Source organism: Staurois parvus, unplaced genomic scaffold (assembly GCF_062004578.1).
Source record: "Staurois parvus isolate SC_StPar_1 unplaced genomic scaffold, SC_StPar_1.0 ptg000390l, whole genome shotgun sequence".
In the NCBI taxonomy this organism is placed as follows: Eukaryota; Metazoa; Chordata; class Amphibia; order Anura; family Ranidae; genus Staurois; species Staurois parvus.
Window position 1 is genome coordinate 6,430,965 of NW_028318186.1, and position 104,135 is coordinate 6,535,099.

The following is a 104,135-nucleotide window of genomic DNA, read 5'->3' on the forward strand; positions in this document are numbered from 1 at the left end:
CCTTGTGTAAGGGGGAAACCTGATGGGGACACCTGATGTCAGGGGGCACTGTGATGGGGATAATCAGTCATGTGTAAATGGACACTCTGAGGAATTGGTCATATGTAAGGGGACATTCTGATGGGGCCAATTTATGTAAGGGGGGTCTCTATTAGGGACACTGATGTAAGGGTGCACTCAGATGGGGACACCTGATGTAAGGGGGCATTCTCATGGGCACCTGATGTAAAAGGGGACTCTACTGAGTAGTCATGATGTAAAGAGGAACTCTGATGAGGACTCCTAAAGTAAAGGGGGACTATGCCAGGGACATATGACATAAGAGGGCACAGTTTCTGTTTAATCAACCTATAATAATAATGTTTCCCAGGTTGGGACACTGTGTTACAGATTATCAGTGACTCACACACAGTGTTGACATTATGCTCCCTGACTTTTTTTTTACTGCACCCCCAGGCTAGATCCAGCCCTGACCACAAGTCTTTAAATTGGGAAAATGTAATCAATCACATGAGACAATAATAATGTTATGGGCACAAGGCAGTTCCTTCTTCTTCAGATAACAGTGACAGCTATTAAACAAATACTGGGGCGTAAATAGCACAAAGCACCAGTTAGGATTGACTCCCCTCCCACATTCCAAATAACATCCCCAGTGTGAGACCAAGTAGTCAAACAGTCATCATGACTGCTTGCTGCCATAGCAACAAGCTTTTGCATCTTTTATTGTTTGGGTGCCCTATTGCACATCCATCAGTAGGATTGCCCACCATTGCATCCACCAATTAGCTACATCAGTTTGCACTTGGGTGCTAAACATCTCCCCTTTAGTATGCTTAGACATTAACCCAACATCTAGTATTATATAAAGACATTTTTTGTGCCCACAAGACTGTATTTAAAAAAACTGAACAGTCTCCACAGAGATCCTTCTCTCCACTCTCAGGTTAAACAGCTCAATCACTAAGTATATAAAACTAAGAAAATCATCAGTTCATTATTCTTCCAAGCGGACCCATGTAGAGGTATGCGGGACTACTATTTACACTTGTGCTCTTAGCCATGATCTCTTCTGTCTAATAACAATGGCATTGTGGGCAATTTTCATGCCTGGCCAAGCACCTAAGGAAGGGGCTTCCTCACGTCCCAAAATGTAATTGTTGTCTCATGTCAATGATGAATTTTTTATATTCAGTTGATATCATATGAAAAAACTTTTATTAAACAAAGGTCCCTCCAGTTTAGATCACTTCAGCACTTAAACCCTTACAGAATGCTCCATATGCTTCAACTGTGAGTGGGATAAAAAAAAAGCCCCACTTGCTGCCTAATCATTGCTGTCAGTGGGATAAAATAAGCTCCACATTGTTGCTGTCTGTGTGAGCAGAATGAATGTGAAATCATTGGTGTCAGTGAAGGCAAAATTAACCCCATACCATTATTGTTACAGGAAGCAAAATTAACCCCAAATAATTGGTTTCAGAGGGATAAAATGGGCCCCTGAAATCATTGGTGTCAATGAACGCAAAATTAACCCCATTTCATTTGTGTCTGTAAGAGCAAAATTTACCCTAAATTGTTGGTGAGTAGCATACATTAAGCCCCATTTATGGTGTCATAGGAAGGAAAGCAAATCCTTATGTTGGTGTCAATGGGATACAATAAGTCCCAAACTATTGGTGTTAGTGGGGGTCAAAATTAATTCCAAATTATTGGTGTCAATAGGAGAAAAATGAATCCAAAATTGTTTGTGTGAATGGGAGCACAATATAACCCCAAATTGTTGTTGTAAATAGGATAAAGTTGCTTCCTTTAATTGTGTTGGTGGAAGCAAAGCAAGTCCCATTGTTGGTGTCAGTAGGATAAAATAAGCCACATTGTTGGTGTCAATGGGATAAAAAAGCCACAAATCATTGGTGTTCAGTGGCTACTTACATGAACACACCCCACACCAACTGCACAGTATTCTGTATTCATGATATAGATACTGTGGAACATTTGGAAACCATGCAGGTTAGCATGTGCTTTTAATGAGCTTGCACTGAAATCTCAGTCAGCTCTAAGCCACATGGGAGCTAGAGTGTAAAACTTTTTAACTCATTTATTTCAGTTGTACAATGCATTTCCATCCCTATTCCGATGGATTCCAGGAAGTCACAAAAAAATCTATATGAACGTGGATGAACTGCAAGCATTTATTAGGAAAACCTTCACCCATCAGAAGAATGAACTGGATGTCAATGATCAGAGGAGTTTAATTGATGTCTTCCTTGTCAAGCAAAAAGAGGTATAACCTATTTTCTATGGCCTATCTGAGTTTTGGGAAGAGTGGGGAAAATCCAACAGGCTGGTTGTACAGACGTCAATTGGTAGATCGGCTTCTGTACAGTCAGCCTGCTCATACAGGGTGTAATAAAGGGTTAGCCTTATTACTTAAACATTTCTATGTTTAACCTTTCAGATATGCTGATATGTTACAATAATTCAGTCAACTCCAGAGTAAAATAATAAAAGAAATATACTTAGCTTGGTTTAAAGATGTATTACAGATGAGGAAAAAAAATAGATAAATACAGAATATTTCCAACTTCTTCCTTTGAAGTTCCTGTAGGCGACAGTCCTTGATTCATACTTCTCTTATGAATCTAACTCCAATGGCTTTTTGTCTTACAAGCATATATGTAGCAGTCCAAAAAACTAGAAAACTAGTAAAACTGGTTTGAGCCTCACCATAGAATAAAAAGGGAACAAATGTTATGAGACCATATGTCTCAGTATACATTAGACATATCATATATATATATATATATATATATATATATATATATATATATATACACACACACACACACACACACACACACTGTATACTGGACTCTAGAGCAGTGAAAATGTGTTCTCTGGAGTGACAATACACACTTCCCTGTCAAGCTCATGAACATGTCTGGGTTTGGCAATTGTGACAAGTGTAACGTTTGGTGGACGGAGGATTAGGGTGTGGGTTTGTTTTTCAGGGGTCTGGCTTGTCCTCTTAGTTCCAGTGAAGGGAAATCTTAAGGTGTCAGCATACCAAGACATTTTGGACAATTTCATGCTCCTAACTTTGTGGGAACAGTTTGGGGATGGCCCCTTCCTGCTCCAACATGACTTCACATTGCATAAAGCAAGACCCACGAAGACATGAATGAGTGAGCTTGGGGTAGAGGAAATTGAGTGGCCTGCACCTCCAGTCCTGACCTTAACCTAATACAACACATTTGGGATGAATTAGAGCAGAAACTGTGAGCCAGGCCTTTTTGTCTGACATCAGTGCCTGACCTCACAAATGTGCTTCTAGAAGAATGGTCAAACATTCCCATAGACACACTCCTAAACCTTGTGGACAGCTTTCCCAGAAAAGTTGATGCGGCTATAGCTGCAAAGGGTGGGCCAACTCAATACTGAATGCTATGGACTAAGACTGGGATGTCATTAAAGTTCATGTGCATGTAAAGGCAGGCGTACCAATACCTGTGGCAATATAGTGTATCTGTATGATTACATACAGTATACACTAACATAACTGATAACACAAAACTATTACTAATTTTCTGCAAATCAATAACTATTAAAAACCTACGCTACACATGGACTGAAATTCAGCCAGTATTTGCTTAACTGGTCAAATTTCCATCAATGTATGGCAGTCTTTAGATGTCTTCTTCTGCATACATGGGAGCCTTGAAGCTCTAGAAAATGTAACACTTCTTTATAATGCTGTTCCTCACCTCCAGTATGTTCCTATAGCCCTGTCACTATAATATTTAGCCATACTGGCCAACAGTAAGGTGGGAGTAGGTGGGGGTCATTGACAAACACTTCTTGGAAATGTCCACATTTGCCAGTTACAGCAACCTAGTATTTGGAGCTCTATATTATCTAAATTCCAAGGCAAATATATAATGTACTGTAAACTGTGTGAATTTTCAGGAAAAGCCAAATCCCAAGTTGTTTTTCACTGATGTTAATTTGGTACTTCTTGTGTCGGACATATTTGCGGCTGGAATGGAATCATCCGCAACAGTCCTTCGATGGGGCCTCCTGCTAATGGCCAAATACCCTGAAATTCAGAGTAAGTGATTTATTTTGAGCGCTGTTGACCTTGATTCAGGTGAGATTTTATACACCGAGCTCAGTCCCCCTAGCTACCTGAGTACTATTTAATGATGACCAAAACTATATGGCTGAATTAATATTTGCATAGATGTAGTCATGTAACATTACATTCAGGCAAAACTGTGGATGAGAATAACTATGAAGTGCACATGATCACCAGAAGGCTAGGTCTTCACTCACCAGATATCAGAGTCATAAAGGCTCTAAATAGTATGTTGTCACCAGTGGCCACTATAATCTTTTCTCATGGCTGTAAGAACTTTTCACAACCTCCAGAATAGACTCAAGTATAAATGGAAAGAAACCACAATGGTATATTTCAGGCTTATCTTCTTCTGAAAGTACTAGTTGCCTGGATGTCTCTGGCTCCATTAATTTGAGTCGCTGACCTGGAATAGGCATTAAGCAATGAAAGTCAGAATGATGCCAGTACTCCTCATCTGCATACTTGTTGAGAGTTAATAGTTTATAGGTAAAAAAACAACGAAGAAAAAATCCCAGTTCACTGCAAAGCAGGAATAAGAAACAAAGATTTGTTAATAAAAGGCAGTGTGTGTGTGTATATACAGTTGCAAGAAAAAGTATGTGAACCCCTTGGGATTACGTGGAGTTTTGCATGAATTGGGCATAAAATGAGCTCTGAACGTCATCTAAGTCACAACAATAGAAGAACACAGTCTACTGAACATAATACTACACAAACATTAGATGTTGCCATGGTTTAATTGCACATAACATGTAAACATTCACAGTGCAGGGAGGAAAAAGTATGTGAACCTTTGGACTTAATAATTGGTTGACCCTCCTTTGGCAGCAATAACCTCAGCCAAACGTTTCCTGTAGTTGCAGATCAGACCTGCACAACCATCTGGAGTAATTTTGGACCACTCCTCTTCACAAAACTCTTTCAGTGTAGCAATATTCTTGGGATGTCTGGTGTGAATCGCTCTCTTAAGGTCATGCCACGGCATTTCAATCGGGTTGAGGTCAGGACTCTGACTGGGCCACTCCAGAAGGTGTATTCTGTGCTGTTGCAGCCATTGTTTTGTTGAATTACTTGTATGCTTTGGGTCATTGTCCTGTTGCATCACCCATCCTCTGCGGAGCTTCAGTTGGCGGACAGATGGTCGTACGTTTTCCTGCAAAATGTCTTGACAAACTCTGGAATTCATTTTCCCATCAATGACAACAATCCGTCCAGGCCCTGAGGCAGCAAAGTAGTCCCAAATCATGATGCTCCGTCCGCCATGTTTTACAGTGGGGATGAGGTTTTGATGTTGGTGTGCTGTGCCTTTTTTTCTCCACACATAGTGTTGTGTGTTCTTCCCAAACAGCTCAATCTTGGTTTCATCTGTCCACAGTATATTTTGCCAGTAGTGCTGTGGAACATCCAGGTGCTCTTTTGCAAACTTCAAACGTGCTGCAATATTCTTTTTGGACAGCAATGGCTTCCTCCGTGGTGTCCTCCCATGTACTCCATTCTTGTTTAATGTTTTCCTTATTGTAGATGTGTCAACAAAATGTTAGCATGTGCCAGAGATTTCTGTAGGTCTTTAGCTGACACTCTGGGATTCTTCTTTACCTCATGCAGCATTCTGCGCTGTGCTCTTGCAGTCATTTTTACAGGACAACCACGCCTAGGGAGAGTAGCAACAGTGCTAAACTTTCTCCATTTGTAGACAGTCTGTCTTACCGTGGACACATGAACATCAAGGCTTTTGAAGATACTTTTGAAACCCTTTCCAGCTTCATGCAAGTCAACAATTCTTGATCGTAGGTCTTCTGAGAGCTCTTTTCTGCTAGGCATGGTTCACATCAGACAGTGCTTCTTGAAACCAGTAAATCCAAAACAGGTGTGTGTTTTTTAAGGGAAGGACAGCTGTCAGCAACACATCCAATATCATCACACTGATTGGAGTCAAGGTTGGCTCACTCCTGGCTCCAATTAGCTCTGGGAGAAGTCATTAAGCTAGGGCCTCACATACTTTTTCCTCCCTGCACTGTGAATGTTTACATGTTATGTGCAATTAAACCATGGCAACATCTAATGTTTGTGTAGTATTATGTTCAGCAGACTGTGTTCTTCTATTGTTGTGACTTAGATGACGTTCAGAGCACATTTTATGCCCAATTCATGCAAAACTCCACGTAATCCCAAGGGGTTCACATACTTTTTCTTGCAACTGTATATATATATATATATATATATATATATACTGGATTTTTTTTTTTACACTAGTAATGGCAGCAATCAGCGACTTATAGCAGGACTGTGGTGGGCATTTTGACACGGGGGGGGGGGGGGGGGGGGACTGACTAACTGTCACTGACATCCCCAGTGACACCAATACAGTGATCAGTGCTAATAAAAATCCTCTGAAGCTGAAGTGGCTAAATATGTCTGTATGTTTTTCTTTTATTGACAGAAAAAGTTCAAAATGAAATAGAAAAAGTAGTTGGTTCTGGAGAACTTTGTCTGATGCATAAAAAGCAGATGCCATATACTGATGCCGTCATCCATGAAATCCTAAGATTCGGTAATATTGCACCAACAGGTGTTCCCCATTCTACTGCTCAAGATGTGACTATAAAAGAATTTTTTATACCCAAAGTAAGTAGCAGATATTATCCTGTATTCATTAAAAGGACTGAGCAATATATCAAATGCATACTGGGCAAAGTAACAGGTTGCCTTTACTCTAAAGAGAATAAGAAACAATATGTGCTTGCCTTCTACCTACTGTATTTCCCAGTGTTGTTCCAATCCATCACTAGTCCATAGAAGAATTACCTAGTATTTCCCAGCTTGGGGGGAACATGCTACAATCCCTTTGATTCCTTGATGGGATGGTAACATATTGGAGATGAGGACAGGAGCTTAGTGATCATGCTGTTTTTATCATTTATGATTATCACCACAATTTTTACCACTGGTACAATTGTATTACCCATATAGAGGACCAAAAATATACCTCCAAAAAAAACTTGTAGGGTGTGGCCTATGATCCATATGTAGCAGATTTTTAAGGCCAGGCTCCTTCCTAGTGACTGGGGTATGTAAAATTTGCAACCACCCTTTCCAGCAGGTTCATCTAAGACTCAGAATCCTGCAAAAGCTTTCTAGAATGTTCAGTGACAGGAGGGTTGGTAACTCAGACCATATTTACAGCTAACCATTACACAGTTCCACATCATGAGAGGAACTCCTTAATTTGAGAGGCCTCAATATTTCTGGTAGCTCCAGACACTGTACAAGGGATCGATGCTCCACAGTCAAGTGGGATGCTGCAGCCCTGCGCAGTTGGTAGCTTCAACTAGTGGGAGTCCCAAGAGCTTTACTCCAAGGTGCACTCTCCACTCTCTTGTACAGGGCAACTATTCCTTCTCCATAGAGTTTATTAGGAGTCTCACTCACTCTTCATCCCAACACATTGCAAACACACAATTTTCAATCCAATTTGGATTGAGTTTTAATGGATGTATGGTAACATAACAATTATATTATCATAAGGAGGAATTTCCAACATAGTAAGTCTCAATAGAATATACAGGTGAAACTCGAAAAATTTGAATATCGTGCAAAAGTTCATTTATTTCAGTAATGCAACTTAAAAGGTGAAACTAATATATGAGATAGACTCATTACATGCAAAGCAAGATAGTTCAAGCCGTGATTTGTCATAATTGTGATGATTATGGCTTACAGCTCATGAAAACCCCAAATCCACAATTTCAAAAAATGAGAATATTACATGCAATCAATAAAACAAGGATTGTGCATAGAACAATATCGGACCTCTGAAAAGTATAAGTATGCATATGTACTCAGTACTTGGTTTGGGCCCCTTTTGCAGCAATTTCTGCCTCAATGTGGCGTGGCATGGAAGCCATCAGCCTGTGGCACTGCTGAGGTGTTATGGAAGACCCGGATGCTTCAATAGCAGCCTTCAGCTCTTCTGCATTGTTCGGTCTCATGTCTCTCATCTTTCTCTTGGCAATGCCCCATAGATTCTCTATGGGGTTCAGGTCAGGCGAGTTTGCTGGCCAATCAAGCACAGAAATCCCACGGTCATTGAACCAGGTTTTGGTGCTTTTGGCAGCGTGGGCAGGTGCCTAGTCCTGCTGGAAAATGAAGTCAGCATCCCCATAAAGCTCGTCTGTGGAAGGAAGCATGAAGTGCTCCAAAATCTCCTGGTAGATGGCTGCGTTGACCCTGGACTTAATGAATCACAGTGGACCAACACCAGCAAATGACATGGCTCCCCAAATCAACACAGACTGTGGAAACCTCACACTGGACTTCAAGCATCCTGCAGTGTGTGCCTCTCCATTTTTCCTCCATACTCTGGGTCCTTGGTTTCCGAATGAGATGCAAAAGTTGCTCTCATCAGAAAAGAGGACTTTGGACCACTGAGCAACAGACCAGGTCTGTTTTTATTTAGCACAGGAGTGGCTTGACAAGAGGAATATGACATTTGAAGCCCATGTCCAGGATCTGTCTGTGTGTGGTGGCTCTTGATGCATTGACTCCAGCCTCAGTCCACTCCTTGTGAAAGTCCCCAACAATTTTAAAATGGCCTTTTCCTGACAATCCTCTCCAGGCTGCAGTCATCCCTGCTGCTTGTGCACCTTTTTCTTCCACACTTTTCCCTTCCACATAACTTTCTATTCATGTGCTTTGATACAGCACTTTGGGAACATCCAACTTCTTTTGCAATTACCTTTTGAGGCTTTCCCTATTTATGGAGGGTGTCAATGATGGTTTTCTGCACAACTGTCAGGTCAGCAGTCTTTCCCATGATTGTGATTCCTACTGAACCAGACTGAGAGACCATTTAAAGGCTCAGGAACTCTTTGCAGGTGTTATGGCTTAATTAGCTGATTCGAGTGGGACACTTTGAGCCTAGAATATTGCACCTTTTCATAATATTCTAATTTTCTGAGATTGTGGATTTGGGGTTTTCATGAGTTGTAAGCCATAATCATCACAATTATGACAAATCACGGCTTGAACTATCTTGCTTTGCATGTAATGAGTCTATCTCATATATTAGTTTCTTTTTAAGTTGCATTACTGAAATAAATGAACTTTTGCACGATATTCAAATTTTTCGAGTTTCACCTGTACTGTACATCTTTCATAACTTTTAGTGCTTGGGAGTTCACAGTGACTACCTAAAATCTTAAAAAAAAAAAACTTTTGTCCTGTCTGTTCCCAAAAGGTTCTACAACAAGGGGAGACAGAACTGGCCAAGTGGCCCCCTAACCACAGCTTCTAAAAGGGTGTACTAAGATGAATGCTAAGCTGACTAAACACTTTGTCCCTTGTTAATTTGAACCTTATATTATTATTACTAATCAGGATTTATATAGTCTCAACAGTTTTGCAGTGCTTTACAATGTAAAGGGAGACAGTACAGTTACAATACAATAGAATACAAGAGTGTTTAGAGAGCCCTGATTATAAGAGCTAACAATGTAATGGGGTGGGGCAAGTGGCACAAAAGGTTATAACTGTGGGGGCTGAGCTAATGGAAGTGATAAAAGTTCAGTTAGTTGGAGATTTTCAGGGAGTGCCCAAAGCAGGCAGAGTAGGAGATAGCCAGACTGACTTAGGTAGAACGTTCCAGAGGATGGGAGAGGCTCTGAAAAAGTCTTGGAGATGAGCATGGAAGGAGACAAGGGAGCTTAAAAGCAAGAGGTCTTGAGAGGAGTGGAGAGGATGGTTGGGATGTCCAATAAACTCATATAGGTAGGATGGTGAGGTGTTCACAAACATTTGACCAGATTGCGTTATTTATTTTAGTCACATGGTAGGAAAAACATATTTAAAGCTTCTCAGGTTGCCCAGAAGTTAATTGTTTCAGCAACTATAAACAACTACAAAAGCAAGCATTAAGAAATTTTTCTTCTGAAGGCTTTTTGTAATGCATTCGGTCATTATTGCCATTGCTGCTATTGCTATACATCACTTCTATCGCTCTACACAAGTCAGTGTTAATACAATGTGTTTTTGTAAATGTATCTGATATGCATCTTAAATGCAACTCATATTTACCTGAACACATGCTGCATTTGACTTCTGAGTGTGATACCCATATACACAAACCCTTATTTACTGTATGTCCTGTCTGAACAGTTCTCTTCTATATCCTTTTTAGGGTACTTATATCATTACATTACTATATTCTGTGTTAAAAGACAAAGATTATTTTGAGAAACCAGAAGAGTTCTACCCTGAGCATTTTTTGGACTCAGATGGAAACTTTGTTACACGTGAAGCATTTATGCCATTTTCTGCTGGTAAGTAGTTTAACCACATCAATACTGGACACTTTCACCCCTTACCTGTTCAGACCAATTTCAGCTTTCATTGCAGTCACTTTGAATGACAATTGCGTGGTCATGTAACACTGTACTCAAAATGAAATTTCTATAATTTTTATTTTTAGACAGATAGAGCTTTCTTTTGGTGGACTTTAATCACCACTGTTTTTTTAGTTTTTGCTAAACAAAAAGAAAAAGACAATTTTGAAAAAAAAAGCATTTTCTTAGTTTTGGTTATAATATTTAGCAAAAAAGGAATTTTTATTCCTCACTGATGTGCGCTGATGAGGCTGCACTGATGGGCACTGATAGTCTGCACCGATTAGGCGGCAGTGATGAGGCAGCACTGATGAGGAGACACTGATAGGTGGCACTGATGGGCACTAATAGGCAGCACTGATGGGCACTGATAGGTGACACTGATGGGCACTGATAAGCTGCACTGGTAGACACCAATAAGCTTCACTTATGGGTGATGTACTGCTAATCAGGGCAATGATGATCAGTACCATGATTATCTATGTAAATGTGTCCTCTCACAGGAATGCCATTTATCGGCTTTCCTTTCCTCACACAGTGACAGTATGTGAGAAAAGGAAACAAAATTACAAGTATCCTCCTGCGCTCAATACAGGCAAGGTCCCTATCTCAACAGCTGCTGTCACTTTACCTTAAACCATTAAGTAGCCAAATATATACTATAAAATAGTGAAGTGCTAAATAAATAAATATATATATATATTAAGGTGCCAACAGTGAGTGTAAGTGCTATAGTGTTAACAGTTCCTTGTTAAACACTGGAACATTATAACCAATAGTGTATATTAAATAGAAAAAATCAACCTGAATCCATAATATATCAGTGATGATAAATAAACAAACCAGTGACAAATAATCTTATATCTCCAAAAAATTCCTTCTTCTCATTCACTATTTAAAGTGAAGAGTGCTCATCAATAATAAAAGGTGAACACGTGTATACAAAAAAACTTTTTTAAGTGCATATATAGAAAATATATATATGTATAAATAATATATCATATATATATATAAATAAATAGAGTCCATGCAAGTGTAACTTGTGATAGAACGGTGGTCTTCACTTCTAGTGCTCAAACACAAATCCTCAAATGGCAGCAGTGCCTGCTCACCTCCCCGCACTGACCCTCAAGGGGCCAAAAGGCTACTGATCTCCTCTATGGCCAATCTTTTTTTCCTCCTCCTCTCGGTAACTCAGCAGGTGATCACAGGGTCTCCACTTCTCCTCCACTCATATGTCATATAGGACACAAAACAGAGCTTCCCATAGTGTAATATTGTTTAATATAAGCCACTTCTATTACATATCGGTTGTACTCACATTTGATTTCCTGCTTACAAAAGCCTTCCACCTCATCCTATAGGTGTATCTCATGAACACAGGGGGAAACCAATATGGCCGCTCCGTTTGGACATGCGTCCCACGTGACCGGAAGTGACGTAGTTCCAAACCGGATATGGCGTACCGACGCGTTGCGTCACGTGCGTCGTGACTTCATCAGGGTTAACGCCCACCAGTGACTGAATGCATTTAAATAGGATCCAGCCTAAAAAACTCTTCCCAATTGAAGGGCGGGCTCTCGGCGGCCATTTTCCCGAAGCCCGCTATCTTCACTATACAACACGGAGGAACATTAACATAATGTCCCCCTATGGGGAAAACCTCGATCTATGCCACTATTTTAATACTGCAGTATATTAAAAATCTCTTTAATTTATTAAAAACCACTTTAATACACATATGTAATTTTATTAAATAGCCAACAATTAAAAACATTATATATAAAAACACTAAAAACCGTATATAAAAAATATATATGTATATATAAATACATATATTTCCACATCTTATTAAATTGCCCTTCTACATATAGAGACATCCTAGGTTTTAATATACCATATATTTCAATTATATAACCCTCAAGGAAATTAACCTTAATATTAAAATGAAACCATTTATACTTTAACCCCTAATAGAAACATCTCTACTGTATATAAGAACATCTCATATACATAAAAGGAATCATGTTGATACACCTATAGCTTGAGTTTACAGTATTCCTCATATTATATATATAAACCTTGTATTCATCCTTTTTGTTATATCTCATATATTAAAACAATTAAACTAAACAACATATCAATACACTAATAATTCAAATAAACTCGTAATGAATATATATTTAACTAAACTACTTTGTACTCCCGTCTATTCTAGCAATAGACCCAAAGTTTATATTAACACATGTTCCGATGTAAGATATATACATATATATCCATTCATATCAGACTACCACCACTAGGAGCTTCCTAAAAAATTATAAATAATCTTAAAAATTTAAAAGTCACTAATAAAACAATTTAAATCAAATTCCACATTGAGTCCAAAAGGTGCCTGTGTATGCATAGTAAAAATCCATCGAGATTCCGCCTGGCTCAAAGATTTAATCTTATTACTTCCTCTCCAGTGTTTGGTATATTTTTGTATCCCCCAGAACCTCAAACCTGAAGGATCCTTATTATGTTTTTTTAAAAAATGTTTGGATACACTGTGTTTCGGGAAACCATTTTTTATGTTCTGAACATGTTCCCTAATACGTTTCCAGAGCGGTCTTTTTGTTCTGCCTATATATTGATAACCACAGTCACACTCCAAACCGTAGACCACACCTTCTGTACGGCAAGTAATAAAATCTTTGATTTTAAACTCCATTCCATCAACATTACATTTAAAGGTTTTACGTTTCACATTTTTTCCTCTCGTTTCCCTGCACCCATAACAATGTCTGCACGGGAAAAAACCTATTTGGTCCAAAAATGTTGATTTTTTCTTCCTATCAGGTGGATCTAACACACTCTTGACTAACCTCATCCTTAATGTGGGTGCTCTTCTATAAATAAATTTTGGACAATCATCTAATATTGGGTTCAACACAGGAACAGATTTCAAAATTGACCAATGCCTCTTAAATATTTGTTCTATTTTTTTGTAGTGGACATTAAAGTCCAGCACAATGGCCATCTGACTATCAAAATTCTCGTCCTTCTTCTTGTCCAATATTAACGAATTCCTCTCCAGATTCCCGACTTCATTAATCTTTCTTTCAATTTCCTGTTTTGGGTACCCTTTATTTATAAATTTGTTCCCCATCACTTCCGCTTGATTGTTATACTCTTCTTGGCTTGAGCAGTTCCTTTTTAGCCTAACCAGTTGCCCCTTTAGGATATTATACAGCCATGGAGGAAAGTGGCAACTGTCTACTGGTATAAAGCCGTTCCTATCTACTTCCTTAAAAAACGTTTTAGTAATAATTTTTTCTCTTTCTATTCTAATATTAAGATCTAGAAAGTTGACTTGACAGTTATCATATGTCCATGAAAAATTTATATTTCTATTATTGATATTCATTCCATTCAGAAATCCTAGTAGTGACTCACTATTTCCTTTCCATATAATGATCACGTCATCTATATATCTGGAATATAACATAAGTTCCTCGGGGGTTTGATGATAAATCGCCTCTTCCTCCCAGTGGGCCATATACAAATTGGCCACACTGGGGGCATACTTAGCCCCCATAGCGACTCCTTTTATTTGCTGAAAGAAGGTCTCATCATGCCAGAAATAATTCTGTTGGAGGCCAAATTCTAAACATTTTAATAAATATCTTCTTTGTGGCCATCCAATATTAGTATATTGTCTCAGGCCCCAAGCAGCTGCCTCCACTGCTCCATCGTGATCTATAATAGTATATAAAGAAGTTACATCCGCACTTGCTAGAATAACTTCCAAATTTATCTCTATTTTATCAAGTAGTTGAATTAGGTGCTTGGTGTCGCGTAAATAGGCTCTGGTCTTTCGAACTGCGGGTTGTAAATAGAAATCCACATATTGACCTAATCTCGCCAGAATGGATTGTATTCCATTTACAATGGGTCTACCTGGAGGTTCCCTCATATTTTTGTGTATCTTGGGAATTGTATATATTATGGGTATCCTACACGTTTCTGGTACTAGGTATTTTGCCTCCTTTTTATTCAAAAATTTCTTATTTTCTCCTTCTTGTACAAGTTTAACCAATTTCTTCTTATATATTAATGTCGGGTCCTTTGGAATAACTTTATATGTAGTAATATCAGATAATTGTTTATTCAATTCCTGTAAGTAATACTCTTTCGACAGAATCACAATCCCCCCTCCCTTGTCTGCCGGTCTGATTACTATATTATCTCTTTTAGAGAGTCTATTAATTCCTGTCTGGATACCAATGTTGGTTGATAATTTTGGAATTTTGAGATTATCCAAATCTCTATTAATCATACGTTTAAAAACCTCAATGTGGTAATAGAAATATAAATTTTTCATGGACATATGATAACTGTCAAGTCAACTTTCTAGATCTAATATTAGAATAGAAAGAGAAAAAATTATTACTAAAACGTTTTTTAAGGAAGTAGATAGGAACGGCTTTATACCAGTAGACAGTTGCCACTTTCCTCCATGGCTGTATAATATCCCAAGCCAAGAAGAGTATAACAAACAAGCGGAAGTGATGGGGAACAAATTTATAAATAAAGGGTACCCAAAACAGGAAATTGAAAGAAAGATTAATGAAGTCGGGAATCTGGAGAGGAATTCGTTAATATTGGAAAAGAAGAAGGACGAGAATTTTGATAGTCAGATGGCCATTGTGCTGGACTTTAATGTCCACTACAAAAAAATAGAACAAATATTTAAGAGGCATTGGTCAATTTTGAAATCTGTTCCTGTGTTGAACCCAATATTAGATGATTGTCCAAAATTTATTTATAGAAGAGCACCCACATTAAGGATGAGGTTAGTCAAGAGTGTGTTAGATCCACCTGATAGGAAGAAAAAATCAACATTTTTGGACCAAATAGGTTTTTTCCCGTGCAGACATTGTTATGGGTGCAGGGAAACGAGAGGAAAAAATGTGAAACGTAAAACCTTTAAATGTAATGTTGATGGAATGGAGTTTAAAATCAAAGATTTTATTACTTGCCGTACAGAAGGTGTGGTCTACGGTTTGGAGTGTGACTGTGGTTATCAATATATAGGCAGAACAAAAAGACCGCTCTGGAAACGTATTAGGGAACATGTTCAGAACATAAAAAATGGTTTCCCGAAACACAGTGTATCCAAACATTTTTTAAAAAAACATAATAAGGATCCTTCAGGTTTGAGGTTCTGGGGGATACAAAAATATACCAAACACTGGAGAGGAAGTAATAAGATTAAATCTTTGAGCCAGGCGGAATCTTGATGGATTTTTACTATGCATACACAGGCACCTTTTGGACTCAATGTGGAATTTGATTTAAATTGTTTTATTAGTGACTTTTAAATTTTTAGGATTATTTATAATTTTTTAGGAAGCTCCTAGTGGTGGTAGTCTGATATGAATGGATATATATGTATATATCTTACATCGGAACATGTGTTAATATAAACTTTGGGTCTATTGCTAGAATAGACGGGAGTACAAAGTAGTTTAGTTAAATATATATTCATTACGAGTTTATTTGAATTATTAGTGTATTGATATGTTGTTTAGTTTAATTGTTTTAATATATGAGATATAACAAAAAGGATGAATACAAGGTTTATATATATAATATGAGGAATACTGTAAACTCAAGCTATAGGTGTATCAACATGATTCCTTTTATGTATATGAGATGTTCTTATATACAGTAGAGATGTTTCTATTAGGGGTTAAAGTATAAATGGTTTCATTTTAATATTAAGGTTAATTTCCTTGAGGGTTATATAATTGAAATATATGGTATATTAAAACCTAGGATGTCTCTATATGTAGAAGGGCAATTTAATAAGATGTGGAAATATATGTATTTATATATACATATATATTTTTTATATACGGTTTTTAGTGTTTTTATATATAATGTTTTTAATTGTTGGCTATTTAATAAAATTACATATGTGTATTAAAGTGGTTTTTAATAAATTAAAGAGATTTTTAATATACTGCAGTATTAAAATAGTGGCATAGATCGAGGTTTTCCCCATAGGGGGACATTATGTTAATGTTCCTCCGTGTTGTATAGTGAAGATAGCGGGCTTCGGGAAAATGGCCGCTGAGAGCCCGCCCTTCAATTGGGAAGAGTTTTTTAGGCTGGATCCTATTTAAATGCATTCAGTCACTGGTGGGCGTTAACCCTGATGAAGTCACGACGCACGTGACGCAACGCGTCGGTACGCCATATCCGGTTTGGAACTACGTCACTTCCGGTCACGTGGGACGCATGTCCGAACGGAGCGGCCATATTGGTTTCCCCCTGTGTTCATGAGATACACCTATAGGATGAGGTGGAAGGCTTTTGTAAGCAGGAAATCAAATGTGAGTACAACCGATATGTAATAGAAGTGGCTTATATTAAACAATATTACACTATGGGAAGCTCTGTTTTGTGTCCTATATGACATATGAGTGGAGGAGAAGTGGAGACCCTGTGATCACCTGCTGAGCTACCGAGAGGAGGAGGAAAAAAAGATTGGCCATAGAGGAGATCAGTAGCCTTTTGGCCCCTTGAGGGTCAGTGCGGGGAGGTGAGCAGGCACTGCTGCCATTTGAGGATTTGTGTTTGAGCACTAGAAGTGAAGACCACCGTTCTATCACAAGTTACACTTGCATGGACTCTATTTATTTATATATATATATGATATATTATTTATACATATATATATTTTCTATATATGCACTTAAAAAAGTTTTTTTGTATACACGTGTTCACCTTTTATTATTGATGAGCACTCTTCACTTTAAATAGTGAATGAGAAGAAGGAATTTTTTGGAGATATAAGATTATTTGTCACTGGTTTGTTTATTTATCATCACTGATATATTATGGATTCAGGTTGATTTTTTCTATTTAATATACACTATTGGTTATAATGTTCCAGTGTTTAACAAGGAACTGTTAACACTATAGCACTTACACTCACTGTTGGCACCTTAATATATATATATATTTATTTATTTAGCGCTTCACTATTTTATAGTATATATGTGAGAAAAGGAAATGCCAATAGCCGGCATTTGTTTACATGGGATCAGTTGTGATTGGACACATCTCATCACATGGTAAAGGGCAGCTGTGATTGACCCTTTACCTTGATCTGTGCTATAGCTCAGTCAGCAAGTGGTCAAAGTGGTGCAATTGTAAAGTGTCTTAAATAGGGGTCACAGGCAATCATTGCATATGACTTTGTTTTCTCAAATGGCAACATGGACACTTTATAGTGCCAATGTTGTGGCAAATAAATGATCTTCAGCACAATTCAACCATATTTTGTTTTAATTTTTTTTATATATGTGCAAAAGACATGTTTTCACACATCCATAAAGACTAACAATGGTCACCAGGGCTATTACTAGATTTTCTGCAGATACTCCACGGCAGCCCTGGGGGAAGTAGATTATTGGTAAAAGTAGCTATTGACTAAGAGAGTGCAGAAAAAAAGGACCTTTCTGTTAGTTTTGTGAACCCGAGCCTAATGTCTAAATAAGAGTATACATACAGTAAGCATCATGACTGGGAGTTAAGAGACACTAAGCTGGAAGTATGTCATTCCTACAGATGGGGAAAGGTAACAATAGTCCATAAAAACCTATTTTCTTTACTTTTTGTTCTAAGGTAAGAGAAGTTGTGTCGGGGAGAACTTGGCTAAAATGGAACTGTTCCTGTTCTTTACCACGCTGCTGCAAAACTTCACCTTCCGGGCTCCCCCAGGAGTTAAATTAGACCTCACGGGTGATTCTGGTTTCACAACTGCTCCATTACAGCACGAGATCTGTGCAATTCCTCGAAACTAAGGTGAACTGGCAACTCAAACATCTACATCATATATATTATACTCCTACAAAGTGTATGAGATGGGTAAACTAGGATCACCTACATCTTTCAAATGTCTTCAGGAGCAAGGAAGTTTTCTTCACATGGTTTGGGACTGTCTCATATCAGCCCATTCTGGTCTAAGGTGTTTGGATTTTTTGCCACTCACTATGAACTGCCAAAACAGATTGGTATTTGTTCGGATACTTTGATATGTCTAATTCGAAAACTCCTTCATCCTTTCTTTTTTTTTTTGATAAAAGCTGGGATTTTTTTTCAGCGAGAGGGAACACAGTTCCGTCACCTCAACCTCTGAGTGTATGTAATGGCAAGGGGTGCTGAGATGTGCTGGAGGGTTTATTGATGCTGTCTGCTGAATGATCTATTGTCATTGGAGGGGATCTGTTTTTGGATGGGAGTCTACTGTTGCTAGGGGGGAGAGGTTTTATAAGAAAAAAGTTAGCAGCTGACAAGAGCAGACCTGCAAAAGAGACGGTATATTATGAATCCTATGTGGAGTAAATTATCACCATAGGTAATGGGTGCAAATATTTTTATTGAGATCAATTAGATCATGAAAAGTTTGGCATTTGAATCATGGTGAACACACTGTCAATCATAAAAATAAAATCAGTGAATAAAAAAACAAAAAAAAGCATTCTAGCCAACTTGGATTCAACCACTATGGACTTCCTTAATACTTTTACAGAAGATTTTCTGTCAAATACTTATCTCGGTTTTTTCAGCCGTCTATACCGATGCCGCTAAGTGAAAACGCAGAACGCTTTTTTTGTTTTTAGTCACTAATTTTATTTTTATGATTGACACTGTGTACACCATGATTCAAATCCCAACCTTTTCATGATCTCATTGATCTCAATAAAAATATTTGCATCCATTACTTATGGTGATAAGTTACTCCCGCATAGGATTCATAATATACCGTCTTTTTGGCAGGTCTGCTCTTGTCGGCTGCTAACTTTTTTCTTATAAGCTTTATTTGGTTTAGAATCCACACCTAACTTATGATAAGTCGGGGAAATGCTTTTGATGGGTGGTTATACCCCAAATTAATGGCACTTTTTTTCTTTTTGGGGGAGGTCTTATGTTGCTGGGGGTCAGTTGTTGCTGAGAGGGATCTACTGTTGAAGCTTTGTGGCTATGAATATATAACCATTCTACTTTTATATTCAGGTCTAACTCCAGATTTACTTTCACTTTAGCCCTCATGTACACTGCTTCTCCTAAATGTGAGTTTAGGAGCTTTTGGCATTTTTTTTCCAAAGCCCCTAAACTCAACTCAATAAAAGCCTATCTATCCATGCACACATAGGCTTTTACCAGAGTTTAGGAGCAGCAGAGTTTAGGGGCAATTAAATGTCCCTCTTCTAAATGCAGAAGAATCACGTTTAGTAGAGGAACATTTTGGCAAAATAAGGCAGAAACATGACTAAGCGCTAGCTGCATTTAGCACTTGGCTGTTTATTCATTTCAATGGCAAACACTCTGGGGCTAAACACAAGTAAACGCAGCTAAATGCCGTGCTACGTTCACACATGTTTTTGCCGTGTTAAGCGTTTTTCAGTGGCCAGGAGAGCTTGGCGTCCAAGGGAGCTTCAGTGTTCATTTAGCCTTAGATGGCCAGTTTGGTCCAAACAAACTAAATGAACTATTTTGTTTACTAATAATTGCAGATGAGGTGGAGAGGTGGGTAGATGGTGCCACAATCACCACCTCAGCCAATCAGAGGAATCCTTGTGGTCATAGATAAAATACAAGGCTTTCTGTGAATGACAGAGCAGCACTCAGTCCAACTTGATTTTGTTCTGGATTCAGACAAGTCTCAGAACCGGTGCTGGAACACAATGCTGTATACTTTATTTTCTACTTTAAAAGGACTGGGAAGAAGTGAGGTTTATATAAACCAGCTCAATGAAAGAGAAGACACCAAAATAAATGCTTTGATTATTTTCTTTTTTTTTATGTTCTCACAATCAAGGTAAGCAAGCGCAGTGTTTCTGAGAAGTGAAAAAAAAATTATTTACAAACATACTATGCCTGATGAAATGTTTTTGTTTCATACTATATCTTTTTAGAGGTGATATCCTGTATTACTTTCAGATTACAATGCCTGTACATCTATTGCTTCTTGTTCTTGCATATCAAAATCTATTAAAATTACTTTTAAAAAGGCAGAAAATATGTGATTTATAATTTTTTCTTCTTTTAGAAAAGGTGGTGAAAGGTTACAAACTACCTGTTCTTGTGTCTCAATTTGGGAGATTTGAATCTATTGCCTGTGCATCCCCGGAGTATAAGAAAAACAGGATGTGAGGAAATATCTCCCTAGTAGGAACCTCCTTGGGGTCTTTACTGCTGTGTTCCTTTCCCCCACTTCCTGGCCTGATGACTGGGGATCAGAGGGATGGGACACAATAGAAATCTCTCCAATGGTGGCACATACTGCAGCAAGAGTGGGGAAGGGTAAGTTATATTGAGGAAGGCTGTAAATCTAGGGAAGGTTTTAATTGTTGTCTCTACTTTTGAGTTGCAGTGACAAAAAGTGAACAGAGATCTCCCCAGTGATGTCCCAGACAGCAGTAAAAACCTTGTAATACAGCAAATTACACCACATTGAGCTCATATAACCCTTTTTAAAGGGTATGTGCTTGGCGGTGACATCAAACAAATCCAACAATGTTCCAGAATAGAAGTCCCATGCAAGCAAAAAAAAAAAGCCAACATTTCAAGATTACTCAGACTGCCTTCCTCAAGGTGACAGAGTCACAATGGAGAGAGGTGGAAGAAAGTGGAAAAATAGCACTGGGCTCATATGTAGAATATCTGGGATGCACAGTATATAGTTTATCTAACTGGTACTGCTATCCTGAAGTATTGATGTAAATGATCTGGTTCTTGGGCAGGCAGCTTCTACACTTCAGAGGATCATCTCCTTGGCTTGTAATGTAATGTAACAAAAATGGAAACTGAGGCGCCAAACCACTGCTAAGAGGTCCAGATACAACTTAATTCTAATAAAAGCCAGGGAGACGATCCAAAATGTATCCAATGCATTTCGGGGATCTAAGAATGCCCTCTTCATCAGATCTCACTATTTGAAATTGATGGGATTCTGCCCGCAATTCCAAATTGTAGCAAAACATGCAATGTGCATTTGGGTGCCATAATTCTTAAAGACATCCCAAACACTGTGTGATTCTACTGCAATTGATGTGATTCCATAGGAGACTGTGGCTCTTTTTAAATCCTTAGTGAAATCTACTTGGATATCCTGTGAGTCACCAGTTAGAGAGGAGGGTCCTGGGGAGAGAGGCTGATTTTTCACTGGCTATTTTGACCCCATCAATGACCAAGGGTTGCCCCGTAATAAGAGGCTGCTGGTAGTTTGTAGTTATAAATGCCCTCAGAAGGGATGGGTGAGTGCTCCACCAGAGATAAAGGCCCCAAAGCCAGCAAGACTGCGATAACATCCCACTGGTCAGTGGAGTAGGGGTAGACAGGGCCTCTTGCTTGTAGTTCAGTCTCAGAGACATTGCATGGGAATGTGCTGTTGCTCTATAAACTGTTTGATTTTGCATTTGTTTATCTAACAGTTCCTTTTGTAGGGCTTTCATCTGTTAATAAAGTCCATTCAAACTGTCCAAGTGTGCCGGTGCCATTCTGGTACAGTTAAGTACGGGTCATTCCTGGCGCAGGGCAGAAGGGACCTAAACAATCCAGCTGTTCCCCTGGGGGTAGCACTACACAATTAAATAAAATGCAATACTTACTGTAGCCATACTGGTGTTACACTTGTACTCTACAATCCCTCATAAAGGTTACCAAACTTGCACTCAGGTATTTGCCCTAGTTTGCAATGTTTTCTGATGACTCTATAACTTCTGTAATTGGTGTTTTATTATATTGCAGTAAAGTGTTTTAACTGAGGGAGAAGCCATAGATATGAGACTTTTTATGATTGTGGTGTAGCTATTTATAATATCTGACATTGTATTCAAGTATATTTGGGGCAGCGCAAATGTAAACACTCACCACAGTAAGAACTACTACAGAAAGGACTTGCACAATTATATTGTTCTTATACTACTTTTTGTAAAAAAAAAAATGTTTACATCACATAAACAGCATACTGCACATGCTAACACTAATACACAAAGTATAGATAAGGGTCAATGATACACCTACTGGTCTTACTGTACATAGTACTGCATGTCTATGTTGAAGAGATTCTCTGTTGGATAGTTTCTGTTTAGTACAAGCTTTCAGGGTTAAAATAACCAGGGCTGTTTTTCAGTGGAATACAGTTCTGGCACCTCCTGCACTAAAAATATATAATAGCATGGGGTGCTGGGGTGTGCTGGAGGGTTTATTGATGCTGACTGCTGGGGGATGCATTGTTTCTTAAAGGGGTCTGTTTTATGTGGGGGGTCTTTTGTTGCTGGTGGAGGATCTGTTGTTACTAGGGGTGGGTCTTAAGGTCCTGGGAGGGATCTACTGTTGAAAGAGGGGTCTATTGTTGCTGACTGCTTGAGGGTCTATCGGTACTGGCTGCGGGGAGATCTGTTGTTGTTGCCAGTAGTCTATTGTTGCTGGAGGGGTGTTTTGTTGCGGGTGGTCCATTGTTACTGTGGAGATCTTTTGTTTCTGGCTTCAGGGAATCTATTTTACTGCTTTTTTGGGCAACACCCCACCATAAAGCTTTGGTGGGACCTCATCACTTTTTGCACTGTATTTGTGGGCCCCACAGGCCATATTTTTGTTGTAGTTTCTTATCTGACATGCAACCAGACCTCTAACTAACAGAAGTGGCATCAGATGCCTAACCTGGCTTTAGTCTATGCTGCGAACATACATTCAAGAAGCTGGGGTGCAGCTCCAGGTTCATGAATGTCCCAAGCAGGGGCGGACTGACAACTCATGGGGCCCCCGGGCAATAGGGAATCATGGGGCCCCCGTGTCCTCGCCTACACCCAAAAAAGCCTATGAAAAAAACAATGAAAGCTACCAGGGGCATCTCATGGGGCCCCCTACTGACCCCAGGCCCTCGGGCAGTGCCCGAGTGCTCAAATGGTCAGTCTGCCCCTGGTCCCAAGTCCAGTTATCTGCGCAGAGGGTGTTTCTTTTCTCTAGCCTGTGCTCGTTAAGCCCCAAGCTAAAACTAGCTATAGAATCCCAGACTAGAAGGGACTAAAATAACAGGTGCTGCATATAAACTTTATTGCGGTCGAAAAGGTGGTGGGGTTGGTATGCTCCTGTCACCGCTGAGCACCTTCCAAGTCCTCCCAAATCCCCCCTGTCTATCCTTCTCCTCCTTTGAGGCCCACTGCATCCGACTATTCTCTCCAATCCCTCTGAGGATTGCAGTAATCTATCGGCCTCCTGGACCCATGTCCCGCTTCCTCGACGACTTCTCCGCCTTGCTACCCTTCTTTCTCTCCTCCGAGCTACCCACCATCATCCTTGGAGACTTCAACATCCCTATCAACATCAATAACCCGGCTACATCCCAACTCCTCCACTTAATCTCTTCTTTTGCACTTGCACAGTGTATACAGTTTACCACCCACTCCGACGGAAACACCCTGGACCTTGTTTTCTCTCATCTCTGCACCCCCCACAACCTCACAAACACCCCCTTTCCTCTCTCTGACCACAACCTCATCACCTTCTCCGTCTCCTCTTCCTCAAACACCTACGCCCCTAAACGTCAAACTATCACCAGCCGAAACCTCTGCAACTTGAACCCTGCCCCCTTCCACTCTGCAGCTGACCAACTTTACGACAGTATCCTTCCACTGTCCTGCCCTGACCTGGCCACTACTACTTATAACAACTCACTGTGAGCCGCTCTTGACTCCTTAGCACCCCTAACCACACGAAGCATTATACCCCGACGGCTTCAACTCTGGCAGAATGACCATACCAAAAATCTCAAACGACGCAGTCGTGCGATGGAGCAACTATGGCACAAAACCAGATCTCAACAAGCGTTCACCTGATATAAATCTGCCTTCCTCACCTACACTTCCTCCCTTCACGCTGCCAAGCAAGCCTACTTCGTAACCCTCATCAATGTCCTTGCCGGCTCTTCTCTACTTTTAACTTACTACTCTCTCTGCCCCTACCTCCACCCAGTACCTCACTCACCGCCCACGAGATTGCTAACCACTTCCAAAGCAAGATCGACGCAATTAGTAGGGACATTGCCACTGCTCAGACCTCAACCCCACCTAGCATCCCTCACACGAAAACCCCCTCAACACTCCTCTCCTTCGACCTTGCCACTATCTAGACCTCCACCCCACCTAACACTCCTCACACTAAAACCCCCTCAACACTCCACTCCATCGACCTTGCTACCACTGAAGAGGTCACTAAGGTCTTCCCTGAAGCTCGCCTTACCACCTGCCCCCTTGACCCTGTCCCCACACAACTCCTACGATCACCCTCCTCCTCCATCCTACGCTCCCTCACTCACATCTTTAATCTCTCCCTCTCTACTGGTGCATTCCCCTCCCCTCTGAAGCACGCGCACGTCACTCCCATACTTAACAAAAACCCTCCCTGGATCCCATCGACCTAAACAACCTTAGACCCATCTCCCTGCTGCCATTTACATCCAAACTCCTTGAGCACTTAGTCTATAATCGCCTGAGTTCCCACCTCACCGACAACAGCCTCCTTGATCAGTCTGGCTTCCGTCCCCTACACTCCACCGAAACCGCCCTCTTCAAACTCACCAACGACCTGCTAACCGCCAAAGCTAATGGCCACTACTCAGTGTTCCTACTCCTCGACCTCTCCGCGGCTTTCGACATGGTCGACCACCCCCTCCTCAAAAAAAAAATTATACTCTCTTGGCCTCAGAGATTCCACTCTGTCCTGGCTCTCTTCCTATCTATCACAGCGATCCTTCAGTGTTACCTATAGCGGTGCCACCTCCCCCTCACTCCCCCTCTCTGTTGGGGTCCCTCAAGGTTCCGTCCGCAGGCCCCTTTTTTTCTCCATCTACACCTCCTCCCTTGGCCAACTGATACACTCCCACGGCTTCAACTACCATCTCTATGCAGATGACAGGCAAATCTCTCTCTCTACCCCTCGCCTCTCCCCTTCAGTCTCCACCCGAATCACTAGCCTACTGAATGACATAGCAGATTGGATGTCACTCCACTTCCTCAAATTAAACCTGTCCAAAACTGAGCTCCTAGTTTTCCCCGCGCCCCCCAACTTCTCCATCACAACCAACAACGCCTTCATCAGTCCCACCCCACAAGCCAGAGTACTAAGTGTCGTTCTAGACTCCAATCTGTCCTTCCAGCCCCAGGTCCAATCGCTGACAAACTCATGCAGGCTCCACCTCCACAACATCTCCAAAATACGCCCGTTCCTAATCCCAGAAACTACTAAGCAACTCATTCACTCCCTTATTATATCACGACTTGACTACTGTAACTCCCTCCTCACAGGCTATCCCCGCTTCAGTCTATCCTGAATTCTGCAGCCAGACTCATCCACCTTACTAACCGCTCCGTATCCGCCACCCCCCCCCCACCAATCCCTCCACTGATTGCCCAAAGCATAAAATTCAAATTACTAACAATGACGTACAAAGCTGTCCATAACACTGCCCCAAACTACATCACTGACCTGATATCCATATACCACCAAAAATGTACTCTCCGCTCCTCACAAGACCACCTACTCTCTAGTCTCCTCCTCCCATGCCCGTCTCCAGGACTTCTCCAGGGCTTCCCCATCCTCTGGAATTCACTACCCCAATCCATCAGACTGTCACCTACCCTCCTCACCTTTTAGGCGCACCCTGAAAACCCATCTCTTCAGGGAAGCCTACCCCGCCTTTACCTAATTGCCGATCTCCTCCACTCTTCCTACCACTCCATCCCCCACAGTTATTTCCTCCGGTACCACTATCCCCTCCCTCCTAGTATGTAAGCTCCAAGGAGCAGGGCCTTCAAACCCCTCATGTACTGTACTGTATTGTTACTGTACTGTCTCGTGTATTGTCTCCCGTTATATTGTACAGCGCTGAGCAAATTGTTGGAGCTATATAAATACTGTATAATAATAATATTGCAATAAACAGGTTCACATACTAATATACTGGAAGGTAACACAATCGCACAGAAAATGCTGTGAATTTCGTACTGCATCAGTGTCAACCTAGCCTCAATTCCCTTTTTTAAGTCAAAATAGAGAACTTAAGTATTTTGGGATAAAATTGACACCAGCTCCCAATTTCTTATTTACTGTAAAGCCAATTATATTTTTGTGCTTAATTCTATTAAGAATGATTTAAACTCCTTAAAGAGAATCTACAGTCTCCTAACCAAAATTGTAATAAAAGCATGTTTGTGATTCTTATGACTCGCAGCATTTCATTTGAATAACCCTATAACTGTCCATGTGGAATGCACTTGTCAAATTGGTAATTTCTTCTTTCTTCCTGGAATTCTGGCAATGGCCATCGCAGATGTGGGCATCTGAAGCCCACGTCTATGCATTTCCAGGATTCCGTGCAGCTGGCTACCCAGCATACACCTCCCGTTCTTACAGCTGCACAGTAATGAAACTTGGCAGCACACTTTGTTGAGCTTAGGATGTCTGTAGACTCCTGGGATCATTGGCACAGATATCCAGGAGGTAATGGGACAGGCTGATTATGTCGCTCATCTAGGTGGCCAAGACCAGAAGTCCTGGGGGAACAAAATTTTAAAAAAGGTGCTTTCAGATAAATTGGCCATTAGGATAAGCATGGCTTTAAAAAATTAGTGAAGTTCCACTCATGGCCTGGGAAAAAACATAGTAAAAATGTAAATCTTACCCAAGATATCATGAGGTATTTTTTACAGCACTGCAGTCTTTTGAATGATAGGTGACCCAGGATTTCCTATGCTGTATTAACTAAAGCAAGAAGAGAAGGAGGCTTGGCAGTGCGAGATTTTTGAAGGTACTACTAGGCAGTAAAAATATCTTGAATAGCTGTCTAAGACCAAAATGCACAATTGAGAAGTTGGGTAAACATGTAAAGAATACACAGCAAAGCATTGTTAGAAAGACTGGTCTAGACCCAACTCTGGTTTTGTGAGTTAACTAGACACTAATCCACTTACAATTAATGCACTAAAGGTGTGGGATACAATACTGTACATAAACCATTTAATTGGCAGTAAAATTCCCCATTAATACCCCTCACAGGTACTAATTATTTTGTTCCAGGGAAAGAAGAGTTGGCATTTCTACACTGGACAGAAGGGGAACACATTGAGATTAAAAGATGTAATGAGAGGAACCACAGTTTGTACATTGCAAGAATTATGACAAAAATGGGGATGTACACCATTGGAGATATGGGCAGATATGTCACTTTATATCCTCCTTGCCTCAACTGATACATGCAGGGGGAAATATACTCCTCTTGGAGGAACTGTTTGATTCAAAATTTACCTTAAATCATTTCTTGTATTTATGTAATACTTATGTAGCACTACCCCCTTAGGGATTACTGATGAACATGGGTCCCCCTATGGTCCTACACAGTCAGTCATCCTGCATTTTCCACACAAGCTTTCATCTGGAGACAAAAAAACAGTCCTTGAGTGTTAGCTTTGGTATTTATTGAGGGGATTAGAACTTGGATAGGGTGTGGGGGATCGGGGGTGTATAGGATGCCCAAGGGAATTGAAATCTGAGGACAACTTCCTGAATTATTCACAAGTTTCTCTTCTGTGATGCAGTGTTTGTTGGAGTGCTAGTCAGCAGCTCCTATTTGTACCACCCCAAACCTTATATGAACTCCTCTTTGCCCAGCAATCTGGAAACTCTCTTCCTGAGCAGGGGATCTGGTTCCTGGTTCTTTAACTCAGGTAAACAGTCAGTAGTAGGGGGCTAATCTGGTGGGGGGGCTAGCTCCCCCTAGCTGCACTAGGGGGGTGCTACACTTACAACACAAGCAGAACTTAAAACCCTGCCATATTGGGGCACGAATTAAGGGTAACACTCCAGGAGAGACAGCTTGTTCCTTGACTACACTTCTGCTTAATCCCAAACTGCAACCATCCTTTGGCTTGTTTACCAACCATGCTTCTGCTTATCCCTACCTGCTATATATGCTACTGGACCCAGAGAGAGATTGCACAGCTGGACCCAGTTAATTAGACAGAGGTGAAAGAAAATTTGACAGATATGTTCCTCGGTTATCTAAACACCATTAAGGCAGGCCATAGAATTTGCTATTTTTTTCCTACAACCCGTGCAATTTCCCCATCAAAACAGTCAGTGTTGATGGGGTAATCCCTACAACGGAGCTATTGTGTTCTCCCGGCAAGGGGGCACGAGGAGCTGTCCCTGCTTGGAGAACACAGTGATTGCTGCTAGTGCCTATAGCCACTGGTAATAACTGCATATAAAAATCTGATAGATCAACTTGGGTACAATCAGCCTGCCTACTGATGTCCTTGTTGAACCAGCCAATATTTGAACCATCTATGACCGGATTAAGAAACCAGAATGGGAGGGGCCAAAATACTTTACTGGGGAGAAATAGGAGGGATAGGAATATCATCAAAATTGGAGGTACATTTTAATGACTTTACTGATAGTGTCTTGGAGGTGGCAGAGAAGAAGAGAGGTATAATATCAAATATTTAAATAAGTAAGTTTCATGTGTTGGATATATTGAGGTTTTTTCTTTTCGCTATACAACTTTGTTGTAATACTAATGTCAGAACATTTACCATATACAGTGTATGCAAATGAGGAAGGGATTGAATTTGTCTGTTATGTTTGTTTGTCTATGTTGGAAAAAAAATATTATCCTCTGCACTACACTATGGACCCGCTTGCATTGCATGGCATTGGCCATGCACATGCTTTGCCACAGGGTGACATGAAAGCAAAGTATTTCTTGTCACAGCCCACCTTTCTTTAGTCACCTCAGAAATTACAATGGTTGCTGCACCTTTTACCATCAACCCTGATACGTGAGGGGACCATGAAAGTTCATCTGTAATTATTGTACCCAAAAACCTAAACTACTCACCATCTCAACCTCCTCTCCATCTATAACCACTGGGCTATGCCTCAGGCCTCTTTCTTCAAAAGTCTATGATCATCTCCTTAGCTTTGCTCACATCTAACTGTAGATCATTTTCCTTTCACCATCTCCATTTATTTATTTTTACTGAATGTAGAGCCTTTCTTAATCCTTCCTACAACAACGCAGTGTCATCTGAAAATTTAATTACACAATTTTCCTCGTAATAAGCAGTACAACCAGAGGTATACAAGCTAAATAATAGCAGGCTTAACACATATCCCTGTGCAGGATCTGTACTTCACAACAATACAGAAGAAGACTGCTCACCAGGTGTGACTACCTGAGGCCTATTTATTAAAAAATCCAAAATCCAGATTGCAGACCCCAAGCCCAAAATACCAAGCTTGGAACCAATTTTCATTGGTAAAACAGCATTAAAAGCAGAGTCTTAGATTGTAAGCTCCAAAGACCAGGGCCCTCCTAACCCTCTTGTACTGAACTGTGTTGTTGCTTTATTGTCTCCCTTTATTTTGTAAAGCGCTGAGCAAACTGTTGGTGCTATATAAATCCTGTATAATAATAATAATAATAATAAAAAAGGTGCACAAACTGCAATATAACAACAATATTTTTCCCCTCAAGGTGAGTAAGACCATTACAAAGGGCTATAGCAATTGTATCCTCAGTTGACCCTTTTGACTGGAATGCAAACTGAAAGGGATCTAAAACTACTGGTATGCTTCCTTTAATATGCTGCAAAACAAGTTTTTCAAAGCATTTCACTATATTTGGTGTAAAAGCCACTAGACTACAGTCATTCAGACAGAGCAAAGTACATTTTTGTGGCACAGGGAGAATGTTTTACATCTTTAAAGAGTAACTTCACTTTTGTCCAGAAAAAAAAAATCCCCTCTGGGGGATCTCTGTACATTGCAGGGATTTTAACAAACTTTGTTGCAAATTCCTACCTTTTGTTATTCTGAAGGAATAGCTGTTTGTTTGTCTGTGTCCATGTGCCGAGTGAATCTGTATGGGATTGTTTTCATAATTATCAGTCAGCTGCTGCGCCTGCAGGGCTCTAAAGAGGGAAGTGGTAGGGTCTGCATCCCTGTAGACATGATTCCCTTTGGTATCTTAACAAAAATTACATTTCTATCGCAGAAGCTGCTCAAAATCTGATTTCTATCTTAGTGCAGACGTCTGGCAAAATCAGTAAACCAATCACACAAGCAGGAAATTAAATATATAGGGGGTGTTCTGTACACCAGCTTCCATAGCATTTTGCAGAAAATTATAGCACTGCAGATTGAAAAGGAAAGCCGCAGCCGGTACCATGTGCTTGCTGTGACCAATCACAACAGGTCACATGACAACTGTACACAATGGATGGCATTGATTCATGTCATTCATTGTGTACTATTGTGCTGATCTCTGTACTATCGTGCTGATCTGCTTATACTAGTTAATTTCACTGTTATAAGCAAAACATGTATACTGAATGAAATCAATTCATTTACTATTGTTGTCAGCTGTGATTGGTCACAGTGATCACATGGTACAAACAGGGCCAATCACAGCCATTTTGTACCATGTGATTAGCTGTGACCAATCACATGAAGAAAAATATATCAAATTTGTGTTGTTTCTCTAAAAAAATTGAAGAAAAGTGAATATTAGACTGCATTTTTGATGTCACCCCACAAGTTTTCTATTGGATTAAGATCTGGGGATTGGGCTGGCCACTCCATAACGTCAATCTTGTTGGTCTGGAACCAAGATGTTGCACGTTTACTGGTGTGTTTGGGATCGTTGTCTTGTTGGAACACCCATTTCAAGGGCATTTCCTCTTCAGCATAAGGCAGCATGACCTCTTCAAGTATTCTGATGTATTCAAACTGATCCATGATCCCTGGTATGCGATAAATAGACCCAACACCGTAGTATGAGAAACATCCCCATATCATGATGCTTGCACCACCATGCTTCACTGTCTTCACAGTGTACTGTGGCTTGAATTCAGTGTTTGGGGGTCGTTTGACAAACTGTCTCCGGCCACTTTCATCAGTCCACAAAATGTTGCGCCATTTCTCTTTAGGCCAGTCAATGTGCTCTTTGGAAAATTGTAACCTCTTCAGCACATGTCTTTTTTTCAACAGTGGGACTTTGCGGGGGCTTCTTGCAGATAGCTTGGCTTCACATAGGCGTCTTCTAATTGTAACAGTACTCACAGGTAACTTCAGACCTTCTTTGATCTTCCTGGAGCTGATTGTTGGCTGAGTCCTTGCCATTTAGGCTATTCTTCTATCCATGTGAATGGTAGTTTTTCGCTTTCTTCCCCATCTTTCAGATTTTGGTTGCCATTATAAAGCATTTGCGATCCTTTTAGCTGAGCAGCCTATCATTTTCTGCACTTCTTTATATGTTTCCCCTCTCCAATCAACTTTTTAATCAAGGTACGCTGTTCTTCTGAACAATGTCTGGAACGACCCATTTTCCACAGAATGTCAGAGAGAAATGCACTGTAACCAGCATGTACAACATTTGCTGCCTTCCTTCCTTAAATAAGGGCAATAATTGCCACCTGTTTTTCAAAGAATGAATGACCTCACTAATAGAACTCCACACTGCTATTATTTTGAACATGCCCCTTTCAATTAGTGATTCAATTACACAGAATCAGCAGCATGCATGTCATGACTGTTGGGTCTGTTGGATTTCTATTACTCTACTACACCAGCTAGTAAATTATTTGCAATGTAGAAATATCATTTGTACCAAAAACAGTGATGGATCAGGTTAGTGATGTCGGACTGCTATTATTTTGAACACAACTGTGTGTATACATATATATATATATATATTTGGGTTATTTTCAGAAATTTCCAAAGAAATGTAACAGAATACATTTGGCCTAAATTTATGAATAAAGATTATTTATCTTTATTTTTGCATTTTTTTCATTTAGCAAAATATCAAAATCAAAATGGTGATTCAGTTCCACCAAAAGAAAGCTTTATTTGTGTGAAAAAAAATGAATTTGAGTACAGTGTTGCGTGACTACACAATTGTTATTCAAAGCACGACAATGCTGAAAACTGGCCTGCCAGGAAGGGGGCAAAAGTGTCCGGTATACATGTGGGGAAAGTCTTCTGCTGTAACAAGATATTAATTACATCTGTAAGTACATGGACTTAATGAGAAGTACAACCCTTCAAAATGCATCCAGCAATATTATCAGGCCCAGCTGCCTTTTTCACATTTACTCCTTGCAAAACCCACCTCACATCTGGGAATACTGCAAGGGGCATGTCCCCTGGAGATGAAGGTAATTTGACCAGTGCATCCTTTTTACAAGGTCAGAACGGGCATAGAAACTATTTAAGTCATCTGGGTGAGAAGCTACACACCCCCTTTATGGAAACTTTGTTCCCTCCATAGCTCATGACCTCAAGGCTTGTTCACACTTGCTTCAAAATTTGGCATTTTGCATACTTTGTTAAAGCACTCTTAATGCAAGTCAAACCCCCTGTCACTAAATAAAATGGTAAGTTTACAATTCTGTTTACACGTTGCTTTGGCTTTGCTTCAAAAATTATACCCCACGTCACTTTCTTGGTGCTTCAAAGCATCACCAAAGCCTCCATAGAAGTCTGACAAAGGTCACTTACAGCACCTGCAGCTTTTCAGAGGCTTTTATTCAGCTTTAGCTTCACTTTACTTTGCAGGTATGAGATCTCAGGATCCACTGGGAAACAAACAAGCAAACCAGAAAGATGTAATCAGCAGTCACTTCCAGTTCATGTGTATACTGTATATTCTGGGGGTGTCTGGTGCAGACTTCACATCTGGTGTGCATTATGAAGCTGCATGAAGGTGAGTGGGGTCTGGACTGGAGCAGATCAACTAGCAGACAGCATATGTGGTGTGCAACATGGAAATTATATAGCAGAAGGTAAGCGGGGACAGTAGAGAGAGGATTGAGTGGCAGAGGATCAGCAGAGCTGGGGGACCAGAGTAAGAGAATCTAGCAATGTCACACATGGTGCGCAGTCAGGGAGCATCATAGCAGGGAGGTGGGCGGGGCCTGTAGAGAGAGGACTGAGTGGCAGAGGATCAGCAGAGCTGGGGGACCAGAGTAAGAGAATCTAGGAATGTCACACCTGATGCGCAGTGTGGGAGGTGGGTGGGGACTGGAGAGAGAGAAAGATCAGCAAACCAGAGGATGAGCAGAGCTGGGGTTACTATTGAATGGGGCATGAGCAGAGCTGTGGGTTACTACTGAGTGGGGGATCAGCAGAGCTGGGTATTACTACTGAGAGGGGCAGGGCTATGGATAAGGGGGCACAGTCCTGTATGGGGCTCAGGCAGCAGGGGGGCCCAGGCAGATGGGTAAAGTTGGTGTGGGCAGGAAGGGTGATCAACACGGTGGGGGGGGAGCATTACTGGAATTGATCCTCTATGTCAGAGCCTGGGCCTTCTCTGATGAGTGGCAATGTTTCTTCTTGCTGAGCCACCAGGAATGCTGGACAGCTCCCTTGACAACTATTTGGTTGATCCTACCTTGACTTTGTTTAGCATGAACCTTGAACCCCTTGCTCCACCCCATGAACTTCCTCATATAAGCCATGTCTCTGCACTTCCTGTTTGCCAGATTATTGTGCTCTCCAGCCAGTATCTCGCTCCTTGTCTTCTCTGCTGTTATCCCTATTTTGCTATCACTCGTTATTGAGCCTTGGCTTGTTCTCGACTATGCTTCTGTCTGATGCCAGCCTGCGACTGCTCATTACCGACCTTGGCTTGTTTACTGACCACGCTTCCGTTTGATCCATACTTGCTTATATGCTACTGGACCTCAGCTTTCTCACCTCCTGGTGGGGTGATCCTGAGGACCGTGACCTGGTGCTAACACGCAGCCAAATCCATCTCCACCATCAGGAGCTCTGGTGAACACCGGTTGGTACTTAGACTCCGCACCTCGGGTGATCCCACTCCTCCGCCACGGTGACCTGCCTGTGTACCTATCCTGCTGGTTTCAGGTGAGCCTTTCCACTGCTATAGCAACTGTTCTTTGAGCTTGACCCCTGATCGTGACACCCTGTATGGCTCTCTCTGCAGCAGCTGAAAGTTGGATACTTCTCTCCCTCCTACTGGCTTTCAGTCACTGCAGAGAGACACATACAGGTGATCAGTTTTAGTAATTGCACGGGGGGGGGGTGTTCATTTTTCGGGTGAATAGCTCTGATCAGAGGATTGTCATCTGCTTATCAGAGCTATTGGTTTGTTCAGCAGAGTCTGCTGAACAATTTTGCTATAAACTCACTGACGTGAACATGAGCTTATGGCAGCAGAAGAAATGTCAGGTCCATACGGCAGCACACAGTGCAGTATGTCCTATAGACATGGCAGTGAAAAGGTTCATCCTTTTCTGACAGATTGCTATTTCTGAGGGAAAGAGCAATGAGATTACAGTTGTAAATATGAGATTGTTTCTTTTTTTTCCCAAAGACTTAATGAAGATGGTACATTTTAACAGAATAGCACCACTAAGCCTGTTTATGCAGGCCACTATACGGGAAATGGAGAGCAAGCTGATTGCATCATAGATTAATAAAATTGGGATATTCCCCAGATAGAGGAAAATATACAGATACGCTAGTTTTTATACCCTATTGGGAAAGCCAATAGTTTTGAGGTATAGACAGCCAACAGACTTTCTCTGTTAAAAAAAACAAACAAAAAAACTATCTTTTATGTTAAAGGCTACCTCTGGCTTTTTATATTTAGGGTGTAACATGGTTGCAAGCAAACAGAAAGTAGGCTGCTCCAGCTATAAATATTATATAAAACTGTATTTTTTCAGACACAGTTTTTAGAAATTGTACAGATTTTCTGAACTGAACCTCATCCTTTACAGAAGATTTAACTGTAGAAGCAGGAAGAAGTCAAATGTACAGCGTGACATGTACGGTATCTGTTTACTTGGCATAACATCATCTTTTATATTTTACCAAAAAATTGGTGAAGCTGTCACCTCACTCCCAGTGACAATGTCTCATATGTTACTATTGGACACAGGAAACACACTTTTCCATAACTCCATGCTTGTTCTCCTTCTGAGGCATCACTACAGAAGGTAGCAATAATCCATAACTGGGTCCAGCTTAAGGTAATACCAATCCTTATACGTCTATAGGTTCCAGACCCCAATGGGAACCCCAACTGCACTTTCCCCAAAGGGTGGCTCATACCGACCGCATTACAGCTACATTTTGGCAATTTTTCCCCACGCATCCTTTTTAGGGAACTAATGAGCCTCTATTCATATAGAATGACTTGCAGAAGGTGGTAACCTTCCTGAAAAAAGCGAGACATGTCCATAACCCTTCCTGCTCAGGAACCACCGGTTCAGCAAGTCAAACACAGGACACAATAAACAAATCTACACTGTAAGCTTGGACACATTAACATAGTTGACCTGAAAAACCTCAGAGCAGGAACATAGTTCTAACATAAAGAACTCTTTTGGAAGACCCTGATTACATGCTAGTGGACTGCCATAGATTAGATGGACCTCAACTTCTTCTGTCAGTTTTGTAAATTCTACAGATGACATTGAGATAGTAGGTAGGTATCAATTCAAGGCTAGAAGCTTATAGGTGTGATATGTCTGGGCCCGTTTGTATTTGTAAGACGGCCACTTGGCGATCTCTCGCTAATGCTGCTTTACAAATCTGATTCTTGGCTCAAGTAATCACCAGGGATGTCCGTCGCCACACTTAACTCAAGTTTGCCATTCCATTCTTCCCACCATTTGGCTGAGGTGATGGGGTGCATGTTGGTATATTAACTCAGTGACCTGGTCAAAGGGGCCAGAAGAAATCCCAGATAAGCACCCATCTGTAGCACTACTCCACTGCTGGACTGTTTGGTTCCCTCTGCCTGCACCAACGATGACCCACCCTGTACCACAGAGCAACTGCCAACACACCTGCAATTGTTTCAATTAGCTTTTTTAAAAGAAGAAAGCTCTGTAAAAGGAAATTGGATCTTATGGTATGGTGTCAAGGTCCTACCTTTTCCCTGAGGTTTTGTTACTCCATGTGCTGGCGTCCATCTTGGATTCTGCTGTGCATGGTGGGAATCCTTTTATGCCTTCAGGTCTCTGAGGTCCATCCCCCAGAGGGGTGTGGCTGATGACATATAAGCCTGTGGCCCGCACATGCTCTTTGCACTTGTGTCTTGTGTCTTTGTCTTCCTACAGCTCTGTGTATACGCTCGTGACTCTTCTGGTATTCTGACTCGGCTTGTGATTAAGACCATTCTCTGTGTTTTCCTTCGATCTGACCTTCCGTTGCTGAACCCGGCCCGTGACCTGTGATTCTCTGTCTACTGTTCTGTACCGTTTTGTCCCGTTGTTGTCGACCCAGCTTGCCTGACTACGCTATTGTCATTCTCACCAGCTACATGCCATTGGCGGCGGCCATTACCGCAGCCGGGGTGTCTCGGGGGCCGCGACCTGGTACCTGGCTGCGTCAAGTCCATCCCCACCATCAGGGGCCCTGGTGAAGGGCAGCCTGGGACTTAGACTCCGCGTCCTGAGGGACTTCGGTCTGTTGGTGGTGGTTGTCGTCAGCCAGTGCTTTACCCTGCCACTAGGCCTACCTGTCCGTTCCACAGCCCCGCCCTGACATATGGTGACACTCTTCTCCAACCCTATCACTTCTCACTGCAGCAAGGTCCCTGAGCCTCACACTCCCTCTTACCTTGGGTCCTGGTAGATCTCCTATTCCGCTTGTGGAAGAGGAGATTTTCTCCAGTCCTATAACTTCTCACTGCCGCTGTCCCTAAGTCTCACTAACACTGTCCTGGCAGGTCTCCTGTTCCACTTTGGTGTTGGCAGCAGCCAATCAGTGTCCATTCCTGTGTCAATGCATAAGGGGGTAGAGATAAGCTGAGCAGAAAAGAGTGCCACCTTCTACCGAGTAGTTTCACATAAACACAATATCTGTATCCTGATTGCAGCTCTGATGTCATGTACCTTTGGATAGGTATTGCACATCTGTGTGTTCAGACTTTGTACTTTAGGTTACCATATAAACTCTTGGCAAGCTGTGGACACAGTTAGACTCTTGTTTATATGTTCTGTAGCATGCATGCAGATTAAAAAAATGATAAGTCACAGTTTACCTTGCTGTGGATTTATATGAAAGGTGTTGGGTAGGCTCTCCTACATTTTCCTATTCCGGGTCTTTTCGAACCCCAGCATAAATTGTCTTCCTATCTTTTCATCTCTGCCAAATGTACCATAGCACAAGCCTGGAAGACTTCTTTGGTTGCCTTCCAGGGTGTGAAGACCCCGATGACCGCCATGATGGTTAATTAGGAGATGTCCAGTATTCTTAAGCACTCACACCCAAAGTTTCTTAAAGTTTGGGCACCCTGGATAATGAATCTATTCCTTCCCATCCTCACCTCCAATCATTAATGGTTGCTTATAGGTGTTGCCCACGCTTTTCCCGAGTCCGTGATACCCTCTTCCTCTCTTGACTTTTCTTCTCTCTCTTGCTTCTATCTCCTTCCCTGCATTCCCCTTCTCTTCTTTTCTTACTCTTTGTTCTTCCTTTCTCTTTCTAAATGATACTTGTCATTGGGGATTAGTGCTCCTAAGAGGACAGCCTGGCAATAATAGCAATATTTGCTTTGGCCTTCCTACTAGTCCTCTTTGGTTTTGGTTAGAACTCTGCTGATTTAACATTATACTTTGCCTATTTGTTCTTACTCTTACATGTGACTGTTTAGCTCTGCCCCTGCAGGGGCGAACTGTGAGCTTGTCATGTTTGCTCTGAAAATTCAATAAAAATATTGAAGCAGAAAGGTTTTAAACTCCATGCACACTGGGCGTTTTAATAAGGCTGGTCATGTTAGCTGTGTAAAGTCACGTTAAAAACGTAGTTTTTAGCATTTTTGTATTAGCATTTAGTGGCGTTTTGCTGCGTTTTTTCACGTTTGTGTTTTTAGTTTTTTTTTAGTCAAAAATGAAGTTTTGCCATGTTTTTCAGTGTTAGAGCGTTTTTACAGATAAACAACTCCTCTAGAAACCCACTAATCCTGGGTTTTCTCCAGCCAAAAAATGTCCCTGTCAAAAAACATTGATTACAGTCTATGTGTGTATGGACACATAGGATAACATGCTGGGGAGTTTACTGGCTGTAGAAAAAAATATCAAAAAACAAAAACAGCCGTTGTAAAAACGTCCCGTGTGCTGTATATATTTGTACAGCTTTCACGTGAAAGCTTGTTTGGAAACAATTGCATAATGTTTTTTTTACTTTTTCAGTACATGTGGGCAAGGCTTCCCTGTACTGGGCATTAGTTGCATTTTAGTTTAATGCATTTCAAAGGGCAATGTTTATTACTTTAGCTGAAGACTGTCCAAGAACAAGGACTACACTACAATCCTAATATAAAAGGTAAGAAATAGATCAGAAATCTGGCATTTGGTTTGTATGGTGTTAGAATCATTGTTAGAGGTTTATCTGAAGTGTGCAATTCTTGTACAGAGAATTAGAGTTACAGAGCTTTCAGATAAAACAATTAATACTTGGCTAATTCTTTATAAATGTGTATAACATGGAGGGAATTCAGTATAAATGTGTATAACATGGAGGGAATTCAGTATAACTGTGTATAACATGGAGGGAATTCAGTATAAATGTGTATAACATGGAGGGAATTCAGTATAACTGTGTATAACATGGAGGGAATTCAGTATAAAAGTGTATAACATGGAGGGAATTCAGTATAACTGTGTATAACATGGAGGGAATTCAGTATAAATGTGTATAACATGGAGGGAATTCAGTATAACTGTGTATAACATGGAGGGAATTCAGTATAAATGTGTATAACATGGAGGGAATTCAGTATAACTGTGTATAACATGGAGGGAATTCAGTATAAATGTGTATAACATGGAGGGAATTCAGTATAACTGTGTATAACATGGAGGGAATTCAGTATAAATGTGTATAACATGGAGGGAATTCAGTATAACTGTGTATAACATGGAGGGAATTCAGTATAAATGTGTATAACATGGAGGGAATTCAGTATAAATGTGTAGAACATGGAAGGAATTCAGTATAAATGTGTATAACATGGAGGGAATTCAGTATAAATGTGTATAACATGGAGGGAATTCAGTATAACTGTGTATAACATGGAGGGAATTCAGTATAAAAGTGTATAACATGGAGGGAATTCAGTATAACTGTGTATAACATGGAGGGAATTCAGTATAAATGTGTATAACATGGAGGGAATTCAGTATAACTGTGTATAACATGGAGGGAATTCAGTATAAATGTGTATAACATGGAGGGAATTCAGTATAACTGTGTATAACATGGAGGGAATTCAGTATAAATGTGTATAACATGGAGGGAATTCAGTATAAATGTGTAGAACATGGAAGGAATTCAGTATAAATGTGTATAACATGGAGGGAATTCAGTATAAATGTGTATAACATGGAGGGAATTCAGTATAAATGTGTATAACATGGAGAGAATTCAGTATAAAGGGGGCCGCCACTGCTAAAAAAAAAAGTGAAAAGGAACTGTCATTGCTAAAAACAAAGCTATCCCATACAAGGGGGCTGCAATTGCTGACCACCTTCTACAAAATTAATTTTATCCATTTATTTAGCTTTGATACTTAAATCAGAACTAAACCCAAAAACATACATTTAATAATGTATATTGCAGCTTACCATTCCTTAGATGTAATGGCTGCATTAGTCTTCCTATTTAGGCTTTTTCTCCTCTATCTGGTGATCCAGCCAGTAAATCTGTTGTTTTTCCAAAGAGTAAGCTCTCCAGCAGGATGTATTAGTTACAGGGCTGCGACAAACCATTCAGCACTTGCAGAGATGCTTAAAATGATCAGCCTTTATTTATGTTAAACTTTTATCCCCAATGAATAAAAACGTATTTCTGTAACTGCTTATAAAGTTTAACTGAGATTTAGCTTCAGTTTGTTATTGTATTTAACCATTTCCATACCGGGCACTTTTACCCCCTTCCTGCCCAGGCCATTTTTCAGGTTTCACTTTGAATGACACTTTGCGCGGTCATACAACATTGCACCCAAATTAAAATTTTATCATTTTCTTCACACAACTAGAGCTTTCTTTTGTGGTTTTTAATCACCGCTGGGGTTTTTATTTTTTGCTAAATTAACAAAAAAAGACTAAAAATTTAAAAAAAAAAAATTTTTTCTGTTTCTGTTATAAAAGTTTGCAAATAAATAATTGTTCTTCATAAATTTAGGCCAAGATGTATTCTGCTACATGTCTTTGGTGAAAATAACCCAAATTAGGATGTATTTTTTAGTTTTTAGGAAAGTTATAGAGTTCACAAACTACGGGATATATCTGAATATTGATCAATCCTGAAGTAGTGACGGCCAATCTAATTTCTTGAGGTCCAAGAATGCCAGAACAGTACAGATATCCCCCAAATGACCCCTTTTTGCAAAGTAGACAGTCCGACGTACTTCATAAGAGGAATGGCGAGTTTTTTGAAGTTATATTTTTTTTGTCAGAATTTTTCGGAAAATGAAAAAATTTAAAAAAATTATTTTCACTATTTTTTTTTTACATATTGTCACCAGTGCAGTACAGCGTCATCATATAACTGGCATGGCGGTGATCAGGGACACTGACTGGTGACAGTACGGAAAAAAAAATTACATTTTTTTTAAATTTTTTTTATTATTTTTAATTTTGTATTACTTTTTTTTTCTTTTTTTTAAGATTTTTTTCTCATATTTCACTATGACCAAAGTAGTTCAATGTTACCATAGTAACACTGTACTACTTTGGGGAGGTGATCAGTATTTTTTTTTTTACACAATTTGCTTATAGCAAAGAATTACTTTGCTATAAGCAAGCATTTACCTGAATGACATCGATTCATTCAGGGTTTTTTTTTTTGTGCTTAGCTGTGATTTGGTCACGGCTAATCACATGACATGTGCATGTGGTCCGAGGTACACGGTCGGTGACAGATTGCGCGGCTCTGCAGGCGCACAAACTGTGCATGTCAGGGAGGACACCATATGGCGTCCAACTGGAACACTGAAGGATTTTGCCGGCCGCCAAGCGGCCATTGGCCGGGCGGCTAATGGTTAAATCTGCTAATACATCTAACACTCTACTCCACCTAGAATGATAATGCTGCTGTTCTTGTGCTCATTCATCCAGAGTGGAGGCAATCTAATACAGCAGGTGTGTTACTGGCCAGATTACCAGGTGCAAAGAGAAGGGAAAAAGCCTAAGAAAAGGAAACTAATGCAGCCATCACATCTAATGATTGGTGAACTGCAATATATAAAAATTTTGGTTATATGGATTAAAATCAGAGTATTGAAGCCACTGGATCAATATGACTGCCACACACTGACATTTTCACAGGGAGAGGTCAGTGGTCTCTAAATTTTTTCATCACAGTTTTTTTTTTAACAAAAATTACCCAGCTTTCAAAAAAAACCCTTCATCCTGCGTCTGAGAGTACCTAACAGAGATCATAAACACTTAACAAAGACCAACCCACATCATCCGGGTTCAGAGCACATGAGCACCCGCCTCCCCCTAGTCGGTTCCCGCTGTGATCAGCTGTGTCCAATCACAACCCAGAGCCCTGTGTTGACAAGCACACAGAGCTCTGTAAAGAGGGAAAGATTCTATCCGCAAAGCAGGGAGAAGGAAAAAACTGATTTTTTTAGTAAAAAGCAGCACACATTAACACTTGTTAGTCACACACTTAACCCCTTGATTACCCCGAAATGTTAACCTCTTCCTAGACAGTGTTATTATTACAAAGACAGTGTACAGTATTATCTATGATCACTTTAGTAGCGTCACTGGTGATGTCAATGTCATTTAGTGTACCTCCCATTCAGTATCAGTTAGTGTCAAATTACCTGCCACACTATCACAGTCCCACTATAAGCCACTGATCACCGCCATTACTAGTATTTAAAAAAATAAATAAATACAAATTTCAGTATATATACCATAGTTTTTAGACACTTTTTTTTCATTTATATAACAAAAAAAAATCCAGTGGTGATTAAATACCATCAAATAAAGCTATATTTGTGTGAAAAAAATGGCATATATTTCAAATGGGCACAACATGACTGAGCAATTACCAGTTCAAGTAGCGCAGTGCCAAATAGCAAAAAATGGCCTGGTGGTAAAGTCTTCCAGACCTCAAGTGGTTACAGTGACACTAAATGATACCCTTATTTTCCAAAATTAATCCATGTACATTCACTACCTAACGACCCTGTAATATATTTTCATAAAATAATAGTTTCTTACGGTGATTTTTGCCTCCTGTGACATCCTCCTTGAGCTCCCAAACCTCTCCTTTTCCAAGTACTTCTTTTTCTTTGGAACGAGCAGTGCACATTAGTTACTGCCATGTACAGTAATCTATGTACACTACACATCTCACAGTCCATAGTCCATATCAGGAGTGAATCAAGAGAGGGTGGCTACATTCTTACTTACAGTGGGACCATGGAAAACAAACGTAGCCACCCTCTAACAGGACGTCAGATCACAGCAGCAAACAATAAAGGATTTGGAGGAAACTGAGAGCAAAAGAAGGGATTTTTTTGAGTTAAGAATACACATTTGTTTAAATTGTTTAGTGTCACTTTAATGGGAATGCTGGACGTAGCTTTAAAGTATACAGTATGTGGTCTCTCACCTTGTAAAACAACCCATTCAGTTTAAAATAGGAATGAAAGGCAAAACATTTGTGCATAGATGTAAAAATATATATAAATATTTTTTTTTTCCTTTTTTAATAAGTGAGTGCGTAACCTATTTTCTCAGCTGCATAAGGGCTTAGGGAGGTGGGGGTTGAGAAACAGCAGGACACCAATCTTCCCAGTGATTGGTCATGCAGGGGTACATGTCAGCATAACTCTTGGCCATTGTAGGACAAGCAAGCTGTTATTTCAGCAGAACCAGAAAACAGACCACATTGAGATGGATGTGCTCTCAAGCCTAGTGTGGTCAGTTTGAAATTGGAGAGCTGGAGGACTGACAGGAACGCCATTGATTTCACAAAAAGGAAGCAATACAAAGAGAACAGGATACTTTTTAACACAAAGACATGGTACAACAGATACATATCAGAATATAAAATTTTGGGATAACATATTCTTTAAACAAGGTTTTAGCAGGCTTAAGTATGCTTCAGGACTGTGTAACGCCCTCAAGGTTAACTAGATAAATTTTTTTAGACAGAGGCTGAGTAGCAGCCTGGGATGAGTCAGTCTGTGAGTGAGACAGGTGTTCACCTCCAGACAGGCCAGGAGGTCCTATCAGGTTAGGGCTTCTGGAGCCCTCTCACCTCTGCAGAAACCTGGGAACTTTGTGCAGGAGGGAGGGGAGGAGGCTCAGATCTGTATGCTTGAGAGACCTTGGTCAATTCCCTGGCAGGAAGCTGGGCATGGTGACCAAGGCAACCCTTAAGTATCTCAGAGCCTGGGAGAGTTAGGGCAGCGTCGGGTGAAAGATGGACTGAGAGGAAGGCTGGAGTAAGGAGCCTAGGAGGGAATCCCACCTTCAGGCAGGATTCTGGAAGAGAGGATCTCCTCTGCCCCATTGTCTCCTTGGGGGTATGGCCTGTGAAGCAGGGAAGGAGCTAGCCCAGCATAAGGCCTGAAGGCAGCCACCAACCCACCAAGCAAACAGGAAAAACAGAGTGAGTACTCCTACACCCCCTGGACCAAATAAGGGGAGAGGGTGGTCAGGTATAATACTCAACTAGTCTTCTGCAGTTCTTGAGCCCCCCTTGCTCAGGGAATACCCTCAGGCAGCTGGGTGAAAAGGAGGATTCATTTGGGTTCTGAGGAGCTACACCAAAGAGCTTTGGATGCTCTGAAGAGACATTTTTGTCCACATTTTTTGTATATAGTTGCTCTAATTTGTCCTCAAATTTGCAGTTTCCTTGGGCATCCCTATACTCCTAGACCCTATCCAAGTTGTTAATCCCTTAATAAAACAAAACAAAACCAAGCTCAAGAACTGTTTTCTGTCTCCAGTGTACAAAGTGTGGAAGAAAATGTGTGTTGCCTGGCTGTGCAGAGTTTTAGGGGGACCCAAAACCCAGCGACCCCTTAGGGGGTAGCGCTGCAACTATTTGATGCTTACACTTACAGATTAAGAGCTCCTTTAGTATAGGCTTTCCTTAAACTTTGGCAGGCTGGAGAATGCCTGATGTCATCACATGCATGACAAAGGGGACCTGCGTGGCTCTGAAACATTGCACATTCTTTTGTGATGTGATCTTTTTTCGGTAAAAAAAACTTTTTTGGACCATATCAGAGATCCATGGTGTGCTGGCAAATATGTACATTTGTAGGCTGGAGTGTGCTACACAAAGAGTGCAGAGTTCCGGAGTGCACTACACCCAGAGTGCAGAGTTCAGAGAGGCACATTGTGCTCAAAGTGCAGAGTTCAGGGGTACACTACATACAGAGTACAGAGTTCAGGAGTGTGCTACACAAAGAGTGCAGAGTTCAGGAGTGCACTACACCCAAAGTGCAGAGTTCAGAGAGGCACATCGTGCTCAAAGTGCAGAGTTCAGGGGTACACTACATACAGAGTGCAGAATTCAGGGGTACACTACACATAGAGTGCAGAGCTCAGGAGTGCACTACACCCAGAGTGCAGAGTTCAGGGAGGCACATTGTGCTCAAAGTGCAGAGTTCAGGGGTACACTACATACAGAGTGCATAGTTCAGGGGTGTGTGGCACGTCAGTCCTTGAATAAAAGTTCATCCAATCAGATATTGCATCCTGTATAGAAACTGACACCTTTTTAACATTTATGATAGGAGCCTGTTTAATCAGCAAAAGCATTTTTACTGTCCCTCAACTAGCCACCTACAAGAGGATATGATGCTGTTCAGGTGTGTACACATTGCTGCTTTGCATTGCAGTGCTGGAATTGTAGCATGGCATGCCGAGGTTGACAAGAGGCAGAGCCTGTAAAATTCCCCAATATAATGGAATTTGACTGCAGCACAACAATGAGGCAAACACTTGCCTCACAGCTCCAGCATAGTTCTGCACTTCAAAACTCCTGAAAAACAGCTTTCACTGTCCCCTGAAATCGATCTACCGCAGGTCACTTTTCAGGGGACAGTAAACACTGCTGCAAGTGTAAAAGGAGCCTTTGGATACAAGGTACAGTACATATTATTTTTTTAGTACAACCATGCCTTCCTTTTGGTGATATCGGCTTATAAAATAATATAATTTGCTGAGCATTTCTTTCCTATCACATCTGAGCAGCCCATGTGACTATAAAGTCACTCATGTGGACATATACACATTGGTAAATGACAGCCCACTCCCTTCCTCCTCCTCCATGCCCACTAACCAGCTAAACACAATGGGGGGGGGATATTCCATGTAGATTGATGGATGATTCTCCTCCCTGTTATTCTAGGCTGGAGGGGCGTGACACAGGCTGTGACTGGCAGAAATCAACCCACACCATGTTATTGCCAAAAAATTATATAGATTTGCTTTCAAATATATATTTGTATAACAATTTAAAACAATTTATTGATCTTGTCAGAACTTTAGCTCCGAGAAAATAATCAGTATGTAATTTATGAAAACAAGCAGGGATCTGTAATTAAGTAAATTCCCTACTAATTTTCAGAAATTAACTGATATCCGAGTTCTTTATTTTCACTAATTTGAAGACGAAATAAAAAGCAATAATGTGCAAAAATATATATTTATTAATAATAAAAATCAGTGCAAAATGATAATCAAATATAATAGGTGATTTTAAATAATAAACAATTCAAAATAACAGTACAATGATCTAATCAAAAATAATGGTTAGACATTCAAACCAGCAATTACTTTAGTAATTCAAATATTCATATATTAGTGAATTAGAATCAACTGTCTAGAAATGCAGTGTAAGAAGCTATCAGTAACTTAGCAACATGTAGCAACAGCTATGCAAATCGACCATGTGATCTCTCTACAACCAGATATTCAAAGCTGAATGTGTACCTTGGCATGAATTGATTTGGAATACCATACACAGGCCAATCCAATCAGCTTAGGATCTATCTGAGGTCAAATGTTCCACTAAGTTGTCTACTTTGTCATATACTGTATATACAGTCAGGTCCATAAATATTGGGACATCGACACAATTCTAACTTTTTTGGCTCTATACACCAACACAATGGATTTGAAATGAAACGAACAAGATGTGCTTTAACTGCAGACTGTCAGCTTTAATTTGAGGGTATTTACATCCAAATCAGGTGAACGGTGTAGGAATTACAACAGTTTGTATACATGCCTCCCACTTGTTAAGGGACCAAAAGTAATGGGACAATTGGCTTCTCAGCTGTTCCATGGCCAGGTGTGTGTTATTCCCTAATTATCCCAATTACAATGAGCAGATAAAAGGTCCAGAGTTCATTTCAAGTGGCTATTTGCATTTGGAATCTGTTGCTGTCAACTCTCAAGATGAGATCCAAAGAGCTGTCACTATCAGTGAAGCAAGCCATCATTAGGCTAAAAAAAAAAAACAAACCCATCAGAGAGATAGCAAAAACATTAGGCGTGGCCAAAACAACTGTTTGGAACATTCTTAAAAAGAAGGAACGCACCGGAGAGCTCAGCAACACCAAAAGACCCGGAAGACCACGGAAAACAACTGTGGTGGATGACCGAAGAATTCTTTCCCTGGGGAAGAAAACACCCTTCACAACAGTTGGCCAGATCAAGAACACTCTCCAGGAGGTAGGTGTATGTGTGTCAAAGTCAACAATCAAGAGAAGACTTCACCAGAGTGAATACAGAGGGTTCACCACAAGATGTAAACCATTGGTGAGCCTCAAAAACAGGAAGGCCAGATTAGAGTTTGCCAAATGACATCTAAAAAAGCCTTCACAGTTCTGGAACAACATCCTATGGACAGATGAGACCAAGATCAACTTGTACCAGAGTGATGGAAAGAGAAGAGTATAGAGAAGGAAAGGAATTGCTCATGATCCTAAGCATGCCACCTCATCAGTGAAGCATGGTGGTGGTAGTGTCATGGCGTGCGCATGTATGGCTGCCAATGGAACTGGTTCTCTTGTATTTATTGATGATGTGACTGCTGACAAAAGCAGCAGGATGAATTCTGAAGTGTTTCGGGAAATATTATCTGCTCATATTCAGGCAAATGCTTCACAACTCATTGGACGCCGCTTCACAGGGCAGATGGACAATGACCCAAAGCATACTGCAAAAGCAACCAAAGAGTTTTTTAAGGGAAAGAAGTGGAATGTTATGCAATGGACAAGTCAATCACCTGACCCGAATCCGATTGAACATGAATTTCACTTGCTGAAGACAAAACTGAAGGGAAAATGCCAAAGAACAAGCAGGAACTGAAGACAGTTGCAGTAGAGGCCTGGCAGAGCATCACCAGGGATGAAACCCAGCGTCTGGTGATGTCTATGCATTCCAGACTTCAGGCTGTAATTGACTGCAAAGGATTTGCAACCAAGTATTAAAAAGTGAAAGTTTGATTTATGATTATTATTCTGTCCCATTTCTTTTGGTCCCTTAACAAGTGGGAGGCACATATGCAAACTGTTGTAATTCCTACACTGTTCACCTGATTTGGATGTAAATACCCTCAAATTAAAGCTGACAGTCTGCAGTTAAAGCACATCTTGTTTGTTTCATTTCAAATCCATTGTGGTGGTGTATAGAGCCAAAAATGTTAGAATTGTGTCGATGTCCCAATATTTATGGACCTGACTGTATAAACTTATACATTCACTTGGGGGATATTTAAAACGAAAACGGAAATAATTTATACTGCAGTTAAAATTACCGCACATCAACTCCTGTGCTAACCATAACAGGTATCAGACAAATCAATTTAGCTGGAGATAAAAGGCTAGTACAAGTTAGCTGAAGAAAATGAGCGTTGCAGTTACCAATATGGACTCTATGGTGTCAGTGATGTCCCCTTTCAGTCAGCTTACTTCAGGGTGTGTCTGTGTCCATCTGTTGTCCCTTGTCCCCTGTCTTATGATGTCCTGTCTTTTTTTGATGTGTCCCTCGACTCTGTCCATCTCCTAATTTTATCCCTCATAAAACCTAGGTGGGCAAATCTTATCTCACCTAAATGTGACGTCAGACTAGGTGTAATTTTCTTTCCTAATTACCTGAAGGGGGCAGTATAGGATTAGGAATAATTTTGGGTTTCTCTGACATGTCTTCTGTAGTTAACCTTTGCTAGTAAGAATATCATGAATATTAGAGATAACTGCTTTTCTGACAGGGCTGGTTTCAGACTGGTACCCATGTCACTGCAAATAATGTATTACCCAAGTGATACTGGAGAAAAAAAAAATCTACCTATATATCTTACAAAAAGTTGAGGTCATTAATTATTGAGACTTCCTATTATCTCATGTCTTCTGTAACATACCAACATTGTAATATAATGAACTCAAACTAATTCTTTATAATGTTAAAAACATAATATCCACAATATACCAATATGTATTAATTGTTTAAACTAATTTTATATAGAAAAAATATATATGTCATCAGAAATTGAATATAGTAATATAAACCTAAATTACTTAAGTAAACAAGTATTTACTTCATGCAATGCTTATATTAATACAACTGACATTTTTGGTTAAAAGATTTCCGTCAAATAATAATAATAACACCATATGCAAATGTAAAGTTTAATATGCACTCTTTTTCTAGAGGTTCACGGAGAAAAAAAAAATCCTTGTGAACAGTTCTTTGTCCTTTCTTCAATCTAGACATGGACTTGTCCATTTATCTTACAACTTGGTATCATGTCTAGCCTTTACCTTGTACCTGTCTGATACCACCATACCTCCCCCCAAATTTATAACGTGGGAACATAAGCTGTAATGACTTTGGAATGTTTGCGCTTAAGGTTTGTGTTCAGACATCATGAAAATAGAATATACAGAACAAAATGGCTTCCAGACTGGCCATGTGGAGATGATACGTTCAGGCCTTCCTGTTTCATTCTGTGAGCCCAGAACAGTTTTGACAATATAAATTATTTATGTTTACTCTGAATCCCAAAGGCTGTTTTTTTATTTTTATTTTGAATTTGTGACCAGCAGCAGAGGACTAGAAGCTCCTCCTGCCACTGTTTCCCTACAGACAGGCTGGAAAAGAGTTAGGTCATGGGACAGCTGTATATCAATTAGGAAAAAGGTACTTGGAAGTTTGAAGTCAATATTGGGTGGAAACTTTGGCTATCTCCATGGTTATAGTAAATGAGTGAGCATAGCTATCCAGATTACAGTAAATGTGTTATTTACATGATTGCCAGTAGTGATGAGCTGAACCCCCCCCCCCGTTCGGTTCGCTGTCGAACATTCGAACATAACGAAAGTTTGACCACGAACTTCGAACAGGGACTATTTGCTAAGCGATGTCTTACCGCATCTGAGTATGTAGTAGGATACCGCACAACTAGTAAAATACTGCATGAGTTATATTAAGAAGTCATGCAGTATTTTAGTAGTGAAAACATTCTTTAATGTTTCAGTTTTCAGCAGGGCTCCACGCTGACAGATGAATGTAAACAGAATTCTCAGCAAATAAAATCGGATTGGGGTCCCTCCCCCATCTATACCAAGCCCTTCAGGTCTGGTATGGATTTTGAGGGGAACCCCCACACCAAAATAGACCCTTATCTGAGCATGGAGACTGGCAGGCCAGGAAAGGGGGGACAAAGGAGTGTCCACCCTCCTGAACCATACCAGGCCACATGCTCTCAACATGGGGGGGTGCTTTGGGGCAGGGGGGCTCCCCCCCAAAGCTCCTTGTCCTCATGTTGATGGGGACAAGGGCCTCTTCCCCACAACCACAGCCAATGGTTGTGGGGATCTGTGTGCGGGGGGCTTATCGGAACCTGGAAGTCCCCTTTAACAAGGGAGTCCCCAGATCCCAGCCCCCCCACCATGTGAATAAGTATGGGGTACATGGTATGGATTTAGTGAAGTGCAGTGTGAAAATGAGAGAAGACAGTCTTTGACAAGATAAGTCCTTTTTTAAAAACAAAAATAAAAAAAATGTCCCATGAAGTAGACCCAACATTAATCATGATGCCTGCAGACCTAAAAAAAAAAGAAACTCTCTGCTCTCGATACTGGCTCCTGCCGTCTGACAGCTGGGCCAGCCTGACGGTTCTTAATTACTGTGATGATGTCTCCCAGTTGACTTCACTGGGTGGCCATGCCCCCTTGTGAGGTCATCATGTGCTGTGATTGGCCAAAGCATTGCACCTGTGGTCAGGTGCATTGCTTTGGCCAATCACAATGTACTGTCAGGGCGCAGTGCGCTGTGGGATCCCGCCGAACGCCCTTACTGTTTCTGTGTGCCCCAAACACACGAACACCCATCATTCAAGTCCAACTTATGTTCAACTCAAACATCAAGCCCTACCCTAATTACCAGGTAAAAAAAAAAGTCAAAAAAGCCTAAGCAAAGCAAACTAATTCAGCCACCACATCTAGCGTTAGTTAGTTGAACTATATCTTGGATTTAGATATGCTTTAAAATGGCCCCCTGATGATCTCCAAAATAATAAAGACATGTACTTTATATAGCAAGGTCCTTTCAAAAGGGACATTGTTATATACAGTAAGAAGATTGTTGAAGGATGTTTCCTGACACCTCAGGTGTTTCTTGACACCTCAGAACTTAAAAGCTACCCTGCCTAGTGGGGACTGGCTTAAATCTGCTGTATAATGAAAGATCTAAGCAGACAGTACAATTTCTGAGCCGCAGACTCATTTCACCACATGTACTCCTTTCTGTAGTCTGTCTTCTGCAGTCATAAAACTGCCCTTGGTGAACAGCGTATGTAAAATAATTTTTTTCAAAAGATTTGTGTAAAGCAGGAAAGAGCTAGACCATGAATGTCCAACCTTTTGACTTTCCTGGCCACATTGGAAGAAGAGAAATTGTCTTGGGACACACATAACCACACTAACAATAAAGATGGTTGATGAGCATAAAAAGTCAGACAAATCACAAGTTAACAATCATTGATATAGATAATGTATCTGTATGAGTAGTAAAACTTTTTTTTGTCATATTTTTTATTATAAAAGTAAAAGAGGGCAACATAAAACTAGAGCAATATTTGACATTGTTTTTGATAAACTAACCATCAATTTCTGGTTGGATGGATGTAGTAGCAATTCTCATTGAATTCTCAAGGTGCTCATCAGATACTTTGCTTCTAATTTTTGCCCTTCGTGTACTTCATCCTTGAAAGTAGTTGCTCACAAATATAGGTTCTGCCGAAAACAGATGACATGAATAAGACGTGATTGTGAAGAGTGGGAGATTCTTTCTTTGGGAAGATAAAATGTATATAAGTCCAGTAAAGAGACACTCTCAAATTTTTTTTTTGGCTGCATGTGTTCACTAAGAATAAACACATTTTTACAAAAAAATTAACCCTCAAAAAAAATCAACATTTTTATGAAAGTTTGCAATTTTGTGTTGGGCCACACGTTAGATAAGACTGAGCTAGATTATTTATTAGGTTTTTATTGTTGTAAATAGTTAAGTTCAAAGTCACCTCTATTGGTCCTGTTGAACACTGTCATTGTAAAAAAAAGTAATAGGAAATCCACTAGAGCAAGGGAAAGTAAGAGTAAGGGAAAATTCTCCAGTTGAATTACCTATTCTATGACAACTTTCCTAGTTAGGAATTAAGTTCAGAGAATTTCCTATTGCATCCTAAGAACATACAATGAAGGAATATCTCCCAGATAGGCAGTGAAAAATAACCTGATGGGGTTTAATTCTTCCCTACTCAGTGCACCAATTGGGGTGATAAAAAATGTAAAATGTTACAGTTGTCACCAGAACAAGAGGTGAGGGTAACTCTTTCAATGAAGACACCTATTCCAAAGACAGATGCCTGAGAAGAGATGTTTTTTTCTCATTTTGAAGAGATTTCTTTTCACTTCCTGTTTTGTCTGTATGACAGAAAGTGAACCAAATTCTCTCCAAAGGAATACATATGACAAAAAAAACTGCAGGGGTCTTAACCCTTTCCTCAAAAATAAAAGCAAGTGTTGGCTGTAGGTATACTTTGAAAACAAACCAAAGCACACTAACATGCACATTTAAGAGATGCAAAACTAAAATCAATTACTGTGCTCCTGCGATTAGTGTCATGTTATTTACAGAAGGATGTTATGGCTGTAGTAGTAGATATGGGTCAAGATACATAAAAATCTCAGAATATTCTGATCATTAGAAATCTTTTTTTTTTAAATAATTATATACATAACATAATCAATGTGATTCAGCATTTAAAGCACATTCACACTAATAGATTACAAGCCCAACTTTCCCCAAGGTGCCCCACCCTGGTTCCTGAACCATGTACTGATATATAGCTCCAAGCTTTTAAGTGAAACTAAAGGCAAGACTTTAGTTCATTTTGGATAGAGCAAGGGGGGTTATAACCCATCTCAATTTTTTTTTTTCTTGCCACCTGTGTGGCATTGGGAAGATTTCCCTTTACGTTCTGTCCCATAGCCAAAACAAGAAGTGAGAGAATAACCCTTAAAATTGAGGAAATCCCATTGTGTCACCAAAACTAGTGTCTCCATTGGACTGTTTCCTCTCTACTAGTGTTCTGATGTCAACCCAAAATTTGGGATTTTCTTCTACTTTTACTTTTGATTATAACAGTGAACAGGGCAAATAGTATGAAGTCTCGAGGGCACAGACAGCAATTAAAAACCGACAAGTGTTCTAATCCCTCTCCATTCTATTTAAAAAACGTTTTGCCTTTTGTTATACTTTAAGCCTTGAAAAAGAGGCCAAACCCTCAAAACACATTGGTTATGTTATATACTCAAAGTTTCTAATGATCTTGCTTTTAGAGACCATTCTTTAAAGCACTCTTCACCCACTGTTACAGCCATCACACCTTAAAGTAAGGATAAATTCTGAGGTCCACAAAGAATCCTTAGCTACAAGGTCTAGCACTACCTTAAAAAGCCACACCAACAAAACTACAGGAGGGAACATTTCACCAAAGTATATAATTAATGACACAAAGGGAGGTGTCAGGGCTCCGGGTATGGCCAGAGGTATGTGAACTGCCGCAGGGAAACGCAGGCTTCAGATATGTTATAAACAATATAATTTATTAATACTAACAATACAAAACGCAGTGCAGTACTAAAACATAAACACAGTGCAAACAAACCAAACCAAACCACCCACAGATAACAATACATACAATGCAAGCGTAGTCAGGCAGGCCGGGTCAATAACAATCGGGCAGGTAGGAACAGGTGGAGCAGGCAGAGAGTAGTCAGGTCACGAGCCAGGTACAGCAACTAACGGGCAGGTAGGTACAGGGGGTCAGGCAGAGAATGGTCGGGGTCACAAGCCAGGGATCAAACAGGAGAAGTCAGCAGAGGTCAGGATCAGGCAGGGTCGGCAACGAGTCAGTCAGGCAGGAACAGGAACAGGAATGCAGGTAACAAGATACAGGGGCCCATGGAAAAACACACACCAAGGAACAGACTGCAGGTCTGGCCATCCCTTAAATACACCTGCAATCAGCCCCAGGTGATGGCTAATTGCCGAAGTGAACCTCTGGTTGCTGAGAGCACCCGCTGGCCAGCCCTGGTACTGCAGCCCACAAGGCAGGTGAGTCCCACCATTATTGGCAAGTCCATTCCTGACAGGGGGTGGAAAAGATTGTGTCTATGCCATCCTTGGACATTTCTCACAGCATAACACACATGATTGGTCTAATAGGTGAGCCAGGGAACATGTCCACTACTTACTGATAAAAAGATTTGCTTCCCAGCCTCTCTGAGTTCCTTACTTGGCTTTCATTTTGTTCTGTTCAGTTTCTGATTTTCATTTCTATTTTTATCTCCAGGCTTTGATGCAGACATGTTTTTAACGGATCCAGTTACAGTTGGCCTCTCCTTTGTCATCTGTGTTCTTCTGGCAATTTTTTTCAGACAGAAGAAGAAAGTTCATCCAAATTATCCTCCTGGACCACCATGTTTGCCTATTATTGGAAATATGCACATTATAAATATGAATAAACCTTATATAACATTTCATGAGGTATGATCTTGGATTTTCAACTGTTGTTGCAGTGTATGTTAGGCATCGGTAAATGGCAGACCATGGTCTGGACTTAGTTGCAGTTCTATCCAGACCACCATGGCTGCACCACTTAGCAGCCTAGATGTCCTCTCCCAGGCCCAACTCTTTCACCCTGCTGCTGCACCACTGTACCTGCTCACTAGCGATGAGCCAAACACACCTGGGTTTGATTCAAACATGATTTGGGTAACAATGTAAAGTTCGGGTGCCAAATCCGAAGCCCATTGAAGTCAATAGGAGTAACAGCATGTTAAATAACAGTATTGGCCATTTTCTAAACTAATAGGGAAGGGATTGTCAAACAAATGACATGGGGGATTTGGAACTGCACAGAAGAATTCTTTGAACAATAAAAAAAAAAGACCAACAGAACTTTATAGATACTCGCATTTTTATCACATTAGGTACAAATTCCTCATAAAATTAATATATATAAAATGACAGCTCCCAGCTGCTTTATTCTGTTTGTAACAGAGTTACCCCAGAGTTACCCCTGGCAAGGTATCCCCTCATGTTGAGGCATTTGGTCTGGTATGGTTCAGGGGGTGAGGGTGCATGCTCACCCCCTCATGCTTTGTGCTTATATAAGTGTCTGAAGTGGATTTCACAGGGGACCTTGCACTTTTTCTTCTTGATTTTCTTTTGTGTGATTCCCCCCTAAAATCCAAAGCTGATCTCAAGGGGCCATACATAGAATTTGGTGGACCTCACACCATTTTGGGCAGTGGTCCTCTTTTTTGGGTACCCCCCATTTTGAGGGCATGTCGCCTGGAATGGTAAAGGAGGGGGCATACATTTTTTCTACCTTTGCTGGCCTGCCAGGGTACATGTATGAATAAGGGTCTGTTCTGGATTTTTTGGAGGACCCCATGCTTTTCTTTATTTTTTTTTGTGAGAAAAAAGATTAAAATATATACTAAACCCAAAGGGTCTGAGGTAGTATTTCGGTGAAACCCCACATTTTTATTTTTATTTTTATTTTTTTTTGCGTGGAGCCTCCAATTAACTTCTATACCAGACCCTTATCTAGAATGGTCTATCTGGTATAGATGAAGGGAATCCCCGGTTGTTTGAACAAAAGTAAAGCAGCCAAGCAGCCAATGCTGTCATTTGCCAGAAATTTACACACATTTTCTTCTCTTCAGTCTTAACTGTAGTATGGACTATGGATGAATGGAGGAGGCGCAACTATCAATCATCTGCCCATCTTCCATTCTTAGATCCTGTTTCATTCATAGAAGCTCTAGTATGGCTTTTATGAATGGCAGAGCTGGGAGGAAAGGATGGGCATAGTTGGGATCCCTTGTTGAGAGCCTTTGACAGCCCTTTTGTTGTATTAATCCCCATTACTCTGGGAGCTTATGATGGCATGGGTGGTCGGGCAGGATCAGGGGTGGACTGACAACTCATGGGGTCCCCGGGCAATAGAGGATCATGGGGACCCTGTGTCCTTGCCCACACTCAAAGCACACCCAAAAAAGCCTATAAAAAAGGTACCAGGGGCATTTCCATGGAGCCCCCTACTGACCCCGGGCCCTTGGGCAGGGCCCGAGTGCTTGAATGGTCAGTCCACCCCTGGGCAGGATATATTGCTACTAACAGAAGAGGAATCATCACAAGAGACACATCCTACTGACTTTATTTATTTTTCTGTTTTTGGCTGCACTTGGGCTTTAAGGAGTTTTCTCCTTATTTTTAAGTTTTCTGCAGAATTTCCTGAACTGATTCATAAAAAGGTGTTATTCAAAATGTGTATTGTCATAATCTGTCCATTGGGTCCTGTGTATTCATGGATACCTTTTATGTGATTTAAATTTTTGATGAACTGAACAAGGGGCTTTTTCCTCTACAAGCCAAACTATGGGTTAATTTCTCTCTCCACTAATATTTGCTATATGTGTAAAATTATGACTTGGGTTTGAGGCGAAGAAAGTAGTTGATGTATACTTATCAGGTGATTAGGCTTCTTAGACTGCTCATAGATGGGTCATTTTTATTTTAATCGACTAGCAGATTAATCGAGAAAACACAAATGGACTCCCTCGTCCACATAAGCAAGATGGATGGAGGAATCCTCCCCATTGTGCTATTGTATTCTGACAACAGGGACTCCTCTGCTGTCAGAATACACTGATCAGCCAGCACTGCTGCCAATTGGATGATTGAATGAACACTTTCCAACATACCTGCTCGACAGAGATTGTTCGTTAGATCAACTTCTATTGAATGGGAATGACCACAAATGGATCGAAATTCAACCATTCACTGCTGAACCAGCTAAATTTTGATCCATCCATGGTTAGTTTAAGACACACACTATACCAGGGGCGGACTGACAACTCATGGGGCCCCCAGGCAATAGGGGATCATGGGGCCCCTGTGTCCTTGTCCAAACTCAAAAAGCCTATGAAAAAGGTACCAGGGGCATCTCATGGGGCCCCCTACTGACCCCGGGCCCTCGGGCAGTGCCCGAGTTTCCAAATGGTCAGTTCGCCCCTGCACTATACTCATATATGTTTTACATTAGTTTGTGTCTCCTTTTGCCTGGAGTTTAACAAACAGAAAACACCTGTTATGTGAGAAATTCTCATTATTCCCTTCTCATTCACATCAGCTATATTAATTTATAAATGTTCTTCACAGTACAGAGAAAGTAAAAAAAAAGCTATTTTGTACTATTGGACACATAATTTAGACCATTAGGTTTTTTTATGCAATCAAGCTTGTTTTTAACAGCACAAGAATGCTGATAACATTATACTTGAATACAGTCCAAATGTGAGGGGTATCTGGGGACATGCATGGATTTACTGATTCTAGCCCTTCCCCTATTGTAGATAACCACTGATAAATACTTTCTTAACCTCCCTAGCGGTCTGATTATGTCAGTATTTCTGTGCTCAGAGCGGTACATTGTTTTCTATGGAAATATGTTGTTTTTTTTATTGGAGGCCTGTAATTATTATTAACTCACAAAAATCTGTCCGAACAAGAGTCTAGTAAACATCCCGGGTATGATAAAATTTGAAACACGAAATCATAAATTATAAAATAATAAATGATCATAAAAAATAATAATATAATAATAATACATTTTATTCAATAATGTAATCAAACCAAAAACACTGAAATTTGAAATATAGCGCCAAGTTCGCACATCACTGAGCAAAGTCGCAAAATCGTTTTCAGTGTCTGATGACGAATTTCCCCACAAATCATTATCACTCAATTCTGCAAGTGGTTCTGATTTACTATCGCTGTTCTCTAGCTGGTCTAAAACCGCTTTAGATCTAAAGGGTCACTTTTTGGATGCCATGAACGTTTCTCAGTTTCCAGGCAGAACGGTAAAAATGCAGGCAGGGCACAGGACAAAGCAGTAGGGACAAAATGTATGTGAAATGGCTTGATACAGTAATGTTTTTTAGTGTATTATGTGTATGTAAAATTTTGACATTTTTGAATCTCCCGCTGGTTCCATCCCTGTATGTCCCAACGCTCACAGGGAACGGAACCCGGACCATGGATGCCCGCATCAGCCGGAGGACATGGCCGAGGACGCAGCGGGAGGGCAGCGCTGGACCGCGGGATCCAGGGATCTCAGAGCAATGCTGCAGGGTAGTCCCAAGTGTAGCTCGGGGTTACGGCTTCTGGTACTGAAACTTAAACCCAAGCTACACTCAGGAATACCTCCAGGGGGGTTAATCCTAAGGTTTTTTTGTAGAATGTTGACACTAGCACACATACAGTATACACAGCATACACAAAGTGCAGTTCATTACAAGAAAGAAAAAATGTACCAAGGCAGCAGGCAAAATGACAAGGACAGCTCCGGCTGCATTTGTTATCACCATAGACGTTCCTTAATGGCAGAGCCCTGCGTGATGCTTATTACCTTTCCGTCCACCCCTGTGTTGTGCTTTTAGGGTAATGTGGTGCTTTATGAATAATGAATTATTAATGAATTGGGCGGTGTCTGACTCCTGTCATAATAGCTTAATCAATAATATTAAATAATACAGACAACTTGATAAACCACCACAATTCCTGAATTCTTTTATCAATGTGATTTCTTACAGAATATACAAATATCACCAATTTGATTCATAAATACATTATTTATTTGTATACAAAAATATTTATATATATTTTAACCACTAGGGGACCGCCCACAGTACATACACTGCGGCAAGGCAGCCCCTGTGTGCAGGATTACGTAAATAAATCCTGCATTTCCGGGTAGGGGGCGCGAGTCCGCCCTATCCAAAAAATTCCAGTATCTATACTGCCATTTGTAAACACTATAACTTTTACATAAACCAATTAATTTACACATATTGGGATTTTTTTTTTAGCAAATACATGTAAAAGAATACATTTTGGCCAAAATTTATTATGAAATTTGATTTTTCAATTTTCTTACTGGACATGTTTTATAGCAAAAGGTCAAAAATATTGTTTTTTTTCTCAAAATTGTTGCCTATTTATTTTTATAGCGCAAAAAATAAAAAACACACAGGTGACCAAATACCACCGAAAGAAGGTCTATTTGTGGGGAAAAAAGGATGTAAATATAAATTGGGTGCAGCATAGCATGACCGCGCAATTGTCAGTTAAAGTAACGCAGCACCGTAACACAAACCGCTTCTGTAACTGCTTCCTGACCGCCCTATTGTAGAAATACTGTTACAGGGCGGCACGGGTGACAAATATCATGTATATATACATGATTCGCGCTCCCGTGGTTTTCACGCCCCTCCCAGATAGCGTCAGATTGCCCGTCAGTACACCAAAAATCACATATAACCCCTTGATTGCCAGGAACACGCTTATACACAATAAACCTCCATTGCTAGTATAGTGTCTGAACGGATCAATATCTTTGATCAGATCAGCACTATACCAGCGTTCACTTTAGTATAGCGTCCCCCAAACCGTAGCATTAGTGGGATTAGCCCCGGCACCTGCCAGCACCTGCGTTTAGCCCCCCCGCTTACCCACCCCCTTCTGCACCAGCAAGTGCAGTGTTAGTAGGTCACTGTCACTTGATACATTGCACACAAAACCGCAGTGTTTGCAGAATCAGGCCTGATCTCTGTGAGCACTTGCTGGTAAATGTTGATGACTCTCATATGCAGCAGAGTGCCAGTACTAGTGGCACTCTACCTTTTTGGTGAACTGGCGAGTACCAGCGGTCTAGTACATCCTGGTCTTTCACATACCAGCACTGCAGTATCTTGGTGATGTGGCGAGTCCCATAAGTGCAGTACAAGCTGGTGCGGTGGCAAACATAAGTACAACTACCAAGAATTCGCACACAGGCCCGTAGAGCCCCTAGTGTCCTCTCAGATGTGCTTGCAAATCCCGATTGTCAGCCCACAAATTCTGCAGCACCCATACTTTCCCCATTCACTGCCCAACCCAGAATTCAGGTGGAAACAGCCAATTTAACTCCTCCCCTTGATTTTTTGGAGCTCTTTTTCATGGAAGATCTGTATGCATTGATTGTAGATCAAAGCAATTTATATGCATTTATTCAAATTCAAACCTTGCCAGACCATATGCATGGAAACCCATTATGGTTTACAAATTTAATTTTTTTTCAGGGCCTAACCCTCAACATGGGCACTACTAAAAAATGAGAGTATAATGTGTTGTTCTCGGGGTGACCATGAATTTGACCAGCTCCACAAATTCGGCCCCTCATAAATCACCTTAACCAAAAATTTGCAGATGTCTATACTCCCCAGCAAAACATCTGCGTTGATGAGTCCCTCATTAATTTTTCTGTCTGCCTTGCATTCAAACAATTTGACCCCAGCAAGCGTGCCAGATATGGAGTCAAGGTGTATAAGACCTGAGAGAGGGCAACAGGCTATACATATAAGTTTCTGATTTATGAGGGAAAAGTGTCCCGTGGAGCCCCCCAGATGCCCAGACTACATGGGGAGTAGTGGCAAGATAGTTTGGGACTTGGTGTCATTCTTTTTCTATATGTGGTACCCCTTATATGTAGACAATTTTTATTCAAGCGTGCCACTATTTAGACATTTGTACTTGGAATTGGCACATGTGGCACCATGCGACATAATGTGTGCCCACCATTAGAAGTGGTTGGATGCAGGGCAGTATATTCTAATGGTGGGCATAACACACACTTTTTCTGGCAGAGATTTCTTCTCTTTTTTTTTTCATTCAGCCCACAGGCTGTATAAAAAAACAAAAACAAAGCATATATACCCAACAAGGATCAGCGACGTACTGGTAAATCACTGGAGTTTGAATGGTTATACCAGGATGATGCCTACAGCTGCAGGCATCATCCTGGTATCATTTTTTTAGCTGGCGATCGGCTTTTATGTAAAAGCAATCCTAGTGGCTATTTAGGTACAAGATTGCTTTTACAAGCAGCGAGAGACAATACACCCCCTCCCCCGCTGCCTTTCACTGCCTTCTTGGGCAGTCCCGTGCCATCAGGGGAACCTGAGAATGCAGCCGGTGTTTCTGTCAGCTGACCATAGAGCTGATTGGAGACCAGAATGGTGCCAATCATCTCTATATTCTAAGAAATTTCGCAGGATATAAATAAACAGTGCCATTTGTAAATTGGGAAAGCATCTGATCACACTGATCTTGATGAGATTAGATAATGTAAGGGCAGAGGAGATATCTAGAGTCTGATACACCTCTGATTTCTCAAAAAAGAATACATGACAATGCCCATTGCATTCCCTGTGATAGCATTAACAGTGATAAAAAAAGAAAGGGACAGTGTAAAAATAATAAAAAAAATCAAAATAACTTAAAAAAAAAAAAGCACCCTCGCTCCCCCACGCATGTGCACCTGCGTGCGAGAGTGTTGACCCTGTGCCGACATGTAAACAGCGGATGCGCCATGCAGTGAGGTATCACCATGAATGTCAGATCAAGGGCAGTAATTCTAGCTCTAAACCTCCTCTGTAAATCTAAAATGGTAGCTTGTAAAGGCTTTTAAAGCGTTGCCTATGGATATTAAAAATGTTTGCAGTTTGTCGTCATTGCACGGGGCATGCGCAGTTTTAAAGCATGTCATGTTTGGTATCTATTTACTCTGCATACCATTGTATTTTATACTTTACCAAATAATTGGCCAATATTTAGTGTTTTTATGCATGAAAAGTAAAAGTATTTTTTTTTCAAAAAATTTGCGTTTGAAAAATTACTGCGCGAGTACTATGTGCCATAAAAAATTTCAGCACCCATCATTTTATTCACTAGGGTGTCTGCTTTAAAAAAAATATATAATGTTTTGGGGTTCAAAGTAATTTCCTAGCAAAAAATACAGATTTTTTTTTCATGTGAACAAAAAGTGTCAGAATGCTTGGTCTTCAGGTGGTTAGAGTGAATGATGTGTAGCATAAACTTATAATAGTGGACATAAAATGCCCCCACCCCCCAAAACGACCTCTTTTTGGAAAGTAGACACCCCAAACTAGTTGCTGAGAGGCATGTTGAGTCAATAGAAGAATTTATTTTTTTACCACAAGTTTTTGGGAAATGAAGAAAGAAAACAAAAACATATTTTTTCTTTTCCTTTTTTATATTTCAAAACCTTGTGAGAAAAAATGAGATCTGCAAAATACTCACCAAGCTTCTTTTTAAATACCTTGGTGTATCAACGTTCCAAAAAGGGGTCATTTGGGGGGGGGGCTATCCTGGCATTTCAGGGCCTCCGAAAGTAGTGAGGAAGTGAAATGAGGAAGTTACACACCTTCAGGCTCTGGAGGGCAAGTGGTTAAAATGTATACAATAGCAAAGTAAAATAACAAAACCCTTGATTTATCAGGGATTTGCAAAATATTATATTTCAGTATTCAGTATATTTTCCCACAACTCCTGAAGGGAGTTAGGAAAAGTTCTTCTGATATAATACAAACTGAAACACACTTTAAATGTGTCCTAAGAATAATGAGTTTACAGCATACCAATAGAGGAAAACAACTCTATTATACAACCCAATACGACAAATTAGCACTCCCTTTTAGCCAGCAAAAGTGTCTTCTTTAGTTAGCAAAAGGTGTATGGGTTTTTTTTAGTAAACAAAAGTTATTTTCTTCTCTTTTTCTAAGCAAAAGGCCAGGATATGCTCTTATTAAGTGTTCTTGCATGGCAAGACCACTTACTGTTATCTCACATATATATTCTTATTATTATAGCCAAATTTACAACCCTAACTCCTCCCACAGTTTTTACACTACATAGACAGTAATATACCGAAACGTGCGGATTGTTCCCGACTGGTGTGCTATTACTTTGTGGAACGTTTCGCCGAATGGTTTTTCAAAATTTCTGCGTTTTTGTGGTGAAATTGGTCCCATAGGAATGAATGGCAGAATGTTCAAAACTAGAGTGGGAGCTGACAAAAGCTAGACTGTGAGCTGAAAAATCAGGACACGATTTCTAAACTGCCATCACGCCCTCATTTTCAAGACATTCATTGAAACTCCACTCTAGCCACCTCAAATTTGAAGGGCAATTTCTAAACTGCGACTGTGCCTTCATTTTTAATATTTCAGAGACATACTATGCATCAAAATGTAGGTCCGGGTGTTGTGATTCTCACAATATAAAGCTCTTCAGTGTAGGATTTATCATTTTTAAACTACAACCATTTGAAGATGGCAACCACCAGTGAAGTGAGCAAGTTGGAGCAGTTTGTTTTTAACCGCTCTTCTCTGCCCTTGCTGTAGAGTGAGTTGCCATGGGAACCCAGGTGTGTGAGCAGGCAGCAGAGTAACAAGCCACTCCACCCAGTTACTCCGCCCACTCCAGTTGTAGACTGCTGGTGGAGGCAAGAACACTTCACACAATTTCCCCACAAATTGTAGCTTTTCTAGTTTTCAGATGTTCTTTTACCTGTCCACTAGAGGCAGTCGTGTTCCTTGAATGAAGATTTGATTTTCTGCTTCTGATTTAATTAGCATTGCATCAAAGAAATATGTGTCATGGTGAAATATCAAAGTGGCTTTCATAGATATCCTTCTTCATAAAGTCCATTTGTTTGCGTTGGGTTAACATTGTGAACTATTATTAGATGAGAATTATATCTCTGCGGTTATCAATTATTATGAAAATGGTTGCTGTTAAGGAGAATATTCCTGTAATTCATCATGGTACTTTATCACATGATGCACATGCGTTATTTCAGTCCCTCATATAATATACCTCATATCTTTTTGCACTCTGATATGTAGGTATGTATTGTTAGTAAATCATTTGTTTTAATATTTTTCAAATGGTCTACCCATAATCACCATCCATAGCATACGTTATTAGAAACTGGCTGATATTTGGTTAATACTTGATGTGATTTTGTAGTTGAAAAATTGATGCAATTTTATCCTTTGACCATATCAAGAAGAGGAATAATCTATATGTAGGTATGTATATGTCTGTTTAAACCTCCATACATCTGAGTATATTGCTTAGTTAAGGAGTTTTGGCTCTCGCATTTGCATGGAAGAATTTTACAGTCTGTGTAAACACCTAAGGATTGTAAATGGGGCTTGATCTATTCATCCTTGATGCAGAGCCATTGTCTATGTGGCTCATTGGAAAACACTCAGTTGATATCCCAGCAGATATTTGACTCTGTGGACAATGGGTGTAAGGCTCCATCAGGGGCGGACTGACAATTTGGAAACTCGGGCACTGCCCGAGGGCCTGGGGTCAGTAGGGGGCCCCATGAGATTCCCCTGGTACCTTTTTCATAGGCTTTTTTGAGTTTGGGCAAGGACACAGGGGCCCCATGATCCCCTATTGCCCGGGGGCCCCATGAGTTGTCAATCTGCCCCTGGGCTCCATGTACATGGGACACTTCTGAATGATGGAAACTGAGTGCTGGAAAACGTAGGTTAAAAAACGTCTGTTTAGCCGCGTTTGCATACCGCGTTTATGTGTGTTTGTGTTTAGAAGCGTTTTTTAAAGATAACCTCAGGAGACCTTCCAAAATGCCCAGAATGCACTGAAAAACAGAAAAAGATTAACTATTTCAAACATTTTGAGAGAAATAGAGAGAGCAGAAGCAGAGAGAGTAGTATGTGTTGAGATTAGCTGTCTGGGTTTTTTTTTAGGTGTTTGGATGTGTTCCAGCTCATTTCTGTGCAGAAATTATTGCAACAGTGTCTAACATATTTTCTTTCATGCGAAACCTCAAAGTATTGTGTCCATTTGAGTACCGGGAAAATGCTTTGCATGCATTTTTCATGATGAAAAAAGGCTCTAGACAGCATCTGGAAATAGAAGAGTTAAAAAAAAATTCCAAACGCAAACGCTTATAAGTGCGGTTAGCCGCATTTACAAGCGTTTGGCTTTGAAACTCTGATAAAATCTACTCCTGAACAAAGTTTGGTGCGTTCAAAAAACGACTGTAAACTGAACTGCCTGTAAACGACGATGTGTACATGGACACATAGGAAAACATTAGGGAAAGTTTAGGGGCTGCTGAAAAAAATGCAGAAAAGCTCCTAAATGTGAGTTTATCAGCTGCAGTGCACATGGAGCCTAAAAGTTCCCAACATTTTGCCTCTTCTTGTCCTGTTCAACAATTGTAAAATGTATTGGAAGCTTTAAACTTGGTTATTAAGGTTGTTTGGGGAGAACCATACTCAAGGTCTCTCATTGTCTTTACGTTTTATTTCGCTTACAATCCAGGTACATATATGATGTGTCTTCACAATGAACATTTATGACATCTGGAAGTCTTTTGGTCAATACTGGCCAGTTTATTCCTGATCAGGGCTGTGTGAAACCATTGCGTTTTTTTTAATCAATTCTGAGAGTTGAATAGGACATTTAGACTCGGTCAACATAGCATTTGGTTAACATTACCTTGTCCTTCTGTGGCCACCTGGTTGGTCAACAATTTTTAGCATCTCTTGTTTAACCACTTCCCATCGGTTCATGTACATAAACGGCCGGGCGGAAGCAGTGCAGGAGTGGGTGGCCTTTTATAAATGTCCTCCCGCTTCCCTGCCTGTGCACGCTCCCTGGGAGCACGCAGCACCACGATCCGGAGCTCACTGTACTGTACTCTGTGTGAGGTCCCGATCATGTGATCACTGATTGGCCAATCAGTAATCACATGAATAGTAGTAAGCAGGGGTGGACTGACAACTCATGGGGCCCCCTACTGACCCCCCAAAAAAGCCTATGAAAAAGCCAATGAAAGGTACCAGGGGCATCTCATGGGGCCCCCTACTGACCCCGGGCCCTCGGGCAGTGCCCGAGCGCTCGAATGGTCAGTCTGCCCCTGTTAGTAAGCAAGATGTCACTTCTGACATCATTGCTTACTACTTGTGAAATCTGTGAATGATCACAGAGGTCATATGGTACAAGACTATTCACAACAGCCTTGTACCATGTAACAAGTTCTGACCAATCACAGTTCTCACAGTATTTCTCAATGGCTGCAGGAATGCTGCCAGAGAGAAGGAGAAATGTTTGCTTTTACAGTCTTTATGAGTGTAAAAGCAATCAGTTTAAAAAAAAATCTTCACCCCCCCACAAGTACTACAGTGTCACTATGGTGACTGTACTGCTAGGGTGACAGTATGTTAAAAAACAAAAAACAAAACATAAATATATAAAAAAAAGATAAAATAAAAATGTAAAAACATTTTTTTGAAAAATTATAATTTTTGGTTATAAACTAATTTGGGTTATTATTTTTTTTACTAAAAAGGTAGCTGAATACATGTTGGCCAAGATTTATGAAGAAAGATTGTTTATTTGCAAAATTTTATAAGAAAAACACTTTTTTTTCAAAATGTTTGGACGTTTTCATTTATATAGCAAAAAAATAAAAATCCCAGCGGTGAATAAATACCACCAAAATAAAGTTTTATCTGTCTCAAAAAATGGTAAAAAATTCATACGGGTACAGTATTTCATGACCACGCAATTGTTATTCAAAGTGTGATAGCACTGAAAGCTGAAAATTGGACTGGGCAGGAAGGCGGTGAAAGTGTCCGGACTTGAAGTGGTTAAATGGTCTATTGTTAAAGGAGGCCTGGGAGAATATCTGAGAATATCTGTGTATTTGAAGTGTCTCATTGAGTTATATTCTGACATAATTTATGAATTTTTGTGTATCAGAGCCATAACACCTGGGACCCAGCCAGCATCTCTAACATGGACAATTCTTGATTGATTGATCTCCAGTCAGAGGGTACCCACATAGATTCTGTGATAAAATTTTATGGCAGAGTCGGTGATGGGACCAACAGTGTCTCCTGTTCCAGGAAAGTAACTACCGACATTAATGCTTGTGCTTCAGCCAAGTCTTCCTCCCACTGAACACCAATTTAAGAAGGGGGGGGGGGGTTGGCTTTTTTTTCTCCCATTGACTGTTACTGTAAAGGGGAAGCGGGTTCTCACAATTACCACCAATTTAAGGTGCTACTAATCACCAATGAAGGGGAGCACCGCTCCACTGACCACCAATGTAAGGAGGTATTTACATTGACCACCATCTCTTAGATTGTAAGCTCTAACAAGCAGGGCCCTCTGAATGCTCCTGTATTAATTTGTATTGTAATTGTGCTGTCTGCTTTTATGTTTTAAAGTGCTGCATAAACCGTTGGCGCTATATAAATCCTGCATAATAACAATAATAATAATGTAAGGGGATATTTACACTGACTCCAGTGTAAGGTGGTATTTACACTGACCATCAATGTAAAGGGGTATTTACACTGACCACCAATATAAGGGGGTATTTTCAATGATCACCAATGTAAGGGGGTATTTACACTGGCCACCAATGTAAAGGGGTATTTACACTGACCACCAATGTAATGGGGTATTTACAATGATCACCAACGTAAGGGGGTATTTATACTGACCATCAATGTTAGGGAGTATTTACACTGATAACTAATGTAATGGCACCATTTTTGTTGACCATCATTATGAAAAGAGGTGTTATCAGTATCCACCAGTATACATGAGATATTATTAAATGGGGCTGTCCAATGTTCATCAGTGTAAAAGAGATGAAAATGGAAGGTATGTGTATCATAGAACACTGGTTAATGTGGGGGGGAATAGCTAGCAATATAGGCTGCAGGCCAAGCAGTAAAAGCTAAAAAAAAGCCCTGATTAACCCCCCCCCCCTTTTTTTTTGCAGCTTGCTGAGAAATATGGCTCTGTGTACAGCCTACAGATAGGACCTCAGAAGATGGTTGTGTTGTGTGGCTATGAGACAGTGAGAGATGCGCTGGTCAACCATGCTGAGGAGTTTTCTGAAAGACCACATGTGCCAGTTTTTATGGACGTAACCAAAGGACACGGTATGTAAGTAGCACTACCCCCTTAAGGGTTGCTTAGTAATTTTTGGGTTCCATGTCAATCTGAACCTATTGTTGAAAGCCCAATCTCTGTTGTCACCACCGTGCTCCGGTGTCCAAAGTAAATCACAACTGTAAAATGGACTCACACACAAGTTAGGATAAACAAATACGCGCACTCTCCTGGCCAATCTCCTGGGCTTTGATATTTATATGTCCCCACTGTCAGGGATCTCCTCGATCCCTGCCGCGATGGTCCCGGCTCAGGCGCAGTGCACCGCCCTGTGCAGGGACACGGGCACTAGGTCCGGGCCGGCCGCGGCGTTCGAGTTCGCGCATGCGTAGTAGAAGCCGCGGCCGCCCGCTGGGCACCAATGGCAGCGCAGGGCGGGATATTTAAATGGCCCTGAGCTGTCATTCAGTGCCTTCTGGTCTTCCCTGCATCCTGTGAACCTGTGAACCTGTACCCTTTGTAAGTTTTGACCCGGATTATACCTGACCTTGCTGCTTTCTCCTGTTCTGACCCTTGCTTTGCCTGACCTCTCTCCTGAATGCCCCTGATTGGATTTGACCTGCTGTTGCTGACCTGGCGTGTGACCCGACCATTCTATGCCCGCTGCCTTGTACCTTGCCGTCCTCTCTGTTACCGACCCGGCCCGTCTGACCTTGCTCATCCATCCATCCATCCCTTGCAGTGGGGTCTTCTGACCTCCTCACATCAGACTCTTCCCCGTGGGAGCCCTTGGCGCATACTACTACCACTGACGGACGCACCCAGTAGTCACGACCTGGTCTCGGGGAGCTCCAAGTCCATCCCCACCATCAGGGGCCCTGGTGAACAAGCACCCTGGGACTTAGATTCCGTGCGCTGGGGACGCCTATTCAGTGGAGTGCTAGTGGTACCGCCAGGCGGTCCCTTACACCCACCCACACGCTACCTCTCTTGGGAAATGTAGTCCCTGACCTTCCTGCTCACCAGCTGAGCCCTGCTTTTCAGCTTACAAGTTCCAGAGAGCTGTTCTGTCCATGCGAGTGACCCTGAATGGCAGACCACCACCATATAATGTCCATTTTATGTACTGCAAGTAATAACAATCGGATATATATATACTGTATTTATTGTGTTCTATTTTATGACCAGATTAACATAGAAGTATAGCACATACACACCGGTAAGGTTGTGGATCAAAAAGACCGCCAGATTTCAAAAATACATTCCCTGTGTGGTGATAGGACATCCTAGATCATTTTACACCAAGGCTGAGGTCTTAACACACCACAGTTGCTTATCTAAGGTTGGAATACCTCCATTCGTTAATGTGGGCAGGAGTTCAAATGAAGTTTTTGAATAGGTAAAACAGTTATAAAAATGCATAGATATAAGGAATCAACATACAGTAACAGTGGCTTTAGAAGGCTGGATTTCCAACTTGACATGAGAATAGCTCTGTAAATTCTGCCTACAGTGGATTGCACAGAACATAAGTTAAGGTAAACTGTGTAGTTTGCTGACTGTCAGTCTCCGGCTCTCTGGTCTGCCTCTCTAGCGCTAAATGGAGCGCTAGAGGCTGAGCCAGCTGCTGGCCCAGGCATCTGGGTAGATCACATCTTTAAAGTCAGGATCTTTCCAGAGCCTGGACTGGCTGAGCTATATCAGCCTACAGTGCACTTTGACCAAAATAGCTGACTATACTTCTTCTTTAATGCTGTCTATGCAGCCTGACTTCATTACAATAACAAAAATGAAGCTTGAGTTGGACTTTAACCACTCATGTGTTGCTTGGAATTGCCCTTAACTGATAGAATGTATGTGTTATTTTATTATTTCTCTAGGTGTTGTATTTTCTAATGGTAATAACTGGAAAACCATGAGACGTTTCACTCTTTCTACATTGCGAGATTTTGGGATGGGGAAGAGAATAATAGAAGATAAGGTCACTGAAGAGTGCCAACATTTGATAAAAGTGTTTAAATCCTACAAAGGTCAGTAGTAGTGTAGCATGGTTGACAGTTCTGCATTTGTCCTGTTTTGATTTGCATTGAATTACTTAATACAAAGCAGGAGTCTACTGTGAAGCGTATGTGTACAAAATCATATGTTTTTGAGTAGAGTTGAGTTTGAATGCAAAGATAATGTTTGACAAAAACCCATTCACACAAGGAACCCATCAACTGTTCTCACTATCACTATAGATTCTCATATATGTACCCAGGAGATGGGGCTATATTACTATATTTTCTGCTCAGATTCTTCAAATATTTTACACATTCATATACTCAGGTAGTGTCTTCCTTTGTTCCCTATTCATTGGCAGTACCCCATTTTATCTCCCCGGGCCAATCAAAACAACTGACCCATTAGCAGTTCCTTTAATCACCTTTAGCCCTTCTGCAAACCTCTGGTTGGCAGGCAGAAGTCTGCAAGTAGCAGTGTCCACCCAGAGACATCCACCAATCTTTGGCAGGCCACAATATGTTATTAAAACCTTCCAAAGACAAGACAAAAAAAAGTTCAACCCTTCCTTTCTTTGTAACCCCTTTATATTACCTTTTTTGACCTTTGTTGCTTAGAATTATGTTTATTATTACCAAATGTTGAGTTGCTAGTAGTATCTTTGCTTGTATTCCAGGAAAACCATTTGAAAACACCATGATATTGAATTCTGCTTTGGCCAATATCATGGCATCCATATTGTTTGGTCATCGCTTTGACTATGATGATCTGAAACTTCGGAGGCTTTTAACCATAATGAATGATAATATCAGAATTATGGGTTCCCCAATGGTTTTGGTAAGCTTGTTTTTACTGAAATATTTTAGCATGATATAGTTGGTTATCCTTGGCTTGTAAGCTGGCTTGTGGTCCATAAAGCAGGGAGCTCCAGTTATATTCTTACTAGCTCAGTTTCCTTTCAAAGCACCAAGGAATCAAGGAATCCCCAAAACTCTAGCATGATATTAGAAAAGCATCAAACAAATAGCTTTCCGGACTACTACACCCCCCCCTTTTTTCATTAAAGTTTCCAAGGTGGTGTCACTGGCCAATAGGAAGGTGGGAAGAGGTAGGAAACTCATTAACCAAGAAGTTGTGTCAGATCAAGAGAAATGATACAGTGCGGTGTCCATAAATACAGAATACTGAACAATTGAAGTACAACTGTTCATCATAATCTGGCCATGCAATTAGACAACATTATTGTGTATACAGAACCCCTGCACAATGACATTCAACTGGAGCAATTATTCTAGAAGGTTATTGTTCTACTACTGCTCAGCTGACTCCATTTTCTGCTTTCTACATTGCCCATTTGCCTGCTATTAATTCTTCAAAGATAGCAAGATCATAATTAATAGCCTGTGATTGGGACATTCATGTGTATAGCATGCAGTAGCGCTTGCCAGCCCACACAAGTTTTACTTAAAATTTTATTTTACTGTGTCCAGAAATCAGCATTGTAAAGTAGTGTACTGACTCCAATTGTTGTAATACTGACTTAGTCACTGACTCTTCTTGAGACTTCTGTCTGGTCTAAATGTGGCAGAAGCAATCACTGCAAACAATATTCATAAGATAGCTGAACTCACCGCACAAAGATTTAAATCAAGGGACTGTAACTGGTTCTTTTGTAGTATACAACAGCTTTGTACTGTTTACATGACATGGTATTCCCATTTGATCTTGGTTTCACGAGTTGTCTTTCAAAACCTTTATCCTTCTGGACTACATTGCATATAAGGGCATTAGCTGCAAGAGGAATATGCCTGGGGCCTACATTTGGCTGGGAGCTTTCTGCATTTGGATGCTGATTAGGTTCCTGCCAAGTACATAAATATTGCTTCAACCTCAAAGAGGTGTCCTGCAGACGTTTCTGTAGTAGCATTCATACCTTAAAAAACAGGGACCTTTTAAAGGCAGAGCCATGGGTCACCACCACTGCGATTTGATCAAATATTTGATCAAACAGTTGAATTCTTATCCAGGGAATCCCTACCACAGGGATGGGTAACTTTTTGGCACCCTCCAATACTATCTAAGGAGAGTCCAAAGTCTTCATTTCACACTCCAGGACTGTTGCACATGGACTGCAAGGAACTGATATCAGGTCAAATTCAGGTACTTATACTGCATTTAAAAATATCTTTCACAAACCTATAATTTGTTTCTTCTGTTTACAAAATATGGTTACTTATCATCAGGAAACTAACTGTATGTACCTTTTTAGCTGTACAACGCATTTCCATCTCTGGTCCGATGGCTACCTGGGAGTCACAGAGAAGTTAATCCAAACATACAGGAAATGCACACTTTTATCCGAGAAACCTTCACCAAGCAGAGGAAACAACTAGATGTCAATGATCAGAGGAATTTTATTGATGTCTTCCTTGTCAAACAAAAGGAGGTATATGTTTTTTAATACAGAACTTACTTGTTTCGACCTGCTAATATTCAATGAAGACAGAGGCACCCAAAAACAGCACAAGCAGGATTTTTCTGTGGTTCTATTCAGTAAGGCACTAACCAAACACAGTTACAGTGGGGCAAAAAAGTACAAGTTCTCCCACTTAAAAAAATGAGAGAGGCCTGTAATTGGCATCATAGGTAGACCTCAACTATGAGAGACAAAATGAGAAAAAAAATTCAGACAATCAAATTGGCTGATTTGGAAAGAATTTATTTGCAAATTATGGTGGAAAATAAGTATTTGGTCAATATCAAAAGTTCATCTCAATACTTTGTTATATATCCTTTGTTGGCAATGACAGAGGTCAAACGTTTCCTGTAAGTCTTCACAAGGTTGGCACACACTGTTACTGGTATGTTGGCCCATTCCTACATGCAGAGCTCCTCTAGAGCAGTAATGTTTTGGATCTGTCACTGGGCAACACAGACTTTCAACTCCCTCCAAAGGTTTTCTATGGGGTTGAGATCTGGAGACTGGCAAGGCCACTCCAGGACCTTTAAATGCTTCTTATGAAGCCACTCTTTCTTTGCAGTATATTTGGGATCATTGTCATGCTGGAAGACCCAGCCATGTTTCATCTTCAATGCCCTTGCTGATGGAAGGAGGTTTGCACTCAAAATCTCACAATACATGGCCCCATTCATTCTGTCCTGTACATGGATCAGTCGTCCTGGTCCCTTTGCGGAGAAACAGCCCCAAAGCATGATGTTGCCACCCCCATGCTTCACAGTAGGTATGGTGTTCTTTGGATGCAACTCAGCATTCTCTCTCCTCCAAACACGACGAGTTGTGTTTCTACCAAACAGTTCTATTTTGGTTTCATCTGACCAAATGATATTCTTCCAATCCTCTTCTGGATCATCCAAATGCTCTCTAGCAAACTTCAGACGGGCCCAGATATGTACCGGCTTAAGCAGGGGGACACGTCTGGCACTGCAGGATCTGAATCCCTGGCGGCGTAGTGTGTTACTGATGGTAGCCTTTGTTAGGTTTGTCCCAGCTCTCTGCAGGTCATTCACTAGGTCCCCCCATGTGGTCCTGGGATTTTTGCTCACCGTTCTTGTGATCATTTTGACCCCACGGGGTGAGATCTTGCGTGGAGCCCCAGATCGAGGGAGATTATCAGTGGTCTTGTATGTCTTCCATTTTCTAATTATTGCTCCCACAGTTGATTTGTTCAAGCCAAGCTGCTTGCCTATTGCAGATTCAGTCTTCCAAGCCTGGTGCAGGTCTACAATTTTGTTTCTGGTGTCCTCCGACAGCTCTTTGGTCTTCAGTGGAGTTTGGAGTGTGACTGTTTGAGGTTGTGGACAGGTGTCTTTTATACTGATAACAAGTTCAAACAGGTGCCATTGATACAGGTAATGAGAGCAGGACAGAGAAGCTTCTTAAAGAAGAAGGTACAGGTCTGTGAGAGCCAGAAATCTTGCTTGTTGGTAGGTGACCAAATACTTATTTTCCACCATAATATGCAAATAAATTCTTTCCAAATCAGCCAATGTGATTGTCTGGATTTTTTTTCTCATTTTGTCTCTCATAGTTGAGGTCTACCTATGATGCCAATTACAGGCCTCTCTCATCTTTTTAAGTGGGAGAACTTGCACAATTGGTAGCTGACTAAATATTTTTTTGCCCCACTGTAAATGCAGGAGGGCTTTGTACAGGTCCATAGCATAAATCAAAAACAAATCATCTGCTTGTCTGAGCTATTAATTAGACTTTTTTAAATGACTTCAAGAGGGAACCCCAAGCAAAAAACAAAAAAATTACTTGGGATCACCCAAGACACTTTGTATCTGGTACGGATTTTAGGAAAACCCTGCTAAAAATGACACAGGCCCCTCCTAAATCTACACCAGACATTTAATCTCAACACGTAGCCTAGGTGACCAGGAAAGGGGAGAGGGGACAGCTTCACTGACGCCCCCCAACCATACCAGGTCACTTGCCCTCTATAGTCAGTAAACAATCCAAAGTTCAGTGACAAGTAGCTGCAGGTTGGGATCAAGCAGACGTGTAGTCCAGGAACAAGCTAAGGTTGGTAACAAAAGGTTGCAACTTGGGACAAAGCGCAAGAGTAGTTGAGAAACAAGCCAATGTCAGTAAAGAGTAGTAGTGAAAATACAGTGGCAGCAGGAGCAAAAGGGGCAAGATATTTGCCAGAGAGAGCACAATAATCTGGCAAACAGGAAGTGCAAAGGCATGGCTTAAATAGGAAGTTCATGGGAGGAACAAGGAGTTCAAGGTTCACCAAAAAACAAGATAAAAAGTATGTTTGTCCAAGGAATCAGGCAAGGAGCTAAACAGCATCTTAGATGGCTCAGCAAGAAGAGCTAATGCCAGATACAGCATAGATCACAGGTTTAGAACCCTGTCCTGACAGACTGGTGATATCACTGGCTGTTAAGGACTTGACAGTGCCTGCACCTACTGGTGTCTTGAAATCCATTGACAGCAGGAAACTGTCATGTATAATTGCGGTAGTGAGGCAAGTATATGCTTGATCCATTTTGTGCATTTGTGCTTCCTACACCTGTCCTGCTGTTTCTAAAAATTCCCCCATCAATCATTAGGGGGCAGCTCTGACTTGAGGATGCAAAGCTATGGCTCTAGCTACATAGCCACTTCCACACAAAGACATGGTGCAGAACAAGGCATGGTGAGTCAGTAATGGGGAAAAGATCAGTTTTGTGACTAGTTATTTTCTCTTAGTTTAGGTATTCTTTAACAACATGGGTAGTTACTGGCCGCAATTTGTTTTTCATTAACAGTAAAAAATACATGCATCACTCATAACCTTATAAACACATTGTTACAATATTCTGACATGATGTCAGAGGTGATCCTTCTATGAGGATAGTTTTGGACCACAATGATTGTGAGTCTGTAGGCCCTAGTGATGGAAATCTAGCCCTGCATATAAGAGCTAAAGCAAATATGGTACACTCTGAATTGTATGAATTTCAGGAAAAGCCAAACCCAGAGTTATACTTCAATGATACTAATCTAACTGTTCTGGTGGCGGACTTGTACACAGCTGGAATGGAGTCAACATCCACCACTCTCCGATGGGGACTCCTGCTGATGATGAAATACCCAAAAATACAAAGTAAGTCATTTATTTTGTGCGCTCTTTTCTTTGAGCATCACCTACTGTTTAGCCCATATGACTTGGTTGAAAGTAATTTGTCTATGAAGCATGCTATCTAATAATTAATATGAAGCCCTACTGCCATTGCTGGCAATTCTAGAGCTTTGACTTTTAAACACAAGTCAGGAGGACAGCTTCCATACTTTTATCTGGCAGGTAGCTGGTAAAGTCAACTACAAGAGACAGAAGAATCAATTTATGGCAAATAATTATTTGTCCACTAAAACACTGCTGAAATTGCTTTGTCTTTTAACTAACAAGTGTCACGATCGCGGCTGTGAGGGAATGCAGTGGCTTCTCTTCCGGCGCACTAGCGGCGGCTCACGCCGGGACACAAGCACCAGGTCCCGGCGGGCCGCAGCTGACAGGACGCCGCGCATGCGCAGTAGGAGCCGCGGGCGCACCTCGGACGGCCAATGACAGCCCAGGGGAGCGTCCTGGACCGCCAATGACAGTGCAGGGCGCAATATTTAAAGATGCCCTGCACTGTCACAAATTGCTGCAAGGTCTATCTGTGATCCTGAGTTCCTGTACCTGCATATTGACCCTGATTACCCTGACTACGCTGCCTTCTCCTGTGCTTTGACCCGGATTGTTCTGACTACGCTGCCTTCTCCTGTGTTTGACCCGGATTGCCCTGACTACTCTGCCTTCTCCTCTCCTGATCCCTGGCTTGTTTGACCTATCTGCGGACTGACTTATCCTGCTGACCCTGCGTGTGACCTGACTACTCTTTCCCTGCCAATTCTGTACCTCGCTTACCCCACGGGACCGCTGCTCGTGACCCATCCTGCTAGGTCCCGCCGTCCTCCTTACATCTGGCTCTCCCGGTACCTATACATCCCCGGAGGTTCCCTCCGCCACTGGTGGGCCTGCTCAGAGGTCGTGACCTGGCCCTGGTCTGTTACAAGTCTATCCCCACCATCAGGGGCCCTGGTGAAAGCACAGACCGGGACTTAGACTCCACGCTTTGGGTAGGTCTGTCCAGTGGTCCGCCGGAGGCACCACCTGGCGGATCATAACAGCGGCGTCAGACCCCAGACCTTCTCACTAAACTCGTGACCGAAGGACTAGCCGATCTAAAACCGCGGTGTCACGTGCGTAACAATGCCACACCCAGCTGCACCCTGCACAACGATTTTCCAGCTAATTGGACCACAATCGATGTACCGGCAGCCTGTGCGATTGTTACTGGGTCAGGTTAATTATGCAATTAACCCTTCACACTGCCACCACCTCCTTTTTGTACAGAGAAAGAGTAAACTCGGCGATATCAGTTATAACACTATAATGGTTGAGGTAATCGTCTGTATAACACGGTTATACAGAGGGTTAAACAAACACAGTAGCGTTCTCTTTAGAGGCAGGAATTCGGTAAATTGCAATACAGAGCTATAGAAACAGTTCAACACTTTCAGAAGGAAAGATTTATTACTAAAAGGTCAAACGGATGCAATACAAATATTTACAGAAAAAGATGTAACTAAGATATATATATAAATATACAGAGACCAACAGCACAGCAAAGAGATAACAGAGAGAGGTGAAAGGGCTAAGGTACTTGCCAAAGTCTTGGGTTAGCAGATCCAAGTTTCAGAGCGAAAGGGCACGGGTCTCCCCAGGTGGTACTGATGTTAAAAATGGGAGACATCTTCAACTTCTTTTTTCTCTTAGGCCTGACAGCCCAATTTGTAGTTCCCCAGCAGGGGGTGTCTCTGAAGTCAAGGACCAATACCCCGTTTAGGGCGTGGAGGTCTGGGTGTGGACCTAAACTAGAGGCAAAATCTTTGCTAACTCATATTTTGGCTCATAACTCTTCATATGCACCAGTGACACTCCACCCGCAGGTAGATTATTATGCAGACACGTCTGAGGATTGATTAGATATGAATTATGAAATTATACACTGAACGGTTCACAAGATCTACTTTTTGGCTTTCCTATGTATTCGAGACAAGGCGAGTGATCTATCAAATTGTTCGTCTTCTCTTAGCCAATCTGACGATATGTCTGGTTTTTATGTAAGTCTCTCATATTCCAAGATATGAGACATAGGGGAAAAATGGATTTTTAAAAGTGTTAGCTGGTCCCGCATTCCTTGGAATGTCTTGGACTCCGGGGAAAGCTTGCCTTATCTTATACGAGGTGTTACATTTTACAGGTTCTTCGGACAGCTAGGCCCCAGCTCCCTTGGGGACTTTATAGCTCCAAGCCCCCTTCTGGGCCCTGGCCTCCTGTGACACTCCTAACACACATACACACTGGCCAAATGTCGCTGTGACTCTCAGAAAGGGAGGGGGAGAATGAGGGGGAAATATGTTTGTCAGGATGGTTAACCCCTTTGCCAAGATGGAGGTTGAAGCCAAAATGGTTGAACAAGATGGTTACAACAAGAGCTTGGGAATTACTGGTAATATCTTAAGGAAAAAAAAATCTTTTACATTTTTAGTATGCCTTTCTTTCAATACCAGAAAATGTTCAAAAGGAAATTGAAAAAGTCATTGGTTCCAGAAAATCTCACCTGATACACCGAAAAGAAATGCCATATACTGATGCCGTTATCCATGAAATCCAAAGATTTGGTAATATTGCACCAACAAGTGTTCCACATGCTACTATACGAGATGTGACTTTCAATGGATTCTTTATACCCAAAGTAAGTATTACATTTTATCCTTTATTCATCATTAGAATATACAATATGGTAGGCAGTTGTTGCCAACTGTTGAGCAACTCCATAGCTACAGAAGTCAAGTGTTACTCACATGGAATGAAAATCCTGGATTAAAAGGACCCAGACTTAGGGCTCGTTCACACTAGCCGATTCCAAAGTCGAGCGTTTTTCAGTGTGACTTTGGAGTCCGCTTTGATACAACTTTGATGTGACTTTGATACAACTTTTACACTCTCTGGCACTGAAGTCATAACAAAGTTGCATTAAAGTAGTGCAGGAGCCTTTTCTGAAGCCACAGCGACTTCAGTAGTGTCAATTGGAATGGCTCTCATAGAGATACATTGCATTTCAAATGTCCTGCGACTTTGGGTCTCACAAGTCAGATCCTAAGTCCCAGGAATGTGAGCCGAGCCTAAAGGAGAATTCCAAAATTGTTTATTATTTTTGTACAGCAGTGCAATTATTTCTCCAGCTTTAGTTACATAGCTTGTAAGGTTGAATAAAGACACCAGTCCATCCAGTTCATCATATATGTGTTTGTGTGTGTATGTGTTTATGTCACTACCATTTCACATTCCCTGTACATTACATTCACTAAGAAATACATCTAAGCCTAGGTTCAGACTGATGCGTTGAAACGTGGTGCAATTTTACTTGCAGTTTTGAGTGTGAGTGCAGTACGAATTTGTGGTGTTACTTGTGCTTTTCAGATGCGATTTTGACAGGCTATGGCGCTTAAAAACACACAACACTGAATACACAGGACCCTTTTTTTAACCGCACCAGAATTGCACCACATCGATGTGAACAGCCTTCATGGGAAACTATGTATTTTCACTTGACATGCGCATCTATACATTCAGGAAGGCATCAGATCCGTATCAGATTCACATCAGCAAACTAGGGCAGTTTTTTTCAAATTTATCTACACTGCCTGCTGACACCACAGCTGTAGAATGGAATTCCACATCCTTACCACTCTAACAAGAACCCCTTACACAGTTTAAGGTTAAACTGTTTTTCACCCAACTTTACTGAGTGTCTGCATGTCTTCTTAAAAGGCCTAAGATTGAATTAGAATCACCATTTAGATACTTGTATATTGTGATCATATTTCCTCTCAAGCATTCTCAGAGATAATACGATTATTTTTTTGCAGAAGCTCCTCATAACTGAGGTCCTCCAGCCCTCCTATTAGCTTTGTTGCCCTTTTCTGAACTATCTCCAGCTCCAGTACATCCTTCTTGAGGATTGGTGACCAGAATTGGTTAGCATACTCCAGATATGGTTGAACAAAAGTTTTGTACAGTGGTAGAATTATAGTTTTATATTTATTATGCTAAATGTTTGCTAGCCTTGTTTGCTGCAGTTTGGCATTGCATTCAATTGCTGAGCCTGTGATTTAATAGGATCCCAAGAATCATTATCATCCCAATTCCCCCAGAGATGAGTAACTGGCATTCATATTTTTATCCCCCAAGTATGTCACTTTACATTTGTCAATAATAAACCACATTTGCCATGTAGCTGCACACCCTTTTTTGTTATCGAGGTCTTCTTGTAAAGTTTCTATATCTCGATGTGAAGTTATTGCCATGCTTAGCTATGTATCATCAGCAGACACTGAGATCGAGCTATTCATACCAACCTCTATATTATTTGTTAACAAATTAAACAGAATTGGTCCCTTGACAGAGCCTTTGGATACTCTACTTGGAACTCCAGACCATTTAGAAAATACACTATTTATCACCACTCTCTGGACACGCTTCTGTAACCAGTTTTCTATCCAGGTACATACACTATTGCCAACAGGTACATATACTATTGTCAATTATTATTATTATTATACAGTATTTATAAAGCGCCAATAGTTCGTTCAGCGCTGTACATTACAAAGGGGGACAGAACATGTGACAGAACAATACCAATACAATGCAAAACATGAGGGGATTGAGGGCCCTGCTCTTTCGAGCTTACAATCTAGGAGGGAGGGGATGGTGGCACAGGAGGAGATAGCTGTGGGGGATGGAGTGGTAGGAAGAGTGGAGGAGGTCAGCAAGTTAGCAGGGGGTGGGGTGGGGTCAATGCCTACTGACTTCAATTTGTAAATTAAGTGTTTAAGTGGTTCTCTTTCAAATAAACATATTGAAATGAATCTGCGCTGTGAGAAGACATGTTGGCGCTGGCAAACAAAGCTTGATATACCCAAGCCTAGAGACTTATAATATCTTGAAATGATGCAGCGCCAGTGAATATATAAACCAGTGAATATATAAATTTTTTTTATAAATAAACAGTGTTCAATGTGTCAAACATGAATTCTCCCTTCCACAATCCAGCAAATCCTTGTAGTGTAACGGAAACATAGAGTTCCACCACCTTAATAGAATGTACACTCTCCAAACCATAAGCTGTAACATGTACAGCAGACACAGCATGTTTCTCAGGCACAAATCCTCCCTAGGTGTTTGCACTTCCACTCTGGAATCACTCCTTTTAGTCAGCAGCAAAAGCCAACTCCCACTGGAACAGATAGAGCTCACCAAGGAGCCAACAGAAAGCCAGTGACAGTGTAGTACAGTGGTCTCCAAACTGCGGCTCGGGGGCCAAACGTGGCCCTTTGCTTGCTTTTATCTGGCCCTTGGGGCACTATTTCATTCACTGATACCAACAATGAGGCATAATTCCCCTACTGACACCAACTAAGGGGCACAATTCTTCCCAATGACACCAACAATGGAGCACAATTCCTCCCAAGGACACCAACTATGGGGCACAATTCCTCCCAATGACATCAAAGACGGGGACACAGTTCCTCCCATTGAACCATCAATGGGTTGCAATTCTTCCAACTGACACCGAAAATGGGGCGCTACCCTCTCACCAACACCAAAGATAGGGCTTTGTCTATTCTCACTGACATTGGGATGTTTTCCACTTCCATTGGGCACAGTTCGGTCCCCCTAAAGTCTGAAGGACAGTAAACTGGCCCTTTGTTTAGAAATTTTGGAGACCTCTGGTGTAGTAGCTTAAAAGGTTTAATATAGAACAGCACAAGTCATCCAGTTAAAACAACAAGAGTGACAGTGAAAAACCTCACTAATAGAGCTACTGACAACCCGAAATTGTGCAGTGGTGTGACATCAGCACTGAGACTCTGCCCCCAAGTGGGCAGACATCAGAATTAAATAGCTGGCAAAGCAGGTTGGTTATCCACGTTGTGTCTTTAATTTAGTCTATGGGGCTGAACGAAAGCAAGCTTAACATATATGGCCAGTTAACATATAATTCGTCCAAATGTCTCTCCCATCTATTGTTTGCAGGGAACTCAAGTGATTCCATTACTGTATTCTGTCCTAAGAGACAAAGAGCACTTTGAGAAGCCGGAAGAGTTTTACCCTCAGCATTTTCTGGACTCAGAAGGAAACTTTGTTAAAAATGAAGCTTTTATACCATTTTCTGCTGGTGAGTAAACCAAAGGAGGAAAACTCTAAACTGTCACAAATGTATCAAGAGTACCTCTATGACTGTGACCAAAATAGGGCAGACTAAGTCTGCAGAGGGCACAAATGCAAAGATTACAAATACGGCCACCATTAGTCATTTAACACTGTTCAGTTCTCTGAGATGGAAAGGTGGACAAGTTAGAGGGCAAAAATGTAAAAGGTCAATTTGCCTAAAATTGATAGTTTACATTGCATTGAGGACATGGATCTTGAATACTCCACTAGTGAGATCTCACTTACAGAATTCCCCATTGCCCTCCTCATAGTTTTGCATTTTCTATTCTGTGTTATGGCTGCAGGTTTGCTGATTTCTGTTGCATTGGATATTAATTAGAGATGAGCGAAGTATTCAAAAATTCGATTCGACTGATTCGGCGAATTCGTAGAAAAATTTCGATTCGAGTCGAATATATTCGCTGTGAATTTAACTTAAAAAAGGGTGTTTCTAGGCTTCAGAGAGACTTAATATTAGTGCTGAACACTGTACCTTTAATTTAAATGCCCTTGGAGTCTGCTGGGGAAGAGAAATAATACTGTCAGGCAGTATGACATGCAGATGAGTGCCGTCGATCTTAGAATCACCGCACACTTCACTCATTTGGCCAGTCACGGGGCCAAAACCAGAGTGTGGAGCCACAGTGTGGCGGTGGAGGCAGCAGCAATGGGAGGCCATACAGCACCCTATGACAAAAATGGAAACCACCAGCAGTGTGAGGAGACCTGAAAGTGGCACATGGCAGAGTGTGGCGATAGAGACAGCAGCAATGGGAGGCCGTACAGGGACCCATGACACAATCTGGACCTGGCAGCAGCATGGGGAGGCGGTACAGGGGCCCATGACAGATTACGGGCCTGGCAGCAGCATTTGGAGTCGGTACGGGGGCCCATGACACACTCTGGACCTGGCAGCAGCATGAGGAGGCGGTACAGGGGCGCATGACAGATTACGAGCCTGGCAGCAGCAACTTGGACAGGAGGACGTTCAGTTTCTGCACCGTCTGGTGCGTGCTCGCAAACTGTTGTCTCTTGGAAACGGATTCCAAGAAAGACTGCTGACGGAATCCGTGAAGAGGAGTAGCAGGAGAAGGAGCATCTGAACGAGCGGAATATGCCAACAAGCGACAACAGGGGCCCATGACAGATTACGGGCCTGGCAGCAGCATGAGGAGTCGGTACGGGGGCCCATGGCAGATTAGGGGCCTGGCAGCAGCTATGGGAGGCCCGTAATCTGCCAGCACCCTATGACAAAAAATGGAACCCACCAGCAGTGTGAGGAGACCTGAAAGTGGCACATGGCAGAGTGTGGCGATGGAGACAGCAGCAATGGGAGGCCGTACAGGGACCCATGAGAGACTCTGGACCTGGCAGCAGCATGAGGAGGCGGTATAGGGGCCCATGGCAGATTAGGGGCCTGGCAGCAGCTATGGGAGGCCCGTAATCTGCCAGCACCCTATGACAAAAAATGGAATACACCAGCAGTGTGAGGAGACCTGAAAGTGGCACATGGCAGAGTGTGGCGATGGAGACAGCAGCAATGGGAGGCCGTACAGGGACCCATGAGAGACTCTGGACTTGGCAGCAGCATGAGGAGGCGGTATAGGGGCCCATGGCAGATTAGGGGCCTGGCAGCAGCTATGGGAGGCCCGTAATCTGCCAGCACCCTATGACAAAAAATGGAACACACCAGCAGTGTGAGGAGACCTGAAAGTGGCACATGTTTGGGGCATGATTCATGGCGGATTTAGTCAGTTGTGTCAGGAACTGGTGGTTTGAAATCCAGACTAATCCACGCCTGATTCATTTTCACAAACGTCAGTCTCTCCACACTTTGGGTGGACAGTCGTGTCCTCCGCGGAGTTGCAATACCTCCTGCCGCACTAAACACGCGCTCCGATGCCACGCTACTGGCCGGGCATGACAGCCTTTCAAGGGCAAATTCAGCTAGTTGGGGCCAAAGGTCAAGTTTCGTTGCCCAGTAGTCAAGGGGATTGTCTACCTCGGTTGGCAGGGTGCTGTCCAAGTAGGCCTAAGCCTGTTGTTTGAGGTCCTGCTCCAGGTCCACCTGATGCTGCTGCTGCTGCTGCTGCTGCTGCGGCTGGTTAGTAGTTTCCTCACTGCGCTGGTGAAGAAAGCTACTCATCATCGACTGCAGACTGAGGCAGCCGCTGCTGGTGGAGCTGCCACTGCTCCTACCACCCCACCCCTCCCCTGCTGCCATGGCAGCAGAACGCGAGCGCACAGGGCCCACAGTGTCTGAGGATGGACGTTGGCGCAGACAGGCAGAGACCAGCTGACTACATAGGTGGTTTTTATAGTACGTTATTTTGGCCTCCCTCTCAGCAGGTGTGAAAAAGGCCACCATTTTGGAACGGTAGCGAGGGTCCAACAAGGTGGACAGCCAAAAGTCATCCCTCTGTCTGATGGTTATTATTCGGCTGTCGCTACGCAAGCAACCGAGCATGCTATGGGCCATTTGTGCCAAGGAATGCGAGGGACTCCCTGCCTCCATCTCCACAGCATACTGCCACGGTGCGTCTGGGTCCTCTGTCTCCTCCTCCTCCTCCTCCTCTACCAGATGCTCCTGCTCCTCCACTCCTGTCCGCTGAGTGGAAAAACCACCCATTTCACTCAATAATTCCTGAGCACCAATGTCCTCCTCTACCTCCTCCTCTTCTTCCTGTCCTGCCCCCACAGGGGTCATGTGGCGTTGAGATCTGTGCGCCACGTCTACCGCACCCTGACCAGCCATTGTTAACAGCATTTGTTCCAGGACGTGCAACAGAGGAATGACGTCGTTCATCCCATAGTCCTGCCGACTCACGAATAGCGTGGCCTCCTCAAAGGGCCTGAGCAAGCGCAGGTGTCACGCATGAGCTGCCAATGGCTGACATCTAAGTTACACAGGGAATACCTTTATCCGCTTTTAACATCAGGAAATCTGTGATGGCCTTTTGCTGTTCGTAAAGGCGGTCTAACATATGTAGGGTTGAATTCCACCTTGTTGCAACGTCACAGCATGAGGAGTCGGTATAGGGGCCCATGGCAGATTAGGGGCCTGGCAGCAGCTATGGGAGGCCCGTAATCTGCCAGCACCCTATGTCAAAAAAATTCTACACACCAGCAGTGTGAGGAGACCTGAAAGTGGCACATGGCAGAGTGTGGCGATGGAGACAGCAGCAATGGGAGGCCGTACAGGGACCCATGAGAGACTCTGGACCTGGCAGCAGCATGAGGAGGCGGTATATAGGGGCCTATGGCAGATTAGGGGCCTGGCAGCAGCTATGGGAGGCCCTTAATCTGCCAGCACCCTATGTCAAAAAATTCTACACACCAGCAGTGTGTGAGGAGACCTGAAAGTGGCACATGGCAGAGTGTGGCGATGGAGACAGCAGCAATGGGAGGCCGTACAGGGACCCATGACAGACTCTGGACCTGGCAGCAGCATGAGGAGGCGGTATATAGGGGCCTATGGCAGATTAGGGGCCTGGCAGCAGCTATGGGAGGCCCGTAATCTGCCAGCACCCTATGTCAAAAAATTCTACACACCAGCAGTGTGAGGAGACCTGAAAGTGGCACATGGCAGAGTGTGGCGATGGAGACAGCAGCAATGGGAGGCCGTACAGGGACCCATGACAGACTCTGGACCTGGCAGCAGCATGAGGAGGCGGTATATAGGGGCCTATGGCAGATTAGGGGCCTGGCAGCAGCTATGGGAGGCCCTTAATCTGCCAGCACCCTATGTCAAAAAATTCTACACACCAGCAGTGTGTGAGGAGACCTGAAAGTGGCACATGGCAGAGTGTGGCGATGGAGACAGCAGCAATGGGAGGCCGTACAGGGACCCATGACAGACTCTGGACCTGGCAGCAGCATGAGGAGGCGGTATATAGGGGCCCATGGCAGATTAGGGGCCTGGCAGCAGCTATGGGAGGCCCGTAATCTGCCAGCACCCTATGTCAAAAAATTCTACACACCAGCAGTGTGTGAGGAGACCTGAAAGTGGCACATGGCAGAGTGTGGCGATGGAGACAGCAGCAATGGGAGGCCGTACAGGGACCCATGACAGACTCTGGACCTGGCAGCAGCATGAGGAGGCGGTATATAGGGGCCCATGGCAGATTAGGGGCCTGGCAGCAGCAATGGGAGGCCCGTAATCTGCCAGCACCCTATGTCAAAAAATTCTACACACCAGCAGTGTGTGAGGAGACCTGAAAGTGGCACATGGCAGAGTGTGGCGATGGAGACAGCAGCAATGGGAGGCCGTACAGGGACCCATGAGAGACTCTGGACCTGGCAGCAGCATGAGGAGGCGGTATATAGGGGCCTATGGCAGATTAGGGGCCTGGCAGCAGCTATGGGAGGCCCATAATCTGCCAGCACCCTATGTCAAAAAATTCAACACACCAGCAGTGTGAGGAGACCTGAAAGTGGCACATGGCATGAGACACTGTGGACCTGGCAGCAGCATGAGGAGGCGGTATATAGGGGCCCATGGCAGATTAGGGGCCTGGCAGCAGCTATGGGAGGCCCATAATCTGCCAGCACCCTATGTCAAAAAATTCAACACACCAGCAGTGTGAGGAGACCTGAAAGTGGCACATGGCATGAGAGACTCTGGACCTGGCAGCAGCATGAGGAAGCGGTATATAGGGGCCTATGGCAGATTAGGGGCCTGGCAGCAGCTATAGGAGGCCCATAATCTGCCAGCACCCTATGTCAAAAAATTCAACACACCAGCAGTGTGAGGAGACCTGAAAGTGGCACATGGCATGAGAGACTCTGGACCTGGCAGCAGCATGAGGAAGCGGTATATAGGGGCCTATGGCAGATTAGGGGCCTGGCAGCAGCAATGGGAGGCCCATAATCTGCCAGCACCCTATGTCAAAAAATTCAACACACCAGCAGTGTGAGGAGACCTGAAAGTGGCACATGGCATGAGAGACTCTGGACCTGGCAGCAGCATGAGGAAGCGGTATATAGGGGCCTATGGCAGATTAGGGGCCTGGCAGCAGCTATAGGAGGCCCATAATCTGCCAGCACCCTATGTCAAAAAATTCAACACACCAGCAGTGTGAGGAGACCTGAAAGTGGCACATGGCATGAGAGACTCTGGACCTGGCAGCAGCATGAGGAAGCGGTATATAGGGGCCTATGGCAGATTAGGGGCCTGGCAGCAGCAATGGGAGGCCCATAATCTGCCAGCACCCTATGTCAAAAAATTCTACACACCAGCAGTGTGTGAGGAGACCTGAAAGTGGCACATGGCAGAGTGTGGCGATGGAGACAGCAGCAATGGGAGGCCGTACAGGGACCCATGAGAGACTCTGGACCTGGCAGCAGCATGAGGAGGCGGTATATAGGGGCCCATGGCAGATTAGGGGCCTGGCAGCAGCTATGGGAGGCCCGTAATCTGCCAGCACCCTATGTCAAAAAATTCTACACACCAGCAGTGTGTGAGGAGACCTGAAAGTGGCACATGGCAGAGTGTGGCGATGGAGACAGCAGCAATGGGAGGCCGTACAGGGACCCATGAGAGACTCTGGACCTGGCAGCAGCATGAGGAGGCGGTATATAGGGGCCTATGGCAGATTAGGGGCCTGGCAGCAGCTATGGGAGGCCCGTAATCTGCCAGCACCCTATGTCAAAAAAATCTACACACCAGCAGTGTGTGAGGAGACCTGAAAGTGGCACATGGCAGAGTGTGGCGATGGAGACAGCAGCAATGGGAGGCCGTACAGGGACCCATGAGAGACTCTGGACCTGGCAGCAGCATGAGGAGGCGGTATATAGGGGCCTATGGCAGATTAGGGGCCTGGCAGCAGCTATGGGAGGCCCATAATCTGCCAGCACCCTATGTCAAAAAATTCAACACACCAGCAGTGTGAGGAGACCTGAAAGTGGCACATGGCATGAGAGACTCTGGGCCTGGCAGCAGCATGAGGAAGCGGTATATAGGGGCCCATGGCAGATTAGGGGCCTGGCAGCAGCAATGGGAGGCCCGTAATCTGCCAGCACCCTATGTCAAAAAATTCTACACACCAGCAGTGTGAGGAGACCTGAAAGTGGCACATGGCAGAGTGTGGCGATGGAGACAGCAGCAATGGGAGGCCGTACAGGGACCCATGACAGACTCTGGACCTGGCAGCAGCATGAGGAGGCGGTATATAGGGGCCCATGGCAGATTAGGGGAATGGCAGCAGCTATGCGAGGCCCTTAATCTGCCAGCACCCTATGTCAAAAAACTCTACACACCAGCAGTGTGTGAGGAGACCTGAAAGTGGCACATGGCAGAGTGTGGCGATGGAGACAGCAGCAATGGGAGGCCGTACAGGGACCCATGACAGACTCTGGACCTGGCAGCAGCATGAGGAGGCGGTATATAGGGGCCTATGGCAGATTAGGGGCCTGGCAGCAGCTATGGGAGGCCCGTAATCTGCCAGCACCCTATGTCAAAGAATTCTACACACCAGCAGTGTGAGGAGACCTGAAAGTGGCACATGGCAGAGTGTGGCGATGGAGACAGCAGCAATGGGAGGCCGTACAGGGACCCATGACAGACTCTGGACCTGGCAGCAGCATGAGGAGGCGGTATATAGGGGCCTATGGCAGATTAGGGGCCTGGCAGCAGCTATGGGAGGCCCTTAATCTGCCAGCACCCTATGTCAAAAAATTCTACACACCAGCAGTGTGTGAGGAGACCTGAAAGTGGCACATGGCAGAGTGTGGCGATGGAGACAGCAGCAATGGGAGGCCGTACAGGGACCCATGACAGACTCTGGACCTGGCAGCAGCATGAGGAGGCGGTATATAGGGGCCCATGGCAGATTAGGGGCCTGGCAGCAGCTATGGGAGGCCCGTAATCTGCCGGCACCCTATGTCAAAAAATTCTACACACCAGCAGTGTGTGAGGAGACCTGAAAGTGGCACATGGCAGAGTGTGGCGATGGAGACAGCAGCAATGGGAGGCCGTACAGGGACCCATGACAGACTCTGGACCTGGCAGCAGCATGAGGAGGCGGTATATAGGGGCCCATGGCAGATTAGGGGCCTGGCAGCAGCAATGGGAGGCCCGTAATCTGCCAGCACCCTATGTCAAAAAATTCTACACACCAGCAGTGTGAGGAGACCTGAAAGTGGCACATGGCAGAGTGTGGCGATGGAGACAGCAGCAATGGGAGGCCGTACAGGGACCCATGACAGACTCTGGACCTGGCAGCAGCATGAGGAGGCGGTATATAGGGGCCTATGGCAGATTAGGGGCCTGGCAGCAGCTATGGGAGGCCCTTAATCTGCCAGCACCCTATGTCAAAAAATTCTACACACCAGCAGTGTGTGAGGAGACCTGAAAGTGGCACATGGCAGAGTGTGGCGATGGAGACATCAGCAATGGGAGGCCGTACAGGGACCCATGAGAGACTCTGGACCTGGCAGCAGCATGAGGAGGCGGTATATAGGGGCCTATGGCAGATTAGGGGCCTGGCAGCAGCTATGGGAGGCCCATAATCTGCCAGCACCCTATGTCAAAAAATTCAACACACCAGCAGTGTGAGGAGACCTGAAAGTGGCACATGGCATGAGACACTGTGGACCTGGCAGCAGCATGAGGAGGCGGTATATAGGGGCCCATGGCAGATTAGGGGCCTGGCAGCAGCTATAGGAGGCCCATAATCTGCCAGCACCCTATGTCAAAAAATTCAACACACCAGCAGTGTGAGGAGACCTGAAAGTGGCACATGGCATGAGAGACTCTGGACCTGGCAGCAGCATGAGGAAGCGGTATATAGGGGCCTATGGCAGATTAGGGGCCTGGCAGCAGCAATGGGAGGCCCATAATCTGCCAGCACCCTGTGTCAAAAAATTCTACACACCAGCAGTGTGTGAGGAGACCTGAAAGTGGCACATGGCAGAGTGTGGCGATGGAGACAGCAGCAATGGGAGGCCGTACAGGGACCCATGAGAGACTCTGGACCTGGCAGCAGCATGAGGAGGCGGTATATAGGGGCCCATGGCAGATTAGGGGCCTGGCAGCAGCTATGGGAGGCCCGTAATCTGCCAGCACCCTATGTCAAAAAATTCTACACACCAGCAGTGTGTGAGGAGACCTGAAAGTGGCACATGGCAGAGTGTGGCGATGGAGACAGCAGCAATGGGAGGCCGTACAGGGACCCATGAGAGACTCTGGACCTGGCAGCAGCATGAGGAGGCGGTATATAGGGGCCTATGGCAGATTAGGGGCCTGGCAGCAGCTATGGGAGGCCCGTAATCTGCCAGCACCCTATGTCAAAAAATTCTACACACCAGCAGTGTGTGAGGAGACCTGAAAGTGGCACATGGCAGAGTGTGGCGATGGAGACAGCAGCAATGGGAGGCCGTACAGGGACCCATGAGAGACTCTGGACCTGGCAGCAGCTTGAGGAGGCGGTATATAGGGGCCTATGGCAGATTAGGGGCCTGGCAGCAGCTATGGGAGGCCCATAATCTGCCAGCACCCTATGTCAAAAAATTCAACACACCAGCAGTGTGAGGAGACCTGAAAGTGGCACATGGCATGAGAGACTCTGGACCTGGCAGCAGCATGAGGAAGCGGTATATAGGGGCCCATGGCAGATTAGGGGCCTGGCAGCAGCAATGGGAGGCCCGTAATCTGCCAGCACCCTATGTCAAAAAATTCTACACACCAGCAGTGTGAGGAGACCTGAAAGTGGCACATGGCAGAGTGTGGCGATGGAGACAGCAGCAATGGGAGGCCGTACAGGGACCCATGACAGACTCTGGACCTGGCAGCAGCATGAGGAGGCGGTATATAGGGGCCTATGGCAGATTAGGGGCCTGGCAGCAGCTATGGGAGGCCCATAATCTGCCAGCACCCTATGTCAAAAAATTCAACACACCAGCAGTGTGTGAGGAGACCTGAAAGTGGCACATGGCAGAGTGTGGCGATGGAGACAGCAGCAATGGGAGGCCGTACAGGGACCCATGAGAGACTCTGGACCTGGCAGCAGCATGAGGAGGCGGTATATAGGGGCCCATGGCAGATTAGGGGCCTGGCAGCAGCTATGGGAGGCCCGTAATCTGCCAGCACCCTATGTCAAAAAATTCTACACACCAGCAGTGTGAGGAGACCTGAAAGTGGCACATGGCAGAGTGTGGCGATGGAGACAGCAGCAATGGGAGGCCGTACAGGGACCCATGACAGACTCTGGACCTGGCAGCAGCATGAGGAGGCGGTATATAGGGGCCTATGGCAGATTAGGGGCCTGGCAGCAGCTATGGGAGGCCCATAATCTGCCAGCACCCTATGTCAAACAATTCAACACACCAGCAGTGTGAGGAGACCTGAAAGTATCACATGGCATGAGAGACTCTGGACCTGGCAGCAGCATGAGGAAGCGGTATATAGGGGCCTATGGCAGATTAGGGGCCTGGCAGCAGCTATAGGAGGCCCATAATCTGCCAGCACCCTATGTCAAAAAATTCAACACACCAGCAGTGTGAGGAGACCTGAAAGTGGCACATGGCATGAGAGACTCTGGACCTGGCAGCAGCATGAGGAAGCGGTATATAGGGGCCTATGGCAGATTAGGGGCCTGGCAGCAGCAATGGGAGGCCCATAATCTGCCAGCACCCTATGTCAAAAAATTCTACACACCAGCAGTGTGTGAGGAGACCTGAAAGTGGCACATGGCAGAGTGTGGCGATGGAGACAGCAGCAATGGGAGGCCGTACAGGGACCCATGAGAGACTCTGGACCTGGCAGCAGCATGAGGAGGCGGTATATAGGGGCCTATGGCAGATTAGGGGCCTGGCAGCAGCTATGGGAGGCCCGTAATCTGCCAGCACCCTATGTCAAAAAATTCTACACACCAGCAGTGTGTGAGGAGACCTGAAAGTTGCACATGGCAGAGTGTGGCGATGGAGACAGCAGCAATGGGAGGCCGTACAGGGACCCATGAGAGACTCTGGACCTGGCAGCAGCATGAGGAGGCGGTATATAGGGGCCTATGGCAGATTAGGGGCCTGGCAGCAGCTATGGGAGGCCCGTAATCTGCCAGCACCCTATGTCAAAAAATTCTACACACCAGCAGTGTGTGAGGAGACCTGAAAGTGGCACATGGCAGAGTGTGGCGATGGAGACAGCAGCAATGGGAGGCCGTACAGGGACCCATGACAGACTCTGGACCTGGCAGCAGCATGAGGAGGCGGTATATAGGGGCCCATGGCAGATTAGGGGCCTGGCAGCAGCAATGGGAGGCCCGTAATCTGCCAGCACCCTATGTCAAAAAATTCTACACACCAGCAGTGTGTGAGGAGACCTGAAAGTGGCACATGGCAGAGTGTGGCGATGGAGACAGCAGCAATGGGAGGCCGTACAGGGACCCATGAGAGACTCTGGACCTGGCAGCAGCATGAGGAAGCGGTATATAGGGGCCTATGGCAGATTAGGGGCCTGGCAGCAGCTATGGGAGGCCCATAATCTGCCAGCACCCTATGTCAAAAAATTCAACACACCAGCAGTGTGAGGAGACCTGAAAGTATCACATGGCATGAGACACTGTGGACCTGGCAGCAGCATGAGGAGGCGGTATATAGGGGCCCATGGCAGATTAGGGGCCTAGCAGCAGCTATGGGAGGCCCATAATCTGCCAGCACCCTATGTCAAAAAATTCAACACACCAGCAGTGTGAGGAGACCTGAAAGTGGCACATGGCATGAGAGACTCTGGACCTGGCAGCAGCATGAGGAAGCGGTATATAGGGGCCTATGGCAGATTAGGGGCCTGGCAGCAGCTATAGGAGGCCCATAATCTGCCAGCACCCTATGTCAAAAAATTCAACACACCAGCAGTGTGAGGAGACCTGAAAGTGGCACATGGCATGAGAGACTCTGGACCTGGCAGCAGCATGAGGAAGCGGTATATAGGGGCCTATGGCAGATTAGGGGCCTGGCAGCAGCAATGGGAGGCCCATAATCTGCCAGCACCCTATGTCAAAAAATTCTACACACCAGCAGTGTGTGAGGAGACCTGAAAGTGGCACATGGCAGAGTGTGGCGATGGAGACAGCAGCAATGGGAGGCCGTACAGGGACCCATGAGAGACTCTGGACCTGGCAGCAGCATGAGGAGGCGGTATATAGGGGCCCATGGCAGATTAGGGGCCTGGCAGCAGCTATGGGAGGCCCGTAATCTGCCAGCACCCTATGTCAAAAAATTCTACACACCAGCAGTGTGTGAGGAGACCTGAAAGTGGCACATGGCAGAGTGTGGCGATGGAGACAGCAGCAATGGGAGGCCGTACAGGGACCCATGAGAGACTCTGGACCTGGCAGCAGCATGAGGAGGCGGTATATAGGGGCCTATGGCAGATTAGGGGCCTGGCAGCAGCTATGGGAGGCCCGTAATCTGCCAGCACCCTATGTCAAAAAATTCTACACACCAGCAGTGTGAGGAGACCTGAAAGTGGCACATGGCAGAGTGTGGCGATGGAGACAGCAGCAATGGGAGGCCGTACAGGGACCCATGACAGACTCTGGACCTGGCAGCAGCATGAGGAGGCGGTATATAGGGGCCTATGGCAGATTAGGGGCCTGGCAGCAGCTATGGGAGGCCCATAATCTGCCAGCACCCTATGTCAAAAAATTCAACACACCAGCAGTGTGAGGAGACCTGAAAGTGGCACATGGCATGAGAGACTCTGGACCTGGCAGCAGCATGAGGAAGCGGTATATAGGGGCCCATGGCAGATTAGGGGCCTGGCAGCAGCAATGGGAGGCCCGCAATCTGCCAGCACCCTATGTCAAAAAATTCTACACACCAGCAGTGTGAGGAGACCTGAAAGTGGCACATGGCATGAGAGACTCTGGACCTGGCAGCAGCATGAGGAAGCGGTATATAGGGGCCTATGGCAGATTAGGGGCCTGGCAGCAGCAATGGGAGGCCCATAATCTGCCAGCACCCTATGTCAAAAAATTCTACACACCAGCAGTGTGTGAGGAGACCTGAAAGTGGCACATGGCAGAGTGTGGCGATGGAGACAGCAGCAATGGGAGGCCGTACAGGGACCCATGAGAGAATCTGGACCTGGCAGCAGCATGAGGATGCGGTATATAGGGGCCTATGGCAGATTAGGGGCCTGGCAGCAGCTATGGGAGGCCCATAATCTGCCAGCACCCTATGTCAAAAAATTCAACACACCAGCAGTGTGAGGAGACCTGAAAGTGGCACATGGCATGAGACACTGTGGACCTGGCAGCAGCATGAGGAGGCGGTATATAGGGGCCCATGGCAGATTAGGGGCCTGGCAGCAGCTATGGGAGGCCCGTAATCTGCCAGCACCCTATGTCAAAAAATTCTACACACCAGTAGTGTGTGAGGAGACCTGAAAGTGGCACATGGCAGAGTGTGGCGATGGAGACAGCAGCAATGGGAGGCCGTACAGGGACCCATGAGAGACTCTGGACCTGCAGCAGCATGAGGAAGCGGTATATAGGGGCCTATGGCAGATTAGGGGCCTGGCAGCAGCTATAGGAGGCCCATAATCTGCCAGCACCCTATGTCAAAAAATTCTACACACCAGCAGTGTGTGAGGAGACCTCAAAGTGGCACATGTTTGAGGCATGATTCATGGCGGATTTAGTCAGTTGTGTCAGGAACTGGTGGTTTGAAATCCAGACTAATCCACGCCTGATTCATTTTCACAAACGTGAGTCTCTCCACACTTTGGGTGGACAGTCGTGTCCTCCGCGGAGTTACAATACCTCCTGCCGCACTAAACACGCGCTCCGATGCCACGCTACTGGCTGGGCATGACAGCCTTTCAAGGGCAAATTCAGCTAGTTGGGGCCAAAGGTCAAGTTTCGTTGCCCAGTAGTCAAGGGGATTGTCTACCTCGGTTGGCAGGGTGCTGTCCAAGTAGGCCCAAGCCTGTTGTTTGAGGTCCTGCTCCAGGTCCACCTGATGCTGCTGCTGCTGCTGCGGCTGGTTAGTAGTTTCCTCACTGCGCTGGTGAAGAAAGCTACTCATCATCGACTGCAGACTGAGGCAGCTGCTGCTGGTGGAGCTGCCACTGCTCCTACCACCCCACCCCTCCCCTGCTGCCATGGCAGCGGAACGCGAGCGCACAGGGCCCACAGTGTCTGAGGATGGACGTTGGCGCACAAAGGCAGAGACCAACTGACTACATAGGTGGTTTTTATAGTACGTTATTTTGGCCTCCCTCTCAGCAGGTGTGAAAAAGGCCACCATTTTGGAACGGTAGCGAGGGTCCAACAAGGTGGACAGCCAAAAGTCATCCCTCTGTCTGATGGTTATTATTCGGCTGTCGCTACGCAAGCAACCGAGCATGCTATGGGCCATTTGTGCCAAGGAATGCGAGGGACTCCCTGCCTCCATCTCCACAGCATACTGCCACGGTGCGTCTGGGTCCTCTGTCTCCTCCTCCTCCTCCTCTACCAGATGCTCCTGCTCCTCCACTCCTGTCCGCTGAGTGGAAAAACCACCCATTTCACTCAATAATTCCTGAGCACAAATGTCCTCCTCTACCTCCTCCTCTTCTTCCTGTCCTGCCCCCACAGGGGTCATGTGGCGTTGAGATCTGTGCGCCACGTCTACCGCACCCTGACCAGCCATTGTTAACAGCATTTGTTCAAGGACGTGCAACAGAGGAATGACGTCGTTCATCCCATAGTCCTGCCGACTCACGAATAGCGTGGCCTCCTCAAAGGGCCTGAGCAAGCGGCAGGTGTCACGCATGAGCTGCCAATGGCTGACATCGAAGTTACACAGGGGAGTACCTTTATCCGCTTGTAACATCAGGAAATCGGTGATGGCCTTTCGCTGTTCGTAAAGGCGGTCTAACATGTGTAGGGTTGAATTCCACCTTGTTGCAACGTCGCAGATCAGGCGATGCTGTGGAATTCCGTTCTGCCGCTGCAGCTCAAGGAGGGTGTGCTTTGCGGTGTAGGAATGGCTGAAATGCATGCAAAGTTTACGTGACATTTTAAGGATGTCTTGCAGTGGGATGGTGGATTTTAAGAACCGCTTGACAACCAGATTGAACACGTGAGCCATGCATGGCGCATGGCACAACCTTCCTTGACGCAGAGCAGACACCATGTTCTTTCCGTTGTCGGTCAACATGGTTCCGATTTTCAGTTTGCGCGGAGACAGCCATCTGTCGATTTCTCTGTTCATTACACTCAGAAGTTCCTCCCCTGTGTGACTACGTGCGCCAAGGCATACCAGGTGCAGAACAGCGTGACACCGTTGCGCCCTGCACATGTGATATGCCGGTCGGGTAATGGGACTTGGCACGGGGGTGGCGGCTGAGGACACGGCGGAAGAAGAGGTGGTAGAGGCGGACATCTTTGCCGGACCAAGGACGTGCAAACGTGGAGGCAAAAGCGGCGTGACCTGTCCAAGTTGCTGGTGCGGCTGTGACGGCACCACGTTCACCCAGTGGGCCGTAAATGACATGTACTGTCCCTGACCGTAGTTACAGCTCCACACGTCGGCGCTGCCGTGCACTTTGGCAGAGACCGACATGCTCAAAGACTGGCCCACCATGTCTTCTACATGTGAATGCAGGGCTGGCACTGCCTTTTTGGCGAAGAAATGACGGCTTGGCACTCTCCACCGCGGCGCGGCACAAGCCATCATTTCTCTGAAAGGTGCTGAGTCCACCACTTGGAAAGGGAGGGACTGCAGCACCAGCAACTTGGACAGGAGGACGTTCAGCTTTTGCACCGTCGGGTGCGTGCTCGCAAACTGTTGTCTCTTGGAAACGGATTCCAAGAAAGACTGCTGACGGAATCCGAGAAGAGGAGTAGCAGGAGAAGGAGCATCTGAACGAGCGGAAGATGCCAACGAGCGACAACTCCCCTCAGCAGAGGTGTTGGAGCCTTGACTGGCTGATAGAGGGTGATTGACGACGTCGGGTGACGGAGCAAGTAACGGAGCGGGTGATGGAGCGGGGGCTGGGGCAGGCAGAACCGCCGTATCTTTATCACGGTTTTCCCAGGCCACCAAATGGCGACGCTGCATATGCTGACGCAACGCTGTAGTCCCAACATGGGCCCCCTGGCCACGCTTGCATTTCTGGCCACATAGTCGACATACGGCTACGTTTACTTCCTCGGGCGGCTTGAGGAAAAATTGCCACACCGCCGAGTAGGAAACTTTGCCCCCGATACTCCTCACTGGCTGACTGCTGCTTCCTCCGTGCACACCGGCACCACTACTGGCCGTGGTGGTAGGCTGCAGTGGAGCTGGTGCTCTACTCCGTGGACGTTTGGCTCCACTGACACTGCTGCGACCCTGCTGCTGTCTCCTGGGCAACCCACCGACTGTTTTGCTCGCTGCCAAGCTGCCACCCTCTTCTCCTGATGATGCGGAAGAAATTGCCTGATGACGACGAGGCTGCCAAGTGCGATCAACCTCCTCATCATCAAGTAGGGTCTCCGCCTCACTACTAGCCCCCTCGGCTGCGTCTGGGTCAGGAGACAGACCTGTCTCTAGACCGGCTACCGAGCCACTCTCCTCGCCACTACTTCTTCGCCTGGCTGCTGAAAAGGCGGATGTCTCCCCCCGTTCCTGACCGCCCTCTGTTAGCTCTTCCTCACTGTACAGTGGGGCTGAGCCCACAGCATGCGATACTTCGCTTGGTGAGGGAACACCAAAGGACAGGGGCAGGTAGAGGACACGTGATTTCAGTGGGCTTGGTCCCGGGCCATGCCAACTAACGGTTGTGTCTGACGTACCCACCGACCGTTGGCTGTAGGTGTCAGAGGTGACCTGGGAAGAGGAAGACGACCGAGCCAACCAATCGACGACGGCAGGGTTGTCGGTGGAGACACGACCGCTGGATGACACCGGGAGCACTGGCCTCTGGCTGCGAATAGTGCTGCCTCGACCCCTTCCTCTGCTGCCACGTCTGCTCGCTCCTAAAACATTGCCTCCTCTGCCACTCCTCTGCATGTTGTCTGACATACTCTTTAATTAAACGATTATGTGTCCCTGAGTAACAATTCTGTGTCCCTGAGTAACAATTCTGTGTCTGTGCGAGTAACAATTCTGTGGCCCTAAGTAACAGTTCTGTGGCCCTCAGTAACAATTCTGTGTCCCTGATTAACGTTTCTGTGGCCCCAAGTAACAGTTCTGTGGCCCTCAGTAACAATTCTGTGTCTGTGCGAGTAACAATTCTGTGTCTGTGCGAGTAACAATTCTGTGGCCCTAAGTAAAGTTTCTGTGGCCCTAAGTAACAATTCTCTGGCACTCAGTAACAATTCTGTCTGTCCCTGAGTAACAATTCTCTGGCACTCAGTAACAATTCTGTCTGTCCCTGAGTAAAAATTCTGTGGCCCTAAGTAAAGTTTCTGGGGCCCTGAGTAACAATTATCTGGCACTCAGTAACAATTCTGTCTGTCCCTGAGTAACAATTCTCTGGCACTCGGTAACAATTCTGTCTGTCCCTGAGTAACAATTCTCTGGCACTCAGTAACAATTCTGTCTGTCCCTGAGTAAAAATTCTGTGGCCCTAATTAAAGTTTCTGTGGCCCTAAGTAACAATTCTCTGGCACTCAGTAACAATTCTGTCTGTCCCTGAGTAACAATTCTCTGGCACTCAGTAACAATTCTGTCTGTCCCTGAGTAACAATTCTCTGGCACTCAGTAACAATTCTGTCTGTCCCTGAGTAAAAATTCTGTGGCCCTAATTAAAGTTTCTGTGGCCCTAAGTAACAATTCTCTGGCACTCAGTAACAATTCTGTCTGTCCATGAGTAACAATTCTCTGGCACTCGGTAACAATTCTGTCTGTCCCTGAGTAACAATTCTCTGGCACTCAGTAACAATTCTGTCTGTCCCTGAGTAAAAATTCTGTGGCCCTAATTAAAGTTTCTGTGGCCCTAAGTAACAATTCTCTGGCACTCAGTAACAATTCTGTCTGTCCCTGAATAACAATTCTCTGGCACTCGGTAAAAATTCTGTCTGTCCCTGAGTAACAATTCTCTGGCACTCAGTAACAATTCTGTCTGTCCCTGAGTAAAAATTCTGTGGCCCTAATTAAAGTTTCTGTGGCCCTAAGTAACAATTCTCTGGCACTCAGTAACAATTCTGTCTGTCCCTGAGTAACAATTCTCTGGCACTCCGTAACAATTCTGTCTGTCCCTGAGTAACAATTCTCTGGCACTCAGTAACAATTCTGTCTGTCCCTGAGTAAAAATTCTGTGGCCCTAAGTAAAGTTTCTGTGGCCCTGAGTAACAATTCTCTGGCACTCCGTAACAATTCTGTCTGTCCCTGAGTATGAATTCCGTGGCCCTAACTAGCGTTTCTTTGTCCCTAAGTAAAGTTTCTGTGGCCCTCAGTAACAGTTCTGTGTCTGTGCGAGTAACAATTCTGTGGCCCTAAGTAAAGTTTCTGTGGCCCTAAGTAACAATTCTCTGGCACTCCGTAACAATTCTGTCTGTCCCTGAGTAACAATTCTCTGGCACTCAGTAACAATTCTGTCTGTCCCTGAGTAAAAATTCTGTGGCCCTAAGTAAAGTTTCTGTGGCCCTGAGTAACAATTCTCTGGCACTCCGTAACAATTCTGTCTGTCCCTGAGTAACAATTCTCTAGCACTCAGTAACAATTCTGTCTGTCCCTGAGTAAAAATTCTGTGGCCCTAAGTAAAGTTTCTGTGGCCCAGAGTAACAATTCTCTGGCACTCCGTAACAATTCTGTCTGTCCCTGAGTATGAATTCTGTGGCCCTAACTAGCGTTTCTTTGTCCCTAAGTAACAGTTCTGTGGCCCTGAGTAACAATTCTGTGTCTGTGCGAGTAACAATTCTGTGGCCCTAAGTAACAGTTCTGTGGCCCTCAGTAACAGTTCTGTGTCTGTGCGAGTAACAATTCTGTGTCTGTGCGAGTAACAATTCTGTGTCTGTGCGAGTAACAATTCTGTGGCCCTAAGTAACAGTTCTGTGGCCTTCAGTAACAATTCTGTGTCTGTGCGAGTAACAATTCTGTGTCTGTGCGAGTAACAATTCTGTGGCCCTAAGTAAAGTTTCTGTGGCCCTAAGTAACAATTCTCTGGCACTCCGTAACAATTCTGTCTGTCCCTGAGTAACAATTCTCTGGCACTCAGTAACAATTCTGTCTGTCCCTGAGTAAAAATTCTGTGGCCCTAAGTAAAGTTTCTGTGGCCCTGAGTAACAATTCTCTGGCACTCAGTAACAATTCTGTCTGTCCCTGAGTAACAATTCTCTGGCACTCAGTAACAATTCTGTCTGTCCCTGAGTAAAAATTCTGTGGCCCTAATTAAAGTTTCTGTGGCCCTAAGTAACAATTCTCTGGCACTCAGTAACAATTCTGTCTGTCCCTGAGTAACAATTCTCTGGCACTCAGTAACAATTCTGTCTGTCCCTGAGTAACAATTCTGTGGCCCTAATAACGTTTCTGTGGCCCTAAGTAACAATTCTCTGGCACTGAGTAACAATTCTGTCTGTCCCTGATTATGAATTCTGTGGCCCTAACTAGCGTTTCTTTGTCCCTAAATAACGATTCTGTGGCCCTCATTAACAAGTCTGTGTCCCTGAGTAATGGTTCTCTGTCCCTAAGTAACTTTTCTCTGTCCCCAATTATCGTTTCTGTGGCCCTAACTCTGTCCCTGTCCCTAGTACAGAGCGGTCTGCCTCTGTTCAATAACTGCAGGCAAATGAAGAATTCCAAAATGGCCGCTATTTATAGCTCGACCATTACACAGTGCTGGCTGGCTGGCTGCTGATAGGCTGATGCGATCACATGTAGTTGAGGAATGCATTATGGGTCAGCGCGCCTTGTCTGCGCGCCTTCCCAGACATCCCCGCTCCGTCGCCGCACATGTCAGCCGCCATTTTCTGAAAAATTTCGATTCGCGCGTCCGAATTAGGCTATTTTTCGGATTCGGCACGAATCGAAATTTTTCAGATATTCGACTCGAATTCCACTTCGGATACTTCGATTCGCTCATCTCTAATATTAATCTTAAATGTGCCATACTTTCACATCTGCTTGTCTGTGGGGGACATGAACATAAAAGATTGTTCTACGAGTTACGTATACTATGTGCACATTTGTACAAGTGTTGAAGCTCTGCAACCACAAACAAGATTGCCCATGCAAGGAACACACAGAAAGATGTCTGTCTTACAGCTGTATAAGTCAATATTCCTCCTTAGTCATTATTTTTAGAACAATAATATACTCTATTTCTTTTTCAAGGTAAGAGAAGTTGTGCTGGAGAAACACTGGCTAAAATGGAACTGTTCCTCTTCTTTACAACACTGCTGCAAAACTTCACCTTTCAGGCTCCGCCTGGAGCAAAACTGGACCTCACAGGCGCTGCTGGCTTAACAACCCCTCCACTGAAGTATGAGATCTGTGCAATTCCTCGTAATTAAAACAAACCGGCAGTAAACATATGAACAATAATTGTGGACTGGGTTTAATCTGTTTTGAAAGTTTTTGATCTGTAGAAATGTAGTTGAATGTTGCTATATGGAGACAAAAGGCACCTCCAAATTGATGAAAATTGGATATTTCTAGGAAAATGTAAAAATCTGAAATAAATGAACAATGAAGGCGAACAATTATTATTATTATTATACAGTATTTATAAAGCGCCAATAGTTCACTCAGCGCTGTACATTACAAAGGGGGACAGAACAATACCAATACAATGCAAAACATGAGGGGATCGAGGGCCCTGCTCTTTCGAGCTTACAATCTAGGAGGGAGGGGATAGTGGTACAGGAGGAGATAGCTGTGGGGGATGGAGTGTTAGGAAGAGTGGAGGAGGTCGGCAAGTTAGCAGGGGGTGGGGTAGGCTTCCCTGAAGAGATGGGTTTTCAGGGTGCGCCTAAAGGAGAGGAGAGTAGGTGATAATCTGATGGGTTGGGGCAGGGATTTCCAGAGGATGGGTGACACCCTGGAGAAGTCCTGGAGGCGGGCATGGGAGGAGGAGACCAGGGAACTAGAGAGAAGGAGGTCTTGTGAGGAGCGGAGTGTGCGTGCTGGGCGGTACTTGGATATTAGGTCAGTGATGTAGTTCGGGGCAGAACAATGACTAAATATGGTACAGGCTGACTGAATCAGTACAAGAATTGAATTCTGGACAGAATGTATCCGTAGGAATCGCTGATGGTCACCTATTTCTATACATTGTGACATGTCAGAAATGTAACTGCAGACTTTGCAAAGTAGTAGGTCTGCTGTAAAAAGAAGAATCCTCTCAAGTATGCAAAAACCTAGTAAAAAGCAGCTCAACAGCTATGTAGTTAGCATTTTTGCCTAGCTTTTGTTGCCATCCCAGGATGTTAGCATCCTCATGTCCTTCTTTTCTATTCTACCCCAATCTTATAGTTCTTGTCCAGACAGCTTTCAGCACTGTTGTACTTTGAATGACAAATGCAGTCAAGCAACACTGTACCCATATGAAATTTGTATAATTTTTTTTTACACAAATAGAGCTATATTTTGGTGATATTTAATCACCGCTGGGTTTTTAATTTTTTACTAAATTTTTTTGCTAAATAAACGAAAAAATAAATACAATTTTCTGAAAAAAAAACTTATTTTTGTTCATCTGTAATAACATTTTGTAAATAAATAATTGTTCTTCATAAATTTAGGCCAAAATATATTCTACATTTCTTTGGTGAAAATAACTCAAATCAGTGTACAGTGCCTTGAAACAGTATTCATCAGCCTTGAAATTTTCCACATTTTGTCATGTTACAACCAAAAGCGTAAATGTATTTTATTGGAATTTTATGTGATAGACCAACACAAAGTGGCACATAATTGTGAAGTGGAAGGAAAATGATACATCGTTTTCAACATTTTTTACAAATAAATATGTGAAAAGTGTGGTGTGCATTTATATTCAGCCCCCTTTACTCTGATGCCTCTAACTAAAATCTAGTGAAACTAATTGCCTTCAGAAGTCACCTAATTAGTAAATTGAGTCCATCTGTGTGTAATGTAATCTCAGCTGTTCTGTGAAGCCCTCAGAGATTTGTTAGAGAATATTAGTGAACAAACAGCATCATGAACGCCAAGGAACACAGACAGGTCAGGAATAAAGTTGTGGAGAAGTTTAAAGCAGGGTTAGGTTATAAAAAAAATATCCCAAGCTTTGAACATTTCATGGAGCACTGTTCAATCCATCATCTGAAAATGGAAAGAGTATGGCATAACTGCAAACCAACCAAGACATGGCTGTCCACCTAAACTGATAGGCCGGGTAAGGAGAGGAATGGTTGGTTTAGATAAAAGCATATTCATGTGTTAGAATGGCCCAGTCAAAGCCCAAACTTAAGTCCGATTGAGAATCTGTGGCAAGACTTGACAATTGCTGTTCACAGATGCTCTCCATCCAATCTGACAGAGCTTGGGCTATTTTGCACAGAAGAATGGGCAGAAATGTCCCTCTCTAGATGTGCAAAGCTGGTAGAGACATCCCCAAAAAGACTTGCAGCTGTAATTGCAGTGAAAGGGGGTCCTACAAAGTATTGACTCCGGGGGGCTGAATACAAATGCACTCCACACTTTTCACAGATTATGAATACTTTTTCAAGGCACTGCATATTATTTAGTCTGTAGGAAAGTTTTAAAGTCTACAAACTACAGTATGGTATACAGTACGTCTCAAATCGATCAATCCTGATATACTGATGGTCTAGCTCATTTCCTGATGCCCAAAATTGTCAGATCAGAGCAGATATCCCCAGAGGCGTCCCTAGGGTTGGTGTCACCCGGTGCGGTAACACTTGGTGACACCCCCTCAGATGATCCCCGCAGAATGGATCGGATCTGCGGATTGCACATAATGGATCAGACTTTGATCCATTATGCTCAATCTGCAGATCCGATCCATCCTGCGGGGATTGTCGGCTTGCTTTACAACTTACCTTTTTCGTGGAGCGGATCCGGTGTCACCCCGTGCAGTCGGTGTCACCCAGTGTGGGCCACGCTCCCCGCACCTGCCTCGGGACGCCACTGGATATCCCCCAAATTAATTTTTTTATAGTAGACAGTCCAAGGTATTTGGAAAGAGGAATGGTGAGTTTTTTTAAATTGTGTTTTTATCACAATTTTTTGAAAAATAAAGAAATTAAAAATAAAAAATCACATTTTTTTTTCTTTTATATACTGTCACCAGTTTCATCATATAACTCATCATATATAATTAATATTTTTTTTTTCACACTAATAATATGGTCACTGACCA

General features: G+C 43.2%; 2 protein-coding genes across 2 annotated transcripts in view; both read left to right on the forward strand.

Annotated features, from left to right (window-relative positions):
- Positions 1 to 18,870, forward strand: part of LOC149455653 (cytochrome P450 2K1-like) — a 63,911-nt gene extending 45,041 nt beyond the window's left edge. Inside the window, exons 6-10 of the mRNA XM_089686046.1 lie at positions 2,111 to 2,287; positions 3,970 to 4,111; positions 6,582 to 6,766; positions 10,317 to 10,458; positions 18,202 to 18,870. Coding sequence (XP_089542172.1) covers positions 2,111 to 2,287; positions 3,970 to 4,111; positions 6,582 to 6,766; positions 10,317 to 10,458; positions 18,202 to 18,380 — 825 coding nt within the window. The 3' untranslated portion in view covers positions 18,381 to 18,870. The remainder of the gene's footprint in view (positions 1 to 2,110; positions 2,288 to 3,969; positions 4,112 to 6,581; positions 6,767 to 10,316; positions 10,459 to 18,201) is intronic.
- A 19,950-nt stretch (positions 18,871 to 38,820) lies between these two features.
- LOC149455654 (cytochrome P450 2K1-like) lies at positions 38,821 to 102,457 on the forward strand. The gene is made up of 10 exons (XM_089686048.1): positions 38,821 to 38,946; positions 54,532 to 54,725; positions 67,933 to 68,095; positions 69,926 to 70,075; positions 70,723 to 70,883; positions 72,316 to 72,492; positions 75,523 to 75,664; positions 78,178 to 78,362; positions 81,707 to 81,848; positions 101,126 to 102,457. The coding sequence occupies exons 2-10, from the start codon at positions 54,546 to 54,548 to the stop codon at positions 101,302 to 101,304; spliced, it is 1,479 nt and encodes a 492-aa protein (XP_089542174.1). The 5' UTR covers positions 38,821 to 38,946; positions 54,532 to 54,545; the 3' UTR covers positions 101,305 to 102,457.
- Positions 102,458 to 104,135: the final 1,678 nt, after the last annotated feature.

What these genes read in the sequence shown, in the direction of transcription:
- LOC149455654 (XM_089686048.1), top strand. Translation starts at nt 54,546, where the DNA reads ATGTTTTTAACGGATCCAGTTACAGTTGGCCTCTCCTTTGTCATCTGT. An exon ending in TCCTTGTCAAACAAAAGGAG is followed by an intron (nt 72,493 to 75,522) that starts GTATATGTTTTT and finishes TATGAATTTCAG; the next exon opens with GAAAAGCCAAACCCAGAGTT. An exon ending in GAAATACCCAAAAATACAAA is followed by an intron (nt 75,665 to 78,177) that starts GTAAGTCATTTA and finishes TTTCAATACCAG; the next exon opens with AAAATGTTCAAAAGGAAATT.